General features: G+C 35.8%; 1 protein-coding gene across 1 annotated transcript; it reads right to left on the reverse strand.

The window, feature by feature from the left end:
* Positions 1-20097: 20097 nt before the first annotated feature.
* LOC149822228 (Cyclophilin-like peptidyl-prolyl cis-trans isomerase family protein) lies at positions 20098-104900 on the reverse strand. The gene is made up of 11 exons (XM_089980766.1): positions 104536-104900; positions 102870-103048; positions 102617-102715; positions 100664-100767; positions 100408-100549; positions 79535-79757; positions 34883-34922; positions 23047-23236; positions 20906-21052; positions 20665-20822; positions 20098-20537 (listed from the first exon to the last, which is right to left on the reverse strand). The coding sequence occupies exons 1-10, from the start codon at positions 104753-104755 to the stop codon at positions 20682-20684; spliced, it is 1485 nt and encodes a 494-aa protein (XP_089836892.1). The 5' UTR covers positions 104756-104900; the 3' UTR covers positions 20098-20537; positions 20665-20681.
* Positions 104901-144179: the final 39279 nt, after the last annotated feature.

The following is a 144179-nucleotide window of genomic DNA, read 5'->3' on the forward strand; positions in this document are numbered from 1 at the left end:
AGAGGGGTCGGCGACAATAGGGTTTTCCCTCTTTTACTTAATATTTATAAGTGTTGTACATAGTATGACATTACACAAGAAGTAAAAACTAATTACAAACATGCCACCGCCCACGCATTCCAAGATGGATCCTTGGAATGTGGTGCGGGTAGGATCCATGATCCAAAACCAACAGCCTCCCTCAAGTTGAGTATGGTCTTTGATCATGCTCAACTTGCCTTTGAGTGCACAAAACTGATGAGTGGATAATCCCTTGGTAAAGATGTCAGCAACTTGCATATCTGACCGAACATATGCAGGTTCAATTTCTTTTTCTTCCACCTTTTGCCTAACAAAATGTTGATCGATCTCGATATGCTTCGTGCGACAATGAAGGATGGGATTGAAGGCAATATTAATAGCACTCTGATTATCGCAAAGAAGCATAGAGGACGAGATTGGTTCTTGTAATTCTTGCAGTAGATGTCTCACCCATGTAACATCGGTTGTTCCTGCTGCCATTGCACGATATTCTGCTTCAGTACTAGATCACGCCACTGCCTTTTGCTTCTTGCTACTCCATGTTACAATATTATTGCCGATAAGAATGCAATACCCCGAAACTGATCTTCGCTCGTCAGGATCACCCGCCCAGTCCACGTCTGTGTAGGTGAATAGTTGATGCCCTGACATATAAGTTGTGTCCTTGGTGTACATCAAGCCATCTCCAATCGTACCCTTTAAATACCGAAGGATCCTTTTTACTCCTTCCATATGTACATATGTAGGAGCATGCATAAACTGTGAAGCCTGATTGACAGAGTATGCTATGTCAGGCCTAGTGAATGTTAAGTATTGTAACATCCCTACAACTCGACGATACAAAGTAGGATCATGATAAGTAGTGCCTTCTTTTGCACTTAGCTTATGATTTAGAAGGCAAGGTGTGCTAATTGGTTTGCAATTCTCCATCCCTGTAGCAAGTAAAATATCAATGGTGTACTTATGTTGGCTCAATGTAATAGTCTCATGTCGACTATCAACTTCCACACCCAAAAAATATCGCAAGGGACCCAAGTCTTTCATCTTGAATTTAGCCATCAGCATAGACTTAACCCAAGATATGTGAACCTCATCACTCTCGGTAATAATGATGTCATCAACATATATAAGCACCCAAACAATAGCTGAATCACTTTTGAATATGAACAATGAATGATCTAGGACACTTTTAGTGAACCCATGATGTTGGATCTCCGTGGGAAAACTCTCAAACCAAGATCGAGAAGCTTGTTTCAAGCCATAAAGAGAGCGTCGAAGTTTACATACCCAATTGGATGGATCATGCATGCTATAACTAGGTGGTTGCTCCATGTAAACTTCTTCCTTTAGTTCACCATGCAAAAAGGCATTTTTAACATCAAGTTGACTGAGTGACCATCCATGTTGTAATGCCAATGCAATGATAATCCTGACAGTGCCCAATTTTACGACTGAGCTGAATGTTTCATCGTAGTCTTGCCCATACTGTTGTGTGAAGCCTCGTGCGACCAGACGAGCTTTATAGCGCTCAACACTGCCATCCGGTTTGTGCTTGATCTTGTACACCCATTGGGACCCTACAACATTCTTGTTATCTGGCCTTGGTACAATTTCCCATGTATTGCATTCATGAAATGCTTCCATTTCCTCATTCATCGCCTCTACCCAGGCACGGGAATGTACAACATCATGAAAAGATGAAGGTTCTGTTTTTTTGGACATTCTGGTTAGAAATGTTTGAAAATCCAAAGAGAAATTGTTATAACTTACCCAGTGATCTATAGGATGTCTAATCCGAGTGGAACGTCGTAGAGGAGTCTCATCATTGACTGGATGAGCTCAACGAGAATAAACAAGACCAAAAAAACGTGAGGATGTTGTTGTAGGAGGAATGTCTTCCATATGCGGTTCCACATCGAAAGCATAGGGTTCATTGTCTGTCAATAAAGATGAATCCTCATAAGGCAACGAGTCATATAAAAGTGAGTCACTGAGCCAAGGATCATAACTGTCCTGTGTATCTGTGGAAGACGAACCCAGAGTGTCAAAATTTTCATCATCAAAAACAATATTTCTAGAGACCCGAATTTTGCCTGTATGAGGATCATAACACCTGTATCCCTTATATTCATCTGCATACCCAAGAAACTTGCACTGTACAACTCTGTCTTGAAACTTATTTCTCAATGAATGATCAATGTGAACATAACATACACAACCAAAAGGATGTAGTTCTTCATATGATGGATGACAATTATAAAGAACAAAGTATGGAGAATTATCTTCAAGGATGGTCATGGGCAACCTGTTGATAACATAAACAGATGTATGGAAAGCCTCGGTCCAAAGAGAGAAGGGAATACCCACAGTGTGCATCATGCTCAAGGTTGTCTCAACAATATGCCTATGTTTTCTCTCAGCTACTCCATTTTGTTGAGGGGTATGAGGGCAAGAAATGTTACGTGTAATGCCATGCTCCTTCAAATATTCACTAAAATCATGGGATATGTATTCTCCCCCCCCCCCCCCCCCCCCATCACACTGGAAATATACAACATTGGTATTGAATTGGTTTTGGACTAGTGCATGAAACTCTTTGAACAACTTGAAAACTTCATGTTTGTTTTTCATGAAGTAAATCCAACTAAAACGAGTGTAAGAATCAAGAAAGAGTACATAGTATCAAGATCCAGAAAGAGAGGCAGTGGGCGCAGGACCCCAAACATCTGAGCATATAATCTCAAAAGGTTTTGTTGCTCTTTTATTGATACTATGAAAAGGAAGTATATGACTTTTGCATAAATGACAACTTGGACATTTTGACTCTAAACTGACTGCGGGTATTAGACCTTTAGCAGACAACTTGTCAAGAAAAACTTGACTACAATGACCCAAACGAAGATGCCATAAGTCTGGCTTATTAAGTTTCAAGACTCTAGATGAAGAACTATGATCTGTGGATCACCTCAAAAATGTTGGAAAAGAAGGAGCCGAAGAAGCCACGGCTACGGAAGACGACGTCTTCAAAGGCACATGAGACTCTTCAAAGACGTACATGTTCCCGCGCCGTTCACCTTTAGTGAGCGTCTTCTTGGTGTAAAGATCCTTAAGATAAACAGAAGAAGTAAATTTAACGGAAGAATTTGTTTCATCAACTAATTTAGACACAGATAGAATATTCTTTTGAATAGCAGGTGTGAGTAAGACATTTGACAAGGGTAATTGAGATTCAGGCAAAGAAAGGGAGACATTTCCAGTGTGAGTGATGGGGTGGTGAGATCCATCTCCTATGACTATAGTATCATTTCCAGTGTAAGGAGTCAAGTGAGAAAATTTACCTGCATCAGAAGTAACATGTGTTGCTGCCTCTGAATCAATATACCATATACCATCATCATTTTGACACAAGTTCATCTGATTGAAAGTAGTCATAAGGATATTTTGTACGTCCTATGGAAGAACCTGTCCCTGAGGAGTACGTGCAAACGTCTGAGTTGCCCTCTGCCCTGGCCTCCCTGTTTTGTTCCGGTTTTGAGGATTGTACCAGCAATTTGCTTTAACATGTCCCCGCTTGTTGCATAGAAAACAAGTAGGGACACGTCCCCCTCGTGGTACACTGCCTGAGCCAAGGCCTCCTCCAGCTGGTGTAGGTAGTAATCCTCCTTTGTTTATAGTTGTTCCATTTGGACGAGGAGTAAAAAAGGCTCCTGTTTGAATAGGCGTATGTGCCATCATCACATAATGAGTATCATCTGACGCGTGTTCCTGATTTAAACTGACCTCATATTGCAAAAGCTTAGATTGAAGATCATCAAAACATGGAAGAACTGAGACAACCTGGAGTGTTGTGCAAAACATGCAATATTCAGGTCCAAGGCTACCTAATACCTGTTGTACCATGTCCTTATCCGAAACAGTACTTCCAATGGCAGCTAACTGATCTGTAATAACCCTGACATCCCCCATGAACTCTGTAGTAGATTTGTTTCCTTTTTGCATGGATTGGAATTGCCACTTGAGTTGCAAAGCCCGAGATTCAGAAACCTGAGAAAAGGAATGAGCTAGTCCATTCCACAACTCGGCAGCAGATTGATCATCAGAAATAGTTTGTAAAACACGATCAGAAAGTGTGGAAGTTGTGTAAGCAACTTATGTCTGATCCCGTTGTACCCATATGTCATAAGCAGGATTGGTGGTTCGAAGTTGATCCACCTTCCCATCTTCACCTGTTATTTCTTGCATGATATGTGTAGGTGGGGCGGGTGATCACCCATCTAGATGCCCATAAAGACCATGACTGCGAATAAAGGGCACAATCTGACGTTTCCAAAGTAAGTAGTTATCATGAGATAACTTGTGGGTCATGAGGTGAGTAAGAAAACTAGGGTTCAACTTGGAATCCATGGATTATATGAAGAATGAGAAGCCAAAAACTGTTCTAACAGTGTATTGAGGAGGAGACAGCAATGCTGTGTGCTAAAAATAATATCAGCACACACGTTATTCAGAGAAAGAGGAAAACAACAATGTTGCTGTGTGCTGAAAATGATATCAGCACACACGTTACACAGGGAAAAGGAAGCAACAATGTTGTTGTGTGTAGAAAAAGATATCAGCACACACGTTACACAGAGAATAGTAACATGCGAACCAGAAAAAGGAAAAGAATCAGAAATATTTTGGGGAGAAAACAAAAACTCGGCAGACTGAAACAAGATGTTAAGACGTGCGTACCAGAAATATTGAGAATGAGAAGAACCAAAAAGAAAAACTGGAATGACGTGAAAGATTTATAAGAAAAGGAGGAAAGAAGCAAAACTGATTAAGGAAGAAGGGACAAAAATAAACCTACGTTCTTTACCAGCACGTGTTGGTCTTTAGAGGCCTTCTAGATGATTGATTTTCGTGCCTGTGTTTTGATACCATGTCAGAAATATCCACCTGCAAGGGTTAGAGATGAGGTAAAGAGGGAAGAGAGAGAAGAGAGGGGTCGGCGACAATAGGGTTTTCCCTCTTTTACTTAATATTTATAAGTGTTGTACATAGTATGACACTACACAAGAAGTAAAAACTAATTACAAACATGCCACCGCCCACACATTCCAAGATGGATCCTTGGAATGTGGTGCGGGTCGGATCCATGATCCAAAACTAACAGGGATGACTCCATATAAGGCTCTCTATGGGCGACCTTGTCGATCCCGAGTTCACTAGGATAAAGTTGGTGAGCATGCAGTAGAGTCACCTATCGTTTTACAACATTACACTGAACATGTTCAGAGGATTCGTGACAGACTTCGTGCGGCCTAGAGTCGACAGAAGAGTTGTGCGAATAGGAGGTGGAGGGAGCTCACTTTTATGGTGGGAGATTTTATGTTTTTTAGGGTGTCTCCTATCAAAAGTGTGTTCTGATTCAAGAAGAAATGAAAGTTGAGTCTCATATACGTCGAACCATTTGAGATTCTAAAGCGGATAGGCGAAGCCACTTATCATGTAGTGTTACCTCCTCAGTACTCGCAGATACATGATGTTTTTTATGTGTCTATGCCGAGGAAGTATGTTTTGGATCCCTCACATGTGATCCAATACGAGGATATAAGTATCAGAGAAGATTTGATCATTGAAGAGAGTCTTGTAGAGATCATTGATCAGAAAGAATAAGTATTGAGCACGAAGACTATCTCCCTAGTGAAAGTATGGTGGCAGGATCATGGTATCGAAGAGTGTACTTGGGAGCCTGAAGCTAGTATGCGAGAGAGATATCCCCATTTGTTTTGAGTCTCGCTTTATCAATTTTTGGGGATAAAATTCTTTTTAAGGGGGATAGGATGTAAAACCCAAGATTTTTTCTTGATAATTAAAATGAATAAATGATAAATTATTGATCCATTTATGACTATAATTATGAATTCTTGATTTTGTTGATATTCTTGATTTTCTTGATTTTGATTAATTATGAACCTTTGTCTCAAGTTATAAAGATTATTTCAAAAATAATTAAGAAAGCTAAATTATGAAGATTAAATGAGTTTGTGTGGTTTTAAATATTAGACTTTGATTTTGGATCTAAAATCAACATTTGGATCCAATATGTATCTGAGGTATTTTTTGGATTGGATCCAATTTAAAATATCAATTGGATCCAAAGGCTATGGATTGAACCCTCGTAGGGGACATCCTGTGTGGACCCCCATTTGGATCCAGGAGTTCATATGAAATAAAATATTATTTATTTTTAATTCAAATAAATAATTTAATAAATATATAAAAGTGATAATTAAGATTTTTAATTAAAAAAATTATTTAAATCACTAATCGAGAGATTTAAGAGGGTGGGACATCCCACACCTCTTGATGAATTAATAACTGTTAGAAATGTTAATGGTTAGTTGTTGAATAGTCAAACCTAATAATTCAAATTAAATAAAATTTCTGAAAAGCAAAATAACTGGAGAAAATGGAGTCTAGAAGATAGTTTTCTTTCTAGAAAGGACTCCTCTCCCCCTCCATACGATTTTGGAGAGGGAGAGTCATTTCTTAACTAGGTTAGGGATGTGGAGAGGCTATGTATGCCCCCTCTCACATGCCCCTCCCATTTTTTTAGAAAATCTCTCTCTCTCTCTCTCTCTCTTCTTTTTCCTTTTTGCTTTTCTTCTTCATCTTCTCCTAAAAATGTCTAGGAGGTCTGGAGTAGAGTGTGCAGCCATTAAACCTGCAAAAACTTCGGTGGTTGTGGTGGTGTATAGATCAAACTACCTAATTTCTTCTTCATCTTAAGGATCTATCAATTTTTCAGGTAAGATTTACGTAGTAGATGTTTTTTATGAACATTAAGCATGCATATCTGAGTTATATTTATTTTCAGTAGCATATTTACATGTCTGGATCTGTTATACATATTTTATTTTATGAAGAAATTGTTATTTGGGTTCGAAGAAGGCGAATCACGAGCTTTTCATAAAAATGATTTTGAAAAACATGCCTAAATAGGGTTTCTTTGTTGGTTCATATTAGATTCAGTCATAACTTGATTATTATTGAAGATATTCATAAGTTAAATTCATATTGTATCTGATTGAATCTAAAATATTGAGTTTTCAAAGGTTTTATGGATTCAAGAAGATTTTTAACAAAAACATTTTTTGAGAAACCTAAGTCTGTGATGACTGATATGTTATTCCTAACCAGCTTGATCTACGCATCTTGCTCTTGATTTTAGAATCATGTTTTACCTAATTTGAATTTGTATTGAGAGAGAAACATTCGTTCTAACAAAACTCCAGTTTCTGGCCCTCGATACATGGCTGTTTTGACCTATCTCTATAAAAAGATAAAAAAGCCTAAGAAAAATGACTCCAAATATTTTATAAAACTTTTGTGTGAAGATTAACATATAATAATAGACAGTGTAAAAAGGGGTTTGCCAAAAATATTTTCTATAAATTCTAAGAAAATCTTTAATCTGATAAAAATCTTATAGTTTGTAGATTCTGAATCAAAACTTTGTCAGAACATGATTCTGTAAAAGATTTTTAATTATTTCTTTACTCATTATTTTTGAGATATGTTTATTGGGTTGTACTCTTGATAGATACAAGCATCTACGGTAAAAATATCATGATCTGTTATGCGATTTGTTATTTCTGACAGATTTTGCAAAAATGGATAATCAGGGATCCGAATTTCCCTGATGACTTGTGCTTGTGATTACTTAGTAATGTGTTTGGATTTTGTGGTTTTACTGTTTTTCTGATATATACTGCATATTATCAGTGTTAATAGAATCTATTGAATCATAAACAAAGGGCTTAACATTTAGAAAGATCTGAGTTTGAATTTATGTAAGTTGAAATTTAAAGATATTACTAAATCTTGATTGCCTTGTAAATTAACTATTTTGGTTGATTCCAAAAGAGAATACTTTTACTTATATGCTTTTGTTCAGCATGTTTAGCATGTTTACTATCTGAATTCATGATTGATTTAATAAACATTTAATGGTTTGCATTTGAGAGAATCAAAACCCCAATTTCTCAGAAATCGATTTAGGGTTTCATGTTTTTTCTTGTATTTTGATCTTTCTAAATGCATATGTTGTTGAGATATGATTTTTCTAATTTATATACAGCATGAACTGAATTAAGTTATATTATTTACATTGGTTAAACATGGCTACGACTGAACATAATTAAAAATATATAAGCATTTCCAATTTGGGCTTATGGAGGCCTGGATCGAAGAAATTGACTTATGTGTTTTTTATTATGTGTTAGTTGTAGTGGATTCATTGATTTAATCTATGATCATGAATATTTTAAGATAGCAAAATGAAAATATGGATAATATTTTTAGTTGTATCTCCAAAATTTTTAATTTTTCAAAATTTAAAAATTATGGTTTTAAAAATAGAAAATGACTGCATTGAACGACTAATTTCACACATTTTCCTAAAAATTCTATAATTTTTTATATTTTCTCCATGACTAAAATCACAAATATCTATGTTTAAAAAGACCTTTTTACCCTTCATACGTGGACTTTCACTTATATATATGAACTTTCTCCCAAATAAGTAACTATTTTTTGTAGAAAAATCTCTGTTCTCAAATCTATATATCTCTTATCCAACATCAAAAACTCATATTTTTGTAATCATTGGAAAGCTGAGACACAACCTTATAACTTTTATGTTTTGAGTCAGAACCGAAAACTCCTTTAGGGTTCCCATTTTTAAGTTTCAAAATTAAAATAAACATGCTCTGCAGACTAAAAGAATTGAATAATGATATTTTTAGAGAACGTTTCGACCCAAAAAAATGAAAGATTTTAGAAAAATACTAAAAAGAATAAAGAAACTAGACAAAAATATATTTTCAATGACGCCTGATTTGCTCGAAAATGATGAAGGAACACTGAGATACAACCCCAACAATGTTCTTAAAACTTGAGGAAGTCTGCACAAAATATACGAAAAAAATCGTATTGTATGACTAATTTGACACTTTTTCTGAAATGTCCTATAATTTTTTATATTCTTTTCATGTCCAAAATCACAAATATCTTAATCTAAAGAGACCTTTTTACCTTTGCACATGCAAACTTCTTATATATGTGAACTTCCTACTAAATATGTGATTGTTTTTTTCAGAATAGTCTTTCTTCTCTAATATGTATCTCTCTAATCTGATGTCGAAAACTTATATTTTATAATCATTGGAAAGCCGAGACACATGACTATAACTTTCAAGTTTTGAGTCAGAACTGAAAACCCCTCTATGATTCCAATTTTTGAGTTTCAAAACCAAAATAAAAACATACTCTACAGACTTGAATAACTGAAAAATCTATCTTCAGAGGATGTTTCGACCCATAAAATGAAGGATTCACGAAAAAGACAAAAAAGAAAAAAAATAGATAGAAATATGTGAACACCCAAAAAATTTCAAAATCTTTTAAATATTCCCTTTTTGCCCTTGATATCATTTTCTGAGCAATTGAGTCATTTTTAAATCTAAATTTCAGTTCATTTCTCAAGTTTTACAGAAATTAAATTCATTTTATATGTTTAAATTGATTTCGGATCCGGATCCATTGTCCAGATTCAAATCTGAGTCTCATTGTCCAACTTTTAAATTAAAATTGCAGAAAATACCAAAAATAGTTTTTAAATAGCTTAGACAATCCATCCGATATCCGTTTGGATCCATCATGTTGTATTTCTCGATTCGAGTGTCAAAACTCGAACATTTTCTCAAAAACCTGGGTCCAAACCCATTCTTTTGAAGAAATTTCCCCAAAATAACCCTGATTTTTCAGAAAAAACCCTCTTTTATAAATATTTCTTGAAAATACAAAAAATTAGTTTTAAATCTTTGATTTTAGGGTTTTATTCTAAAAATGTCAAAAAAATATATATAAAATGTCAAGAAAGAAACAAAAATAAATAAATAAATAAAAAAGGGAGAGAAAAAGCACAAAAAAGTGACCTTTTGAAAGCACCTTTTGAAATCAGGTTTTATCAAAACATTTTTTAGCAAAAACTGTTAAATACCCCCTTTCCGTGAAAATATTGAAAATATGAAGGGACCCGATTAGAAAATTTTCTAACGGCTTCCCGTTATAAGAAAGGAGCCGCAGGCCTCCATTTCTTCATCCATTATCCATCGACTCCAGGCGCTTCTTCTCCTTCCTCTCTACGATCCATCTCTTACCCCTCCATTCATGCTCATTTCCTCTGCCCCTCTTCCTCCTCTCCCGGAGAACTCCTCCCCTTCTCTCTAAGCCATCAAAGGAACCTCAGCTTCCTCCGTCAGAAGGCCTACAATTCAGTCGTATCACGAAAAGGGGAACACATTTCGGTAGCCTTTCTTAGGTCTGAATCCTCCCAAGAAGCCGAGATCTCCATCAAAACACCAATCAGAAGGGCTCAGGCCATACGGTAAGTACGATGATATCTCGTCCTGCTTAAAATACCAATTTACATTTTCTGATTTCCCATTCATTGCTGAGTTTTGCCGGAATCCTGTAATTTTTATTTTATTTTTCTTTATTTTTTTATTTTTTATTTTTAGTTCTGATTGTTCGAAGCAAGATAATGTCTGATTAATCTTCAATATATCTATCCTTTCGGTTTAATCGGATGATTATCGTTGATTTTCCGGCGGCTGTGCTCCTTCCAATAGCCATGCCGCTGGAATTTTAGCCGGAATATCGGATTAACTCTGATTCTTCAGAGCAATCTCAATGCTTATTCATTCTCCGGCGGCTGTGCTCCTTCCAATAGCCATGCCGCTGGAATCTTAAGCTGAAATCACAGATCAAATCTGGTATGCCAGAACAAGCCATATGGACGCCCCTTTCCCGGCCAGTAATTGTTTGCTGGTCGCCTGAGTCTTGGCTTGACACTTGAAGCCCGATCTGAGCAATCGTCTCATTTTTTTTTTATTGTTTCGTTTTCTTTCATTCGTGTGGATTCTGGGTCGACCATTTGATGGTCAAAATCGTTTGGTGCCTGATTTCTTGATGGCCTTACCTTCGGCCAGATCGTTAAAACATCGAATGTATGTTTGTTCTGCCGATTCCCTAAATTGAATCATCTGATTCCCATAATTTCGTTCGGTTGTTAGAATATTCGAGCATTGATCAGGCTCTAGACTTTGTTTTGATCGGATGCCCGGATCCGGTTTGAGTATTGAGCCCCTGTTTTATTGGTGTATCGATGTTTGGATTTTTGGCCTGGACCAGAAATCAGCATGATTTGCTGAAGTTAATCCACTATTCATTATTTGCTGAGATCAAAATCAGCAAGATTTGCTGAAAGTTTGATCCAACATTCATTGTTTGCTGAGCTCAAAATCAGCATGATTTGCTGAAGCTAATCCAATGTTCATTGTTTGCTGAGCTCAAAATCAGCATGATTTGCTGAAAGCTTGATTCAATATTCTTTGTTTGCTGATATCAGAATCAACAAGATTTGCTGAAAATTTGATCAATGTTCGTTGTTTGAGCATGATTTGTTGAAGTTAACCCAATGCTCTCTGTTTGCTGAGATTCAGACCATATTCATCGTGCACCATAGTTCGAATCAGCGAATCTCTGATTTGCTGGAATTTCATCAGACCTCATTTTTCTACGGTGATCTGAATCAATGGATCAGTAGTTCTTTGAAACCTGCATCGGACCACTCCCCTCTTCTTTTTGATTTGTTGTTGCACATGAGAATTCTGCAAACGTCATCCCTTCTTTCAGAACTATGATTTCTTAATGCCAAGTCCCCACTGACTCTAACTGCAGCTGAATGGGGCAACCCTGAAACTGAAAGAGCCTTGCCCCATGCTGGTTGAAGGAAGACAACAAAAGTTTCTCTACTTAGGTTTTCCTTTTCCACAGGATCAAGAATTTGCAGACATGCATGTCCATCCAGAAGATAACATTCAGATATATGACCATCTAACTTGACCTCATCCTCTTCCTCCATCAGCTTCTCATGTGATAACAAAAATTTTTTTTGGTGTTGTTAGTACTGTGAAAATCCCATAGTCGTAATGCCATTGTTGCCACAAACTGGACATGGGAGTCTCACAGGATCTAGTTACATTTTCATTAGATTTTAGGTTCTCCCTATTCATTATAGATTAGCATCTAGTATTGTCATATTCTTGTTTCAATACCTTTGGTTTTTGCCCAGACGATTGTGGTTTCATGGTGTCTTTCAAAATAAGCCTATCCCAGCTCGAATGGTAATGTATGAGACGGCCTTTAGCTGAACAAGATTCTAATACGTTACATTCAAGCTCACCTACCAACTCAGTAGCTACCTTCCAGTCGATGCCCATTATTACCTGCATTTATTTTCTATAGCATCATTTGCTATTCATATAGATACAATCCCCTGCATCTTCCCTATAACACCCACCACATTAGCACCAACAGCACCTTGCTGCGCCCTTTTCCTGCTACAACGCCTACCTGCTGAAATACAACAACACCTATTGGCTGAAACGCAACAACACCTGCCACTGTAGCCTTTGCACAGCATATCTCCCTATGTTACATTCCTTTATTTTCTTTAGCATTTTCTTTTAACCTCCATTCATATTTTCATTTGCATAGTTCTTCATTAGCAACACTCCATCCCTAACCCCTGTGTGTGCGTGTGAGCAGCAGCCCAATGGCTGTTGTAGCTCACGATACTTCAATCGTCACCCACCATCACATAGGCAACTGCATCCCAGCATCTTTGTATCACCTCTATAGTTTCTTCCCCTTTTATTCAGCATTTGTAACACAACGTTTCCAGCTACTTTACTTGATTATCTTTCTGTGCCAATCTGTTTCAGCACCACAAGTATTATGGTGGTGACTCCCTGTGGCCACCACCATATTCACATGTATTCAGCCAGCCTATCACCTTCCGTTGTGGTGGCATCTCCCGGCACTACTGTTTGTGCCCTTGTGTCAGCCTGTTGGTCCTACATTGCCTGTAGTATCCCCATCCTACATACCCACTTGTTGTCATTCCGTTGCAGTCCAGCCACACCTACATTTCTGCTCCTGCTATACAGTACCACATCACATCTTCAACACATCCCCCGCAAAACCTTCATTCATTCCCACTACTTGCCTACCACAGATCACACATAGCACTCACCCCTTACAATCCAGCTCGCACCAGCTACTGCTGTAGTTCACCCAACCCATTCACATTGCCACCAACAACACTTAAACCACCAGTTTCACCCAGCCACTTGCTGCAATTGCAGCAACCTCAACATTCCATCACACACACTGCAACACTTCATTCCCTCATTCAGCTGCTTACCCACTCCACAACATTTTACACTGCTACCATGGCATCAACATACAACCATGTCTTGTAACTACACACATGACACTTGCCACTTCAGCTCCTATATTTCTCATTGCATATACATACATGTTTTCTCACCAAATATGAAAACACCATGTGCCTTTATCATTTAGCATTGATATTATGTGTTGTACATACATTTTTATATGTATTTCGCCATCAGCATATATATACTCTTTTTAGTTTCACTATGATGTCTTAGATTTTTTGTATTTCTGTCTTGTGCTAACTTCTGTTTTGCAGGAAATGTCCAGAAATTGCTGAATTTCTTTAGATTTAGGATGTTATCATTCCTTTTTATTGCAAAACTTGTAATAGCTAGATCTTAATGAAAATTTAAATTTCCAGCTTTTAGATAGAATGAATGAGCATTGTAGATATCGTGAATTACTTGTTCTCATGCATTTTGCCTTTATTTCTCGAAATTCTCACAAATGGCAACACGAATGGCACGTGCACCATTTCGTAAGAGGTAAATTAATCCTAAGTTGATGATCCACATCAATGGCCATAGTCAGGGTGTGGACAAAACTTAGTATTTTTATCTTTTACGAAATAACACTGGATCCGCACTGGATCCGTTTTCAAAATTCATCATATTTTCCTTAAATATTTTTCCTTTTATCAGAATTTAACTTAAAATTAATTCAAAATATATACCAATGGCCATAGTCAGGGTATATTGAGAGTTAATTTCACTTTAAATTGTATAAAAGCACCAAATGTGTTTTATTCTTCTCTTGAATTTAAATATAGATTATTACATAATACATTCAATGACCATAGTCCAGGATGTATTATATTTTCAATCTTATTTTAATTCATCTAAAGAATGGAATAGCTTTTCAAAATTTAATTTCAAAATTCTTCAAATTCATTCATCATTTAGATAGAACTGCATCATATTTTTCAAATTTCCTTTTTCAAAAACTCCAAGTGATGTAAATATCTTCCTCAATCTATCTGCAATTCTTATAAAAACCAAATCATCCTTTTCATCTTCAAATTCAATTTCATTTTCAATCTCAAAGTTCAATTTAACTTTGAGATTCCAAAGTCATTTTTATTCAAATTCAAATCAGATTTCAAAAGTTCAAATTGACTTTGAAATTCCAAATTCATTTTATCTTCAAAACTCCAAATCAAAATCAAAGTTCAATTTAACTTTGAGATTCTTGATTCATCTTCTAAATTTCAAATCCAAGGTCTAATTTGACTTTGAAATTCATTTGTATATTCAAAGACTCAATTTCTAAAACTCATTTTCCAAGTTCAAATTAAACTTGGAAGTTCTTTATTCATCTTTTGAATTTAACTCCAAATCCAGGATTCAACATTCATATTGGATCTCAGACTTCAGATCCAATTCCTCTTTAGGATCCAGGATTCAACACTCATATTGGATCTCAGACTTCGGATCCAATTCTCCTTTAGGATCCAGACTCCAAATTCACTTTGGATCTCAGACTTCAGATCTGAATCCATCATAGGATCTAGAATCCAATTTCACATTGGATCTCAGACTTCAGATCCAAATCCATCTTAGGATCCAGAATCCAATTCTACATTCGGATCTCAGACTTCAGATCCAAATCCATCTTAGGATCCATAACCCAATTTTATCAGATCTCAGATCTTAAATCCATCTTTAGATCCAATTCCATTCCCAATTCTAGATTTCAAATCCAATTCCATTTTTCAGATCCCATCTAAACTCCCTAAATCCATTTCTATTCTTAAATACTATTTGATTATCTCCGATCCATTCCAAACTTAAAAATCCAAATTCAATTCCATCTCAAGTATTCATTTCCTTTTCTAAATTCAAATCTAAAATTCAAAGTCTATTTTGACTTTGAAACTTCATTTCCTTTCATTTCAAAGCTTCAAGTCATTCTTTCTCATTTATTCTTCCAATTCTGATTTACTTCAAAGAACTTAGAACTCCTCTGATCTATCTCAAGTTCTAAAGTTAGATTCAATCATTTCTTCACTCCTTTACCAAGTTCATCTCAGAATACTTGGAAATTTTCAAAACATCTTTTAAAAGGAGCATACATTCTTGCATTGCACAAGCATGATTCTTTGTGCATTTAGAGTTAGAATAAATTCTTAGATTATATTTAGGCAAAGCAAAAGGCATAGATTCGATCCTTGGTTCGATTACCCCTGGTAAAGGCGCCAGGAACGGTCGAACCTCTTACCGACGAGCGAATCCCGTCTCTCCATTTTCCCGCAATATTTTCAAAAACGGAGGCGAGTTAAATTTCTAAATGTTTTCAAATTAAGGTCAAGTGAGACCGCGCAAAATAGTTCCTCTTCTCTCTCTTTCTTTCTTTCCTTTCTCTTCTCTCTTTCTTGTCTCTCTTTTATTTTTCTCCCTTCAAAAAGGAGGAAAATAGAGGTTAGAAAAGGAAAAGAAAAGGAAGAGAGAGAAACCACGAGAGAGGAAAAATTTTGCGATGATCACGAAATGAATAACTGAAAAATCTATCTTCAAAGGATGTTGCGACCCATAAAATGAAGGATTCACGAAAAAGACAAAAAAGAAAAAAAATAGATAGAAATATCTTTTCAGCGACACCTAATTCGCAGGAAAACAAAAACGGATACTGAGATACAACCCCGACAACGTTCCTAAAATAAGAGATGAACAACTGTGTTGCGCCTTTTCTGTCTATTCTATGATATTTTTCAACCACTTGTGTCAAAAATATAAAAAAAGAAAAAAGATAGATCGGGATGTTAGCTTTCCAATGCCCCCAAGATCAGCTTGATCTGATGAGCGGTTGGAGAGAAACGTCTTCTGAAAAATAGATTATTCAATATAGATAGAGATGAGAAAGTCTGCATAAAATATATGTGAGGATGATGAAATCTGCATAAAATATAAGCGAGAAAGAGGAAGTCCGCATAAAATATACGTGACGACGAGGAAAACCACATAAAACGAGGAAGTTTGCATTAAATGAGGAAGTCTGCATAAAAATAAGTGCAAACATCTTGTTAAACTCAAACCTCAAAACTTCACAAATATTTGACTAAGTTCGCATACACCTCATAAATTCGCATAAAAATAGGTGCATACATTATGTTGAAAGTAGGAAATTGCATGTATTTAAGAGGAAATCATGTGTTTTAAAGAAAAAATGCATATATACAAGGAACTATGCATATATTTAAGAGAAAATCACATGTATAGGAGGAACTTCGCATATATTTAGAAGAAAATCACATATTTAAGAGAAAAATACATGTCTAGGAGGAATTTCGCATATATAGAAAGAATTTTGCATATATATAGGAGAAAAAATCATATATATAAGAAAAAAATTACATATATAAAAAGAAAATCACATATATTTAAGAGAAAATCACATATATTTAGGATAAAAATCACATATATATTTTTTGCAGAACAATCTTTGTTCTCATATATATCTCTCAAATCCGACGTCGAAAGCCTTTACAGTCCTTAGAAAGTTGAGACACATGCCTATAATTTTTCTGTTTTGAATTAGAGCTAAAAACCCCTTTAGGGTTCCCATTTTTGAGTTCCAAAACAGAAATAAAAGCATGTCCTGCAGATTAGAACAACCAAACAATCTATCTTTTACATAATGTTTCTCACCAACCATTCATCAGATCAAGGTGATCTTGGTGGCATTAGAAAGCTAACGTCTCAATCTATCTCTTTTTTTTCTCGATTTTCAGTGCAGATGGCCAAAAAATAACATAGAGTAGACAAAAAAGGTACAACCTCGTTTGTTTCAGTTTGTTTTTTCCAATTTTAGAACTCATTAACGAAAACCCTAGAGGGGTTTTCAGTTCTGAATCAAAATAGTAAAGTTACAAGCTTGCGTCTAAGCTTTCTAACAACTATAAAAACGCAAGTTTTCGATGTCAGATCAGAGATATACAGATTTGAGAACAGAGACTAGTCACATATTTGAGAGAAAATTGACATATATTTAAGAACTTCGGATGTAGAAAGGGTAAAAAGGTATTGTTAAATTCAAATATTTGAAATTTTGAGCATGAGAATAATAGCAAAAATCATGAGGCATTTCAAAAAATATCATTTTTGTCGTACAGTATAATCATTTTTCGTAAAATATATGTAGACTTGAAGAAGCCAACATAAAATATGTAGGCTTCCTCAAGTCTATATAAAATATATGCAAAGTTTAAATAGACTTGAGAAAGTCCACATAAAATATATGCAGGACTTGAGAAAGCTCGCATAAAATATGTGTGAATTTCCTCAAGTATGCATATATTTTATGCATACTTGAGGAAGTCCGCATATATTTTCTATGAACTTCCTCAAGTTTGCATATATCTTATGTAAACTTTCTCAAGTTTTAAAAACATTGTCATAGTATATCTCAATACCCCTTCATCGTTTTCCAACAAATCAAGTGTCGTTGAAAAAATATGTCTAGTTTCTTTGTTCTTTTCTGTATTTTTTTCAAAATCCTTCATTTTCTGAGTCGAAACATCATCTTAGACTTCTCATCAAGGTTGTTAAAGGCGTTGAGACGAGGCGAAGCGTTACAACCTCGATGAAGCAAGGCATAAGCATCAAGGCATTGAAGCGCAAGTATAAAAAAAACGAGTATCGCAAGATAAGAAAACATGAAACTATATAATAAACTAAAAAATAAGTAATTATGTATTTTACCAACAATGACCTATGAGAACATATAATTTTTTTTTATGTAAAAAAGGATCACATTCACACACAAACATGAAGTACATTCAAACACATCATATAATTGTTCGACCATTCTCTTGTGCATTATCAGAGTAACATTTAAAAAAATACAAGGCATTGACAGATAGCTTACATGAATAACAATCAAAGAGATTGTAGCATGCAATGGGCTGGGCTTAAGGCCTTGATGAATAATACTAAGGTTCTAGGGTTTCTCAGAGCCTGATTGCTGAAGGTATGCAATGGTGGCTGTCACCACATGAAAGACAACAGCAGATTTACAAAAAGTTGCTAAGAAAGGTATTAACATAGACTCATGCCGCTTTGCATTCAACTAGGACCATGAGAGTAACAAGAATCTTTTTCTTAGAGCTAAACACTGAAACTTGATAATCAACGAGAAAAGTATGAGTTCGCATGCATACACATACTTCATGCTTGCGTAGTATTGTGTTCCATGAGCTAGCTGGATGGTTAGTCACAGTATCATATAGGTGTCAGATTTGAAACCTACAGACGTTATCACCCAGCTTGCACATCAAAAAACCAGGGAAAAAAACCTCAATAGCTTACTAAACTTGACAGCACTAAATATATGATATATACAAAAATTATGCAAAATAAAAAGAAACAAACTTTAATAATATAAAGAACTTCAAACATGACAGCATCAACAAAACCTCTTGCAGGAGAGAGAGAGAGAGAGAGAGAGAGAGAGAGACTTGCCGATAGCTGCAAATCTCTTGCAGCAAATTAAGGCTCCAACGTTTCTTGGATGACTGACTCTCCACGAAAACCTAAACCTAACAAGAGGAAGATGAAAAAGCAAAGGCAAACACAATCATTTCTAAGAAACTTTTTTAAGCCTTCTAATTTTATAATAATATTTTTAGCGACTCAAATAGGTAACTATACATTTAATATAACCTGTCATGTATTAAATAACTTATAACCTGTTAAGTAATATATTATAACCTGCAATTTTTTAGCTGACATAGAAGCTCACGCTTCTCACCCTAAGGTGCATCTTGGAGCGAGGCGTGCGCCTCGCCATTTAAAGCGTGGGTATCAACTACACTTGCACCCCATCACTGCAAGGCATGAAGGCCAGACTTGTGCATGAGGCGTGCGCCTCACGCCTCGAAGCGTAGGTACTTAACGTTGCTTCTCATTATTCGATTGTTACAGATTATAGAGTATGTTTATATTCTGGTTTTCAAACTCGTAAATGAGAACCTTAGAGGGATTTTCGGTTCTAACTCAAAACATGAGAATATAAAAAATTGTAAGGTTTTTAAGGAAATGCATCAAATTCGTTTACAGTACGGTCATTTTTCATTTTAAAAACATGTATAAATGTAAAACCAGAAAATTAAATTTCTGGATTTGTAACCAAACAGGCCCTAAGTTTTAAAGCACACTGACACGTTTTAGTTACACATTTGATAAGGTGGCGTGTTCCTGTGATCGGGCCAAACACATTGTAAGTGTTCCGCTGCATGGGGCCCTGCTTTAAAGGAAGGAGCAGTCTCTGACTTGAATGTGTTCGGTCCTGAACATTGGACATGCTCACTTTGATAAGTGATACTCTCACCTCCACAATATGGAAGGTAGGACATTTATGCGACATAGTTAACACGTTCGAAGACCTGCAGATACTACTTTACAAGAGGGCCTATGAGTCATACAGTATATGCTAAGACTACAAAATAACAAAGTGATAACAAGGTAGATACCACCCCAAGTTCCAAGTTTTCTGACTAAGAACAATACCAAAAAATAACCAAATTATAAGTTTTAAGAATAATGTTAGCGCTTCCTATCAATGCCAAAATGCTGACTAAAAGCCTCATGAAGCACACTACACCGGACCAAAACATCACAAGGAAATAAAGCCTAGGCTTGATATGGCACAAGGGCCAAAAGGGAAAGGAGAGAAAAACTAATGCATGAACATGAAAGAACATTAAAAGTTGAGAACGTAACAGGCTTACTAGAAGATATGCTCTCCGTAACAAAATAGAAACTCTAGAATTTATAACCAATCTATTTCTGCGAAGTAGCATCAGTAGTTACACCAAGGAATGGACAACCTGCATTTTATAAAAAACCTGTTGAAGTTTTATCCTTAACAAGGGGGGACACACACTGCACTTGCATTATCCTTGAACACATGCGTAGACATACAAATGTGCATCATCTACAAGGCCCATTCCTTCACCTGGTATGTTGCCATAAAAATCTTGTGCAATTTTCGTTATCTTCGTCTAACTCGGTATACTTCTGAACCAGCCAGCACATGGAGCTCCCATTCTCATCAGTTTTGTTCTCTTATGCATAACTTGCATTTGCAGACTACCTTGCAGCATGTACGTCGTCATCTTGCCTCAAGGACTGTCTTTTGTTAACAGTCAATTTGGAATTCTCTCACTAAGCGAAAATGTGACAAGTCGCAATAATTACAAAAGGGAGTCATTTCATCAAAACACAGAAAGATTTAGTTCCCTTGATGTCAACTATCTAGAAGAGAATTTAGCCAAACCAAAATAAAACTAACCTTGCCAATGAAAAAAATCATGTGATTGACCTCCCAGCCCACTCACGTTCCCGTCGCTTAAGCTTGGCCTGCATTTTATTGAATTTCTCCTTACCCTTCTCAAGAAGGGGATCTTCAACATAGTATGCATCTGGATCATCTTTCCGTGCCATTCCATCCTGCATAGAGAGAAGAAAGTTCTGTCACTGGTAACAAGAAAGAACAAGCTGAATTACCTGAAGCAAAAAGGTTGAGGAGCTACTTTGTTTGAAGAAGAGTCAGGCTTGAATTTCAAGAGATTTGACTGCCACCCAGAAACATCCTCCTCACCATTGCCAGAAGCTTTATCTGCAGTTACAGACTTTGATGAAAATAAAGAGCTTTTAAACTTTTCCAGCTTTGCCAGTACCTGGTTACCAAGTCGATAACAACAAACTGTGTTAAGAAGGATATCAGTACTACACAGAATTACACATCAATCAATAAAAAATAAGAACCCTTTTTATTCTAAAGTCTGAAATAGAGATACACAAGGAACATAAAAAGTAATGTTGTTCCTAGTCCTGTAAAACTTGGGCAAAGTTGCTGGCTTTCCACAATCAAAGTGGCTATGAATAAACTTTTGTGGTGCAATCTGTGGTTGTAAAGCCATATATCTTACTAAGCTTCCCACTACTAAGAGTAGTTCTGACCTTGTGTTTTGAAATGGAGACATTCCCAACAAAACGATGGACAGAATGAGGAAAAACCACAAAACTCAAGGGTCACATCAAAATTGGAAATTGTGTACATAATAAAGGAGACTAACATTTAAAACAACCCATGCAAGCTTTAACTCTGTCATCTAACCAATTTTTCATTATCACAGCTTCTCTCAAGCCATGTTGTAGTAACAAACAGACAAACCTGAAACTCATGGTCGCCCTGTTAAAGCCTAAAAGGCCCCAAATAGTTATCATTGTTCTCTCATCCTGCTTGAAGTAAACCTGCCAACAGGAATGCCCAAGAACAGATTGAATGTAAAGGAAACTCAACAGGCTTGAATCCTAGTCCTATTAGGTCTGGGACATTGAAATCTAGTCTGCTTCAGACCCAGCTCAGTAGACCCAAATCTGGCCAATAATTACAGACCCCGCTGAGTAGACCCAAGTCCAACCTTTTACATACTCTCCAACATCATCCTGATCTTACTGGTCAGCTTAGAATAGAAATGCAAGGTATGATTTTGAGCACCCCTCGGCGTCTCCACACCAAACTTGCTAGGAGGGAAAAAGGAAATAGAAGACATTTTGGGAAATGGAAGGGAATACAAGGTTTTTTAGGATAGCAGGAGATAACAGAAAAACAAACCAGAAAACAAAATAGGAAGCAAATGGGAAGGGTAAAATTTTTACTTTTAAGAATTAAATGTTAAAAAATTTAAAACTTTGATTTTATAGCAAGTTTTCTTTATAACTTGTTTAAAGGCTCTAAACTCTATGAAATTATGAATACAGTACAACTATAAAACAATCTTCATGAAACGAGCATGCAGTAGCTGCTTTCAATGTTATAATAAATATCACGGAATAATGTCTTTAAATCCATAATAGGGATTTACGGCTTAGAAGTAACAGATTCAAGAAATAAGTAAAAATAGTACGGTCACATTGAATTCTGAAATTACTCCCCATTCACCTAGCACATTACATTCTTTTTAAATAAGAAAGTTTAACAAAAGGTAATTACAAATTTTATGAAAACATTCCAAAGAGGAAAAACATTTCCAATGTAAAGAAATATGTGGGAAACATATTGGAAATGCATGGACAATCCATTTCCCTTTTCCCATGTAAACAAGTTGCTCATGTGATGGGAAACACGTTTTTCATGTGCTTCCACACATTTCCCATGTGTTTCCCTAGTGTTCCGCACAAGTTTCCAAAATGTTGAGTTTCATGTTTCAGAATCGGTTTCTCAGGAAACATGTTTCCCACATGCAGCCGGAGTTTTCAGAAACCCAACTCCAGGCTCCAATGGATTAAGTTGGAGCAGTATTTTCCTTCAACAAAATATATCCAATGGTAGACAGTGATGCAAACTGACTATCAATCAGTGATAAACTGACATTTTCATATGGATTCTGGACAGCATATCCAGTAATTAACAGGGAAAAAGAGAATGCATGGGAAAAACTGTGAGATGAAAGTAGGGGTTAGAGGATAGAGCGACACTTTTGATGATGAAAGTAGGGGTTAGAGGATAGAGCGACACTTTTGATGGGGTATGCAAAAGAATGGGCATCCTTTGTGGGAAAGATCCACTTATAACTATTAGGTAGTTTGACATGGTTCAGAATTTGAATATCAATAACTTGGAACAAAACAGCAAAAGTACAAGGCATGAATTCTCATTATTACATACATCTTCAGAACGGCCCTGCAATCTATGTTTTTTCTGCATCTGTATATGCCTATCACGCTCAGCAGCATTCAGCAACTGCAAATCTGCATATGCTTTGGACACCAATTCACCTCTAGCTTCAGAACCAATTCCTTTTTCCTTCAACTTTAGTTTTTCCTTCTTAACCTTTTCACCCTCATCATCATCACTCCTGACCAGCATAAAGATTGACAATCAATTAGAATAATGTCTCCACATCTCTGTGTGCATGTGACAACATGTGCATGCACAAGTGCATGTAATAAACAAAGAACAGCTAAAAACTGTAATTTGATGCATACAAGTACAATTAATATTATTTACTATAATCAAATCACAAAGAACCACATGCATATGTGTGCTCACACATAGATGCACATGTGGGCACACACACACATGCAAACAGAGAGGAAGTGAAAAACTGCAAATCCTATAAATTTCAGTCATAACCAGTAGCCAAACTAGTCCTTACCTATTTTTGGGTTACATGTCGCTGTGCAAACAATGCAAGGGGACAGATTAGTCAATACAAGAGCATGACTGGGTGTAATAGGTCACATTTGCCTGGTATTGGTAGACCAGATTTTATTGTATAGAAGATTCAATCACTTGAAACTCACAATTTTTCTGAAGATATTTCCAATATGGTGGAAATTTAAGTGCTAAGTTTCCAACATATGGTTTTTTAAGGAGTGAAACACTTGAATGATTTATCATCATGTCTCATTTTTCCTAGTTAGTGTAGAGGTGGTTGTTTTCTCGCTCAATGAAATTAATGATCAAGTCCTTTCAGGTATCTCCATACATAAGTGGAAACTTGAGAGTAATAGATTTTGGTACCAAACTTGCACTCTATTTGGATGACACCCAAAACCCTTAAAAACTTGGTTTGCTGGATGTTTGGGTGCTACCAAACCAGGTTTTGGGTAAACCTGGTCTGGGCAATATTGGGTTTTCAACCTAGTTTTGCAAAACCACCCCCTCAGTTTTTGCAACCCAGTTTATACTTTATAGCCATCCGCGGCCATTTTCTAGCCAGCTACTGGCTGACCAAAGTTCTTTTTTTTTCGTTTTTTACATACTTGGGGTTTTCTGGCCACCCACCGGCCAGAAAATAGCCGGGATGTTGCCACCCAAGAAGGGCGACACCATCCTGACCATTTTCCAGCCAGTGGCTGGCCAGAAAATGGTTGGCCTTATCTTTTTTCTGTTTTTTGTGTATTTTGTGACATTCAGCTATTTTCTGGTTGGTGAGTGGCCAGAAAATAGCCACCCCTTTTTTATTTTTGGTGTTTGGTGACCAAAAACCTGAAAACCAGATTCTTGGCCACCCAAACAGTTTGTTTAAGCTGGTTTTTGGCAAACTTAAACCAAGTTTTGAAGCAAAACCTGGTTTTCTAAAAATTAGGGTTTGCTCCTATCATCCAAACGGTACCATAGTTTTTCCATGGATACAACCAACGTGAGGAATAATGAGAAGAATAGAGAAAGGGGTCACAATTTCTGAATGATTCCCAATGTGAGATCATTATCTCCTATTTATAACCACAATATTTTACATGGACAAAATTACCCCTGATGTTACTACAAGAAAAACAAAACTAAAATGGGTAATTAAGTCAACAAAAGAATAAAACCATACGAACAAATTGGGTTTGATATGGAACTGAACAATACAGACAAATTGGATCTGATCTAGAACTGATCCAAATCATGTTTCAATAGCCTCCCTCAAGTTGTAGGTGGTAATCACCATGGACAACTTGGACTTCAAATGTCAGAACCTTTGCTTTGTCAGTCCTTTTGTAAACAAATCTGCCAACTAATTTTCTACCACAATAAATCTAGCTTCCAACTCTCCATCTTCGATTTTGCTCCTGATGAAGTGCTAAACAATTTCTATGTGCTTTGTGAAAGAGGAGAAAAACAATACAATAGAATGCCTCTTATGGGCTTACAAGAGCTCAAGACCACTTATGGGTCAATACATAAACACATTCACACAACCCACTAAGGAGCAAAAGCACAAGTAAATAATATAAATATTATTGAGAGAGAGAGGGTGAGAAAGAATAACCCATTACCCCTTTATATACACACAAATGCCTACATAGAACTGTTGGGAGCATCCCAACGACTATACGTGGCTTTTTACAATAAAGCCCAACAGAAAACATTAAAATACAAAAACAGAAAAATAAAGAAATGAAAAAATACAAAATGACCAATGTACCTCTAATGGGCACATCCTATTACACATCCATGAAAAGACTAGAATACCCCTAAAAGGTATTGCCCATTATATATATATATATATATATATATATATATATATATATGCATATATATATATATATATGCATATATATATATGCATATATTTAACTCAGAGCAATAGAGAGAGTGAGAGAATAGAGTCAGAGAGAGTGAGAGACGAAGAGAGTGAGAGAGAGAGAGAGGATTTGGGAAAGTCAAGACCTTATTTAACTTTCCCTTTTATAATGTTATAATGGCCATTATACCCTTTTAAAAAAGCTATTTCTTTTATTTTTTGGTAAAAAAAAATTAAGGGCTAAAATTGTCCAATACTAGGAAGCTCGCTTCCCAATTAAAAATGGCGCTTCTCCTATCATTTCAAAAGTGGCGCGCTTTGCACTTTCGAAACACATTTCGGGGAAGCACGCTTCCCCATGTCTATGAGCGCTTCCAATAACCATGGGTCAAATGTGAATGACAATATAATTTGAATTGTCACCATCTTCTTATCTTCCTATCTATGTCACAGGGACTCTCCAACCAGGTGTCGCACCCGCACCCGATGCGGTCAACCTGACCCTGGATGCAGTCAACCCAGGGTCATTTATGTGCAACTTTTGGACTTTATATATATATATATATATATATATATATATATATATATATATATATATATATATATATATATATAATTTTTTATAGTTTTTCCGCACCCCCACACCCAAGTTTTTTTAAAGTGTCACACCCCCGCACCCATGTGACATAGCTTCCTATTTATTTTGTCCTCTTCAAATATGTTTCAACAACAATAGCATATAAATAGATTAAGAGTCCCTTTAACTACACTCCTTATAAATGAAGACAATAATTTCACTAGAACCTTCTTTCGTCATCATCAAAATTACGAAGAGATGCCAATTCAACAGGTAATAACATCACATAGAATTGTAATCAAAGAAATATACTAACCACTAACCAGAATTCATAAAAACTTGAAAGTCTAGTAATACTGAGCAGAAAATGCTTCAAGATGTTCATCCTAGCATCAATAATCAGAGGGAGGAGAACAATTAACCAGAACAAGGCTAACAAATCTATAAACGAAAAGAAAAAAATAAAAATAAATAAAAAGGAACCATGAAACTAGGTCCTAAATAACAGACATTTTTGAAGTTTTAAGACATTCTTATGAGATCAAGGAAAATTTTGACAACTATATTAAAACCCAATTAAAGGAAAATTGTTGAAATAATCAAGTTGAAAACAGGAACATATCGCATTGTTCCTTCATTTATGAGGAACTAGAACCTAAGACAGTGAAGCATGGTTCCCAAAATGGCATCAACCATGCTGACCTCTTTAGTTCAACTCAAGTTTGGGTACAAGGTGTAAGGTGAAAACATATAGGACTTTCATCTTATGAATAGGTAACAAATGGATATTGTGGCCTTTGACTTTGGTTACAACATGAGGGTAAAAAAGCATGTTGATGAACATATGGGACTTTCATCTTATGAATAGGTAACAAATGGATTGGTAGCCTTTGACATTGGTACAACATAAGAGTAAAAAAGCATGAGCAAATCTCTCTCTCTCTCTCTCTCTCTCTCTCTCTCTCTCTCTCTCTCTCTCTCTCTCTCTCTCTCTCTCTCTCTCTCTCATATACACAAAAAATAAGGATATAAAAACCTATTGCAGCCATATTTACCAAATGGACAATAGTATCCTTCATCAGTCCAGATGAAAAGCTATAACCTACTACTCTTCTTACATAAATAACCTTTCACTGTACAACGCAAAACAATAATCAGAATGGTGCCTAACTATGTAGACAACACAAATAGGACTTCTAACCTCTATAATTTGTGAAAATGAAATGATGTTACTGTAAAAATATCTTCAAAGATGTGCACTACAAACACAAGCTCCACAAAGGGATACGTGTACAAAGACACACCAAGAACACTTGAATAAAAAGTACACAAAGGTACAAAGAGAACACTTGAAATGCAAAAAATTGAATCTATTAAGCAAAGGTGAGCACAAAGGCTCCCAAAAGAATGAGTTACAATAGAGAGGATACACCCCTATTTATAATACAAGAGGAGACCAAAAGGATGGGCACCTACTAGACGTTGGAGCCCCTCCAACGGCTAGAAATCTAACCATTGGAGGGGGGTCCAACGTCTCTCCCTCCTTTGACTTTTAGTCAAAAAAGTAGAAAGAAAAAAAGAAAAGGAAAAAGGGAGAAAGAAAAGAAAAGAGAAAAAGAAAAAAGGAAAAGAGAAAAAGAAGAAAAGTTACATTTACATTCACAAGTGTGAATATGCGTAAAATAAGAAATGACAAAAATGCCCCTAGGGCTAAATAAAAATATATATATAATAGTAGATACATATGCATATATATATATATATATATATATATATAATATATATATATGCATATGTATCCCTCTATATATAAATATATGTATACATGAGTTGATACAATTTAACACTCCCCTCTCAAACTTAGGGTGTGATGACCGAAAGTTTGCCAAGAAGAAAATTAAATCTGAAGGAAGATAGCGCCTTTGTGAAAAAGTCTGTCAACTGGTATTCTGAAGTCCCATAAGGAAGATCTATGATTTTCTGTAAGTAGGCTTCTCTGACATAGTGGCAGTTCATCTCAATGTGCTTGGTGCGCTCATGAAAAGTGTGATTTTTAGCAATATAGATTGCACTTTTATTATCACAACACAATCGTGTAGGTCCTTGGATCAGTACTCCCATATCCTGCAACAATTGATGAATCCACACAATCTCCATAGTCGTGGAGGTCATGGCTCGATATTCTGCTTCTGTTGATGAAAGAGACACCTTTTGTTGTTTCTTGCATCTCCATGAGATCAGTGATTCACCTAGAAAAATACAAAAACCAGTGGTGGAGTGACGGTTATTTGGGTCACCTCCCCAATCAGAGTCAGTATATGCAATCAATTCTAAATTAGAACACGAGGAAATAAATACTCTCTTGTTTATTGTGCCCTTTATGTATCTGACAATACGAAGTACCACACTCATATGAACTGAAGTGGGGGCATGTTGAAATTGACTTACAGTGTGCACGACATGAGATATGTCTGGCCTTGTGATACTAAGATACGTAAGTGATCCCACAAGTTGCAGATAGGGAGTAGGATTTTCCAAAGAAATCCCATCATCACCCTTCATTTTTTAGCCCACAACTTCAGGGGTCTCACAAATTTTTTCATTTGTAATGTCGGACCTGTCAAGAATCTCGCAAGCCAGTTTAGTTTGAGACAAAAAATAACCTCTATGAGAGTAAGCAACCTCAATACCCAAAAAATATGTCAGATACCCTAAGTCTGACATTTCAAACCTTTCTTTTAGAGTGGATTTGATATTTCTGATTTCCTTAATATCATTGTATGTTATTAGCATAACATCAACATATAATAACAAATTTACGATTCCTGCATCAGACTTTTTGACAAAGAGCAGTGTCAGTATAACAAGAATTAAATCTAGTTTCAACCATTACTTCATTAAATCGATCGTACCAAGCCTTTGGGGCTTGTTTTAAACCATACAAGGCTTTTCTAAGTTGAAGAACTTTACCCTTTGGTATATCCATGTTAGGGGGGCCTCCATGTAGACTTCTTCGTTTAGGTCCCCATTCAGAAATGCATTTTTAACGTCCATTTGATATATGTTCCATTTTTTAATTGATGAAGTAGTGATTAAACATCTCACAGTGACCATTCGTGTCACAGAAGCAAAGGTTTCTTCGTAATCAATACCATATTCCTGGCTATAACCTTTTGCTATTAGCTGAGCCTTATATCTCTCAAGAGTTCCATCACTCTTGGTCTTAACCTTAAAAACCCATTTACATCCTATTGTCTTTTTTCCTTCTGGAAGACTTTGAAATTCCCAAGTTTTGGCTCTCTTAAGGGCACTAAGTTCATTATCCATTGCATCTCTCCATTCTAATCTTTCTTTAGCTTCTTCGAAGTTTCTAGGTTCTTCATACGAGTGGCGGTACTAAGGCAGGCCCTATGTTTTGAGAAAAAAAGATTCATAGGATATAAATCTGGAAGGGTTTCTCCTGGGTCTTTCAGTTCTTCGTAAGTTGCTATCTTGAGAGGGCTCACTAAAATCACTATATCTTTCCATCGCACTTTTAAACGTATTTGTATCTCTATGTGAATATGTAATTGGTTCATTTACTGCCTTCTACCGGTTGAACATACGGAGGAGCTTCATTATCAATGTTCTCATTATTTGTCTCATCATCACTAAAGAAATCTTCATTCCTATTTAGTAATTCAAATATAAATGAATAATCAGCATTATCGAGAAGGGTTGTGTCTTTCTTAAAGCCACTTTCATTTTCCAAAGAGGTGACATTTCTTGAGATGTATAGTTTATCATTTTGAAGGTCATAACACCTAAAACCTTTTTGTGTTTCTGAATAATCAAGAAAATCACAGGGAATGGCTTTAGGAGATAACTTATCATTTTTATCAGTGAGAACAAAACATTTGCAGCCAAAAATTCGTAATCTATTATAATTGGGTTCTTTTTTATATAAAATTTCAAAAGGAGATATTTGGCTGAAATTTTTAGATGGAAGACGATTTATTAGATAGACAGAGGCCAGGGCAACTTTGACCCAAAATCTTTTTGGAATCTTTTGAGAAATAAGTAGTCTTTGTAGTTTCAATAATATGTCTGTGTTTTCATTCAGCTAAGCCGTTTTGTTGAGGAGTTTTGGGACAAGACCTTTGATGAATGATCCCATTACTCTCTATATAGCTTTTAAAATCATTTGAGATGAATTCACCCCCTGAATCTATTTTAAAGATTTGTAACTTCCTATTGAATTGGGTTTCTATCATTACATGAAAATTCTTAAAAGTGGAAAAGACTTCATGTTTATGCTTTAGAAAGTATATCCAACTGTATCTCGAATAGTCATCAACATAAATAACATAATATGAAAAACCTCCCTTAGATACTACAGGTGCGGGTCCCCATACATCCGAATGCACAATTTCAAAAGGCTTAGTTGAAAACATAGATCTTGAACCAAAAGGTAAACTTCTCATTTTTCCCAGAATACAATCATTACAACTGAAATTTTCTTTACATAATGTTTTAGCAAAATGAATATAAGAAAGCTTGTCAATATTTGGAAGTCCAAGGCGGTTATGCCAAACATTTATATCTTTATGTTGGGCAATGTTACAAAAAGAGGTTTTTGGAATTTGAAGAAACTCTATGAAATAGAGGTCACCCTTCCTAGAGCCTTCCCCAATCAACTTTCTGGACCGGCGATCCTGTATTCAACATTTATGTGATGAGAATTTTATATCACATGCATGATCCGAAAGTTGAGAGACGGTAAGCAAGTTCAAATTTAATTCTGGAATAAATCTAACTTTAGGAACAAAAAAATCTTGTTTTTCAAAGTCTCTAATTTCTTTAATTTCAAGAGAATCCCCATCCGTAGTAGAAACAAAGGATGGTGAGAGGTTTTTAGAATAATTGGTCAGTGTAAAAGCATTTGGAGTCATATGAAAGGATGCACCCGAGTCTAATAGCCAAAGAATTTTACCTGGAGGAGAGAAGGAGGACGCAGTGGCTCCCGAGATTGATCCCTTGAGGAGTGGTTGAAGAGCTTCAATAATTTGATTTAGAGATAGATTGGCATTGTTGGAGGTAGACGACGTCTCTCCTCTTGGAAGGTTGTCGACATTGCCATCATCTTTTTCCATTTGGGACACGGGTTTTATGTGCCCTGGTTCTTTACAAAAATGAAACATGGTTTTACTATAGTCTCTTCTTCTATAATGTCTGTTATTTTCTCTTCCTCCTTGATTCTTGTTGAAGTGAGGAAGTTTATAAGATTTGACATTGCTCCCCGGTCTAGATACAACATAAGCTCCCTCATCCTCATTTTTAGAAGGGACGGCCAACATATTTTGATTGGTTTTATTCATTCCCAATCTAGTTTCTTCTCCAATTAATTTAGTAAGAACATCTTCTAAAGGTGGAGAAGAAAAAAAAAGATAAAATAAAGGATCTAAATTGTTCGAACTCGGGTCTAAGCCCATTTAAGAAATTAAAAAAGTGATCATCTTCAAGTTGTTTTTGCCTCAATTTGATTGCCTCTCCACTCCATTTAGGTTCAAGGAGAGCAAGTTCATCCCAAATAGCCGATAATTCGGCAAAATATTCTCTAACCGACATCTCTCCTTAATGAAGAGTTAAGGCCTTCTTTTGAAGGTAATATTTATGGGACAAATCTCTTGACGTATACATTCGTTCAAGATACTCCCATACTTGATATGCTTTCTTGAATTTTAATATATTGGCATTAATCTTTGTCTCCACCGAAGAGAAAAAACACAAAAGGATTTTGTAGTTTTTCATCTCTCACTCTTCATGCCTTTTACTGTATTCTTCAAAAGCTTTTTCTCTTTCTTCTCTATCAAGAAACTTAATCTCCCCTTTCTCAAAATATAGTGATTTTAGGTTCGGGTTCGGGTTCAGGAATAGTTCCTTGAACATATCCCCAAAGACCCTTACCTTTGATATGGGCCTCCATATTCCCGACCCATATATGATAATTAGATCCATTTAATTTGAAGTCAAGAGAGAAGTGAGTCCTTTTCGCCCATTAGAGAGAAGAAGAAAGAGAAGAGATGCGTACCACAAGGAGATATAAGGTCCTACTCGATATAGGATGCTTCTAAAATATTGAATGAAGAAACTAGTCTTTATCCCGATCACCAAAACTTGATGGCACACTTTTCGAGGCACCCAATAAAGAGAACAAAATACACGATCTTCTTTTCTCCAAACCTCGCTCTGATACCATGTAAAAATATTTTCAAAGATGTGCACTACAAGCACAAACTCCACAAAGGGATACGTGTACAAAGACACACCAAGAACGCTTGAATAAAAAGTACACAAAGGTACAAAGAGAATACTTGAAATGCAAAAGATTGAATCTATTAAGCAAAGGTGAGCACAAAGGCTCCCAAAAGAATGAGTTACAATCAGTGTTATTAAAAGCACGCCTCAAGGCGCAAAAAGCGCGTATCGCCTCAAGGCGAGGGCCTTTGTGCCTTGAGCCGCAGGTATAAAGCGCAAATGCCCCAAGGCGTGTGCTTCATACGCCTTGAGGCGCACGCCTCGGGGCGAGGCGCGCCTCAAGGTGAGGCGTATACGCCTCAGATTTTTTGTCAAATGAGGGTCAAAGCCCTCATTTGACCAAAAATTAGGTTTTAAATAACAAGGCCCCCCGACCCTAATGTTATAATTTCTGAGAAACACGCAGTTGGGGGCTTGTTGTTTTCTGAAAAACAGAGAGCTGAGGAGACGAGTTAGGAGGAGATGAGTTCGGGGGTCAAAAATTTGTTTGGGTGTATTAGGGTTTGTTGTCGAAGAGAAAGGAGGAGATAAGTTCGTTCATTTGAAAAACGTAGTTTGTACATTTTGGGTAAGTTTCACTTTTTCCCCATTCTTGTTCTCAGCTTGTATTTTCTGTTTTTTCTTCGACTTATCTTTCCATCTTTTGGACAAAGCATTGGTTCACAAAATAGGTTTTTCATCTTTGATTTGCAAAGGATGAATGGACTACAGCCCTCTGTCCAAAATCTCCTATATAGATTGTGATCTGCTGGTCATCTTTTTAGGTTTCTTTAAGGTGTGGGATAAATGCCCTACTTCTTTTGAGTGTCAATTATGAGACTTTGTTACTGCAACTTTGAGAATCCTCTTTAGGTTTTTAACATTAATTATTTTTTGTTTGATTTATTCTAGTTTATTAGCTTAAATTACTTAAATTAGGATTTTCTTTTGATTTACTACGGCAGACCTTTGGTCCAGACCGTTTTGTCAAGGGTGCTTCTCATAACAAAAAAAAAACTTAGTGGGTCCACTGGCTGGTCATCATCCTAAATCAATTCTTAATGGTTTTTATCTCTTTTAGTAGCCAGTTGAGCACGTTATTGTGGTGACAAAAAAAAAAGATTTAAAAGTTGCCAGTCATTGAATTGATTTGGCAAGCCATGCACAACTTGTTACATTCGGTTGAGGAAGAAAAAAAATCAAAAGATATGTTGAATCCACTGAATTGATTAGTTGTTAATGCTAACATGCATTTTCTAATTATGTCCATATGATGTTGTTAATGCTAATATGCATTTCGTTGTTAATTTTTTATTGAATGAATGCGCATATTTTACTTCTTAGATACTTACGTAGATCAAGTTATTGCATTAATGCTACTTTTACATGTTAATGTCATAACTTTTTAGTATTTATTTGAGATTTTTTATTTCTTGTTGGTTGTTGTTTCATCAATAAAGCAATTTTTATTTATTCATAATTTTAGATATTTTTTATAATCTTTTTTAAGCTTAAAAAAAAATTGAGGCTTACGCTTTACGGCTCGAGGCTTACGCCTCGCCTCAGATTTTGGTGGAGCGCCTCAACGCTTTTCACAACACTGGTTACAATAGAGAAGATACACCCCTATTTATAACACAAGAGGAGACCAAAAGGAGGGGCTCCTACTAGACGTTGGAGCCCCTCCAACGGTTAGAAATCTAAACGTGGGAGGGGGTCCAACGTCTCCCCTTCCTTTGACTTTTAGTCAAAAAAGTAGAAAGAAAAAAAGAAAAGGAAAAGGGGAGAAAAGAAAAGAGAAAAAGAAAAAGGAAAAGAGAAAAGAAGAAAAGTTATATGCACATTCACAAGTGTGAATATGCATAAAATAGGAAATGATAAAAATGCCCCTGGGGCTACATAAAGAAATATATATATATATATATATATATATATATATATATATATATATATATATATATATATATATATATACATGAGTTGATACAATTTAACAGTTACTTTATCCTTATTGAGCTCCATAGAAATTGATGGTTCAAAAGAATGATATAGTTTCTTAAGATAAAAAGCACCAAAACTATTTATCAAATTTTCTTAAAAGCAAAGAACATTACCATGCCAAGGAAAGGCAATCAAAATTCCCATGTAGCAAAGAAAATTGATTGATCAGTCAATGTTACACACACAGACACACGCAAGCCCACACGCACACAAGCGCGCACACACAACTCAAAAAAAAAAAACAATTATATTCCAACGCTTACAAACTCCGAAAAACATATTATTCATGACAATACCCTCACAACAAACATCTTGAAATACAGCACTGAACTTCATAAAGGAAGGTATTCTCAAAATGCATCTGTTTCTTCCTTACTGGGGAAATAACTTGTATCATCATTATCAGCTAACTCTAGCATTCAATGTCAATCCATCTAACCTACAATTTTGGAGAACAATAGCCAACTAGGAAGTAACTATAGTGAAATAACTTACCAAATTAAAAAAAAAAAGAAACTACAGTAAAATAACAATATCTTCAGCAAAGAAGAAGAAAGTAAAAAGAGGGAAAAGAAAAGGTGATATTGTTAACGCATAATGAGATGAATGGTAATTAGTTTCAAAATACGCACCTAGGAGAAAAATGTTTTTCCACCTCTGTGTTTTGGTTTCCTGTAATGAAAAATAATATGAAATACCAATATTAGATACTTCCAATAAGTCGTGATGCACTACTGTAAGTTGTTCTGGAAGGCTTTTCTCTTTTACAAATCCAACATGAACTTCCCTCATAAATTCATCTTTTGAATTGCATTAATTCTACTGTAAGTTCTTAACAAAGGAAAAGGGTGACAAGAAGTCACAAAGCAGGAAGAAATACAAAGACAAAACAAAAAGAAATAAATGGCAACAATAAACAGGTATTTATGTGTATCATTAGTAGATCCAAATAATTAAATGGATTAATGGAGTTATGTAGCAGCATACAGTATATGTTAAGTTGCATATATATATTTCTCTCTCTCTCTCTCTCTCTCTCTCTCTCTCTCTATATATATATATATATATATATATATATATAATGATGTAATAGGTAAATACCCAGTAGGGGTATTTTGGTTATTTCAGCCATTGTAATAGGCTGTGCCCATTAGGGGCACATTAGTACTTTTACTTTATTTATTTATTTTGTCTTTTCCTGTTTTTATAGGGACTATTTGGTCAAATACCAAATAGAGCTTTTGGGTTCTTTTTTGACCAGTCAACATAGAGTTAAGTAGTCAATAGAGTTGCAATCCAACAGCTCTATTAAGACTGCCTCTTGTATATAAATAGGAATGAACCCCCTCTTGGTTCTTTTATGTTTGTTCTCATAGATTCTTTATATTTTTTATGTTGTCTCTCTTGCCCATAAGTGGTATTGTATATGTGATTGTATCTTAACCCATAAGTGGTCAATATTTGTGTATGTTGTACTTACCCATAAGAGGCATTTGTTTGTATTTGTCATATTTTATTACATGATATCAGAGTCTTGGTGCTCTTAGGTTGTAACTTGTACGTAAAGATCAAGAAGAGAATCATGAGATTGGTGGAGCATTGGTTCATTGCCTCGAGAAGTGTATCATCAAACTTCTTCAACACCTATATTGCAATCTTCTCTTTTTTCCTCTCCTTGTCTCTCTATCTCTTTTTCTTTTTCGGCTATGGCTGATAAAACATTTGTAACGGTTGTTCTCATCAAATTTGATGGAAAAAACTACAATATGTGAGTCCCGACGGTGAAAAGAATCCTCATGGGTAAAGATATGTGGCAATTTGTTGATGGTTCCACATTGAAACCACAATCAATTCTCACAAGAATGGTTGTTAGAGTCGATGGTGTAAAACCTGTAAATTTTGGATATTATTAATAAATAAATAATTCATCTTTATCTTCGATTTAAAAATGTGTTTCTATCGTTTAAATCTCATTTATTGATGTTTAAATGCTCAATTACTCATTTATGTCTAATAAAGGTAAAATTGGTATTTTTAAAACTATTTCAGATATTTAACAATCAATTATATTACTTCTGATCAAAAACATGTTTTTAAGAGTTTTGTAAGATAATGGTGTGATATCATTGAATTTTTGAATTTACTAGATGAATTTAGCAAGTTAAAAATCTTAATTTTTAACCAAGGGGCATTTTGATCATTTTAATCAAAAGTACTATTTAAAATATTTAATATATATCTTGCAGTAACCAAATTTGATGAGATGGAGATGGAGATGGAGATGGAGATGGAGATGTTGGTGTATGCAACATTTTCTACTCAACAGTTAATATTTATTGGTGGTTCACCCTATCTTTCTAGATTTTTGGAAATTTCATATTTTTGGAGCTTTTGGCATTTTCGACAGCGCACCAAGCTTTCGGTGCATCGTTGCTTGAGCGATCTTTGCGAATTTTGAAACCCCTTGATCTTTTGGGTTTCGATTTGTTGTTCTTCACATTATTAAAGTAAGTTTTCTTAATTGAACTTGTAGAGAGCATGTTTATGCACTAATTGGATAAGCATAATGTTATGTGTTAAATACTTCACTAAATTGCAAATACAAGTTATGCTTACTCACTGCACGTAGTTGTGGATATCTAAGGGTGTTATGGTTGCCTATATGTTTAACTGATTTGAGGGCAAGATATATTAAAAATATGATAATTACGCTAATTATCAAAACAGTTATAAGCCAATGTGCATTGAGTGCAATGCAATGCGAAATGCAAATCAGATTAATTCTCGTAGTAAGTACGTGGTGCAAATACATCACCCAATAAATTTATTTTTATTGTATGCAACACTTTCCTGTTCACACACACCACTTAGTTGTGGATATCTATGACTATTGTGATTATAGTTCGAAGAGCATGTTGAGCATGATTTGAATGTATGAGAATAGAAGTGATTTTCTTGTCGTAGTTCGGAGATCATGCTCATCATGATTTTATATAGTGGAATAAGAAGTGTGTTTGTTGCAGGTATATGTTTGAGCATGAATTTGTGTATCTGATGTGTTTGCATAAATTTATGTGTTTTACATGACCATATTTACTGTTAGTGTGAAATAATAATTGTGTAATCATGCACGAAAGCATGAGCGATAGAATCATGTTCATGATAGGATTATGCAAATACCGTTATGCATTGACTGAATACGTCCCGTGCTCTCATGAACAAACCGTGATTTTTGTTAATGCTATTAATATATATATATATTATGTATGAAACACATTATACATGAAATGCTTGCTTTGCATATTGATTCATGTGGTGAAACAATGCATATATGACTTGAATCCTGTGTACATAACTTGAACTACGTAGGAGTTACGTATCTTGAGGTTTAGTTGCTTCGTATTATGAAATGTGGATGTTCACGTATGCATGCATAGAACTCATATTTTGTTTATGCATGTTTCGAGGTTCAATTTACGAAATGTAATGTTCTTTTTAACAATGATATGATGTGTAGGATAATATGCTTCTATATAATATGATTTAAATGCCACGTGATATGAAATTATGAATGCATGCGACAAATGTTTAAGTTCAATAGTGAACTATGGTTCATAGAACCTTATTGGTTAAATGTACGATTTTATGATTTAAGTGTCATATGAAGTGATATATGATGTGATGCATATTGATTATATGCATGCTTGTGCTCATAGTGAACTATGGTTCAAGAAACTTTATTGGTTAAATGTGTGATTTTATGATTTAAGTGTCATATGAAGTGATGTATGATAATAATGCATATTGATTGTATACATGTTTGTGCCCGTGTTGCCGGCTATCGACCCAGAGAGTGGTCAATTATACTGATGCATGCATCACATCAGTTTTCACTAGATATGATACCCGTTGAGGAACTATTCTCAAAGGATTCTATGTGAGGGTGTGCATGACCAGATCAGGTAATCCAGCTAGAATAGTAGGTCTTTGTGAGGAAGTGCATTGTGCAAGAGCGGATAGCCCGCGAAGATTGTATATTTCTGTGAGAAAATGTATTGTCCAAGACCAGGTAGACCATCCGTTTAGGGCAGTAACTCCCTGTGAGGTTGTACATTTCTCAGACCAGACGATCTGGAGTGGATGTTGTGAATATTTATATGATTAAATGAAATGTTATGATGAATTGTGATGATCTTCTAAGTTGATTAAGATAACCAGTTATGAATCTATAGATTTGGCTTTTCTGTTGTAGAATGATTATATACTGAATTCAGATGTGAGAATCATATCTGTTAAAAAAGAAAATATCTTTTCAGTTTGGGTAGCAGTATGTAATTAGTGAAAAATAGATGGATTCCTTTTGTAACTTATTATTAACTAATTTCTTTAAGGGATTAGGGTCTAATGCAAAATAACGATTATTCTCTCTCTCTCTCTCTCTTGCCAGAAACCCAACCGACTTCAACATGGTATCAGAGCCACTCATCCTGAGTGACTAACATCGCCGACGACGACGCTGTTGCAGACGCCTGTTAAAATACATGTAATCCATATATATATATATATTGTCTAATATACCCAATAGGGGTATTTTAGTCATTTCACAAGTACCCGATAGGGGTACTTGTTATTTTCCCATTCTTTTGTATTTATTTTTGCACTTTATTTTCTTATTTTTTATTTTGTTTTTTACCCACATAAGGGGCCCCACCATGGAGTCGATGGGGCCCCCAACGGTCACATTTGTGACCGTTGGGGGCTCCCAACGACTCCATAGGGAGCCCTCTACGTGGCTCTTCTTTAAAGGCCACCCCTCACTCTCCTTTTTTGTGTATATATAGGGGTGAACCCCTCTTGTATTCTTTACTCTTGAGAGCTCTCTCTCTTTTCAATAAGAGACATTTATATTTTTATGTTGTGTTGTCCCTTTGTGAATTTGGGTGTCATCCCTTTTGTTTGTCCATTGGTGGACATTGTAAGTGCTTATCGCACTCTTTGTTTTTCCGCATATCTCATTACATGGTATCAGAGCCTTGTGTATGCTCTTGATTCTTAATATAGCTAGTTGAGTAGTTATATATTGTTTTTCTTTTTGTATCTCTCTTTGTTTGTCTTCTTGTGAGAGATTAAATGGAAGGGGAACAAAAGATTGATCTCTCCTTCAAACTTAACGGCTCCAACTATATGATGTGGACCGCCGCCATGGAGAACAACCTCAAAGGTAAAAAGCTTTGGGGATATGTTATGGGCACCAGACCGAAACCACAACTCCAACTCACCAAGATGGATGGTGATCAAGAAAAAGCTCTTGAAAGAAATGCCCGCATGAAAGCCATTAAAGATCACCAATCTAAAGTGGAAGATTGGGAAAGTAAGCATGCAAAGATTCTTGCTTGGTTCATGAACAATGTGGAGCTCAAAATTTGCGCCAACATTGCTAAATTTCGGATGGCTAATGAAGCATGGTTCTTTATGAAAGGTATGTTTACTCAAAAAGACCTTGCTCGTCAATTCTTTCTCCAAGAAAAAATCTGGACTATCAAGAAAGGAGAAATGAGTGTAAGGGATTACTTTAGCACTCTTGGACCCTTATGGGATGAGCTATCTTTACTAGAACCAAAGTGGGTTTCTAGTGTGGATGTGGAACTAAGAAGAGAACAAATGGAAAAAGAACACTTTTTCCAATTTCTACATAGGCTTGGGCCTGAATATGAACAAGTTAGATCTTCCCTTCTTCATAGATCTAAGCCTCTTCCCATGGAAGATGTCATATCCGAAATATGCCAAGAAGAAACTCGTCTTGGCATGATTAAAGGAGGAGATGACGTTTTGGCCGTATCTAAACCCGGCAACCATGTGAAAGCCTATAAGTCTCCACACTTTGGGAGGCAAAATAATGTCAACTATAGAAAAGTCATTTGCCATCATTGCCAAAAACCAGGTCATATAAGACCTAATTGCCCTAAGTTGAATGAAGCACCTAAGAATAAGGTTGCCTCCGTTGAAGAAGCTACTCAAAAGGAGGAAACTATCAAAAGGAAGGAGTCTTTTTCTCTTGCTTAACTATCGGAAGCACTACAAACTCTACTCAAGATACCATCAACCTCGGGTGCCGCCATAACTTCTTCCTCTCCTCCAGGTATGTCTTCTTGGATCCTTGATTCTGGAGCTTCCTTTCATATGACCCCTTTTGAAAATGAGCTTTCTGATTTGTGTAATAACTCTAAAAACTCCTATGTTTCAACTGTCCATGGTACATCTCTACAAGTAAAAAGTTTTGGAACTTTAAATTTTTTCAAAGATTTCTTTGTGCCAAACGTGAGAGTAGTACCTCAACTTAATTTAAATCTCCTCTCTGTTGCTCAAATATGTGATCATGGATGTGAAATCTCCTTCTCAACTAAGGATTGCTCTATACAGGATCTTTGGTCCGGGAAGCAGATTGGGCAAGGCCATAGGAGGGGAGATCTCTATTACATGAGCAACTTGAAACTTCCCACTAACCCTTTTTGTAACCATGTCCAAGATAAAAATATTGAAATTTGACATCAAAGACTTGGACATCCAAGTTTCTCAAAAATGTACTCATTTTCATTTTAAAAGAAATTTTGTAATGAGAAACATTTTGTTTGCAAGAATTGTATTTTTGGCAAAATGAAATCCACTCCTTTTCCAAATCGAACTTTTGTGTCCAAAAGACCATTTGAGTTAGTCCATTCGGACGTTTGGGGTCCTTCTCCGGTCATATCTAACGGAGGATACTCCTATTACGTTACTTTCATTGATGACTACACTAGGTATGTGTGTATCTACTTTCTCAATTTAAAATCCGAAGTCTTTGACTTCTTCAAGAAATTTCACATGATAGTCAAAAATCAATTTTCAAGTAATATCTCTACTCTTAGATCCGATTCAGGTGGAGAATATTTATCAAATGAATTTCAAAATTATTTAGAAATAAATGGAATTTGTCATCAAAGATCGTGTCCTAGGACTCCTCAACAAAATGGTTTAGCCGAAAGAAAGCACAGACACATCATGGAAACCACTAGACTTCTTATTTCCAAGAAAATTCCAAAGATTTTTTGGGCCGAAGCCGCCTTAACCTCAACTTACTTGATAAATAGAATGATATCTTCATCCTTACAAAATACATCTCCATATGAAAAACTATTTGAAAGAACACCCGATTTCAATAGATTAAGAATTTTTTGGTGTAAATGTTTTGTCCTTACACATAAAAGAAACAAAGTATCTCCTAAAGCTATTGAATGTGTTTTCTTAGAATATGGAGAAAATTAAAAGGGTTTTAGATGTTTTGACCTTAAAAATAACAAACTTTGTATCCAAAGATGTAAACCTTTTTGGAAAATGAAAATGGTTTTGTGAAAAATAAAGATATTGACGAAAGCGAATATGCTTTCTTATTTGATCTTCTCTCTCAAGAAGATGAGACTCCTCAAGAAGAGGAAATCTCTAATGAGTCGTTGAATGACCTAGAGGATATTCCTCTTAACAATGTTGAAAATGAAAGTGATAGACCAATCCAAACCTATGTTAGGCGTGGTCAACAAGCTCAAATGAGCGCCTTAGAAAAATACTCTCAAGGTTCCAACATAGAAGAAACCTCTTTAAGGAGATTCGGCCGAATCTTCAATCCTCCTAATAGGTTTGTTTCCTATGAGTCTCTAACTCCAAGGTATAGAGCGTGTCTAATTGCGTTACACTCATTTCATGAACCTTCAGATTATAATGAAGCCAAAAACATTCCCCAATGGGTTGAAGCCATGAACTTAGAGCTTAGTGCCCTTGAAAAGGCAAAAACTTGGGAAATAACTTCATTACCCACTGGAAAGAGATCGATTGGATGTAGATGGATCTTCAAAATTAAAACTAAAAGTGATGGTTCATTAGAACGATATAAAGCCCGATTAGTAGCAAAAGGATACGCTCAAGAATACGGTATAGACTATGAAGAAAATTTCGCACTCGTAGCTAGGATGACTAGTGTTAGAACTCTTATCGTCGTTGCGTCAGTTAAAAAATGGCCTATCTATCAACTAGATGTTAAGAATGCATTCCTAAATAGTGAATTAAATGAAGAGGTTTACATGGATCCTCCACCAGGAGTATGTATTGGTAAAAATAAAATTCTCAAACTTAAAAAGGCATTATATGGTTTGAAACAAGCCCCAAAGGCTTGGCATGATAGATTTAGTAATGTAATGACAAGTTTGAATTTTCGTTCATGCTATACTGACACTGCTTTGTTTGTGAAAAGTGCAGGGTCTTCAGTAGTTATTCTACTACTTTATGTTGATGATATGATCATCACTGGAAATGATGAGCAAGGAATTAATAATATTAAGAAAGTTTTAAAAGAAAATTTTGACATGTCTGACCTTGGTTTCTTAAGATATTTTTTAGGAATTGAAGTAGCGTACTCTCCTCAAGGGTACATTCTCTCTCAGATGAAACTTGCCGCTGACATTTGTTCCAAGTCTGGTATCTCCGATGATAAGAACACAGAAACCCCTGAAGTCATCAATGCAAAGTTAAGGTTGGAAGATGGAACACGTCTCGAGAATCCTACTCCCTACCGTCAACTTGTTGGGTCTCTAACCTACTTATCCATCACTCGGCCAGACATAGCTCATGTCGTCCACTCTGTCAGTCAGTTTGAACATGCACCTACAACCGTGCACATGAGTGCAATCTTAAGGATCGTCAGATACATCAAAACACCATAACTAAGAAAGTTTTTCTTTTCTCCTCTACATCACTTGATTTAATTGATTATACTAATGCTGATTGGGGAGGAAATCCCAATGACAGAGTCTCAACTACGGGTTTTTGTGTTTTCTTAGGTGACTATGATTTCTTGGAGATGCAAGAAGCAGCACAAAGTATCTTTGTCCTCAACAGAAGCGAAATATCATGCTATGGCCACTACAACCATGGAGCTTGTATGGCTAAGAAGTCTCCTCAGTGGGCATTGCCATCTCTACTCCTTCGAAGATGTGTTGTGACAACAAAAGCACAATTTATATTGCAAGCAATCACACCTTCCATGAGCGTAATAAGCACATCGAGATGGACTGCCATTACGTACGTGATGAATACCTAAGAGGAACCATAGCACTACCATATGTCACATCCGAGTACCAGTTGGCGGACTTCTTCACTAAAGCCCTTGCCGCTCCTCGTTTTTTGTTTCTCCTTAACAAGCTTTCGGTTATATCCCCGTAAGGCTTGAGGGAGGGTATTAAAATACATGTAATCCATATATATATATATATTGTCTAATATACCCAATAGGGGTATTTTAGTCATTTCACAAGTACCCGATAGGGGTACTTGTTATTTTCCCTTTCTTTTGTATTTATTTTTGCACTTTATTTTCTTCTTTTTTATTTTGTTTTTTACCCACATAAGGGGCTCCACCATGGAGTCGATGGGGCCCCCAACGGTCACATTTGTGACCGTTGGGGGCTCCCAACGACACCATAGGGAGCCCCCTATGTGGCTCTTCTTTTAAGGCCACCCCTCACTCTCCTTTTTTGTGTATATATAGGGGTGAACCCCTCTTGTATTCTTTACTCTTGAGAGTTCTCTCTCTTTCCAATAAGAGACATTTATATTTTTATGTTGTGTTGTCCCTTTGTGGATTTGGGTGTCATCCCTTTTGTTTGTCCATTGGTGGACATTGTAAGTGCTTATCGCACTCTTTGTTTTTCCGCATATTTCATTACACCGCCGCCTCTAGACGTCGTTGCGCGAAGGCGTCTCTGTAGCAACCTCCGCAGTCACCTCTGTCTGCAGGTGTCGACGTTTTGTGACAGTCGTCGCTGCTGTTGCAACCGTGACGCTAACCCAACTACTATTGTTGCGTCTGCGACACAGGGTGGTGCTTCTGGTGTCGTTGTCGCCGCTACTACCGCTGGGGTCGCCGCTGCGTCTGTTGTGACTGAACCATCATGTGGAAGACAGATCTGGGTTTCAGATCTGGGTCGAGATCACAGTCGAGGTCTGAATGCAGCAGGTCGACATGTGATGCAGCCAGATCTGAATATGGCTGAAGTTGTAATTGATGGAGCAGGTCTGCAGCCTCCAGCATGATGCAGTCGTGATGATCGTGGAGAAGACCAGGTCGAGTGGGGATCTGATGCAGAGAAGTCGTGGAATCAAATTTTTTTTTGTGTTAGACGCTGATCTAGAATCAGATCTGGTGGTGGAACTACCGTGGTGAGGCCTGGCCAATATCAGATCCGACGAGTCCCGAAGTCAAATCTAACGTGATTTCCTTTTTTTTGTCGCAAATTAGATCTGGTCTGATCAGATCTAGGTCAGGTCTGGTGGTTGTTTGAGACTAAGTCAAGATGTCTAAAGATGGTATTGGAGAATATAAAGCCTTTGCGAATCCTTTTTCGTATGGGTCCTCCGTCAAGCTAGATGACTCTAACTATGCGAGGTGGTCCCGGACTTTTATGATGTTCATTTTTTGTCATCGAAAAAAACATATTCTTTTAGAACCGAAACCACTCGATAAATCTGAGAAATACAGCACATGGGATGAAGATAACGACATCGTTATATCGTGAAGATAACACATGTTTTCTTACTTATATATGTTGATGATATCGTGATCACTGGTAATGCTCCAGACCATATTCAACGAATTAAAGTTTTATTGAGTATGCGGTTCAAAATGAAAGATCTTGGGGAATTGAAATATTTTCTTGGTGTAGAGGTGGACAGACAAGATGAAAAAATGTCATTAACTCAACACAAATACACTCTTGATCTTCTGGCCAAAGTAGGAATGACATATTGCAAACCTCTGCCTACACCCATGTTGTCAATCAAAAGCTCAGTATTTGTGATGGTGAGTTATATCCTGATGCAAGCAAGTATCATAGTTTAGTGAGCATGTTACAGTACCTTACTTTTACTAGACCAGACATTGTATATCCTGTTAATCAAGTATCTCAGTTCATACATGAACCGAAGACTAGTCACATGGATGTCGTCAAACGTATTATCTGTTATCTAAAAGGCACCGTGGGCGATGAACTCACATATATGCAATCTTCATGGGGAACACCAAAACATGACATATTGACCTATACAGATGTCGACTGGGCAGGGGATCCAGATGAGAGAAGGTCTATTTCAGGATACTGTGTTTTTATTGGGAGAAATCTTGTTTCATGGAGTAACAGAAAACAGAAGGCTCTGGCAAGATCTAGCACAAAGGCAGAGTACAGATCTACAGTAGCTGCCACAGCAAAAGTGACCTGAATCAGGCATCTACTTACAGAGATGAGAGAGAATATCTCAAGTTCGACACTTATGTGTGATAATAGAAGTGCTATACAAATTGCGTTCAATCCTATTCATCACAGTCGGACTAAGCATATTGAGATTGACCAGCATTTCATCAGACAAAAGATAGCAGACAAAGAGATTGAACCGGTTTATGTGTCTTCAGAAGACCAAGTTGTTGATATGTTCACAAAACGTGTCACAAGTAACTGTTTCTGGTATCTGAAGAAGTTGCACATGGTTTACTCCCATGCACAACTTAAGAGAGGGTATTAGAATATGGATCGGGTATGGATCCAATAGAAGATCCATATCCCATAGCCATTCACGTGTTCTATATGTTTTATACTCTAACATAATTTATATAAATAATGAAGGGCACTTTCGTCCATGTAAAAAGTATTGTAACCCTATTAAGTTTAATGATGGATTACCGCAGCTACTAAGAAAAGTAGAGGTTGTCGATCCCCAAGAAGGATTTGTTCTCCCTCGCTCTTTCTTGATTTCTTCAACAAAACACATCAACACATCAGCAGTTTTATCAAACATTAGTAAGGGCATGTTGAAATTGGATTGTCGCATGAATCACATGAGCAATATCAGTTCAGGTGATGGAGAGATAAGTAAGAGATCCAATTAATTGATAATATGGAGTAGGATCATCAAGTAGAACACCATCTTCAAGTGTTAAATTTGCATTTATAACTTATGGAGTCTCTACCTTCTTTTCATCTGAAAACCCTAACTTAGTACAAATATCAACAATTAATTTCATTTAAGAGAGTATGTATCCTCTATTTGAATAGGCCACTTCAATACCTAAAAAATATCTCAAGAAACCCAAGTCAGACATATCAAAAGTTTTCTTCACAATAGTTTTAATTTCATTCGCTCCTTTGTCATTTCCTGTGATGATCATATCATCAACCTATAGGAGAAGAATCACAATAGAGTCACCTGTTTTCTTGACAAAGAGAGCAGTGTCAGTGTAGAAAGAGACAAAACCCAAATTAATTAATATATTATTGAATTTATCATACCAAGCTTTAGGAGCTTGTTTAAGACCATATAATGCTTTTCTTAATTTTAAAACTTTTTTATTTAAAATCATGTCGGGAGGAGGTTCCATGTAAACTTCTGATCACCATTTAGAAAAGTATTTTAACATCTAATTGAAAAATAAGTCATTTTTTAATAGATGCAATGGCAATGAGAGCTCAAACACTTGTCATTCGAGCAACCAGAGCAAATGTCTCATCATAATCTATTTCATATTCTTAAGCATATTCTTTGACCACTAACCTTGCCTTATATCTCTCTAAGGACCCGTCACTTTTGATTTTTACTTTAAAAACTCATCTACATCCTATAGGTTTCTTTCCTTGTGGAGGATTAACTATTTCCCATGTTTAAGCTTTCTTAAGAGCATTAAATTCAAATTTCATAGCTTCATTCCAATGAGGGTATTGTTTGACATCATTATAATGAGATGGTTCATAAAAAGAGTGAAGGGCTATTAAGCATGCTCTAAAATTTGGAGAGAATGAGTCATAGGAAACAAATCTATTTTGTGCTTTAGAAATATGATTTGATTTTCTATGTGAGGACTCTTCTAAGGATATGTTTTGAGAGAATTTGCCGAGTGCACATGGATGATTACCTTTTTCTCGTCTAGCATACACGTGTATTACTTGGTATATGTTCATTCAAATTTTCATGTCGACTTTTATCATTATCATTAAGAGAATGTTCATTTTGATTAGCACCATTGTCAAAGGACTCAAGGACCTCAATAGGATTAGACACATCATTTCGTGGTAATAAATCAAATAAAAAGTAATCAATATTTTCTCTTAATTCTTTACTCTCAAAACCATTTTCATTTTCAAGAAAAGTAACATCCTTTGAAATATAAAGATTGTTATTTATCGGATCAAAACACCGGTATCCTTTTTATTTTCTCCATAGCCTAAGAAAACACACTCAATGGCTTTTGGAGAAAGCTTATCATTTTTATGAGTAAGAACATAACACTTACAACCAAAGATTCTTAGTCTATTAAAATCCGGAGTCATTTTAAAAAGTTTTTCAAATAGAGAAACATTGTTTAATGAAGTTGAAGGAGAATTAAGTTGAAGTTAGGACGACTTCGGCCCAAAATGTTTTTGGAATATTCTTGGAAATTAAAAGAATCCTAGTAGTTTCTATTATATGTTTGTTTTCTCTCTGCTAATCCATTTTGTTGCGGAGTTTTAGGGCAAGACCCTTGATGACAAATTTCATTTTGTTTTAAATAATTTTAAAAATCATTAGACATATATTCTCTTCCCGAATCCGATCTTAGAATAGAGAGATTGCTTAAGAATTGATTCTTAATCATTACATGAAATTCTTTAAAGAAAGAAAACACATCGGATTTATGATTTAAGAAATAAATCCATGTGTATCTAGTGAAATCATAAAAAAAAATCACATAATATGAAAAGCCACCTTTTGATATGATAGGTGAGGAACCCCATACATTCGAATGAACTAATTCAAAAGGCCGTGTAGACACAAAATTTCTTTGAGAAAATGGAATCGCTTTCATCTTTCCAAAAATACAATCTTTATAAGGTGTCTTTTTCATTACATGTATTTCCCCAAAAAAGAGAAAAGAGGCATTTTTGAAAAACTAGGACGGCCAAGTCTCTTATGACAAACATCAATGCTTTTGACATTTACAAAATTACAAAATAACTTGGGTAGAAGAGATAAAAAATCCATAAAATAAAGATCGTCTCTCCTATGGCCTTGGTCAATCAGCTTCCTTGACTGGAGATCCTGCTATTAAAATGTATCTGATATGTATATTCTATATATGCATATAGAGAGAGAGATGTTTATTTGTTATAATGCCCGATAAGGGTAAATCTATCTTTTTACGTATATTCATTTTTCGAATATGTATGTAATTTTCCTTTTTTTCTTTTTTCTTTTTTCTTTTTATTTCTTTAAACCTTAAAGGGGCCCACATCATAGACGTTGGCCCCTCCAAGAGTCATAGGGCTCCAACGGTGATATTTATGACCGTTGGAGGGTCTCCAACGTCTATTTTGGAGCCCCTCCAAGGGTCTTCCTTGCTTTATAAATAGGATTGAACCCTCTTTATATTTCTTACGCTTTTTAGCAAAAGTTCTCTCACTTCTTCAATAAAGATTCATATTTCTTATGCCTTTGTACATTTGTGTTCTCTTGAATGTATTGTGCCTTTGTGCACATTTGTTCCAAGTGTTCTTATTGTGCCTTTGTGCACATTTGTTCCAAGTGCTCTTATTGTGCCTTTGTGCATGTGTATCTCATTAAGAACTTAGTGTTCTTATGTATGTTATCTCTTTGAAGACATTTTCACATGGTATCAGAACTTGGGTATTCAGTCATCTTGGTGGTCTCGTCGAAGAACGTGCCCATTTTTCTTTCTCATTCTTTTGGCACAAAAAGCTCTTGCAAATTATCTCAAGTAAAGCGCAATACATCAAATAAGCTCAAAGAAGACCCGTTGTGGTAAGATTTCAATTCTTGAAGACTCTTTCTTTCTCATAAAGCCACTTCCATAGGGGAAAAGGATTCTCATTTTTTCCTAAGATTTAAACTCAATGGGTCCAACTATCATGATTGAGCTGGCAATATGGAAGCCCATATTAAGAGAAAAGGCCTTTAGAGCTATGTCAAAGGCACTATTCTCGAACCGAACAAAAAAACACCACTTTTGAAAAATGTGAAATTAAGGTTCTTGACGGGGAAGAAAGAGAGAAGACTTTTGAAGAATATAATAAGAAGCATGAGGAATGAAAAATGAAGAATTATAAAATCCTTTCATAGATTTTTTCTTTGGTTGAGACACGTATCAATGCAAATATTTTGAAATTTAAGAAGGCATCTCAAGTATGGGAATATCTTAAGACGATATATACCTCAAGGGATTTATCCTACAAGTATTATCTTCAAAAAAGGGCTTTGACCCTTCAACAAGGTGAATTAACTATTAGAGAATATTTTGCCAAATTATCCTTTATTTGGGATGAACTTGCTATACTTGAACCAAAATGGAGTGGAGAAGCCATTGAGCTTCGACACAAGCAATTGGAAGAATATCGTTTTTTTTTATTTTTTAAACAGGCTTAGACCCGAGTTCGAACAAATAAGATCTTCTCTTCTATCTTCTTTCACTTTCCCACCACTTAAAGATGTTCTTACTAAGTTAAGTAGAGAAGAAATTCGTATAAGAATGAACAAGACCAATCCAAGTGTTCTTACAATACCTTCAAACCAAGAAGAAAAAGAATGAACATATGTTGTTTCTAAACCAGAGAATAACTTGAAAACATACAAACCCCCTCATTTTAAAAATCAAAATCAATGAGTGAAAGAAAATGATGGTCAAAATAGAAGGTATCAAGGAAGATATTATAGCAAAATTATGTCATTTTTTTAAAGAGCCAGTACACATCAAACCGATGTGTCCAAAATAGAAGAAGATGATGTCTATGTCTACCACATATGGAAGAAGGGTCATCTACTTCTACCAATGGAGCTCTATCTCTAAGTCAAATCATGGAAGCGCTTCAACCACTTCTCAAGGGAGCAACTTTCGGAACCGCTATGTCAACATTCTTCCCTCCTGGTAAGACTTCTTGGCTTTTAGATTCGGGTGCCTCCTTTCATATGACTCCAAATATTTTTTCTCTTTTCGAATATTCAAAAAATGTATCTCCATTTTTTGTTTCAATCGCGGATGACACTTCTCTTGAAATCAAAATGATTTAAAATTTTGAAAATCAATGATTTTTTATTCTCAAAATTAGATTTATACCAAAACTAAATTTAAATTTGCTTTCGGTCTTTCAACTCTCGGATCATGGGTGTGATATACAATTTTCATTTAACAAATGTTGGATATAGGATCGTCGATTCAGGGAGTTTATTGGGGAAAGCTCTAGGAAGAGAGATCTATACTATGTGGATTTTCTTCAAATACCAAAGAACTCTTTTTGTAATATTGCCCAACATAAAGATATAAATGTTTGGCATAAAAGACTTGGGCATCCCAATGTCATCAAGCTTTCTTATTTACATTTTGTTAAAGATCTTTGTAAAAGTGATTTCACTTGCAATGATTGTATTCTTGGAAAAATGAGAAGCTTGCCTTTTGAACAAAAATCTATATTTACAACTAAATCATTTGAACTTGTTCATTCGGATGTATGGGGACCGACACCCGTTATATCAAAAGGAGGGTTTGCATATTATCTTATTTTTGTGGATGATTATTCTAGATATTGTTGGATATATTCTTAAACATAAACATGAGGTCTTTGCATCATTTAAAGCATATCACAAGATGATTAAGAATCAATTTAATGAAAACTTAAAGATTCTTAGAACTGATTTCGGAGGTAAGTATCTTTTAAATGAGTTAAAAAATTATCTTGAAAATTATGGAATTGTTCATCAAAGGTCTTGTCCAAAAACACCTCAACAAAATGGTTTAGCCGAAAGAAAACATAGACATATTATTGAAACTACTAGAACCTTATTTCTCAAAACATTCCAAAAAGATTTTGGGCCGAGGCGGCCCTTGCATTCATTTATCTTATAAATTGTCTTCCATCCAAAAATTTAAATAAATTTTCACCTTTTGAAATATTATATATAAAAAAAACCAATTACAATAGATTGAGAATTTTTTGATGAAAATGTTTTGTTCTTATGGATGAAAATGACAAACTCTCACCAAAAGTCATTCCTTGTGCATTTCTTGGATATTCTGAAACTCAAAAAGGGTTTCGATGTTATAATATTAAGAATGACAAATTATGTGTCTAGAAATGTAACCTTCTTGGAAAACATTAGTGGTTTTGAAAAATGTGAACCTCATGAAGAGAATGTTGACTATTCTTTTATTGTTTGAATTATTGTCTAGAAATGATGACGTTTCTAGTGATGATGAATTCACATATAATGATCTTAGTAATAATGAAGTAGAAGAAAATAACAACCCTTCTCATCAATCTACCGATCATCATATTGAAGAAAGAGCATCTAGTGATCATATCACTTATACACAGAGAGATAAAAGCATTTTTAGAAGTGCAATTGAAAAATATAGTGAACCTAGTGAATCTACCTCCTTACAAGAGATAAATCCTCGAAGAACCAAAAGGACTAGAAAAGTTCCTTCTAGGTTCATATCCTATGATTCATTTTCACTTAGATATAAAGCTTGTCTTAGCGCCCTTCACTCTTATGTGAAACCTAAAAACTTTGAAGAAGCCAAGAAGAGCGTTGCATGAAGAGAAGCTATGGATAATGAACTTAGAGATCTTAAGAAAGCTAAGACATGGGAATTTTAAAATCTTCCTAGATGAAAGAAAACTATAGGGTATAGATGGGTTTTCAAAGTCAAAACCAAGAGTGATGGATCTTTTGAAAGATACAAAGCCCGCTTAGTTGCCAAGGGATATAGTCAAGAATATAGAATAGACTATGATGAGACATTTGCCCACGTTGCCCATATGGTTATACTTAGATGTCTCATAAATATTGCTTCAATTAAAAAATAGAACATTTATCAAATAGATGTCAAAAATGTCTTTTTGAATGGTGATTTTAACGAAGAAGTGTATATGGATGCCCCTCCAGGTATGGAGATTCATAAAGATAAAATGATTCGCCTACGAAAAACTCTTTATGATTTGAAACAAGCTCCCAAGGCTTGGTATGATCAATTTACCAATATAATGGTAGAAAATGGGTTTGTCTCATGTTACACTGACAGTGCCTTATTTGTCAAAAACTCTGATACAAGTATTGTAATTTTGTTATTATATGTTGATCACAGGTGATGATGCAGTAGGAATCAAGAGTATCAAGTCTACTCTAACGAAAAAATTTGAAATGTCAGACTTAAGTTTTCTGACATACTTTTTGGGCATTGAACTTGCCTATTCTCATAGGGGTTATTTTTTGTCCCAAACTAAGCTTGCTTGTGAAGTCATTGATAGGTCAAGTATTTCAGATCATAAAATTTGTGAAACTCCTGAAGTAGTAGGGACAAAGATGAAGATTGATGATGGGATTCATCTAGAAAACCCTACTCCTTACAGGCAACTCGTTGGTTCATTAATATATCTTAGCATGACCAGACCAGATATCTCTCATGCACTGCATGTTGCAAGCCAATTTCAACATGCTCCTATATCAGTTTATATGAGTGTTGTTCTTCGGATCATCAGATATGTGAAAAGGTCCATAAATGAGTATTTCTATATTCCTATTTTGAGCTAAATTTGACTGCTTATACCGACTCAGATTGGGGAAGTGACCCAAATAACCGTCATTCCACCACTGGCTTTTGCATTTTTTTAAGTGAATCTTTGGTTTCATGGAGATGTAAGAAACAATAGAAGGTATCCCTATCTTCTACAGAGGCTGAGTACCGAGCCATGGCAACTACAACCATAAAAATCATTTGGATTCAGCGGTTATTGAAAGATGTGAGAGTTAGTGTTCAAGGGCCCACCAAGTTATGTTGCGACAATAAAAGTGAAATATATATTGCAAAGAATCATACATTTCATGAGCGCACGAAGCATATCGAAATGGACTGCCACTATGTTAGAGAAAAATATCTAGAGAATGTCATTGATCTACCTTATGTGACATAAGGCACTCTGTTCCCTTAGATTCAATTTTCTTCTTAGCAAACTTTCGGTCATCACACTGTAAGTTTGAGGGGGGTGTTAAAATGTATCTGATATATATATATATAGAGAGAGAGAGAGAGATGTCTATTTGTTGTAATATCCGATAAGGGTAAATCTATCTTTTTACGCATATTCATTTTGTGAACATGCCTGTAATTTTCTTTTTTCTTTTATCATTTTTATTTTTTATTTTTATTTCTTTAAACCTTAGAGAGGCCCACATCATAGACGTTGGGCCCCTCCAACAGTCATATTTATGACCGTTGGAGGGGCTCCAACGTCTATTTTGGAGCCCCTCCAAGGGTCTTCCTTGCTTTATAAATAGGGGTGAACCCCCTTGTATTTCTTAAGCTTTTTAGCAAAAGCTCTCTCACTTCTTCAATAAAGATTCATATTTCTTATGCCTTTGTGCCTTTGTCTTCTCTTGAATGTATTGTGACTTTGTGCATTTGTGTTCTCTTGAATGTATTGGGCCTTTGTGCACATTTGTTTCAAGTGTTCTTATTGTGCCTTTGTGCACGTGTATCTCATTAAGAACTTAGTGTTCTTATGTATGTTGTCTCTTTGAAGACATTTTCACACCTACATGGTGCAATCTTTAGGTGAGAAAAAAACTTTGCAACCATGATCGAAAATTTGAAAGACGAAAAATAGATTTAAATTTATTTTTGGAACAGGAAAATTTTGAGAATGTTTTAAATCAAGTGTTCTGATATTTTCAATTTGTAAAGAAGTCTCATCGGTTGTTGAAACATAAGATGAGGAAGGGTTGTAGTAGACTTTAGAAAGAATATTTTTATGCGGTGTCATATAAAAAAAGCATCTGAATCAAGAATCCACATAACTGGAAGAGATGATGTCGTTGTGATGGCGGCACCCGACGTTGAAGATGGCTTGAGAAGATATTGGAGTGCCTCCAAAATTTGATTAAGAGTATTTTTAATATCTCCTCAATTTTTGTTTGTATCTTTTTTCTTCGGTATAACTTCACCAACGGAAGCCACTTTACCCTTAAGCTTAGGACATATCGATCTAATATGTCTCAGTTCATTACAATGATGACAAGTAACACCTTTCCTATAACCACTATTATAGTTGGATCCATTTTCATAGTTATTAGTTTTTACAAAGTGGGGATGTTTATAGGTTTTTACATTTGATCCTGGCCTAGTAACGGCCAAAATATAATCATTCTTATGGATCATGCCAAGACGAGTTTCTTCTTGGCATACTTCGACAAAAGCATCTTCGATAGGCATAGCCTTGCTCCTATGAAGAAAAGATGCCCTTGTTCAAATTCCGGTCTTAGACCATAAAGGAATTGAAAATTTTGTTTTTTTTTTCAACTTGCTCTTTTCTTATTTCAATGTCTTTGGGAGCCACCTATTTAGGCTCAAGAAAAGCTAATTTGTCCCAAAGAGGGAACAAAGCACTAAAATAATCGTGGACACTCATGTCCCCTTATTTAGTGGATCTAATTTTATCTTCATAAAAATATTGTCTAGCTAGATCCTTTTAGGTATACATACCCTCAAGAAAGAACCAAGCTTCATTGGCTCTTCTAAACTTAGCAATGTTGGCACAAATTGTTATGTCAACATTGTTCATAAATCATGACAAAATCTTAACGTGGTTACTTTCCCAATCCACTACCTTTGCTTGATGATCATGAATGGCTTTATGGCGGTCTTCCCCATCAAGAGCTTTTTTAACACCTTCAATTTTGGTGAGCTTCAATGATGGTCCAAGAGAGATCCCTATCATGAAGCCCCAAAGTTTCTTCCCTCTAAGGTAATTCTCCATAGCCGACGCCCACATCAAATAATTTGATCCATTGAGCTTGAAAGAGAGCTTCACCCTTGATTTGTGCTTCATGTTGAAGAAGAAGATAGAGATGGTGAGGGAAAGTACCTTGGACACGATCTTTAAGTTACACAAAAAAAAACTTTCAAGATCAAAAGAACCCAAATGATTCTGATACCATGTAATCAAATAAGCGAAAATACAAATAACAAGTGAAAAACACTTGTAAGTCTAACAATGGACAAGAACCAAGAAGAGTACGCAAGCACTTTAAGTGCATACACATAAACCCACAAAGGGATAATGCCAAAAGGCAAAAAAGAGAGAAATATTATTGAGAGAGAGGGAGAGAACTAATTACAAATGAGGGGGGAACACCCCCTTTATATACACAATAAAGGAGAGAGAGGGAGACATTGGGGCCCCCACTCATGTAGTCGTTGGGGACCCCAACGACTCCATAAGTGGGGTCCCCAATGGTTTCAAAAAGATAATAAAAAAAAGATAAAAATAAAAAATAAAACTAAAACAAAAGATCAGTTGTTTTAATAAACTTATATTACATGTGAAAAGACCAAAATACCCCTACCAGGTATTTTGGAAATACAAAAAATTATATATATCATATGTGTATATATATACATACATACATATATATATATACTAACAATATCTATATGGGACCATTGATTTCTTCACCAAACCTCTCGCTGCTCCTAGATTTTATTTCCTCTTAAACAAACTTTCTATCATTGTACCGTAAGTTTGAAGGGGAGTGTTAAAAAGTGTATAGATATATATAATTATATAATATTTATATATTTATTTTTAGTCCTTCCCTTTTTGTATTTTTATTTTTTGGTTGTCCAGTTCTATTTGAACTAGACACAAACTAGTCAACATATTAATGTTGACTAGTTTGAATTGGAAAGTCGTTGGAGCTAGTCCAACGGCTATAAATAGAGTCGTTGGAGTAGCTCCAACGTTTCTCCAAGAAGGCCTCTTCAAGGCTTCTCTCTACTTCTCTCAAATGTGTATAAATAAGGGGTAACTCCCCTCTCTTTGAATGATACTTTTTAAGCATTTTTATGCGAATGAATAAATTAATTATTTTATTCTTGAAGCTCTCATTTGTGCCCTTTTGTGGGTTATGTCTAAGGTGTCTTTAATAGGCACTCGTTATGAGCCTTTGTGCTTTTGTGAAAGATCTTCATTTCCTTACAGTGGTTGCACTTGAATGATTTGTGTATTCTTGCCCTATTGGGATTACATACTTAGTGTATCATGATCATTAATAAAATATTATATTTTTAAAAAGTTTTTGAGGGCTCTCTTTGGAGACATTAGTGGCCCTTGTGCCTTGTTATTGTATTATTTCTTAAACCCGTGGCTCTTTAGTGAACATCATCTTACATGTTTTTACATTGAGTTGCCTCACATGGGGATTTAAGCATTATACTTGTAACTTGTCATGATCTTGTCATATGATTGCATCTCTATTTATTGCACAGATTTACTAAACTTCTTCGAGGATTCAAACTCTTGTTATTTGACTTGATTTAAAACTTGTATTGTCTCGGTTCTTGTTTGATTCATCCTTTGGAAAGAGACTTCCAAGGTTTTTCTATTGCCTCATTGTTTTGGCTTAGTCCATCACCTTTTTTATGCATCCATTATTTGTTCGGCCTTTTCGAGGTGAGTTGTGTCCCTCTCGTTTATTATGGAGCCAGAGATATTTGATTATTGGGGGTGAGTCATGTGCACCTTGTTATTTTGTCAGTTTAGATTGTCAGCTTATAAGTGTAATGTTGGCACTCGGTTTGGCTCTAACTGACAATTGTTTGGTCTCTGATTTTGTGAGTGTCTTGTATAACTCATTTGCTTATTCGATCCCTTGTTGTTATTATATTGGATGAGTGTATTGATTTTTATCTCCTTACCATGTTGATTCCTATGAATTAAATTTCATAATATTGCTTTTTCCTTTATTTGAATATTATTTTTCAAATCTTCTTGTTTTTTCTCTTGTTAATAATAATTTGTGTTCATTACAACATCTTTTGCCTCTTGTTTTTCCACTCTCCTCTTATTTGAGTGAGTTTTCTTGGCATAAGAGATTTTGTGTTATCAGTTTTACAACCATGTGTATGGTGAGTTATCTGCACCCGTTGTAGTTGATGTTATTTACAGTTTTACAATTATTTATTAGGTGAGGTGTGTGCACCTCTTGTGGCTATAGCTGATTTTTATTGCCAGTTTAGATAGCCTTTATTGTTGTTGCATGGTCACTGGTATGGTTATTGCTGACATTTGTTTTTATCTCTTATATTGTGTGTTGATACACTCAAATTTTGAGGATGTTGAGTTGGAGGCCAATGAGGTGATAGATTGTAGTAAGCAAATTATTGTTGGGATTCGCAAATATCATTTCTCCTGTTATGATTTGTTGTATATAGGATTTTTTTAATCTTTTTCGCTGTTCTTTTTCCCTTTTACAGGAAATGGTTATTTTTTAAAAGCTCCATTAGCATGATTCTGCATTATAATATTCCTTGGTTATACAAGTTAATATATATTGAATGTATTTATTGATATTGTTGTTGTTGTTGTGATCCTTTTGAGCCTTTACATTTCTTTGAGATATTGAAGTATTACTCTTATTACATTTGTTGGTTGCTTATTGGCAATTTAATATAGTTGTTGATCATTTATATCTTTGTATGAAATGTCTACTAATTTGAGCATGAGTGTCTCTTGATGGTCTTTATTGATATGTAACTATTTTGGTTTCTAGCAATTTAGTATTTTTTGGGAGATACTTTGATATGGTTATTTAACATATTGCATTTTTGAGAAATTGTTTCAAAGTTAACTTCATATTTTGTGATTCTCGTTTGAATGGATTATCGTATCTCTTATTTTTTTTTTAAATCCTTTGACTTTTTCAATATTCATGATTTAAATTACTTTCATATATTGAATCTATTTTGAGTGCTTTTAACTCTTGTTTCAATAATTATTGTAATAGCTTTTTGAAATATTTTAAATAATCTTTCCCTTGATTGTTTAAATGATTGTGTTTCAAAATGATTATTGTATTTTCTATAAATCGTATTTTCTTTTGGTGTTGGTGTGCTTGATCATCCTCTCTCCATATGCATATATATAATATTATATATTTATTTTATATTGTATATTTATTTTATATTATATATTTATTTTATTTTAATATATATATATATATGGATTGTGTTACAATACCTTTGTTGTAGTTGTTGCATTGTTGCTATCTCAATGCAAGATCCAACTAAAGTCATGAAATAGGGCTAAAGCTCCTTAGAGATTTGAAGATTGGATTTCTAAAGATGGTCAAGGAATTTCTTTTGGAAAATCCATTGTTGTTGAAGGACTCACCATAAAGATTATTGAATACCTATTTTTGTCCCATATTGTTTTTGCAAACTTTTGGTAGTCCACCGTAAGTTTGAGGGGGGTGTTAAGATATATGCATTGTATTAATTACTTAAGTACACTAGAGTATACTTATAGGTATTTTCTTATGTATTCCCTTTATATTGCTCATTGTAATTCAAAGTATACTAAAGTATACTCATCGTGACTTGGTTTTTAGTAAAGGAATATTTTATGTGTTTTTAGGATAAGTATACATATTGTATACTTAGGAATTTTTATTTTTGTTGGTTATTATTTAAAATGATACCAGCACTAAAAGCACTGGATCCCATCAGAACTCCGAAGTTAAGCGTACTTGGGCGAAAGTAGTGCTGGGATGGGTGACCTCCTGGGCGAAAGTAGTGCTGGGATGGGTGACCTCCTGGGAAGTCCTCATGTTGCACTCTTTTTACAAACTCACTATTTAGTTATACAATGTCGGTCCCAAGCCCGGATAAAGGAAAAGGGTTGCGGTAGGCCAATGACATCCAGCATAAAAACTTAGTCACACCCTATGAATATGAACCAATATGAGAATTTCGTTGGAGTGTTCTCTACTGAGCGACACATTGTACTCTATAGGCCCGGAGGCAGTGATAAATGGGCAAGGGTTGCTGGGTCGTCGCCCAGAAGCGACGCGTCACACCGGCGCCCGGGTGTGGTGTCAAATAGGCAAGGGTTCCCTCACTTTGTTGGACGGGTGGGGGTAAAGAAGATAGTTCAAGACCATAAAATTAGGTTAGCCACTTAGAACATAGGGTCTTTAACTGGTAAGTTCATAGAGTTAGTAGATGTTATGTGTAGGAGAAAGATTGATATTTTATGTCTACAAGAGACCAAATGGGTAGGTGAGAAAGCAAAAGTGATAGAACCTTGGGGATATAAGATTTTGTATACAGGAATAAATAGGAATAGGAATGGAGTAGGGATTGTTATTAGTCGTGAGTTTATAGATAATGTAGTTGAGGTCCGTAGGAAGGGTGATAGGATTTTACTTATTAAATTAGTATTAGGTACGGATATTATTAATATTATTAGTGTTTATGCACCTCAAGTAGGTTTAGATGATTCCATTAAGCGTCAATTTTTGGAAGATTTAAATGGAGTAGTACAAGGGATATCTTAGAGAGAAAAGCTTTTCATCGGCGATGACCTTAATGGACATGTAGGCATTAGTAGGGATGGATTTGAGAGTATCCATGGAGGCTATGGTATAGGAGAAAGAAACGAAAGTGGAGAAAGGATTTTAGATTTTGGTTTGTCCGATGATATGATCTTAGCCAACACTTGGTTTAGGAAGAGGGAGTCTCACCTAGTAACATTTAAAAGTGGGGTTAATACGAGTCAGATAGATTTTCTCCTACTTAAAAAGAGAGATAGGGGTTGTTGCATCGATTGTAAGGTTATACCGGGAGAAAGTATAGTTGCACAACATAGAGTCTTAATTTTAGATCTTAGATTTAGAAAATGCCGCAAAAGGAATAGACATAGAATAGAGATCCTAGAATTAAGTGGGGGGCACTGAAAGGAGTTAAACAAGGAATGTTTGTAGAGCAGGTAGTTAAGGAAGTTGATTGGTGTCTCGAGGAAGATTCAGAATCAATGTGGAATAAGATAACGGGTTGCATGAGAAAGGTGGCTAAGGAGGTATTGGGTGAGTCTAAAGGCGGCGCATCGCTAGGTAAGGATACATCGTGGTGGAACGAGGATGTCAAATTAGCTATTAAGGTTAAAAGAGAGTGTTATAGAAATCTAAGTAAGAGTCGTGATAATGAGAATTTTGAGAAGTATATGATATCAAAGAAGGAAGCTAAAAAAGTAGTTCGGAACACGAGGGATAAGGTATATAAGGAGGTTTATGACAAGTTGGATACCAAAGAAGGCGAGAAGGATATTTATAAGCTTGCAAAGATGAGAGATAAGAAATCGAGGGATCTGGGTATGGTTAGATGTATAAAAAATGAAACGTAAAGAGTTTTAGTCAAAGATGAGGAGATTAAAGAGAGATGGAAAGATTATTTTGATAAGCTATTTAATGAAAGTCATGCTCAAGATCTTGGAGACTTCTCTCTTCCTTTTCATGAGATGAATCGTGACTTCATGCGCAAGATTCAAAAGAAAGAAATTGCAAAGGCTTTGAAGAAAATGAAATCAAGAAAGACAGTTGGCTCAGATGGTATACCTATCGAGGCTTGGAAATGCTTGGGTGAGAAAGGTTTAGAATGGTTGACAAATCTTTTTAACAAGATTTAGCGGACAAATAAGATGCCTAATGAGTGAAGAAAGAGTACTTTGGTGCCTATATATAAGAATAAGGGTGATATACAAGATTGCACAAACTATCGTAATATAAAACTTATGAGTCATACTATGAAACTTTGGAAGAGGGTTATTGAGTATAGGTTGAGGAAGGTTGTCATGATATCGGAGAATCAATTTGGTTTTATGCTTGGAAGATCAACTATGGAAGCTATACATCTTCTTAGACAACTTATTGAGAGATATAGAGAGAGGAACAAAGATTTGCATATGGTTTTTATTGATTTAGAGAAGACATACGATAGAGTACCTAGGGATGTTCTCTGGTGGACAATAATGAAGAAAGGTATTTCTCTCAAGTACATTAGTATAATTAAAGATATGTACGAAGGAGTAGTAACCACTGTCCGTACTTGTGGAGGGGTGACAACCAATTTTCCTATAACGGTTGGGTTACATCAAGGATCTGCTTTAAGCCCTTTCCTATTTGCTATAGTGATGGATGAGCTTACAAGATCAATTCAAGAAAATGTGTCGTGGCGTATGTCGTTTGTTGATGATATTGTTTTGATTGATGAGTCTAGAATTGGGGTTAATGCTAAGTTAGAATTATGGAGACAAACATTGGAAGCAATAGGTTTTAAGTTGAGTAAGAGTAAGACAGAATATATGGAATGTTGGTTTAGTAAGCAACGAAGTAGTGATGGGAGTGTAATGAAGCTTGGTGAGCAAGAAATATTGGTGGATGACTGTTTCAAATATTTAGGATCTATCATTCAAAAGGATGGAAAATTTGATGGAGATGTAAATCATAGGATAAAGGTTGGGTGGATGAAATGAAAAAATGCAACTGGAGTGTTGTGTGATCGTAGAATGCCAGTGCGGTTGAAGGAAAAGTTTCATAGGACGACAATTAGGCCCGCTTTACTATATGATACGGAATGTTGGGCTGCCAAGAGACGTCATATTCAAAAAATGAGTGTAGCTGAGATGTGTATGCTTCGATGGATGTGTGAAAATACAATAAAAGATAAGATTCGAAACGAAGAGATACGTAAGAAGGTAGGCGTTGCATCCATTGAAAATAAGATGAGAGAAAATCGTTTACGGTGGTTTGGACCATAGTTTAAAAACTCGTCGGGTCAACCCGCTGACTCGGTTGACCCAGCCCGGATCACCCAATCACTGGATCAAAAACGAGTACAAACTTGTTTTGAACAAAACCCGATCGAGTCATAGACGAGTCAACCGAGTCATGGGGCGAGTCGGCCAAGTCATGGACGAGTCAGTCGAGTCATGGACGAGTCAGCCGAGTCATGGATGAGTCAGCCGAGTCATGCATATATATTCGTATATAATATATTATATATATAATTACATATATTATATAAAATATAATATAAATATTATGTATATTATATATAAAAATATGATTATACATATATTAATAAAATTATATATTAAATATATTATAAAAATATCATATAATGTATATTATATATAATATATTGATAAAATATTATAATATATACATATATTTATATTTTTTATATAAAATATAAAGTTAACATGACCCGGCCGAGTCACCGAGTTGACCCGACCGAGTCACGGGTCATTCAAGGACGAGCTGAGTGACGAGTCAATGAGTTTTAAAACCATGGTTTGGACATATTCGGCGAAGGCCTAATGATGCTCCAGTTTGAAGGATGGAGAAATGGGAAAATATATTAGTTAAAAGAGGTTGAGGTAGGCCTAAGAAGACTTAGATGGAGATGATAGGAAAGGATATGAATGCTTTGAACCTCACCGACGACATGACATTGGATAGAAATGATTGGAGGAGAAGGATTCATGTGGAAGACCCAGAATGATTTTCTTTTTTGGTTCATATCGCCGACCCCAGTTATTTTGGGATGAAGGCGTAGTTTGTTGTTGTTGTTGTATTATTTAAAATGACTATTTTTGTAATTTTATTTATTTATTTGGTCAACTTAAGTTGACCAACTAACCATTGGACCTCTCCCAACTAGCTATCAGGCTATAGTCTCTCTCTTTCCATTGTTCTTATATATATGGGTGGTGCGTGCATTTGTAAAGTGAGAGAGTGATGGGTAGTTTTAGGCAAGGTTGTAAGTATCGTATTATTACCCGTGTCGATGGAGCCCAAAATGAGATACGTATCATATCATATCATATCATAAAAAATTCAAAAAAAATGAAAAAACAGAAAATTAGCAAAAATTTTAAAAAAAAAATCATGCATGAAACAATGATGAATTTCATAAAATACAACCATAAAATCATATATGAAGCATTTATGTCATTATGAGCTGAATAAGACATCATCAAACATCAAGTAACTCACAAGAACAATGCAAAATATTAAATATCTTGCAATTAAGAATATGTCATAAGACTCATACTTTCATATTACATAAACAAAAATATTATGGCAGTAGTTGCAATTGATTTTCAATTTGTTTTCACTCATTACTTGAGTGTCTCATTGCCATGTCAGATCATCTGATGTCATCTTTGTTGGAGGAATGAGGAGCTTAATTTCTATCTTGATATAAATTCCTAATTTTTGCAAATCCAACTTTGCGATAAGTTGGCGGGGGTTGTAAGGTGGGCGTTCGGTAGCGTGATCTCCTGAGGCAGAAATTGTTTAGAAGGTAGTTTTATAATTATACTCATAATAGAGATTTTTTACCCCACTTCCTTGAGTAAAAAATGGTGGAAATACACTCTTGAGCAAACCGTAAAAACCCTCTTCCTTGAGCACGGATTGGCCCCCAAATTGCTTTCATGACTCCTAGGGTGCATAGATACCCCCCTCTAATGGCCTCTACATAAATGAGGAAATTGGCCCTCTAGAGGTCTTTAAAATCCGAAAAAGTTTATGATTTGGTCCTTTTTAAAGTGCGCAGAAGGTGTATGGTATGATACACCATGTATCATACGATACAAGGTTGTATCATACGATACACACTCGTATCGCAATATGAGTATGTATTGTATCATTTTTGCCCATAGTAACGATATGTATTGTACCGTATCATACGATACCGTATAATACTTACAACATTGGTTTTAGGTGTGAGTGTCTATGAGTGTGTTTGTAATAAGGTTTTTCTTGTATATTTTTGTGTTTATTTGACATCAATAAAATATTTTACTTTATATCGCGTTCCTTCTCTTGTATTTGCATGGCCTATTGTATCTAGCCAAATGCATTTGGATTTCATCTATGTTGTTATTTTTAGTTTCTTGTGTCTCGGGTTTCATGTCATTTATGATGATTATGTTAATGATGATGATTGAAGTCATCTACTTTTTTTTCTTCGTATTTTGGCACAACTTAGTTATGAAAAATTACATATAGACAGAATTTGTTATTTTGTTTTTATTTATGTTTGAGACTGAGTCTTGTGGTATGATAGCTTAATTGCATGATTTCATAATTTGCATTTCTTTGACACGATATGTATGCATTCATAGCATATTATTTTAATATTTGATGTCAATGTCTTATGCAGCTCATAAATGTTTGACATGTGATATTATGATCTTATCTTAAGTTTCTGAAATTGTATAAAAATAAGTGTTTCATCATAGTTTCTTGTGTAATGATTTTTAAAAAAAAAAAAACTGAATTTTCTTCATTTTTTAGATTTTTTGGTTTTCTTGGATTTTTTATTTAAAATATGAATTTTTATGATATAATACGAATTTTATTTGGGGCTGGCCAATACAGATTTCGATATGCTTTTTACAACCTTGATTCATTCCATTTGAGCACAAGATTTATTTGAAAAATTAAGTTTATGGAATGCAATTTCATATTGTGAGCAAGATCCGTCCTATGACTTAATCGTAGAAGATATGTTTCACATCATTTGCAGGTAAACATTGACTTGAGCAACTCAATGAGCCACCTGGCCTAGTGAATGGTCAGAACTTTTTTTTCCCAGACCTGATAAGGGCTGGGAATATAACTGGCCGACAATCATTGGAGAAGGTCCGGGCCAGTCTAATAATGCAATAAAACTAACCAAAAGTTTTACTAAAATCAAATATTTGAGAATTTAACTTTTTTAATCTTTGAGTCAGGTTTTGGCAGGGATATGGCAGAGAGGGTGTTGTGTGTTCTCCCCGGAACACAAATTCGCGTGTTCCGGTGTGTACGGAGGAATATCTTGGGACCCACGATAATTCATATGCCAATGTTGCCCACAATGACTTTATAATAAAATAACATATAAAAAATGTAGATATGCTGTAAAACCCACGTAAAAAAATTTTAAAAAAAAAAATATCGGACCCAGGTCGGGTCTGGACCCGACTCGGGCCCGTCCTCGTTAAGGTTTTTAAAACCCGACGCAGGGGAGGATTTGTTTAAAAACAAACCCTCTCCCCTTTGCGTCGTGCCCTGCCCATGCCACTCCACCCCTTTGACAAGATAAGGGAAACCCTTGAGGGTTTCCCCGATTGTCGCCCCCCCCCTCCGAGCCCTTTAAGAGTATCGCAAGAGGGGAGGGGGGGATGCGTCTCCCTTCTCTCCTCCTCCTCCCCTCCCTCTCGAGTCACCTCGTGCCCTGCGCACGACAACACCATCGATGCCTCCTCCCCTCTGATCTGATCGCTGCTGCCGCTGCCACCATCATCGTCGATCCTCTCCCAGGTGGTGGGTTCCTGTCAGAGATCGCCGCAGCCAACCCGAGCCCCTTTCGCTGGCGTCCCAACCTCACAACCCTCATCTCTCTCTCTCTCGTTGCGATTTCCGGCAACCCCGACCGACACCTCCCTACGTCGCTATTCTCCTCCTCTTCCGTCTCTCCTTCTCTGCGTGTGGTGGCACTGACGACGCCGACCTCCTCGCACAGGTAAGTCTTCTATTTCTCTTTCTTCTTCTCTCCTCTGCGCCACATAACCCATCTCCCCTTCCGTGCCGACGACCTCCCCCTACCACTGGTCCTCGCAGTATCGTCGAAGTTGCGGCGCCACAGTGCCACGATTGACCACTGATGCTTCCGCCTTTGCCTCGACTCCCACCTGCTTCCCTCTTCGCAACATTTTTTCCGGCAGGCCCTAACGGCGATTTCTGCCAGCGACCCACTGCCATCGCCCAGTCCGGTAACCCCTTGCGAGACCTCTGTAACCCAACCCCTCCCTTCAATTTGTTTGGTAGGCAGGGGCTTCGACCCTTGTCGTTTGTCGCTCCCGTCAGGTAGAGGCCAGGGCCCCTGCCGTGCAATTATTCTGATAGGCAGGGGCCTCGGTCCCTGTCATTTGGGGATTTTATCAGGCATGGGCCTCGACCCATGTCGTGCGTCTTATTCCGGCAGGCAGGGGCCTCAACCCCTGTCGTTTGATGTTTCTAGCAAGCAGGGGCCTCGACCCCTGCCATGCACCTCCTTCCGACAGTGGGCTTTGCACCTGCCACTAGCTCTCTGGTAGATCGGCATGGGCTGAGTCCCTGCCGACTGAGTCCTTTCGGTGGGTCGACAGGGGTTGAGCCCCCTAATGCCTCCTATGATTTCCAACTAGCGACATGAGCTAAGCTTTGCAGTGTTCTGCCTTCTGGCAGGTGGCAACAGCCTAGCCTTTGCCCCATATCCGCGATGCTAGAAGATGGGCAGAGGGTCGGGCCTCTACCACCTTCTGTCACTGCCAAGTGCCCTAGCGGATCGGCATCCCCTGTCTAATGTCAGGTTGGATCAGGATCAGAGTCGAGTCCACCAAGCCCCTTCTATTTCTTATTTGAGTTGCTATTTATTTGTTCTTCACAGATTGCACGACGGAGTACGCTCGCGTCCCGCGGCCCGAAATGTACATTACTACGTTCAACGACGCGTGCAACCCTGAAACCCTTGAGGTAGGGTAAAGTCGCACAAACGGCAATAGATGAACCTAATTAAGTTGAAATAATTAAGATGCCCATGCTAGACATGCTTAGAGTTATATTGCTTCTGCATTGTGTATTTTCTTGTTTGCATGCTCATGGGTCGATGTACAATTTCATTCCTTGATTATTATTTCGCGTAGTTGTTTATGAGTTTGAGGTGTGGTTTCGTACTTCTTGAAATACATATGCCCTTGTTTGCTTGCACGTTTCCTTTGAGTGAGGTATGACTTCGTGTCTCATGTATTACTTATGACCTTATGTGTTTGCCTAGTGGCCAAAGTATGGTTTTGGTACCTCGTGTATTGCTTATGTGCTTTTCCCTCGATGTGCGGCATAGGAAGTCGAGAGTTACTTGTTGTCATGTTATAACCTGCATATGCTCACATTTATGGTAAATATGTACTTACATAAATGTCTTATCCTGATTTCACTTGTTTTCAAAACACTAGAAGTTGTGCTTGTGCATTGCAGTTCTTTAAAAGAGGGTTTCCTTCTGCGAACCCAGTGCTCTTCAAATTGCACAGCTTTTGCAAAGTTAAGTTTTAAGTCTTGCAGGATTGCGAAGTCACATTGGAGCCCTCCCAAGTCCACACACTTGGAAGAAATGTTTTATAACCTTGATTCGAGTTGCGACCCAATTCGAATAACCCCTAGCAGGGGCATGAGCCTACGAGTGAGTGGGGTTCTGTTGAAGGACCCATTATTTATTTATTAAAGCTAGTGTCGCGTGTCGTGCAAATCATGTTGATACTAAGATAAAATTTGGATGCAAGATTGATAGTGATGTGCCTTGTGTGAATGACTCAATGTGGCACTGTGGCTTTTAAGGATGAATTGTGCCAAATGAGCACTCCTATATTCTTTGGATCGTTATAAAGTTGTGTGTTGGGTGTTCCTTTTAAGAAGCCTACGCACCCCCTTTTTAGTGTAGTGTACTTTTAGACATACACGACATGTTAAGTACTTTGTTGATCGGACGAGAGATCTAAGACGACCTTGTATCATGAAATATGCAAAATATTATTGAAATGAATTCAAGACTTATCTTGCCAAACTTTATTGTATTTGCAGATAATATCTGTTGGGGTTTCTTTTGTGAAACCATCCCCCTCTCGTCGTAGTCATACTTATGACATGTGCGACCGTACTTTTTGACAAGTACGTCTTCTTACGTTGCGATGATTGGATGAGTAGGTTGTGGCAACCTCGATGAGTGCAAATAACAAAATACTGAGATCACCTAAATAGGTGATGATTCTGCCTTCACCAGCAAGATACTCGAGTTGGGTCGAAAGACCAGAGTGTGCAGAATGGGTCTTCAGTTAACTACCCATGATGTACTCATTCGAACCCCTGACTCCTGTCAGGAGAGAGGACGAGAAGGTACAAAAACTTCGATGGACAAGCCATTAATGGCAGTTACGAGCAAAAGACTCGGTTTCTCCAGTCATCGGAATTAGGAGAAGAGGACTACCATAATTATCCTAGGTGGTAGCCCTCCATGTTCAGGATGCATCCATTGTTTATGCTGCTTTGGGGATTTCTCTCTTGGTCATCGACCGTCCCCTTAGGTGCGGACTCAGTCAACTATCCGGGTTATCATAAAATACATAGCATAATAAACCCCCGGATCAGTCTAGGTTGTTTCTAGAGTCGTGCCTTGTGCGTACCCACTTAGCCAGTTAATATCGAAATATAATTTAAATCTGATCACACAATTTGTTGAGTTATGCACGTATGAAAGCTACAGCATGCAACTGGTTTCAATACTTATGGGATTGTGTGTGTGGTTGATGTAGCATTGTATTTTGCTAGTTAAATTGCTTATGCAGTTATTTGCTTGTGATAATTAGCCTACTTGTGCCAGTGAAATGCTTGTAATAATTTTAGCATTATGCTCATAATAGTCTGCTCCATGACTCTGTTGAAATTAAATTGTTATTTAAATGCATGTCTACTGGACATATTAAATTATTCTGCTTAATTATGTTTTATATCGTCCTGAATGTGCACCTACGAGTTTTTCGTGAAACTGACCCATATCATGGGCAGGTGATGTATAGGTGATACAACCTGCGATGGCACGATGGTGTGATGAGATCAAGTTGAAGCTCTTTCCCTGACGTTTCGCTCCTGAGGACATGTCGGTAAATTTGGTATAAAGTGTAGTTGTAAAAATCTCATGAACAAATTCTCAATCATTGAAATTGCATTTTAAAACCATTTAATTTCAATAGTTGTGCGGAATTCGATAAAGGAAAGTTTACGCTGTAATGCGCTCAAGGTCCATTGACTTGGTTTAAAAATATCATTTTTCGTTGAAGTACTGTTTAAACTCTGATAATCGTATGATTTCAAAGCTTTCTAAATTATTCTAAAAGTTACAAGTCTTGGATTTTTGGGGCGTTACATATGCTTTTAACGAAAATATCCCCCCGTAAGATGGATATGCATTGGACGAAAATGTTCTCCTGCTCCCCTTCAATAGATTTGCATGTTTCGCTTTTGTTTTTAGCTTGTGTTACAACACATGGACGCCTTCTCGTTCCTGCCTTGTGTTAGAAAACATTCTCGGGTTCGTTCCTACCTCGTGGAGATAACTATAAATCGAACGACTGGTTCGATCATTGGTGGGCATCATAGGGGGATTTGTCAGCCATCTCATTTTACAGTCTTTTCTTCTTCTTCGTTTTTGTTTGGCAGTATGGAAAAAAACAATGATGCACAAACATTCCAACAAGTTCCATTAAAGCGTCGTGAGTATTTTTCCATGTCATCATACTATTGTTGAAGAACGTACGTCATCGTGAGTGTCATTAAGGCATTGTTTTATTATTACAGGTAGATTTTATCGTTTCAACGGTTGGAAACTTGAAGATATTTGTAAGGCGGTGGGATCTGTTGACAAGAATACTTGGTTACAGATGCGAGCAAGGGCCTCTACCCCATCCGGTATCATCCATTCACTCAGTATATGCAATGTAACGCAAATCACGATTGTAGTAACATGTATATCAATTTGTGAGATATTGTTTTTATTTGTTAATATCGATTTGTAATATATTATGTTGAATTGTCGTATATCGATTTGTAAGATATTATGTGTTTTGTAGTGTCGATTTGTGAGATTGTTTTGTTTGTTAATATTGATTTGTAATATATTATATTGAATTGCCGTATATCGATTTGTAAGATATTATGTGTTTTTTAGTGTCGATTTGTGATATATTATTTTGTTTGTTAATATCGATTTGTAATATATTATGTTGAATTGTCGTATATCGATTTGTAATATATTATGTTGAATTGTCGTATATCGATTTGTAAGATATTGTTTTGTTTGTTAATAACGATTTGTAATATATTATGTTGAACGGTCGTATAGCGATTTGTAAGATATTATGTGTTTTCTTATGACGATTTGTGAGATTGTTTTGTTTGTTAATATTGATTTGTAATATATTATGCTGAATTGTCGTATATCGATTTGTAAGATATTATGCTGAATTGTCGTATATCGATTTGTAAGATATTATGTGTTTTCTAGTGTCGATTTGTGAGATATTATTTTGTTTGTTAATATCGATTTGTAATATATTATGTTGAATTGTCGTATATCAATTTGTACGATATTATGCTGAATTGTCGTATACCGATTTGTAATATATTATGTTGAATTGTCGTATATCGATTTGTAAGATATTATGTGTTTTCTAGTGTCGATTTGTGAGATATGGTTTTGTTTGTTATTATCGATTTGAAAGCTATTATGTTGTTGCTTTGATACTGTAATTCATTCAATCGTTTCTTTGACTTGCTTAACTAATCGGTAGTTGTTGTTATATGCATCCTGAATAAAACGTAGTAAACGTATGCGCTGGCTAAAGCAAATTGATATTTTTCTCATGACAGTGTTGAGCATATCAACTAGTTGCAGTGAAGATGATGTATCTCAATCATTGGACAGTCATGAAGCAACGGACATTTGTACTATCGACGCACCTGAAGAAGTGAATATGTGCACTAATGATGCACATGATAAGAAGGGTGCAGGCATTGGATTCACTCTTGACTTGAATATTCTAGTAGACGAAATGCAATTCGATAATGAGGTAGACGATCATGACAGTGCACTTGACAAAGATGCAGGCACCTCAAGTCTACATGATAGTACACTTGACTCTCTTCTCGTAAAGGGAATGCAGTTTAATAATGAGGAAGTTGCATGCAAATTTTACAATGATTATGCTTTAAAACTTGGTTTCAGTGTTAGAAGGTATTCTTGGGCAAAAAATAAACAGGGTGTCATGGTGAGAAATGTATATGTTTGTTCTAAGCAAGGCTAGAAGAAATCAATTGGAATTCCAATAAAGAGCATGCCAGAATCAAGATGTGGATGTCCAGCGAGAATGGTGTTAAGAAGACTTCTGAATGAGAAATATGTAGCTTGTACTTTAATCAATGGTCATAACCATGAATTAGCCGCTTCATTTACGACTCCTATGTTAAGGTCACATCGTAAAGTAACTGAAGTGCATGTTGCAATTGCTGAAATAGTTGATAGCGCCGGCATTGCACAAGAAATACATATAATTTGTGTGTGCACATAGATGGTGGTCGCGAGAATGTATCATTCACACCTATGGATCTAAGAAACCACTTGAGAAGGAAGAGGTCAGACAACATGAAGAATGGAGGAATATGTTCTTTGGTTGATTACCTACAGAAGAATTCAAGCAATGACCCTGGTTTCTTTAGTCAATGCAACTGGATGAAGATGGGTATGCTGTGAATATGTTTTGGGCAGATTCAAAGTCAAGAATAGATTATGAATGCTTCAATGATGTGTTTGTTTTTTATATGACAGTGAAGATTAATACAAAACAGTGGCCATTTGCGCAGTTTGTTGAAGTGAATCATCACTCACGGAGTTGCATATTAGGCGACGCTTTTTGTATGACCAGACCAAGGAAACCTTTGAGTGGTTGTTCAGAGTATTTACACAGGCAATGAATGGGAAGCACCCTGGAGCTGGACTTACAGATGGTGATCATGCAATTGCGGCTGCAGTATCTCATGTATGGCCATATACACATCATCGCCTATGTTTGTAGCATATCTTTCAAAATGCAACAAAGAACATAGGACACATTTTTAATCAGAAGGCAGGGTTTGATAAAAGTTTAGAAAGTGTTTACTTGAGAGCATAGACGAGGTCACCTTTATGTCTGATTGGGAGCAAATGATTCAGATGTACAACCTTGAAGACTGTGTGTGGTTACAACATTTATATGCAGACAAAGAGAAGTAGGCATTGGCATATGGAAGACAATACTTTTGTGGAGACAAAGAGCTGAATCTATGCATGCCACACTGAAAAAAACTTTGTATTCATGTTTAACAATGTTTCGTTTTATGGAACAATATGAATTATTTATAGACGGTCTTAGACAGAATGAGCTTGAACAAGATGTGAAATGCTTTGATGCCCGTCCTGTAACTTTGGGCATGAAAATATCAACGTAACCTGCAGAGCTATATACACTAATTGTATTTGAATGGCAGGTCATGAATTACAACATAGAAGGACGTATGCAATATGAGCATATGCACAAATACCATCTTGTATGGAAGGGCGAAGAGCATCCAAAAAAGAAAGAAGCACATGTTACGTACAATGTTGACAACGGAACAGTTGAATGTACGTGCAAAATGTTTGAATTCAAAGGTATTTTATATTGTCATGCATTAAAGACACTTAATCAAGAGAAGATACAAAAAATATCTGAGTCATATATAATGCGAAGATGGACGAAACAAGTAAAGATTAAACTGCTGGATACAAATAATGTCACTCTATCTGGTGTTGATGAGAAGTGCCACATAGCCTCCCGTTACCAACAACTATATAGGTCACTTATGCATATTGCAGATTTGGCATCGAAAAGCGAAAAAGCTTATGCATGTATGAGAAAAGTGTCAAGGAAATTACTTGAAAAAGTGCAGTTAATTCACCATGAGTATGTTGCAGCTCATGAAAACCAATCTAAGAAAACGGAATCGAACGTAGGTGAAAATCACGCTACTCTTGACCGTTACAAGAAGTTGCACCGAAGCGTAAACATCATCTTCGACAAGTCAAGAGTAAACGTTGTAGATTATGATAAAAATATTCACCTAGTGAAGGGTATCAAAAGAAAATATGCCTCTGATCGCAGTCGTCGGAGGACAAAGGGCGCACTAGAATTGGTTGGCAAGAAAATGTTTAAGAAGCAACCAAGCCCTTCGCCTGAACAGGTATGTAATACAGTATATTGCTTCCCATGTAAATTGTATTACATGCAACTTATCAATATCTAACTTGCGTAATTTTCAACATGCAACAATACCATACAGACGTGCACTAGAACGTTGGAACCTGCAATCCTTCCGAACTGTTTGAGTAGAACTATGGCATGAGTTTGACAAGTCTTTTGGTATATAACAATTTTGGGAGGATGTTTGCATTTCTTGTTGAACTTAATGTAGTGTCTAATATTGTTATGTTTCATGACAAGCTCAGTTCAATTCAAAAGTGAGTAACGCAACAACAAGAATCGCGTGTGGATTCTTCAGCTACAAAATAGTTGTAGCATTTAACTTTCATTAGTATAAATCGTTTTAATGTTTAACATTCTATAATTCTTTGTTGTGATTCTATAATTCTTTGTTGTAAATCGATAATTCTTTATTGTAATTCTATAATTCTTTATTGTAATGTTATAATTCTTTGTTGTAATTCCACAATAGAAATCATACTACAAATATCATAAAAATCAACACTAAAAAATACATAATATCTTACAAATCGATATACAGCAATTGAGTATAATATATTACAAATCGATACAGCAATTCAACATAATAGCTTACAAATTGATATTAACAAATAAAATAATATTTCACAAAAATCGATAGAAACGATTTGTCTTATCGCGATTTACACAATGACTGATAAAAGGCAAAAAAGATAAAGAAACAACAAATCAACATGATATTTATTGATAGCAATATCTTAAATCGATTTGTAAGCTATTATGCTAAATTTTCATATCGATTTGTAATATATTATGCGATATGTATATCGATTTATAACATATTATGTGTTTGCTAGAGTCGATTTGTAAGATATCTGTATTATGATATTGAAACGTGTGTGTGCGGCATTTACATTGTTTCGCGATTGCGGTGGCGATTTGCGTATTCAAATCATTGTTCATTAAATCGTTGTCACGTGAATCGCTATTGTCAACATACATATACGATAAGTCGTTTCTTTTATTGGCACGGTAAATAACAACTCGAAGCATAGTATAGTGTGATGCAACTGACGATCATGCAGGTAACATGAACAATGATGTTCATGTAGATTTAATTTTGCATGGTCGGCAGGAAGAAATCCTTTTGCCTCATAAGTGCGTGTAGTTTTCATTCTTCCTTTGCTTTTCCTTATCTTCGTCATCCTTCCCCCTGCGATATAACCGTTACAGACAGAAAATAAAATATTGTGGCTTTTCTTTTCTGCCAGTTCAAAATTTTAAATCGATGTCATGTTCTCAATGGGCAACTAAAAAATGATGTCATCTGTCGTCTCAGTGGGAAAATTTTAAATCGATAACTTATCTTACAAATCGATATGGAAATTCCTATTAATAGCTTAAAAATCGATATTAAGAATGAGCATACAAATCGATATTAAGAATCAAAGCAATATCTTAAATTGATATAATATCCTATAAATTTATAGCAGACATCGTGTTAGGAAGCAATATCTGCAAATCGATGATAAAATATCGTAAAAATCGATATAAAAATTCCTATTAATAGCTTAGAAATTGATATTAAGAATCAAAGCAATATCTTAAATCGATATAATATCCTATAAATTTATAGCAGACATCGTGTTAGAAAGCAATATCTGCAAATCGATAATAAAATATCATAAAAATCGAGAGGGAAATTCCTATTAATAGCTTAGAAATCGATATTAAGAATAAGCATACAAATCGATATTAAGAATCGATTTGTAATATATTATGCAATATTATATTGATTCGTAAGATATTATGTGTTTACTAGTGTCGATTTTCAAGATATTTGTATTATTATTTTGAAATGTGTGCCTGCGGAATTTATATTGTTGCGATTTACGCGCTTGAGGTGGCGATTTGCGTATTTAACACACGTATGCCAGGTTCGTAATTTTGGTTTTTGGATCAATGTAAATTTTGTACACAGTCTTACAAAATTTGTATACACAGTCTACAAAATCTGTTACAAATGTCTGTACACAAAAAAATTGTAATGTTCGGAAAATTGAATGTTGAACCAAAAATTGTTCTCTCTCAGCAGTAGAACGTAACCCTCTTCACGTTATCCTTAAGAACAGGTAGACGTTTAAAACAACTTTCTCTTACTACTAAGAGCCTCGCGTCCTTCGTTGCTTTCTAGGTAATCTTGCAGTCTAGGTTTTTGTATCTTCCACAATTAGAAAATCCATCAATTTTTTGCATAGTTATGTACGAAATCCAGGTATATCATCCTGAAAAAAAAAATGAAAGTCAGACCAATATAGAAATGTAATCACCAATAATATAGGATAATAAAACATGTTTAAGTGTACAACATACAGCGGTAAATTCTGGTTCTCGTCCATAGTATATTGCTTCAATATACTTCATTACAAAGACGCCACAATCGATGTCATTATTTTGTAAATGAGCATCCTCTGCGACATGAAGCCTCCACGGGCCAATGTCGACACCCAACATGTCTCTAAAAAATCCAACCTGTGGTTTATACAAATCAAGTAAATTTCGGACCACGGTACAAGATACGATAATCTTATTAGATAGAAACTTACCAAATGCACAATGTCACGGTCTACACCAATGTTATAGTCCAAAGAGTTGTATAAAAATATTTTTTGTTTTTGTACATCCAACACGTATAACACCCAATGCTTTTCCGATTGCCACAATGTAAGAATCAATATCTGCAAATCGATTATAAAATATCTTACAAAATCGATATGAAAATGCGTATTGATAGCATAAAAATCAATGTTAATAATCAGCATATAAATCGATATTAAGAATCAAAACAATATCTTAAATCGATATTAGGAATCAGCATAGAAATTGATATTAAGAATCAGAACAATATCTTAAATCGATATGGAAATTCCTATTGATAGCTTAAAAATAGATATTAAGAATCAACATAGAAATCGATATTAAGAATCAAAACAATATCTTAAAAATTGTTGTAATGTTTAGTCGATTTGCCTTTGTTACGAAAATATTGTCATAGTATAACGCAAATCGATGATCAAATATCATACAAATCGATATGAAAATTCCTTTTGATAGCTTATAAATCGATATACAGAATCAGCATATAAATCGAGGGTTTAGGGTTTAGGGCTTAGGGTTAGGGTTTTATGGTTTGGGGTTTAGGGTTAGGGTTTAGGGTTAGGGTTTAGAGTTTAGAGTTTAGAGTCTAGGGTTTAGGGTTTAGGGTTAGGATTTAGGTTTAGGGTTTAGGTTAGGGTTTAGAGTTTAGGGTTTAGGGTTAAAGGGTTCAGGGTTAAAGGTTTAGGGTTTAGTAATATATTATGGGTTTAGGGTTAGGGTTAGTAAGATATTAAGGGTTTAGGGTATAGGGTTAGGTATAGTAATATATTATGGGATATATGTAACGAAATATGAAGTGTTTTCTAGTGTCGATTTGTTAGATATTGTAGTATGTAATTGAAAATTGTGCGTGAGGAATTTACATTGTAGCGATATGAGGTGGTCATTTGCGTGTTCAAATTGTTGCTCATTTAGTGACTTCTATAGAAATCGCTTCAAAGCTTTGTACCTGTAATTAAATAGTTGTCACGTGAATCGCTATCGTCAACAAGTATAAATTGTTATTTCATCAAACGTATAAATTGTTCCTGCTTTAAACGTAAAAATCGCTGCTTTAAACGTACAAAACGTTGCTTCAAACGTACAAATCAATGTAGAAATCGCACCCTTCATAAGTACATATCGTTGTAACGTTTGGGCTTCAACAGTAAATGTCGTTCCATATCTTGCTCGTTGTAAAAAATCGATATGCCTTGTGAGACCTGAATTTCGGTTGACGATTTATGCGATTTACGCAATGACGTCTATGCAGCCACAACGATCTACCTTTGTATAGAAAATATTGGAATAGTATAACGCAAATCGCGGGTGTGGTAACATACTACCGATTTGCGAGATATTGTTTTGTTTGTTAATATCGATTTGTAAGCTATTATGTTGAATTTTCGTATCGATTTGTAATATATTATGCGATATGTATATCGATTTGTAACATATTATGTGTTTGCTAGTGTCGATTTGTAAGATATTTGTATTATGATATTGAAACGTGTGCGTGCGACATTTACATTGTTGCGCGATTGCGATGGCGATTTGCGTATTCAAATCGTTGTTCATTTAGCGATTAAAATTGAAATCGCTTCACAACATCGTAGCTGTCATTAAATCGCTATCACGTGAATCGCTATCATCAACACACGTATACGATAAGTCATTTCTTTTATTAGTACAGGAAATAACAACTCGATGCATAGTATAGTGCGATGCAACTGATGATCATGACAGATAACATGGAGAATGAAGTGCATGTAGATTTAATTTTGCATGGTCGGCAGGAAGAAATCATTTTGCCTCATAAGTGCGCGTGGTTTTCATTCTCCTCCTCTTGCTTTTTCTTCTCTTCGTCATCCTTCTTCTTCTTCTTCGTCTTTAGTTTTTCCTCGTCTTTCTTCGTTTGCTTTTTATCTTCAATATCTGATGGATCAGGCTCCGCATAATAAATATTCAACAATTTGTTCCTGTCTTTTTCGTTCTCAATGTTCATTATATTTTGGTACTTTACATAACCCTCATATATATCGGATGTGGATGATTTCTCCAAGAGTCATCCCCTCCAACAGCGAAGGCTTTCTTGTCTTACGAATTGTAGTCATTGCTAACCTGCAAAACACATAAATTTAACCGCATCATTATATGTTATAACCGCATCATTATATGTTATTACAAATTATCACATTCGTTACACAATCACCAACATTACAAGTCGTCGCAATATTTGGCTTCATAAGTAAACATCATAGTACGATTTAGCAAAATTAAGTACAAATCAAGGTAATTTCATAATTAGACATCGCTACTGCATCAAACATATAAATCGTTGTTGCTTCAAACATATAAATCGTTGTTGCTTTAAACATATAAATTGTTGTACAAATCGCACCATTCATAAGTACATATCGTTGTAACGTTTTGGCTTCGTAAGTAAACATCATAGTACGATTTAGCAAACTTAAGTACAAATCATAGTAACTTCATAAATCATAAATACACATGTCTATTGCTTCAAATGTATAAATCGTTGTTGTATCGAACGTACAAATCGTTGCTTCAAACGTACAAATCGTTGTAGAAATCGAACCCTTCATAAGTACATATCGTTGTAAATCATAAATCGCTACTGCATTAAATGTATAAATCGTGATTGCTTTAAATGTATAAATGATGAATCATAAATCGTAAAGCGCTACTGCTTGAAACGTATAAATCGTTGTTGCATCGAACAAATTGCTATTGCATTAAATGTATAAATCATTGTTAAATTCAAACTTACAAATCGTTGTAGAAATTTAGCCCTCGTATTGTTGTAATGTTTGTCCTTCATAAGAACAAATTGTGCTAACTTTTTGTCGACGCCCAAAAGGTGGATAGGTACAAATCGATTTGTTTCAGTATGAAAATAGGTGTTATTTAGCATGAATAGTATAACCAGTTATAAAATTTAGCATTCAAATTTACAAATCGATTTGTTTACATAACGAAACCTTACACAAAACTCACTGAAAGGACACAAGTTTTGCTAATCCGACAGTGGAAGAGAAACACCTAGAAGGTAGATGCAGCCGATGGTGGCAACGGTGCTCCGACTACGCTCCGACGACAGTAGACGACGAAAAGGGGTGCTCCGACGACAGCAGATGACGGCAAAGAGTGATCCTGCGGCAGCAGAAGACGTCAAAGGTTGCGTCGTCAAAGGGAGCTCCTGTTACAGCATATGGTGCATCGTCAAAGGGTGAGCCAGAACGTTTAGGGCGACATATTGCGAGGAGCTCTTGTTAAAGCATAATTGTTTACTCTTTAGGGTGAAAACGATGATGATTTTAACCCTTTCTCTCTTCTAGCGGGAGGACATTTTTGTCCTTTACTCGAAACGTCGTTTCACGGCGCTAATGGCGGGAAAGGGTACTTAAGTCTTTGCAAACAAAACCGGACTCCAATGCTAAGTGATGCCGACACACACGGGAAAACGAGCCCCACGTGCTTACATATGTGGCACTCATTCAGACCCGAGAACACGCACCTGCGTGTTCCGGGGGGAACATATAACCTGCTTCGGATATGGCATGATTAAACCCAATTACTGACTAGAAGGTCATACAGACAGCAGTAGGCTGAGCTTTACACACAAAGCCTGATAATTCCTGGTCCTAAACCCAATCTAATATTATCAGGCTAGGCCTTGTTAATTACAGGTTGCCCAAAACCTGATGGGCCACATCCTACGAAGTCCAGACCAGGCCAGGCACAATGCTCACAGGTAATATCATAGAACAGAGTGGTAAACCAAGCCAATGCAACTCCAGCTATCCAAATTGTTTATTCATTGAGTGAATGATTTACCATTTTTCAACTTCTTTGGTACATTAATATCCCCCATCTCTTTCCGCCTTTTAAGCACTTGCAGACGCATGTGTTCATCAAACTTGACCTCATCATCATCACTCTGGCCATGGGAGTCAAACGGCTCCATATCTGTTTCACTCTTTACATTATTTTTGTGAGAACTTAGAGCTTCCCTTACTGACTTCTGTATTTCTTTAGTCCTTTCTTGTGCTGATAAATCCTGAAGCAAAAAATGCTAATATCAGATGTTTTTCATTGACAATTTTAAATTCAAATCATAAGCTACGAAAACTACTTTTGCAACTACTGAAAATCAAACTACAATAAACAGTCTTATAATCAATTAAGTGTGTTGAATCGACCATAATGTATTCTGATAATGAAGCCAAAACCATATCTTAATTATCCAGGTAAGAATTTGTACAATCTAAAAAACTTCAGAAAAAGACTTCCAGCGAGCAATTAGACACCCCATAAAACTAAAAAATATATATATAGTAGTTTTCAGGAATCAAATTTAAAGATATGTTGGGAATGTGTCTCGATTTATAAACAATTCATTTTCATTTTAGCTTTAAACCAGTTACATCAATGATAATAGCGTCTAACTGATTGAAATGATAAAAACTCTTAAATAGCAAAGTTCATATCTTATGAATCTGGATAGAATAGAGAAAAGAAAATGATGATGATGATGATGACCAAAAACCATGTGTATTTTCCATTTCCCTTATTGTTATACATAGATAGGGCAATATCAATATGACAAAAACACCCTCATAAAACAGCCAAAAGATAAAATAAGTCATAAAAGAGTAGAAACGACAAAATTGCCATTGTACAGGAAATAGAATAAAAACCATGTCTCTCAATACTCTCCCTTAAGTTGGAGAGAATAAAAAACACACCTAACTTTCGAATATTGTTAAAAACACACCTAATCTTTTGCACTATCAATCAAAAAGATTTCCGTCGAGATAACATGGATTATTACTAACCCACCTTAAGTTAAGAAGTTGAATGTATTAATTTACCCTTTGTGTGTTCTTTTCCTCTATTGGGTTTCTCATGTTTCTTCTTTCTGTTTTATTATGTTCTTTCCTACCTACCCAACCTTCTATGGCCAAAAAGTCGTTCAACTCCTGTCCATCACTCGCGACATCCAGTGAGGGCTCCTCTCTCCATCCCTTACAGCACTACATAATGAATAAGTCTCTCTCTCTCTCCATTATAAAAGAGAAAATTAAAAGAAAGGGGGAGTTACTAAACTCTCATCTCTGACTCATGGAGACATGCTACGATCTCTAGTGAAAATTGTGATATCAGCAGGAGGATCAACAACTCTCTGCTTCCAACTCCACCCAGTAGTCCTATCCTTAAGACACATAACAAATACTCATGCCCTTTGCAAAAGATTCTCTCTTCAGTAGCCAACCAAAACCCCTTCCTCTGCCTCTTTGGAGGAAGACACTCATGTTCCTTGACACCCCAAATAAGACAAGCTCATCTAACAACAATTTGTCGCTTTTTGTTTGAAACCTTATTTTCTAAGCCCCAATGGATCTTCTTCCTTGCATATTCTTCTTTACAATTTTTCCTTTTAAGTATTGGTTTCACTTCCTTTTCAGGCAAACTAGTTCTCTGAAGCGTATCGATCATGATCTTCATGAGTGTCTGCAGTATATTATCTGCTCAAATTGGTAGGTAGCAAAATGAGAAAACGGAATCAATCAAATGAGGAAAAAAGGAAAGTTGTGTGCTTTAGTCAACAATCACATTGAAAAAAAAATCCAGAATGGCAAGCAGAAATTAGGTTTTTTGAGGGTAAAATGGTGATTTCAATGCACATTTAACAGTAACTTTGACGGAACTAAACTTTGGGTTATTTTAATTAACCATGCAAAACTTTAGGTGTGCTTTTAACATTTTCTAAAAGTTAGGTGTGTTTTTTTATTATCGCTAATAAGTTAGGTGCATTTTTTAAAGTTTCCCAATAAAAAACATGCCTTCAATATTCTCCCTCAAGTTGGAGAGAAGATAACTATCACCCCCCAGCTTGCATATGATTTCCTTAAGCTTGGATCTTCTGACCGCCTTTGTGAAAATGTCCACAAGTTGATTGTGTACCTAACGTGCATCACCCAAAACATGTTGGACTCTACTTTCTCCCTTATGAAATGACAGTCAAAGTCAATGTGTTTTATTTTTCTCAGGATATATAGGGTTAGAAGCTATCTAGTTTCTGTCCTATTATCACCATATAGGTCATTTGGTGTCTTTATTTCAATTCCAATTATGAAAGTATTGACCTTAACATCCCTTCACAACTACCATGAGTTATTACTCTGTACTCAGCTTCTGCACTTGATCTAGAGACCACTATTTGCTTCTTACTCCTCTAGATTTTCTCCTACCAGTGTGCAAATAACCCAATGTGGACCTCATACCTTCAAAGAACTTACTTAATCTACATCTCACACTTTAATATTAGAATGTCTACGATTTACATACTAGATACCCTGCTCAGGGTTTTGCTTTAGGTATTTTAAGATACAGCACACAGTTGCCATATGATCAATAGAAAAGTATGCTTAAAGATGCTAAATATACTAACTGCATAGATATGTTGGGCCTTGTGGTCAAGCAAATGAGTTTTCGAACAAATCTCTAGTATCAACCAATGTCTTCATACTTTTCCCATTCACAAAGCCCCAATTTATGAATTTGCTTCATCAGGGGCTCTCTATATTGATTAAAGCACTAAGTCACAAACCTCAATAAATTCACTTAGGGTTGGAGAATTTGTTTGAAAGGTATACTAAATTATGATTTAGGACATACATCTTGACTTTCTAAATTATATATTCAACGAATTCTGAGATAAATAGGACACTATTCATAGCAATCAATGAAAAAAGCACATTTTGCAAAGTCTGGAAAGGGTTACTCATTGAATGAATTTACAACTGTCCTAAAATGTCCAATAATGGTACTTTATAATTCTTTTCTCGATTGGCTGATATCAACTCACACCTTAGATGAAAACATGTTATCGATTGGAACAGCTTGGTTCATTAAAAAAAAAAACTTATCTAGATTGAGTCATATGGAGAAACCTAATTCAATCAAGACCAGACTAGTTCATTTTTTGACAAAGAGACCCTAAGCACCAGACTAACTCATTTTTTGACAAAGACATCCTAAGCCAAACTCAACCTGAACTAGTAAATATCCTAGTCAGTTCTCTAAGGTCAAAGTGGGACTTCAGTATGATAAAGAACATCCTAATGGAGTATCTACTGGACAAACTTTCATTTTTATACAATGTATAGATGGTGATGCACTCTTCAATGCTGACATGAATCATACGCTATCCTTGGTTCATTTGAATAATGAGTGACCCCTTGGCACTCATATGCTTCAACCTAGAACTAGAGTACTAGACACATGACCCAAACGTCAATGCCACAAGACAGACGACTCCAAAACTGCATCACCAACACTGTGTCTATCAACACCCTCAGCACACTGGTCAACTAATCTAGAAAATAAAGATGGCTTCATCTATGCCCAGTCCCAATCTTCTTTCCTGATGACCAATCTTGCACAAAACAACAATCATCAACATCACAATTGTACTGAGTAATTTGGCCAACAAAAATTAAATTCATGGCAAGGGAAGAGACTAGAAAAATTTCAGGAACATTAAGTTTTTTATGAGGATTGAAAGCAAAAGTAACTGAACCAACTTTAGAAACATTCATAAGTGCCATCCGCAGTATGAAAGGCACCACATAATGGTTTACAATTGGTCTATATAAACTCATTAGGAGTCACATAACATGACACTCCTGAATCTATTAACCAACCAAAACTAATATTAGGGATACTTGCGAAAGCACAACCAGAGGTATCCAAAAAAGTAGTGGCAACTGAGGAAGTGGACAAGGAGAGGAGCTGCTAAATTTGTTGTTCTAACTGATCTAGCCTTGAATAGACAGATGACTGAATGTCTGAAGCAGTGTTGCGAAAAGCGTTGAGGCGTAGCGAGGCGCTCCACCAAAATCTGAGGTGAGGCGTAAGCCTCGAGGCGCAAAGCGTAAGCCTCAAAAAAAAATTATTAAAACTTAAAAGAAAACTATAAAAATTATCTAACATTATAAATCAATAAGAAATGCTTTATTGATGAAGCAACAACCAACAAAAAATAAAAAATCTCAAATAAATACGAAAAAAATATGAGATTAACATGTAAAAGTAACATTAATGCAACAATTTGATCTATGCAAGTATCTAAGAAATAAAATATGAGCAATCATTCAATAAAAAATTAACATTAACAACAAAATGCAACTAGCAACATCATGTCATAATCTATGTCACATGGGTGCGGGTGCGGGTGCGACACGGGTGCGGCACAATTTTAAAATTTTTGGACACGGGGACTCGGCAAAAAATATATATATATATATATATATATATATATATATATATATATATATATATATATATATATATATATTTTTTTTTTTTTTAAAATGCCACAGGTGTCTGTGCACAGTCACAGACTGTGACTGTGCACAGGCACAGCACTGTGCACTGTGCACAGGCACAGCACTGTGCACAGTCACAGACTGTGCACTGTGCACAGTCACAGACTGTGCACAGTCTGTGACTGTGCACACTGCAAAGACTGCACAGTCACAGTGCCTTTTTATATATATATTTTTTAAATAAAAAATATAAAAAATTAGTTTTTTAGGGACATTTTTGGACTCGGTCAAAGTTGACCGAGTCCAAAATGTGGACGGACTCGGCCTGGACTCGTTGACCGAGTCCGACTCGGCGTTGACCGAGTCCGGGCCGAGTCCGAAGCCGCACCCGAGTCCGCACCCGTGTCGGGGCGTGTCGACTCGGGTGCGGCACCTCTTTAGCCGAGTCCGTGTGACATAGGTCATAATTAGAAAATGCACGTTAACATTAACAACCAAATGTTAATATATTTATCCAAAACTCTTCAAAATGAAAGTGTTAACATTCATAATTACAACTCAAACTCTTCAAAATGAGAGTAAAAAATAGCATCAAGAAAAGAAGTAAGAAGAAAGAAAGAACCCATGGAAAAACTAAAAGGGGGAGATAGAAAGTATTTATCTCCCATCTAAATTCAATATAAAAATCAGCTTAAAAGATCAGAGGGAGTAACAGTCCAACATGAATCAACATATTTAAATAATAAAACAGAGTAACAGAATGCAAACTTGAGACAGAGTAACAGTATGTTGATCATATATTGTAGAATTTTTTTGTGAGAGACGAGAGAGAGTACAGGCATGAGCTCCAATAACTAGGATTTAGGAAGCATAAGCTCAAGTTTCCTACAAATAAGCAAACTGATGTCTGTTTATTTGTTCTCTTACCATCATTGGAAGGAAACCTAGATGTCAGGTTAGAATCTTACTTCAAGAAGTCAGTCATTTTAAAGAGCATATTTCTTCCTGCAGCAACTTCTGTTGCTTCTTTTTATGTTTCCATAGTTTTTGATATTTCAATGATTAATGTGCTTTGATAAATTCAATGGCTTAAATAACCATGATAAAAAGTGTGTATTAGGATATTTAATTAATTTCAAAATTTCGTGCTTATTTATTATACCTATTCTAAATCCATGTCAATTTGGTTTGTATACTCAGTGATCTTTTCCCACTTGTGATGTCAAGCATAAATTTCAATATTTGTGTACTGCAGGACTATACAAAAGTACACAGATTTTAGGCACTGCAATGTTAATTTTGTGTGTGTATGTGTGTGATATTTGTTGTATTCTCTTAGTTTTAGAACTCTATTAATGAGTTTATCTTCAAGATGGTTTTCATCTCTGATGATCTCTCATGATTGTTTGCTTGTTTTGTTTTAGGGGAAACACAGACAATTGAGTGGGATATGTGCCTACGAGTTTCTCTTTATATGGGCGAGGCTTTGGACTATTGTAGTAGTGAAGGTCATCCATTGTATCATGATCTTAATGCATACAGAGTTCTCTTTGATCGGGAAATAACGTATGCTTGTCTCAAGTGCAGCAAGAATCCTGTATTAGAAAAGTTTGTTGGTCCCATTTAGTCTGAGTTGTTTAATTGAGAGAATGTGCCCTTCTCTCAACTGGAAGAGTCTGGAAATAGCTGGAAATTTTGGACTTTGTTTATAGCTTGCAGAGTCCCTGTACAGCATCATTGATTTGTTCGCAATTTTTTTCTCTAGGAGAAGTGAATTTTAAAATCTCCCTACGAATTTCTTGAGACCAGCATTAGTGGAGCATGCACAGGTGCACAGACAACTTCACGACTTGCTCACAATATTTTCCAGGAGAAATGAGTTTTATCCCTAAATACTCTCCTGTCAAAAATTTCCTGAGAACATTAGTGGGGCATGCACACATGCACGCACACATGGTTGTGGTTGTGTTTCAGCTTATATTCTTATTTTTACTTGCAGGATGGTGATCCAAGACTTTCTTGCTTTGGTCTTATGAAAAACAACAGAGATGGAAAGAGTTATAGCATGAACCTTGCTTATACACCGCCAGAATATTTACGAACTGGTAGCTGATTTCTTGGCATGGGGCGGTCCTGGTTGCTTGCCAACATTTTTCCTCAGAATTTATAATTGTTTTCGTAATGCTGGCTAGTGGCTACCATCATTATGTTGGCATATCGTAGATTTTTTTTGTGAGAGATGGGAGACAACGTACCTATTTTCTGGGCTCAACCACGAGAGAGAGCCTGCGTGTGAACAACGAGAGAGAGAAGTTGTGTGATACACACAATCACATACATGAGAGACGAGAGAGAGTACATGCATGTGAGAGACGAGACGAGAGAGAGAACATACCTATTTTCTGGGCTCAACCACGAGAGAGAGAGCCTTCGTGTGAATGACGAGAGAGAGAAGCTGCGTGAGAGAGAGAGAGAGAAACAAAATGCAAAAATAAAACCCTAATTAGGGTCGGGCCCTCTTTGTTTATACCCCAACTTTTAGTCAAATTAGACCAAAAGCAGTAAAGGAGTAAAGGTGTATACGCTTAATTTTGAGGCGCGCCTCGAGGCGTATGAGGCGCATGCCTTGGAGTTTTTGCGCTTTATTCATGCGCCTCAAGGCATAAATCCCCTCGCCTTGAGGCGAGGCGCGCTTTTTGCGCCTTGATGCGCGCTTTTAATAACACTGGTCTGAAGTGGAAGGAGGTGAAGCTACTACCTCTCCCTCCTCATCCTTTACAGTGCTCTTCTCACCACTTGTAGCACTGAACATTGAGCCACTCCTGTCCATACTTGCATTCTTCCTTTTCAGCACCAGAAAATTCTTTTTCACGTGCCCCATCTCCTTACAATAATCAAACTTTACTCCATTAGTGTCAAACTTGAGTGTCCCAGACTTCTCACCACTATAACTCCCTGCTTGCTTGGATGCAAGTTGCAAACATAACAGAATCACCTGTAGGATAAGACTGAATATACTTCATCTTGGTCTCTTTTGCAATAAGATTATAGAGAGCCTGAGTGACTGGGGAAGAAAAGTCATGTGAATTATAGCACTTCTCACATTGTCAAACTCAAGACAAAGCCCCATAAGAAACTCTATGACCCTCACGGTTTCCTTAATATAAGTTTTTGTCTCCATGCAGGCCTTGCAGTCCTTACATTTATCATACTTCTTATTACTCTATATCAATGTCAATGAATCCCATAGCTGTTGCATCTCAAAATCTAAGTCATGAACTGACTTGTTTCATTGTCTCAAGGACCTCAAGTCTTGCATTAACTGGTATTGCCTTGCCTGGTTTTCTTGCATATAAATCAGCTTCAAGTAGCCCCATGCATCCTTGGCTTTTTGGAACTTAGAGATATTCATAGCAATTATTTACTCTACTGAGACAAGAATCCAGGACTTCACTTTAAAATTATTCATCATCCATTCCTTCACGAAAGTATCATAATTCGAGTCACCTACTTTTGGTTTCACACACGCCCCATTGAGATAACCTCCTAACCCCTTTTTATCTATGTAACACAGACTCTTCTAATATGGCACCACACCCACATCGAGTGCGACACTTGGACAGGCTCCCTTTGTGTCAGGTGAAGTCAACTACACTGAAATTTATTTTTTCCAAAAGTAAATTTAATTAACCCTAACCAAGTCCAGTTTTATCTATATTATATATAAATACATAAACGCACACATATACATGTATACATACATACATATATATATACACACACCTTTGCAACAGTGTAGTGCTATTTTTATTGATGAGGAATAGAAATTGTAGATTGTTAATTTGATTTATTGCATGAATTTATGCATGATGAATTGATGATATGATAATTGTTTTTATTTTATTAATGTTAACTTAAAACTGTTATATATATATATATATACTCCCTGCACCCTCACACTCAAGTGTTTTTAAAGTGCCGCATCGCCGTAATCCGCACCGGCACCTATGTGGCATAGCCTTTCATCAATTGCAGTAATCATAAAGTCAGACCCAAAATCATAGTTGGTCCCATCCAATTTCTCCGGAGGAAGCTGAATTGGGTCTTCCTTCTCCATACTCTCCACAACCCCCAACTACAATATAGTTGTTGCACAAAGAAGAAGACAAGATGCACAAAAGCACAAAAAGACACAGCAAAACTGCAGCCAAAATTAACTATACCTATGTCAACAAAACTGTGTCTACACCCAACTTTAATGCACCAACACCCTTCTAACAACCGATATACAAAACACCACACAATGAAGCACCCACCACCAAAACTTCACAAAACAGTCTTCAAACAAGCCGAGTATAGGGTGTACACAATCCCCACACAATGCAACCAATCTGTACTCAACCTAGCAAAGTCGAGTAACAAGGGACGATAACTAGAGTTACCGCCTCCCATAATCACCACAAAACTCAATACTTCTCCAAATCTTGATATCAAGACTCCAAACTGCTTTCATTCATCAATAATCTCAAAAACGACCAAAATGAAGCCAAGCCCCATTTTAACACCCATCTATTTGATCAGAATAAGCAGAATAATGAAATCTGGTTACTGTTTGGCCCTAAAATCAGAAAATATTGGAAATGCACAATAAATCCAATATTTACCCAATAGACCCAATTCTTGATTTGCAGCGCTTCTAAAATCAAGATTTAGCAACAACTGAGCTCAGCCAACCCAAACCTCACAGTCCACAGGGTCAAAGTTGACATCATCAATGCTTTGAAATTCCACTAGAGGGGGGTGAATAGTGAAATACGATAAAGATCGATAAAATAAAAACAGAATGCAATAAGGCACAACACATAAAACACAGAATTTATACTAGTTTGGTCAATTCCCAGACCTACATCCAGTGTCTAAGCAAACCACTTGAGTTTTCCACTATAACATCCGAGTCACCGGATAAATAGTACAACACCCTCTTCCTCAGAGATCTTCTTCTCTCAACAGAGAAGGGGAACACCCTCTTTCTCAGAGGTCTTCTTCTCTTAACAGAAAAGGGGCACACCCTCTTTCACAGAGGTCTTTTTCTCTCAACAGAGAAGGACAACACCTCTTTCTCAGAGGTCTACTTCTTTCAACAAAGAAGGAATACAGTGAATAACAGAAAGTTACAATACTTTCTATAGAACCTTCAGAATGATATGAATGCACGAATGAAGGATTCTCAGAATGTTCTGTTCTTTTCACTCAGAAGATACTCTTTGTCAAAGAGCTATTCTTGACTTTTTCTCTTTCTTTTCTTTTTCTTTTTCAAGGCTTTCTTTCAAATATCGAATAAGACTTTTTCTCGTTGTAAGCTCACATGTCCATTTTGAAATAAGTAATTTGTTTGTGTTTATATAGCCTTAGAAAAATAGTCGTTGTCTTTTTTAAATGATAGTCTTTTTGGGATGTGAGATGTCACGTCATTTCAAAAAACATTTTTATGGATTTTCGAAAAAGTCTTCTTTCCATAAAAGTAGTATATGAGGTACACTAGTCGTTGTAATATTTTAGGTATTATATAGTTTATGTAAAAATTCTTTTTCTTACAATAGTACATTGAACGTTGGATGTGTAAGCCATCATGTAGTTTTGTCTCTATTCTAATTAATGATTTGTAGTACTTAAGTATTTTATTTAGAAATTGTCACTTCTTTACTTAAATGAGTGTAAGTACAATAAATGCTTTGAAATCTTTATTTGTAAATAGTCATATCAAGATTTGCTTTATGATGTGCTATTTAATGTCTACAGAGAGAATGAAGGCTTTAAGCAAGTCGACATTCTTGAGTGGGATTAAACTAGTTATTTCTAAAAAGATTTTTAAAGGAGGTATTTAATGTTTTACAAAGAGAATGATGACTTCAAGTAAGTCGACATTCTTGAGTTGTAAAAAGGTAACTAAAGTCTTTTCAAAACATATTATATTTGTTTTTCTTTGTCTAGCCGATTTCTATGTTTTGTCTTTTTCTTACTTATTTAAAATCATTACTTTTGAAGTTGTCATGTATATGATAGAAGGTACAATTATTACTTTTTGAAATCATGAGCTAATATATCATGTCAAAATACCTTTTTCATAAAGGGTTGTAAGAAGGTACAATTATTGGTTTTCAAAAAGGTGGTTTTTGAAACTATCGTATACTTTTATGAAATATAGCTTTTGGGAATGAGTGACTTTTATGTAATATGCAATATGTATGCTTCTGAAGGTTCTGTTACATATGACTCTAAAGAAGAAAAAAAATTTCATCTTGAGGAAGCCGATCTCTTTAGATGATCTTTAAGAACGCATGGCTCAACAAGCTTTTTCTTCAAGAAGTATGATTGCACCACGGTTGTACTTGAACAGGAGGTCTCCATCCCTTTATGATGAGATATCCTTGCATCAAATACTCGTTAGATACATGGCAAAGCATATTCAGTCATAATATAACATTTTTCAAGAAGACATATTATCATATCATATTAAATCAAATATGACAGTGTATTATATTGTGTGTCATCAAAATATAGTTTCTGACATGCTTGTCCCGAGCTCCAAGTGCAGTCTCGAACCAGGCGATCTCAAAGCTTCCTTCCTCTCCAAACTTCAATCTCCCACCTTCTATAGACCTCTAATATTGCTCTAATACCATATTAGCTCAAGAGAAGAAGAAGATGATGAGAGAAGACATTGAGGAAAATCTCTTCATTAGATTAAAGAATGGGTATGATACAATATATATGGGGGGTTGACCCCTTTGGTTACACAAAAGACAAAAATGGTTGACTACAACCTTTATGACTATGTCACATGGGCAGGGTGCGGGCGCGGGGGTGGGGGTTTGGCACTTTCAAAAAACTTTGGTACGGGAGTGCGGCAAAAATATATAAATAAATATATATAAATATATATATAAAGTCCAAAAGTTGGACATAAATGACCCTAGGTGCGGTCAACGCACCCAGGGTCAGGTTGACCACACCGGGTGCAGCACCCGCACCCGCGTCGCGTCGACACGGGTGCCAAGTCCCTGTGGCATAGCTTTATGACAACTTACAACAATACCCCTCTAGAATAAACATATATAAAAATAAGAAAGAGAGTATCACATATACTTGTAATATGGGCATTACATTCCTCAACAGAGATATGCTTAGCTATGGATCAGACATTGTATTATCCTGGTTTGCTCTTCACTATAGTTGTTCTTGCATATGACCGGACCACTTGAACAACAAAAGGTATAGCTCAACTTAATCTCCAAGTGGGACCCCTTGTTCGGTTTTTCTTCTATGCAGCAGCCAGCAACATCTTTTTTTGCAGCTAGACTTGGATCCACACGAAACATTTGTGCAGATGGGGGTTCCATATGTGTTTCCTTCTTTATGGATCCAACTATGGAAGAAGAAGAACATGAAAATCCTTCCCTAATTTTACAAATTGTAAATTTTGTACATACAGAGGGAAAATGTAGTGAGCACCATAGGCATAATCTATGCCCACTTGGTAATATCAAGTAGCAACTAGGCCACCATTATAACCTCATGACACAATTATAGTGGAAGACTATAAAGAAAAAGAGAGGATAGGGAGGAGAGACTCACAATCTTCTACCTTATGAGTGGCAGGCCATATCAAACTTATGTGGCCAATAACAAGATACATGCTAAGGCCAGGCAATTTAAGTCAAATAACTTGGATAAGTGCAAGATTGAGCCGGAACAATCTTGCAAGGAGCCACCAATGGAGAAAATCAGATGTTAGTGTGGTGGTGAGATCATGAAAAGATTAGAAAGCGGAAGAAACCCATTTTTATCCAAAATGTCATACTCTACCTGCATTTTAGGGGATTTACACCTTGGAAGTGAGGTGACATTTAGAGTAGAGAAATAAAAGAATCATAAATGGGATTCGTAATAATTCTTGTATGTTGAGAGCTTGAGAATAAATGTAAAAGAATACAACGTTGGGTTTCCTTATGATATAATGGGTTTGGGAACCAAAGCTTCACTTCACCCAATTAAAGTGTAAGTTGGATTGAGACCTTGATTGTAATTGTGTTTAGCCATGTAAATGGGTTAGATATATAATGAGGGTTGGCCATCATAATTGAAGATGATGAGCTTTGATCCAAGCAAGACTGAGTGAAAGGAAACATCGGGAAGACCTAATAAAGACCCACTTGAGTATATCTGGATGCAAGAATGGTACAAACAAGATCAAGGCAAGCTAGACTTCTACATGCCAAAGTACTTGCCTTGAGGATAAGAAAAATGGAACCGTGGTGGATTGTTACAAGGCCCATTGCTTGGGCTAGATCCACTTATATTTGGGTATGGGATATGTATTTGGGTTCATTTAGCTTGTAAGAAGGCTTAATGATCTTGTAATTGGGTCTTTCGTTTCAAGCAAGGTTGTATCATATCGTTACCCGCATCGGTCGGGCCCAAATTAAGACCGTATCATATCGTATCGTAAAATATCATAAATTTTTAATAAAAAAATTCAAAAAATCCCAAAAAAATCAAGAAAAATAGAAAAAAATCAGCAAAAATTTGTAAAAAAGTCATATCACATGAAACAATGATGAATTGCACAAAATACCATAAAATCACATATGAAGCATTTATGTCTCTATGAGTTGTATAAGACATCATCAAACATCAACTATCTCACAAGAACAATGCAAAATATTAAATATCTTGCAATTAAGAACATACCACAATACTCATACTTTCATATTACATAAACAAAAATATTATGGCAATAGTTGCACTCGATTTTCAATCTGTTTTCACTCATTACTTGAGTATGTCATTGCTATGCCAGATCATCTTCTGCTATCTTTGCTGGAGTGTGAAGCCTGATTTCTACCTTGATATAAATCTTTAATTTTCACGGCCTTAACCCATTTTATTGAGTAGAAAAAATGATGAAAATGCACTTTTTTTACCTTAACCCACTTTTTTTGGTGAAAAAACGATGGAAATGCACTTTTAATGGCCTCTAGGAAAATGAAAAAGTCGGCCCTCAAAAGGTATTTAAAACCTAAAATGAAAAAAGAAACTTTTGGCCTTTTTAAAGTGAGACAAAAGTGTATCGTACGATTCACCCTGTATTGTATGATACAGCACGATACAGGGGTGTATCGTACGATACACTCAATACGAATACAATACACACTCGTATCGCAACATGAGTGTGTATCGTATTCGCAAAACTCAAAAGCAGTGTTGTGAAAAGCGTTCAGGCGTAGCGAGGCGCTCCACCAAAATCTAAGGCGAGGCGTAAGCCTCGAGGCGCAAAGCGTAAGCCTCAAAAACTTTTTTATTAAAACTTGAAAAAAACTATAAAAATTATCTAAAATTATAAATAAATAAGAAATGCTTTATTGATGAAGCAACAACCAACCAAAAATAAAAAATCTCAAATAAATATGGAAAAAATATGATCTATGTAAGTATCTAAGAAATAAAATCTGAGCATTCATTCAATAAAAAATTAACATTAACAACAAAATGCATATTAGCAATAACAACATGTGTGACTCGAAGCAGAAGAAGTAGAGGGTGGAGCCAAGGCTGATCCAATTGAATACCTAGGTACCTTTTATGCTCACAATTACAATATCCTAGGAAATAATGAGATCATATATGGGTCAGGAGACTGGGGACAAGGCTGATCCACATCCAAAATAAATTTTAAATGGTAATTTTAAATCCAAATCCAAACTAGATCTGCTGTAAGAAACTTTTAGTCAGAATTAAATTTTATAAGGCAATACTTGATTTGGTGAAAGAAGAGGTTGAAACATGTCTACGTGTAAAAGTCACAAACTAATTAAAATTGATCCGCATTTTAATACAGATCATATAGAATTTGTGTTCTATCAGGAAAGATTATGTTTTATATTGCAACAGATAGGATTGCGTTGGATGGACTAGCAACGAGCTGATATGATTTCCAGCTAGGGATGCAAATGGATCTATTAAATTGGATTATTTTTTTATCCAGATAAATATTGTAAGATGGATCAAAATCCAATCCATTTGCATTTTCTACATGCAAATAACATGCTTTTCACTTTATTTTTTTATGGGATCCAGTATTACCACATATAGTTTTGATTCAGATCCAACTTAACCGCATTAAATCTGATTCGGGTCTAAATGATCAGAACTGAATCCCAGTCAGACCTGATAAATCATTTTTGCATTCATTTCTAAAAGCAATAAAATTAGACCCAATAGAATAGAAATCCATCATAATCCTACTTTTAACAGCATCTATGTATTACAAAAATATATGAATGAACATGGAAAAATTGGTGGCATCATGCTGTCCCCATTAATTTATGCACAAAGCTACCTTGAGGAAGACGTGTAAATGGGCTGAGAATGAGAAGAGATAAGAAGAAGAAGAGGAGAACGAGAGAGAGAGAAAACTAGAAACGAGAGAGAGAACCTGTTTTGGGGCTTCACCACAAGAGAGTGAGAGAATGTTGTGAGAGCCGAGAGAGAGAAAAAACTAGAAACGAGAGAGAGAACCTGTTTTGGGGCTTCACCACAAGAGAGCGAGAGAATGCTGTGAGAGCCGAGAGAGAGAAAAAACTAGAAACGAGAGAGAGAACCTGTTTTGGGGCTTCACCACAAGAGAGCGAGAGAATGCTGTGAGAGCCGAGAGAGAGACTACCGTGAGAGTTTCTGTAAGAGACTGCTGTGAAAAAAAAAAGAGGGGCTTAAACATAAAGGCCCCCGACCCCTTTATGTTTAAGCCCTAAATTTTGGTCAAATGAGGGTTTTGACCCTCATTTGACCAAAATTATTGAGGCATATGCGCCTCATCCTGAGGCGCGCCTTGCCTCGAGGCGTGCGCCTCAAGGCGTATGAGGCGCACGCCTCAGGCCTTTTACGCTTTACCCATACGCCTCAAGGCATAAAGCCCCTCGCCTTGAGGCGAGGCGCGCTTTTTGCGCCTTGAGGCATGTTTTTAATAACACTGCTCAAAAGTAATGATATGTATTGTACCATATCGTACAATACAATACAATATTTACAACACTGGTTTCAAGTACTTGCAATTGGGTATGCTTATTGTTGGGTTTTGATACTTGTTGGATTGGATCTATCAGGAATTTTGAGATACAAATCTAAGGTACTTAGACACCACTCTATAAATAAGTTAGGGCACTTGTATGGCTCATATCTTTGGAATCATAATCAAATTGAGCTCTTTTCCTCTTGGTATTAGCTTTGGGAAGGTTCTTATCTTTAATTGGGGAAAATTGGGCTTTTGATCCCCAATCTTCCACCATTGGAGATCAGGAGAATAAACTTTACTAGCCTCCAATCAATTTCAATTAACCACTCTTAGGTAGCCAACTCCCTTCCCACAATTTTCAACAAATTCCTTCTCAAATCCCTTCATCTAAACCTCAAGATCTAATAAATAGCAAATAGATGATATATTCATGTTATTTCAAAACGTTTCTTTCCAAACTTAGATAGTTTCATACATGTTTTTAGCAATCATAAAGTCAATACTAAGTAGGATAAATTCTATCTGCTTTGTATCTTGAGTATAAAAGAAGGGGTTAATGCTATATTAGCATTTGTACTCATTCCTTTGCAATAGACAACAAAGTTTCTCACCTCTCTTTGGTATTATTCTTCTTTATATAATACAAGCATGCATGCATTCACGTGTATTTTTCTATGATTTTTAAAATCGATAAATATAATTTTTAAATTATATATTTATTTAAAATTGATAAAATCGTGAGAAAATAGTTAATTTTATAGGTAATGTCAGATAGGTCTGGGCATGGCCGAGAGCCCACTGACAAGACCTAGCTGAGCTAATTATGATTCGAGAAAATTTTGGTTTTAAACCTTTAAATTTGAGCGAAATTCATGTTAAATTTAGGTGAAATTCAAGTATGACCACCATTAGATCCGCCTCGGAATACTAATCGCGTTGGCGGCCTGTTTTTCCGAAATCAGATTACGATTGTCCCGAAAAATGCATTTTTCAAAAATAACCCACCTCTATTTTATTCTTTTTCTGGGTTGGATTGAACTGGATCCGCTTTGTTTGATCCAAGTTAATATGGATCTGGACCCAATCCAAGATCCATGTGGATTTGGATCTTGGATCCAGATCTGGATCCAAAATTCATCTATGGCCAATTTAAAACTTTAAAATCACATTTAATTTAAATAGGATGAGGTAGAGTTCTACTCGGGGTAGAACTTTACCCCATAAGGCTTTCCAAAGGGGGGCGACACCCCCTGGAATATTCTTTTGGGCAATTAATTAAATAAAAATAATAATAATAAAGTAATTAATAAAGATAAAAAGAGATAAGATCTAGAAGAGGTTTGGTAGAACTCTACTCTATAAAAGAGAGCTTTAGAGGGGACGTCACCCCTATCTAGAAGCTATTAAAAAAGAAAATAAAATAAAATAAAACAATATAAAAAGGACTTATCTAGGCCTCTCTCTAGAACTCGAGTTTCTAGAGAGAGAAAGAGGTATAGATAGAGAGAGAGTGAGATAGAAAAAAAAAGAAAACCCAAAACTCGTGTGAGGAGAGAGAAGGAGAAAAAAAAGAAAGAAAGAGAAAAGAAAAGAAAGAAAGAAAAGAAGGAGAAGAAAATAAAATAGTTGTTTTCATACATCCATCGATTTTTCCGAGTCTTTTCGATCTTTTTCCAAACTTCGATCAAGGTAAGGGTTCCTCTCTAAATTTTTACGGGTCGGGAATACGTATAAATCAATTTATGTATAAGTATTAGAGGGAAACAGGAAATCTGATTCAAAAGGGTATATATTTATATATAAAGTGACGATTGTGTATATATATATATATATACATATACATGTTTATTTCTTGAGTTTTTTATTTCCCTAGAGTATCAAATCCTGAAAATACGTAGGATTTTGATTCCATAGATGTTGATTTTCTTGATTTGAAATTGAACATGCATGTAATATAGGTTAGCAATTTTTCCTGCTTATGCATACTGACTATATATATATTCATGTTTTTAGAGCTTTCTTGCTCACGCAAGCTGAATATATATATATATATATATATATATATATATATATATATATATTTGAGGATGGTTGATTTCTATAAAGCTGGACATATATGTGTTAACGAGTTGCATATTCATATTCAGATTGTGTTGTGTCTCATGCTCATGCAATGGAATATACCTATTTTAATCATATTTGTTGAGTCATATATGTATTCAAAAATCTGATTATGTTTAGTTGATTCACGTTGTCGGGTTTCATATGCATACAGTTGAATATGATATGTTGTTTTAGATGTGTTTGCTCTGCATATAAATGCATTTGAAATTCATTTTTCTAATCTAGATTTGTTGAACTACATGGATATGCATATGAAAAACATATTATTGACTCAGATCTGTCGAGTTTTGGTATGCATGCAACTGAATATATATATAGAGATTTGCAATGTATTTTGCTCAGGTAGATCTAATTTGGATCTGCCAACTAATTGTACATGTAGATCTGGTCCAGATACGTCGTGTACTAGCTCTTTTGGCTGGTTCAGATCTGCTGAGCATATGTATATGCAGATGGTTCAGATCTGTCGAGTCATGCTCTGGCAGATCTGGTTCAGATCTGTCGAGTTTACATACATGCAAATCTGGCCAGATCTGCCAAGTTTAGGTGCACACTGATTTGGATCAGATCTGCCGAGTGTACGCATTAGGCAGATCTAGTTCAGATCTGCCGAACATATGATTATTTGATTTTGATTCAGATCTGGGTTGCATGCTCATGCACTCGAATGTGTTGTTTTGATTCATGTTAGTCGAATTACATGTCATGCATCTGAAAATAATTATATGTTTCAGTTTTATTGATTTTTTGTACTCATGTTTAAGTGTAGCTGACATGTTGTACATGCTCTACACATAGTTTCTTGTGGTCTGGCCGACCCATGAATAGCCAGCATGTTGCCCACATGGTACAGACCTAACCGACTCACGTACATGTTCGTGAACATGTGCATGGGTCAGCCAGTAGGGCTGGTGCAGGTTTGTCGAGGTCTGGCCGACCCATGTATATGGATCAATCAGCATGCTGAAAATATGTATTTTGTAGCATTGGTCGACCCATGAACATGAATTTGATCATGTACATGGATCAGCCCTAGTGGTTGACTGGGGTAGAAATTTTTGCATAGTTGTTTGAGTAAATGAGTTTGGTTATGTACATGTTTAAGATTGATATATGTATTCTTTCTGAGATGACATATAAACATGATTTTGATTTGATCGACTTGCAGTTGTGCATATCATACGCATGAATCTCAAATTTATTTGATGTTTGCATAACTGTGATCATATGCATGTTAGGTTGTTTATGCATGAAATTGATCATGATAATGTATTCTGCAAACATCTATTCGCATGCGTATGTGTTTGGTTTCATGTGCATTCATTTTGTGTGTTTGAATGTACATTGTAAACATGTTTGGAAACAATGTGTGTGTTGCATGTTCACTGAAATTTTGCAAGGGTTCAGGGAGGGTATATATATTTTAACAGTTTTAAGTTAATACCACTGGATGTGTGTATTTATGTATTTATATACATAATATGAATATAACTGGACTTGGTTAGGGTTAACCGAATCTACTTTTGAACAAAAATTAACCTCAGTGTGGTTGACTTCACCCGACATAAAGGAAGTCATGTCCAAGTGTCGCACCAGGGTGCGGGTGCGGGTGCGACGCGGGTATAGTGCCCTGTTAGAAGAGTTTGTGTTACATAGGTTGGTAGTCAAATATGAACCACTATTGGTCATATAGGCCAGGAGCATGGTTGCTCCACTTGATTTAATTTATGCAACAACAACAACAAAATTTATTTCCGAAAATTTAATGGTTTGTCAAATTTAATTGCACTGTTAAATTGTGTGGGTCAGGGCCCGAAATTGGTTTTGCATGTTGATTTGCAAAATAGTTCTTATGTAAAGAATTTAAAAAGGTAAAAGATACCAGTGTAATTAATTACTTTCTTGATGTCTCTTTCACAGTGTGAGAATCTTGGATGGCGGTCTTAAGAGACCGTAAGGATACTAAAACTATGTATGCGATTGTGCCCCTGAATCCGATATGGTGGTTTACCTCCTTACCACAGTTTTAGGGAGATTTCAGTCACTTTGCCTGGGGGTAGTTTTGTTAACTCAACGGTAGTTTTTGTATATCAAGAAAGTTGCATCAATAGTTAAAGATTTTCATTAATGTTCCGGCATTAGGTGAGGATTCCTAATATTCTAATAGAAGGTGAGGATTCTTGATATCGGTCGAAGAACAAGTATAAAACCCAGTAATAAAAATACAAATTGTGTGTTAAGCTACAATTGAGAATCTAACTTACACTTCGAAAATTTGTACCCGTTTTGAGTATCTGCGGGTTTAAAGAAAAGTAAAAATTAAATTTGTATGCATTTAATACGGACATGCGTGCAAAAGCAACTCCAATAAATAACTTAATAAGTTATTTATGCATGTGCATTGAATCGTGCATATTTATTGTTCAGCATTAGTTCATGCATTATGCATATTTGGCTTTGCATAATAATTGATTTTTCATGGTATTTGGTTAAATGTTTGAATGGTAAGTTGTTCATTGTGATATTCCTCTAAAATTTATGCATGAATTTGTTTATGTTATTTCTTGTATTGTTTGAATTTTTAGAGGAATTCGTACAAAGAACTTCGGTTCTTACCCGTTTTCTTAAAACTGTTTTACAGGCACGGATGCTCAGTGATGTCCTAAATAGCTGGCTGGAGACTACGAGTTGTGTGACTGGTTTCTAGGTTCTGACAGGATGGCTCATATGATATAGAAGATTTTGATGTTTTAAACTATTTGACCTTTGATTTAAACTAATAAAGTTTGAATTATTCTTCAGTTGATTCAATGCACAGTTTGGTTTGTGGTTTGGTATATTAAATTTGTGATGCCCCAGATCCTTGGGTTAGTTTTCGCAATTGTTTAAAAAAAATCCACTATTTTTACGAGGATCGGTTGGGATCGTTACAAAGAGTCACTCACATATGCATATGCACATCAGCACACACACACACACACAAACACCCACGCACATGCACACATGCCAAGAAAAAGATACGAACACAAGGAAACATGTGCACATGCACGCACATAGAGGCATGAGTTACAACTTATTCTTCAAGGTTGAAGAGTTGTTCTCAATAATGAAAAGAACCTAAGGGGCACAAGCAGGTGGAAAGGGAAGTAGACCATGAGAGGAAGAAAGGAAATGCAAGTGACCTGCTTTTGATCCGTTAGTTCTCCCTTCAAGAGGCGAGGATCACTTAGCACATCATGACTGCTCTTAATCTTTTCCTTAACAGCTGCCAACTCTTTCTCCTCCTCTTCTGCCTCTTCTCCAAATGATAACAAGTTCAACTTCCTACAGCAAGTGTTAGAAGTTGATATAGCATGCTTATGGAAGTACCAACAAGCACATAAGCCCAAATTGAATGCTATTTTTTTTAGAATCTATGTATGTGGCGGCTATACTCACTTCACAACTTTCTTGCTCTCCTTGCCACTAGTCTCGACTGCAGTAGGCAATACTCTCCCAGGGACCTGTCTGGGAATAATATCATCAAAGGGATTCCACAATATCTGCACCATATGCAGCAAATGAGTACAAGAATATACAAAAAAGAATTACAGCCTGATGACTATTTTGCTTCAAGAACTAAATTTGTGGACCCATAAAGATGTTTACGCTGGGTAAAGTTAAGCAATAGGTCCGACATTTATATAAGAAAATTCAAAGATTAAGTTACACTAGCAAACAATAAAACCATAAACCTGGACAAATTATACTCTTTGTTTTCCCCACATGTTTTAATACCACAAAGATGGGAATAGCTTCACCTTGCATCAAATGAGCATATGAAACAATTCCACTTAACTTTAATATTAAATATATAACATGTGATGGCAACTTCATCACATACAAGATAGCATCAGCCATTCAGCAATCTAAAAATACTCATACATCTGAGAGCAAATAGTTAGTGCAATTTATCCACTTGTCTAGGCAACTTCAAGGAAAAACCATTATGCTCCAAGTATAAATCATATCACTGTGTCCTGTCTACTCAGATGTTTGCTTTATTCAACAGGACGCAACGATGGTGAGCAATCCATAAAGCACATATCTTTCTCATTGGGCAGTCATATTTTATTGAAATACATATTAGAAAAAATCAAATAAAGCCTCCCAGTTTATATTCATAACTTGTCGGTTTTATTTGGTCTCTCATAAGCTCTAGATTCCAGGAACATCAGAGTTATATAGGATTGAGCCATGAAAAGAACTTGAGGAAAAGGATCGTTTTAAACAAACAAACACAGTAGCATGTGCTAAGTTTATCACTGATATCCTTTTTTTAAGCTATATTAAATGTCACCAATAGTTGGACAGCTCTTTTCTGGAAAAAAATGCCAGGTTTATATGAACCAACATTGAAGCAGAAAGAAGGCAGATAGTTCACATAATGGTTGTACTCATTCTTCATGTGTATAACAATATTCTAGAAAACAGAAGTTTCAATACGACCTTGACTTGATTTAGTTTGGACAAGATTGTGGGTTGTTCTCTGCTGATGGCAAAGGCAGATTTAATCAAGACAACACCCAAGGAGTGTCTTGAGTTAACCGAGCATGCATTGAGATATTGTAAACCTTCACAACTTGCAACATTTCTAGGAACAACTGATTAAAAGTAGAGACCGTCAAGTTGTCGAAGATCATCCATATCTAGCCCTTGAATCTTCAAACATTAGGTACATCAAATTAAACACAAAAAAGTTCACACATTTTATCTGTCAAAGCCACTAAATTTGATACCCTCTCAGATTGATGGAGATTAGAAGTGGACAACCCCAATACTATGGTAACGGGACATGCCATTTCGGTCGGCGTACCCGTGTTGACATGTGTCGACATGGGGGCGGGTACCGAAAACACCATTTTGTGTATCCTATCCATTTTCAATTTATAACTTTATATTTTCAGTTTATAACGTTATATTTTCAGTATATAATATACATTTTAGATATAGCATATATATTTAGATTATATTCAGTTTTTTTTATTTATTTTGTATTTATATGATATTTAATATATATATATATACATATATATAGCCGTGTCACTGTACCCACATTTTTTGGAATTGCCGTGTCGTACCCGCACCTGTACCCAGGTGACATAGACCAAATAATACCAGGACAACAAATCAAATTCCACATTCAGCTAACTTTTTGGCATATTATCTACTACCAGATGTATATGACAAGTTGAAAGCAGAGTTGCAAGCTTATTATGTTATTGCTCTTGCAGAAACACCAGAACAATTTTTAGAAGTGGGATATAATGGGGACTGAAGTCACTGAACTGCTGTTCCAACCAAAAAAAGTTAATACATAAAATGTAGCTAGATTACAAACACGTGTATTACCTCAAAAGAGATGATCCGTGGAGGATCTATGGGCCTATCATTCTCATCAGTCTCAACATCACCGATCCTTAAAAGATTGAATATTGACTCTCCAGTAACCTGTGAGCAAAAACATTATCAATGCAATAAACTACCAAAACAATAATATCCATAAGAATCAGATAAAAACTTATCAATGCAATAAATTACCAAAACAATAACATCCATAAGAATCAGATAAAAACTAAAAACATTCATGTTGATCATAAATAACCTTTCCAAAGATGGTGTTCTTGCGATCAAGCCAGTCACACCGGTCGAGAGATATGAAAAACTGGCTTCCATTTGAATGTGATGATCCAGCATTAGCACAAGCAACCATTCCCCTATGGTTGAATCTAAGCCGTGAATGAAATTCATCAGCAAAAGTACCACCATAAATACTTTCACCACCTACAAGATGCAAAGTTCAATAGTCGATCACCTACAAGGGAGATTTTCATTACATAACAACTAATGATATCAAAAGTCATAAAGAATCTTGATATATTTATCTACCTTTTCTAGCAAGATATTAGTGCACAAAACAGATAAAAGTGAAATTGAAAATGGAAAGTTATTTCATATGTCAAATGAATGCCCCACTCTCCTTTAACCTCGTACTACATGACACATTAGTTCTTTTGCCTAGATTCCTCAACTGCTTTCTCCAGTGCTCCCCTCCGTAAATTAGCTGTGTCATTAGATGGTCCCATCAAGCCTTTCCTCAGTATGTCATATGTGATGTTTCCCTGCACTTTTTGACTTCAGTCCTCTTGATTCTCCAACAAACCCAGCACCTCCCACCCTGTGTGTGTGCGCCGTACAGGAAATGCACACACACACACAAACTAAAAACAAAACAAAATCTGATAATCCAACCTAACTAACGGACCTACAACATAGGCTTCTCAAACTCAAACATGATTATGGTTTTGAGATTCAGCCTATTAGATGCCCATGAAGACCACGCACCCAGCACCTCCCGACAACCTTCTGCAATCTTTAAAAGATCAAAAAAGCAAACCTTCAGCTTCTATCAAAAAGTCCCAAAACTTCCTAAGCGAAAAAAGTTGATGAAGTAATGGTTACTGATAACTCATTCACGAATGAGTATAGCCAAATAATTGCCACAAAAGGTGCAATGCATCATTTATTTCACATAAAACATACATGCTTAGAAACAAAACTTTAAGATGAAAATGACATGACATGACCTGCAAACCTTTAGGCCCTATTTGGGAGCTGTAGTTGGGAGTGGTGATGACAACGGTGAAGAAATCGATGGATTTGACAACATCTCATGAGAACGTTTTTCTAAATCCACTCATTTATAACATCTCCCCTCCCAACACCGTACCCATCTCAGTCTCCCCTCCCAAGGTGGTGACTGCAATCAACGGAGACGCTTGGGATTTGGTGAATTCCCCGTCACTGCTCCCAACCACGGCCCCCAAACAGAGCCAAATGGTATCAATGAAGCATCATCTCGAATTCGATGGCTGCAACTATTTACAAAAAAAAAACATAAAAATAACAAATACGGACAACTCTATCAATCACGAACCACATTCATTGCTAAACATGGCTCAATTTCTAAACGGAAAAAAAGAGGCCGATAATATATCATCAGGTAAAAAAACATAGTGATTTAGACATAAAATGAAAACCAATCTACTACACAATACGTTAAAACGGTGTTCGTGTCCCTCAACAAGAAGCTGGTCCAAAAAAAACAAATACCCAACTTGGGTATTTACAATTTTTTCAAATGCCGTGTAATTCTTACATTTCCCGACAGAATGAAGCGTTTTCCCTTATTGGGTATTCTCCCATAAGCTCTGGTAAAGACCAAAAAGAAATTTAAAAATTTGGGAAGAGAGAGGGGAAAGAAGGGGTACCCTTGCCGGTGGCGGTGGGGTCTCCGCCCTGGACGAGGAAGGACTTGATGATTCGGTGGAAGGTGGTGGTGTCGTAGTAGCCTTCCATGGCGAGCTGAACGAAGTTCCTGACGGCCTTGGGGGCCTCCTTGGGCCAGAACTCGATGTCGATAGGCCCCATGGTCGTCTTCATCACCACCTTCCCCTTTGTGGGTGGCTCCAGAACATAGACGGATGACATGATTCTTCACTCCACCCCCAACAGTCTCTTCTTTCTTCCTCCTCTTCTCCCTCTTACTTTATTTCTTTCTTCCTCCTCTTCTCCCTCTTACTTGATTTCTTTCTTCCTCTTCTTTTTCGTTTTCACGTCTCAATGCTCCACACCCTCGGAACCCAACTTATCAAGCTATTTGTTAATAAGGACCATTGCATTTAACCAACTTTTTTAGCTTTTACTTCAGAACGCATTTTCATTCAAATAAACCCTTTGAGTCTTTTATTGATAAAAAAATGCAACAAAGGTGTCCTCCGATTTAGAAAGGGTGGTGTGTTCTCTCCCCAAGACGGTCGTTAGCCACACTGCATGTTCGAAATTCGGTGCGATTGCAAAGACTTAAGTACCATTTCCTACTATTCTCACCATGAAACAACAATTCAAGAAAATGACAAAAATATCTTTCATTCAAAAAAAGGAAAACGATGGTTCAAGAAAAAGACAAAAAATGTCCTTCATCCAAAAAGTATGATATTAAGTCTTTAAAGTTCAAACGTTTTGTTTTTACCCTAAGCAGTAAACTTTTGCACCATCTGCCGTAACAGGAGCTCCCTTTGACAACGCAAACTTTGTCGTCGTCTGCTGCCATCGGAGTAGCAACCTTTGTCGTCACCTCGAGTCGAGGTTCCCGCCTTTGTTTTAGCTTGTTTTACAACACATTGTCGCCTTCTCGTGTTTGCCTTGTGTTACAAAATATTCATGTATTCGCAATCGATTGGTTCAATCATTGGTGGGTGTCATAGGTGATGTGCTTATTTTTTATATGATAGTGAAGATTTATACTGAACAGTGGCCATTTGCACAGTTTGTCGGAGTGAACTATCACTCATAGAGTTGTATATTAAGCGGCGCTTTTTTGTATGATCAGACAAAGGAAAGCTTTGAGTGGTTGTTCAGAGTATTTACACAGGTAAAGAATGTCAAGCAACCTGAAGTTGTACTTGCAGATGGTGATCACGCAATTATGGTTGTAGTGTCTCATGTGTGGCTAGATGCACATCATTGCCTATGTTTGTGACATATCTTTCAAAATGCAGCAAAGAACATAGGGCACATATTTAATCAGAAGATTGGGTTTGAGAAAAAGTTTACAAAGTGTGTACTTGAGAGCGTAAACGAGGTCACCCTTATGTCAGATTGGGAGAAAATGATTCAGATATAAGACCTTGAAGACTGTCTGTGGTTATAAAATTTATATGCAAAAAAAGAGAAGTGGGCATTGGTATATGGAAGACAATACTTTTGTGCATGTATGATAAGCACACAAAGAGCAGAATCTATGTATGTCACGCTAAAGAAAACTCTGCATTCATGTTTAACAATGTTTCGCTTCATGGAACAATATGAATTATTTGCAGATGGTCTAAGACAAAATGAGCTTGAACAAGATGTGAAATGCTTTAATACACACCCTGTAACTTTGGGCATGAAAATATTAATGTGATCTGCAGATTTATATACACTAATTATATTTGAATGGATTAAGAAAGATGTTATACATGTCATGAATTGCAACATAGAAAGATGCGTACAAACCGAGAATATGCACAAATACCATATTTTATGGGAGGGCGAAGAGCATCAAAAAAGGTAAGAAGCACATGTCACGTACAATGTTGACAACGGAAAAGTTGAATCAATGTGCAAAATGTATGAATTCAAAAGTATTTTATGTCGTCATGCATTAAATGCACTTAATCAAGAGAAGATACAAGAAATACCTCAGTCATATTTAATGTGAAGATAGAGGAGACAAACAAAAATTGAACTGCTAGATACGGATAATGTCAGTCAATCTGGTGTTGATGAGAAGTGCCACATAGCCTCTCGTTACCAACAACTGTGTAAGCCATTTATGTGTGTTGCAGATTTGGCATAAAAAAGTGAAGAAGCCTATGTATGCATGAGAAAAGCGTCAAGGAAGTTACTTGAAAATGTGCAGCTAATTCACCATCAGTCCGTTGCAGCTCATGAATACCAGTCCAAGAAAATGGGAGCGAACAATATAGGTGAAAATCATGCTTCCCCTGACACTCCTGAGATGTTGTGCCGAAGCGTAAACATCATCTTAAACAAGTCAGGAGTGAACGTTGTTGATTATGATGAAAATATTCACCAAGCGAAAGGTATCAAAAGAAAACTTGGCTCTGATCGCAGTCATCGGAGAGCAAAGGGTGTACTAGAATTGGTTAGCAAGAAAAGGTCTAAGAAACAACCAACCTCTAATCAAGAGCAACCAAGCCCTTCACATGAACATGTATGTAAGACATTATATTGTTTTCCATGTACATTGCATTACGTGAAGCTTATCAATATCTAACTTGTGTAATTTTCAATATGCAGCAATACCCTACAGACATAGTTTCCAACATTGTAACCTTCGATCCTCCCAACCAGGTTTCTCGGAACAATGACTTAAGTTTCACAAGTCTTTTGGTATGTAATCAATGTTGGGAGGATGTTTGCATTTCTTGTGAAACTTAATGTAGTGTCTTATATTATTCTGTTTCATGACAGACTCAGATCAATTCAAAAGCGAGCTATGGAACACAGGAATCTCGTATCGATTCTTTTTAAGTATTGTCATCAAGTTAGTTATCATGCCTCTTTGCATGACTCAATTTCCACATTGTCGGATTTGTTAAGAGTTTAACAAAACAGCAGGTGAATATGAATATACACTCGATGGTCATATTAAGAAAGAGTTTTTGGAGGAAGCCATTTTCATGAATCGTGGCCCACAAAAATAGAATTGTTAATATTATTGTGGATCACTGTTCATGAAAATGGCGTCATCCAAAAAGCTATGGAACAAAAGAATCGCGTGTGAACTCTGTTTAATAATGTATCTTTCACAAGTATAAATTATTGTAATATGTATCATTCACTTATATAAATCATAGTTAGTGTAAACCGTGAATGCCATTAAATCATTGTTTTGTTATTGCAGTTGGATCTTGTCTTTTCAATGGTTAGAAACTTATCGATATTTGTAAGGCGCTGAGATTTATTGACAAGAATGCTTGTTTACAGATGCAATGAAGGGCCTCTACCCCATCCAGTGTCCTCCATTTACTCAGTATATGCATTGTATCTCAAAACGCGATTTTAGTAACATACTACCGATTTGTGAGATATTGTTTTGTTTGTTAATATCGATTTGTAAGCTATTATATTGAATTTTCATATCATTTTATAATATATTTACGAAATATTTATCGATTTATAAGATATTATGTGTTTTGTAGTGTCGATTTGTAAGGTATTATGCTGAATTGTCGTATCAATTTATAATATGGTATGCGATATGTATGTTGATTTATAAGATATTATGTGTTTTCTAGTATCGATTTGTAAGATAATTGTAGAAAGACTTTTAAAACGTGTGCGTATAGAAATACATTATTACGTGCTTGCAGTGGTGATTTTCGTATTCAAATCGCTACTTATTTAGCGATTTCTATCGAACTCGCTTCACAATATCGTAGATATAATTAAAGCGCTATCGTCAACACACATGTACGACATGTCGTTTCTTTTATTAGCATGGTAAGTAACAACTCGATGCATAGTATAAGCAAACAACAAATCGCAGTTGCTTTTATACTGCAATTCATTAAATCGTTTCTTTGACTTGCTTGACATTATCGGTATGCGTTGTTATATGCATCTTGAATAAATCATAGTAAAGGTATGCGCTTGCTAATGCAAATTGATATCTTGCTTATAATAGTGGTGAGCTTATCATCTGGTTGTAACAAAGACGATCTATCTCAATCATTTGAAAGATATGGAGAAGTGAACATACATACTAATGACACACCTAAAGAAGAGACCACATGCACTAATGATGCACATGATAACAAGAGTACAAACATTGGATTCACTCTTGACTTGAATGTTCCAGCAGAAGAAATGCAATTCGACAATAAGGTAGACGATTCTGACAGTACACTTGATAAATGTGCAGACACTGAGAATGTACATGATAGTACCCGACTCTGTTCTCGTAGAAGGAATGCAGTTTAATAATGAGGATGTTGCATATAAATGTTACAATGATTATGCCTTAAAATTTGGCTTCAGTGTTAGAAGGTATTCTTGGTTAAAAAATGCACAGGGTGTTGTGGTGAGAAAGACATATGTTTATTCTAAGGAAGGTTCGAAGAAATCAATTGGAATTCCAATAAAGAGCATGTCAGAATCAAGATGTAGATGTACAGAGAGAATGATGTTAAGAAGACTTTCGAATAAGAAATATGTAGTTCATATTTTAATTAGTGATCATAATCATGATTTATCTGTTTCATTTATGACTCTTATGTTAAGGTCACATCGTAAAGTAACTGAAGTGCATGCTGCAATGGCTGAAATAGTTGATAGTGTCGGCATTGCACCAAGGAAGACATACAATTTGTTCGCGCACAAAGATGGTGGTCGCGAGAATGTGTCATTCACACCTATGGATTTAAGAAACCACTTAAGAAGGAAGATGACAAATAACATGAATAATAGATAAATATGTTATTTGATTGATTACTTACAGAAAAAACCAAACATTGACCCTGGTTTCTTTAGTGCAATGCAACTGGATGTAGATGGATATGCTGTGAATATGTTTTGGGCAGATTCAAAGTCAAGAGTAGATTATGAATGCTTCAATGATGTGCTTATTTTTATACGACAATGAAGATTAATACTGAACAGTGGCTATTTGCGCAGTTTGTCGAAGTGAACCATCACTCATAGAGTTGTATATTAAGCGACGTTTTTTCGTATGATCAGACAAAGGAAAACTTTGAGTGGTTGTTCACAGTATTTACACAGGTAATGAATGTGAAGCAACCTGAAGCTGTACTTACAGATGGTGATCACGCAATTATGGTTGTAGTGTCTCATGTGTGGCTAAATGCACATCATTGCCTTTGTTTGTGACATATCTTTCAAAATGCAGCAAAGAACGTAGGACACATATTTAATCAAAAGATTGAGTTTGAGAAAAAGTTTACAAAGTGTGTACTTGAGAGCGTAGACGAGGTCACCTTTATGTCAGATTGTGAGGAAATGATTAAGATATAAGACCTTGAAGACTGTCTGTGGTTAAAAAATTTATGTGCAGAAAAAGAGAAGTGGGCATTGGTATATGAAAGACAATACTTTTGTGCATGTATGATAAGCACACAAAGAGCCGAGTCTATGTATGTCACGCTAAAGAAAACCACGTATTCATGTTTAACAATGTTTCACTTCATGGAACAATATGAATTATTTGTAGATGGTCTAAGACAAAATGAGCTTGAACATGATGTGAAATGCTTCAATACATGCCCTGTAACTTTGGGCATGAAAATATTGATGTGACCTACAGATCTATATACACTAATTGTATTTGAATGGATTAAGAAAGATGTTATACATGTCATGAATTGCAACATAGAAAGATGCGTGCAAACCGAGAATATGCACAAATACCATATTTTATGGGAAGAGGAAGAGCATCAGAAAAGGCAAGAAGCACACGTCACGTACAATGTTGACAACGGAAAAGTTGAATCAACGTGCAAAATGTATGAATTCAAAAGTATTTTATGTAGTCATGCATTAAAGGCACTTAATAAAGAGAATATACAAGAAATACCTGAGTCATATTTAATGCGAAGATAGAGGAGACAAGCAAAAATTAAACTGCTAGATACGAATAATGTCAGTCAATCTGGTGTTGATGAGAAGTGCCACATAGCCTCTCGTTACCAACAACTGTGTAAGCCATTTATGTGTGTTGCAGATTTGGCATAAAAAAGTGAAGAAGCCTATGTATGCATGAGAAAAGCGCCAAGGAAGTTACTTGAAAATGTGCAGTTAATTCACCATCAGTTCGTTGCATCTCATGAATACCAGTCCAAGAAAATGGGAGCGAACAATATAGGTGAAAATCATGCTTCCCCTGACACTCCTGAGATGTTGTGCCGAAGCGTAAACATCATCTTAAACAAGTCAGGAGTGAACGTTGTTGATTATGATGAAAATATTAACCAAGCGAAAGGTATCAAAAGAAAACTTGGCTCTGATCGCAGTCATCGGAGAACAAAGGGTGTACTAGAATTGGTTAGCAAGAAAAGGTCTAAGAAACAACCAACCTCTAATCAAGAGCAACCAAGCCCTTCACATGAATATGTATGTAAGACATTATATTGTTTTCCATGTAAATTGCATTACGTGAAGCTTATCAATATCTAACTTGTGTAATTTTCAATATGCAGCAATACCCTACAGACATAGTTTCCAACATTGTAACCTTCGATCCTCCCAACCAGGTTTCTCGGAACAATGACTTTAGTTTCACAAGTCTTTTGGTATGTAATCAATGTTGGGAGAATGTTTGCATTTCTTGTGAAACTTAATGTAGTGTCTTATATTATTCTGTTTCATGACAGACTCAGATCAATTCAAAAGCGAGCTATGGAACACAGGAATCTCGTATCGATTCTTTTTAAGTATTGTCATCAAGTTAGTTATCATGCCTCTTTGCATGACCCAATTTCCACATTGTCGGATTTGTTAAGAGTTTAACAAAACAGCAGGTGAATATGAATATACACTCGATGGTCATATTAAGAAAGAGTTTTTGGAGGAAGCCATTTTCATGAATCGTGGCCCACAAAAATAGAATTGTTAATATTATTGTGGATAACTGTTCATGAAAATGGCGTCATCCAAAAAGCTATGGAACAAAAGAATCGCGTGTGAACTCTGTTTAATAATGTATCTTTCACAAGTATAAATTATTGTAATATGTATCATTCACTTATATAAATCATAGTTAGTGTAAACCGTGAATGCCATTAAATCATTGTTTTGTTATTGCAGTTGGATCTTGTCCTTTAAATGGTTAGAAACTTATCGATATTTGTAAAGCACTGAGACCTATTGACAAAAATGCTTGTTTACAGATGCAAGGAAGGGTCTCTACCCCATCCGGTGTCCTCCATTTACTCAGTATATGCATTGTATCTCAAAATGTAATTTTAGTAACATACTACCGATTTGTGAGATATTGTTTTGTTTGTTAATATCAATTTGTAAGCTATTATGTTGAATTTCCATATCATTTTGTAATATATTTGTGATATATTTATCGATTTGTAAGATATTATGTGTTTTGTAGTGTCGATTTGTAAGGTATTATGCTGAATTGTCATATCAATTTGTAATATATTATAAGATATGTATGTTGATTTATAAGATATTATGTGTTTTCTAGTATCGATTTGTAAGATATTTGTAGAAAGACTTTTAAAACATATGCATGTAGAAATACATTATTACGCGCTTGCAGTGGCGATTTTCGTATTCAAATCGTTGCTCATTTAGCGATTTCTATTAAACTCGCTTCACAACATCATAGATATAATTAAAGCGCTATCGTCAACACACATGTACGACATGTCGTTTCTTTTATTAGCATGGTAAGTATTAACTCGATGCATAGTATAAGCAAATAACAAATCACAGTTGCTTTTTGTGAACACTGCAAAATTTTCAATGTTTTGCAAAAATGACCCTTTTGCCCCTAACCCCATTTTTTGAGAAAATCAAAGCAATTTCAAAGCTAAATTTCATTCGTTCTTCAGATTTTCTGGATTGAATTCCATATTGATATATTCAAATTCAATTCCGGATTCGAACCCAGTGTTTTAAACCCAAATCTGAGCCCCGTTGTCTGATTTTCAAATTAAAATTACAAAAATATTAAAAATGGTTTTGAAAGGCTCGGGCAGTTCATCCGGCATCCTCTGGGATCCACAACCCTATATTTCTCAGTTTGAGTTTAAAACCTCGAAAATTTCATAAAAATCTGGATAAAAACCCATTTTCTGAAGAAATTTTCCCAAAACTCGCCTTGAGTTCTCATAAAAACTCCCTTTTATAAATATTTTCCAAAAATACAAAAAAATTAGTTTTAAATCTTTAATTTTAGGGTCTTATTCTAAAACTGTCAAAAAAATATAGAAAATGTCAAGAGAAAAACAAAAAAAAGAAGAAAAAGAAGAACATAAAAATGGTCTTTTGAAAACACCTTTTGAAAATCAAGTTTTAGCAAAATTTGTTAAAAACCCCTCTTTGTAAAATTTTGAAAATAAAGGGGGCACGTTGCAAATCAGTTTTTAGGTTTTTTCGTAAAAGAGGACAACGCCTCTCTCCACCCTTTTCTCAAACCCTCTCTCTCGGGCATTCTCCTTCTCTCGCCCAAACTCTCGAGAACCTTCTTCCTGTCCATTCTCATCGCCCAACCGCCCGATCACCATCGAGCTCCTTCACCTCCCGATTTCCCTCATTCTGCCTTTGCCTTCTTCCTCCTCCACTCATCCCTAACGAACTCCAATCGATTCTACGAACCTTCTTCTCCGTCCACAACCGTCGATCATCAAGGACTTCCCCTCATTTTCCACCTTCCATCTTCAACCACCTTCCGATTCCCGAAGCCTCCACTTCTTCTTTAAAAAGAGTCCTTCATCCATGATCAGATGATGGGTTTTTCCTTGGATGACAGTGCATCTTCCCCTTTTCAGAAGAAATCCCTACAGTCGATCGCGTCGCACCGTTTACCCTTTCCATCCATTGAAGAGAGTTGACAGGTTACCCTTGCAACACGAAGTAGTTCGAACGCTTGCAGAGCTACGAGGGTTCACTCGACTCCAGCTACTCCGATCATCCAGAACCCTCAACGAATCAGACATATAATCATAAAAAACTCTCACCAGTCTTCATCCAGGTTTTATCCTTCAAAAATTCCTACAAACAAGGTAAGAACCCCTCTCTCTTGCTCTGCTTTTGAATTTCCTTTGTTTTTGCCCCATTAGAGCACCACAGTGGCGTCAATTTTGCATATAGCAAACACTAACCCATGCACACGGTGCTATATCGAAAGAGAATCCTCGGATTCTGACATCTGAATTTTGCAATTGTAAATCTTCTCTTGGATGGTTCCTTCTTTTTTTCTATTTTATTTTTTCATTTTCTCTGTAATTTACGATATATTTCTGCAAGGTTTCCTGTTGAGATCACATCTACTTTGTTCGCAACTTGGGTTTATTTGTCATTTTTTTTATAGTGTTTCTGTAAGGAAGGATTTGGATGCATCATCCATCTGGATGATTTAGGTCTCCTGGGGTGATATCCTTGCAACCTTGTCACAGGCATGTGTTCATGCTTTGTTATGGCATAAACCCGCGCCCGCACCTCTTGGTTATGAGTTCCGTGCTATTCAAGACCACTAGCACTATGGTCGGAGGTCATACTTCATAAGTGACTTTCATGGCATCTCCATTTCCCGACCTTTCCTTGTGATAAAGGATAATAAACTGTTGTCTCCATTGATCGGTGAAGCAAGACTTAATGGTAATGCATGACTCGTAAAAGAAAAAAAAAGGATGCCAGGATAATTTGAATGATGTATTGGATTGGCTTTCCATGTTAGTGGGTTTATCTATATGGATGTACACATGGTAGAATTGGTCTTGTTTTACTCCTGGTTTTGTAAATTATGCTTCTGTGCAAATGTTGTTGTAGGATTTGAGATTTTTTTTTTAGCTGGTGTCACAGTGTTGTCTCTGAGATATATTGCTAGGATATTTGTGTATTACAAATGGTTCTAATTTGGTTATTCTTGACTCTATGCATTTGACCCTATTTGTTTTTTTTGTTTGGTAACATTTTTAACCAAAGAAAAAGGAAACTCGTCAGGATGATAAGTCTTGTTTCTGAATGGGCTTCTATTTGTTGCTGAAAACCCTGTAGATTTGCTGTTTACCTTTTCTATCACCATCATGATATGTTCCATCTTGCCTGGAAATGTCTCCATCAGCAAAACTCAGAAGTTATTTTACTTTATCACGGGTAAGTGAAATATATCACAAAATCTGAGGTTCGCACCCATCAGCTTTGTTGCTTGCAATCGTTGATGACAACCCATGAAAAGCTCCAGAGAGTTTGATATAGTCATAAGTTCGGGTGCCAAGGGACCAAAGGCATTATCAAAGTTGGTTGAAGCAATATTTGATGCAGAGGCCTTTTCCTGAAAGCCAATCGGTCAAGGGTGAGAGGATAAAAAAAAACTAATGTTGCTGCTGGGAGGTAATATGCTAGGATTTGGGGTTGATGATGATGGACATACATATTGCACACACAGTCAGTATAATCTTAACAGATAGGATAACCTAAAATCAGTTCTCTGGTTTTATTATGGACCTTCGTAAGTGTTGCTTTGAAGCTAGAACTGAATTTACTATAGAACATATGCTTTGTTCATCTTCCTCCTATAATATTCCTCATGTGCATTAACAACATGTAATTCTTTTTTTCATTGATATTTCGTTTCAGCTTCCATTTATGAATACCTTCATAATGTTATGTCTCTTTACATCGATTGATGGTGGTGACTGAACAGATATCGAATCAAAGCAACATCAGCATTATTTGTTCCTGCTGAGCCTTTATATTCCCTGCAAATATATATCACCTCAACTTAAAATCTCGGTACATAGATCTACAACGTGCCACCATCAAGCTTCACCTACAGTCTGGTATGTATTAGTAAGTTACTTTATACATTTCTAGAGCAATTATTCACACTGAATGTATATATTGTGCCCGGTTGAGATTATGATGAGTAAATCACTGTTCATATTTTATGAAGTGTGTCTGGATGTTAGTGATTGTCTTGCTGAGTATATATTTGATTTCATCATTACAAATCGCATGGCTGCATTGGTGTGAGAATGAAAGTTTTGGTAGGCAAGGATATCCCATACTTAATTATATGTTTTTTTTCTATCCTTTACCAAAACAGGTTGAGCATGCCTGTGTTTCACGTCCAGGCTTATTTGCAGATCTCCTATATGCGTTATCGTATAGCCTGAATCTGGTTTTATAAGTTAGTCCAGCAACCTAAGGAGGAATTAATCCTCTGGTTCAAACTGTCTGCAAGTTCTGAAGACAAAAGAATGTCCTTGTGTATTTCTTTTTTTAGGCACCTTCAGGAGAGTCGAATTTTGGACAGTCCTAACGCATGCATGTTGCTTCTTATATTTCATTAACTGTCTGTCACACTTCACTTACAAAGTCCCTGTACACTTAACATTCATTGTTGCCTACACTTGCAACATCTCCACCTCAGTGGCATCAATCTCCTATTTTTAACATAGCCACAGTGTCAGTGTAAGATGTTGATAAGCAAATTTAACCTGATTGCTTCAAATTTGGTAATTTCAAATTACATCGGATCTGATTTTTTTTTTTTTTTTTTTGGGATTCAATCTCTAAATTGCTGAGTATTAGCTTTTCACCAGTTTTTTGCATTTACTGAGTAAACACCCCTCTGTTATGCAGTGAAATGCCCTGCTGGTTTTAAACCAGATCTCATCATTTGTTTCGCTCTTCGGCAATCACCATTAATCCCATAATCACTGCACCTTAGTCATCCTAGCTATCATCTCAGCATAGTCTTCTGATCACTTCTTCACTACCCACACACTTCCTCTATGCATATGTCGGCCCAAGTATAGATATTGTCTCCTTTAGCAGCCTAGTGAGCAAGTCATCATCTGATTAATTTGTTGCAGTATTACATTGGCCTCACAATGTGCACACATATATCATGCTGCGTGCAAACCTGTAACTCTCTATGTGTCATGTTCCAGTATGTTGAGACCAACTGACCATGGTCTCATATGAGGTAAACTGTTAGGATCCAATGATTGACCCTGTTTCTACCCACAGTGACTTCACCACCATAATATCATGCCCAGGCCTCCTCTCTAATACTCGCACATCTGTCAAACCATTATACATGTGCATAGTATGTCATTCATCACACAGTAAACAAACTGTGTAAATACATATTTTAACATTCATTCAAGGCAAAATTTTGAATATCTTTTCATATATAAGCTCTCATTGATTCTAGATGTTCTGTACATATATGCAGATGTATATATGTATATATATATATATATATATATATATATATATATATTCAGATGTCTTCACAAGCTATTAATATATATATATATATCTATATGTACCCATATACATATATATATATGCATGTATATAGATATATCTATATATCATTTTCCATCTTTCCATCATATATATCTTAATCATTAACCTCCATGTGATATGTACGATTTTCCCTCTATTAACCCATTTGTCTTGCAGGAAATATGTGGAAAAGGTCATTATTTGGAGTTGTAAATTTGATTTCATGTATTGTAATAGCTAGATGTAATGAGAATTTACATTCCTTGCACTAAATTAGAATGTATGAGCATGTAAATCCCATAAAACATGTGTTTTATCTCACTTTTATCTTTTATTTCAAAATTTCACGAATGGTGAAACACGAATGGCACATGCATCATTTCGTAAGAGGTAATTAATCCTAAGTTGATGATTTACATCAATGGCCATAGTCAGGATGTAAACAAAACTTAGTATTTTTATCTTTTATAAAATAACATTGGATCCACACTGGATCCTCTTCAAAAATCATCATATTTTTTTAATATTTCATTATTTTATCAGAGCTTAACTTAAAATTAATTCAATATATATACCAATGGCCATAGTCAGGGTATATTGAGAGTTAATTTCATTTTAAACTCTATAAAAGCACCAAAATGTATTTTATTCTTCACTTGAATTTGAATATGGTTATTATATAATACATTCAATGACCATAGTCAGGGATGTATTATATCTTCAATCTTATTTTTAATTCATTTAAAGAATGGAATAGCTTTTCAAAATCCAATTTCAAGTTTTCTTTAAATGCATTCACCATTTAAGATAGAACAACATCATATTTTCGAAATTCTTTTCCAAAAATCCAAGTGATCTCAAATATCTCTCTTCAATCTCTATTTCAATTCATTCTTCTATCTTATTTCAAAGATTTAAATTTCAATTTCAAAGTCCAATTTGACTTTGAAATTTCAAAATTCAATTTTATATTCAAAATTCCATTTCCCAATTCAAGTCCAACTTCAAAGTTTAATTTAACTTTGAAGTTTCTGATTCATCATCAAAACCAAGCTTACTTTCCTATCTTTAAATTCAAAATCAAAATCTGAGATTGAAGTTGAATCTCAAAAACTTGACCCTTCCCAAATTTTAAATTCAATCTAGGTTTTCAAAAACCCAGATCCATCTTCGAGAGTCCAATTCTCCTTTAGGATCCAGATTTCGAATTCAACTTCACATTGGATCTCAGATTTCAAATCCAATTCCATTTTAGGATCCAGAATTCAATTCCACTTTTTGGATCTCAGACTTCAGATCCAAATCCATTCTAGGATCTAGAACCTAGTTCCACTTTGGATCTCAGGCTTCAGATCCAAAATCCATCTCAGGATCCAGAGTCCAACTCTACTTTGGATTTCAGACTTCAGATCTTAAACCCATTTTTAAAAGATCCAAAATCCATTTCAGGATTCAGAATCCAATTCCATCTTGGATTCCAGATCTTGGATCCAATTCTATTTAGGATCCAGAATCCAATTCCATTCCCAATTCTAGATTTCAAATCCAATTCCATTTTTTAGATCTCATCTGAACTTTCTAAATCCATTTCTATTTTTAAAATACTATTTGGATTCAAATTCCACCCTGATTTCAAATTTTAAATTCAATTCTATTTTAAATTTTATCTCTTCTCCTAAATCTAAGTTCAAAGTCCATCTTCCAACTTTGAAATTTCCTTCCTTTTTCCCTTTTATCTCAGCTTCAAATCATTCTTTCTCAAAATCAAGATTTATTCTTCCAATTCTGATTATTTCAAAGACTTAGAACTTCATATATCTTTTCTGATCTATCTCAAGTTCTAAGTTAGATTCAATCATTCAGAAATCATTTCTTCACTCCATTATCAAGTCTATCTCAGAAAACTTGGAGATTTCCAAATCATTTAAAAAAAAAAGCATACATCCTTGCATTGCACAAGCATGATTCTTTGTGCATTTAGACTTAGGATAAATTCTTAGATAATATTTAGGCAAAGCAAAAAGGCATAAATTCGATCATTGGTTCGATTACCCCTGGTAAAGGCGCCAGGAACAATTGAACCTCGTACCGACGAGCGAATCCCGTCTCTCCATTTTCCCGCAATATTTCAAAACGGAGGCGAGTTATTTTCTTAAATATTTTCAAATCAAGGTCAAGTGAGACCCCACAAAAGAGTTCTTCTTCTTCTCTTCTCTTCTTTCTTCTTTTTCTGTCTTTTATTTTTCTCCCTTCAAAAAGGAGGAAAATAGAGATTAGAAAAGGAAAAGAGAAGGAAGAGAGAGAAACCACAAGAGAGGAAAAATTTTGCGATGATCACAGTTTTGGCGACCGTGATGGGACCCATCTTCGTCCGATTGAATCTATGCCTTTGCTTTGCTTTGATATTATCTAAGTCGTTATTCTATAAATATCAGCTTCATTTTCCATGCAAACCTTAGGAGCCTAGACTCTGTCCTAAGCTGACATCACTGCATATAGGATCTAAGTATGGTTTGGTAGGACCATATTGAGGAGATTATTCTATGTTCACATTGGACTTAGGTCTAAAATGCAACTCTCCTCAATTCTAGGGATTGAATGCAAACAATGTATGCAAGTGTATGCTTCTTTTCATTTAAAATCTATCTCTTTTAGGACTTGCATTAGAGCTTTTTGGTTTTATCTGCATGTTAAACATGTTTTTGAAAAACATCCCTACCTATATTGTCCCGGTCTTCACGTTGCTGGGCTGTCTCACTGAACCATAGTTCGAGAAAGAGCCTCACAACTGGACCACTTATTTGGGTTCGCGCCCCCCTACCACGTACCTAAGGGCCATAGTCCGAGGTATATCAGTAGGCGCTCAAGGATGTTGGGAAGCCATTACCTTAGAACCGGAGAATTATTTTTATGCCACGTACTTCGAGCTTTGGCTTGAGTATATCAACATACCTTGATTGAAATCAGATGATCTGAACCATAGAGTTAGGATTAAGGTCCTACAAGCCATTTCAAATATTGCATTTAGAGTCAGCCTTTTAGGGAGTGTTGTGTGCACATCCTTGTTTGTGCAGCTCTCATTATGCGATGTTTCCTTGTATTCTCCTATATATATCAAATCTTTTCAAGCCCTAGGTATATTATTCAAAATTTTCTTTTATTTTCAAAAAACTCCAGGTGTATACTTTTTCTTTTCCTACATTCTTTTTCTCTTTTTGTCAATTTTTCTTTAAAAACCCTGAAAATTCTTTTTCTAAATCCCTTGATCTTTCAAAATTTTTAGGATTTATGTCTATCCTCTTCTTTCATCAAAAGTCTGTCCGTAAGTCTTGCATTCTATCTAATTCTCTTCCTCTTTTTGCCTCAGTATCATTCCGATGGCGTCTGAATCTCTCGATGCTATCTTTCCCAGAAATCATATCTTCTATCAAATGAGAGATGGAACCCCGGATCATCGGGCTATCCAGTCTCATTCATTCTTCCCTCGGTGGTATTATTCTTGGTTTGCCACCTTCTCACGTATGTTTCAGACCACTTGGATGACTGTGGATTGGAGATGGCATCGACAGTAGGCAAACGAACCATCGACGACAGTTTGATTCAGGCTATGGCAGAACGGTGGAACCCGCGTACCTGCACATTCTGGTTTCTATGGGGAGAGATGACTCTGTGTGAACACCCCAAATTTTTCAAAATCTTTAATTTTTTTTTTCCATTTTTGCCCCTGATATCTTTTTCTGAGCAATTGAGCCACTTTTAAATCTAAATCCCAGTCCATTTCTCAAGCTTTATTGAAATTAAATTCATTTTATATGTTTAAATTGATTTCGGATCTGGATCCATTGTCCAAATCCAAATCTGAGTCTCCTTGTTCAAATTTTAAAATTAAAATTATAGAAAATACCAAAAATAGCCTTTAAATAGCTCAGATAGTCCATTCAACATCCGTTTGGATCCATCATGTTGTATTTCTCGATATGAGTTTTCAAAACTCAAATATTTTCTCAAAACTCGAGTTCGAACTCATTTTCTGAAGAGATCTCCCCAAAAGATAAACCCAAATTCTCATAGAACACTTCTTTGATAGATATTTTTAAATTTTTGCCAAATGAAGGAAATCCTTTAGTTTTCAAAATTTTATATCAAAAACATAAAAATATATATATATATATATATGCAAAGGAAAAGAATTAAAAATTTCAAAAATAGAAAAGAAAATCGAGAAAAAAAAAATTAGCCTTTAACACCCCTTTTGAAAAAGAGGGCGAGAGAACCTCTGTTTTGAAATTTTGAAAAGATGAAGGGCCAGCTTTTTGAAAAAAATTGAATTAAGGGGGACCTCCTTTAAAAGAAACCTAACGGCCTCCTGTTATAAAACAGGAGGCGCATCTCCCTGATGGGGCATCCATTTTTTTCCATCTCATACCTCGCCATTTGCCTTCTCTCTGACAATCATCCTTTTCCTCTTTCATCTGTTCTTTTCTTTTCAATCGATTGAAGAAGGAGGTCGACCTCATCCTGTAGCAACCGATAGGAGTTGAACCCTCTTTCTCTAAATTGAAGCCGGCTACGGTAAGCTCCCTTACTCTTCTATCATTTCCTTTGTTGTTTCTAATTTCTTCCATTCTTTTCATCCAAGCACCTAGTTAGGGATGACTTGCCTATAGCAAGATCAGCCCATATACATGCAAAATTAATAGGAATGTCTCCATTCCGACATGTTTTTTTTTCTTTCTTTCTTCTCCCTTTTACAATTTACTTTTGAATCTCTCTGGTTTTCCTATTTTATTTTATTTATGTTTTAATCTGATTGCTGATTCATGTTCGATTTCTTGTTCCTTAATTATTTCAGTCTGATCATGATTTCTATTCGGTTATAACTCTTGTTTGTCTTGCTCTTTGCTTTCATTGCTTGATTTTTGCCTCTGTTTGGCTTTCGATTCCCATTTTCTTTGTTTTGGAGCATAGTAATTCCTGGTGTTTGGTCGTTTCTTTGTCGACCAAACAAATCCCAGTAATCAAATGCGTGGAAACATTTTCGTCATCCATTTTGCATCCTTTGACGAGCCCGTCTGGATGCCAGGATCAGAGTTGAAGGCCATTAACGGGATCTTGCTAAGTTTGACAAAAAAAAGGGGTTAACAGAGCATTTTACTGGTTTCATTTTCTTCTTTTCCTTATTATCAATATTTTTTTTCTTTTTTTTTTCTTTTCTTTCTTACCTTTTCCTTCTTTCTTTATTTGATTAAGCATCGATTTCCATCGTGAATTTCATCATCGAGTGGATGATGTGTTTTCATCTTGTGTCCATATATTTATTTCATTTTTTTTCTTTTCTTTTCAGTTTACTTTCCTTTTGACTGTTTCCTTGTTTAAATTTCACTTCCCTGTTGATATTAGATTTCCATATTTTCGTGTAATCTTCTTCTGATTATTTGTTCATGATCGGTCTCTCACCTTGATAGCATCCGATCATCATTTTAATTGCATATTGATTACTTTGTTCGGTGCACTTGGTTTACTTTGATCATATTCTCTTTTCTCTTGTTTACTTCATTGTATCTCAACCATTCACAACATCAGATTTACCCTATGTATATTTTCTTTTTATCCTACATTTATCCCCACATTGTATCTTCTGTGACTAATGAGTGTGAAAACACTGATCTCTTGTGTGGGGTAAGTTCTGTATGTGCTAAGAAAGGTAAATAGTACTGCAACTCCCATTCGTTGATGCAACACTCCTATATCTACGTTATGGGTTTGGCCCAGCATATCGGTTCCACCATCCAGCTGTACGTGGAAAATGCTCAGCAAGTGACCTATGATCCTAGCAAAAGAGGCCTATTGTAAAGTGGTTGAATTGGTTGTGTTATAATTGAGGAAATGCTGAATTGATAAAATTGTGCTACCGCCATTCAAATCCAGCAGGTTAGTACAAAATCCTCAGTGTTAGAAATAAAATGTATTACATCAAGCCTGAGGTTGATCCCAAGGTAGTTTATTTCCCCATGCTGGTGGATCAAGCTGTGAAAGTAACCCCCAAAGTATAACTACTATTCATCATCACTGTACAGAGAAACCAGAAGGGCCTCACCAAGAGATCTGTTACTCTGGTTCATCCTAGATCGCACCATCAATTCCTTATGAAATCAATTTCGATCCATCGATGAAATCACCCGATGTTGAAATTTCTGTTATGATGTTTGTGCAATCAATTGATTTTCATCCATCCCTGCACTGTTACTTGCTGTCACATTGCACCTTCTTCATTCCCCTACAGCTGCGTTTTCACATTGTCATTGTTGTAGCATTCCTTTTTTTTACCACATGCATCATTCCCACTTCCACAACCTTCCTCCTCATCATGGCAGCGCAAGACATCATTAAGATTGATGGACCCTGCATATTCATCATCTACAGATTTTATCAAATGGCTGCTACACTTCATTGCGTGAGTTGTTCTTGGTACACTTATGACATCCTTCTTTTTCTGTTTTGCTGTCCATATTTTTTTTTATATATATAATAGTCAAATATTTGGCTGTAACTCGTGGAGAATTAGCTTTCTATATAGCTGTCGGATTGTCAAAAGCCGGGCGGCTTCTCTACTTAAGATCTGAACCATCACATATGACTACATTTATGTAAACACCCTAAATTTTTTTCAAAGTTTTGTAAAAATGACCCTTTTGCCCCTAACCCCGTTTTCTGAGAAAATCAAGTCATTTCTTCAGATTCTCTGAATTAAATTCCATAAAGCTACATTCAAAATTAATTCTGGATCCGAATCCAGTACTTTAAATCCATATTTTCTCAAAATCCGGATCAAAAACCCATTTCTGAAGAAATTTCCTCAAAATAGCTTTTAAATTCTCAGAAAAATTCCCTTTTGTAAATATTTTTGCAAAAACACAAAAAAAATAGTTTTAAACTTTGTTTTCTCACAAACTTTAGGATTTTATTCTAAAAATACAAAAAAAATTAATAATGCAAAAACCCAAAAAAAAATTATTAGGAAAGTTACGAGAAAAACAAAACGATTTCAAGCCTTTTTGAAAATAATTTCGCTAAAAACCTCGGGAGCCCCCTCTTTGTAAAAAACTCGAAAAGCAAAGGGGCTCCTTTGCAAAATTTCTTTCTTTTAGGGTTTTACAAAACCTTCGTAAAAAAAAGGGAAGCGGGCGAAAAGGGGCCCCCTCACTCTGGCTTCTCTCTCTCTCTCCCCTTCTCGGCTTCCATTCACAAGCCACCGAAACCCTATCTCTCCTCCATTCTTCCTCCCGAACCACCCATCTCTAACAACCACAAACCCTAAACCCCCTTCACGAACTTTCCTCTCCTCCCTTAAAAGGGCATGCAAGGCTCTTTCTTCATCACCCGGTGATCACCCCTCCATCGCTACACGCATCCTTTTCTTCCCCTTTTATCTTCTTTCTGCCTTCTCTTTTAAGGGGCTCCCATCTCAGAGTATTGGAAGACTCGATCTCCAGGGATAACCACGAAGTCGGACATCGAAGCACCAGCCTTCCTCCTGATTGCTCTGGATCAGCCAAGGAAAGGGGATCATCCATCCATTTCTTAGCATTGCGTACAACCCATAGACTTCATCCGATTCTCCCATTGATTTCTCTTCCAGTCGAGGTTTCCCTCTAAAGCATCCTTGACATCGTCCACCTTCATCGGCCTCTCTGCTAGAGTTTTTCTCCTCCTCGATTATCAACACTCCTCCATCCCAAGGTGTCAAAGCAAGATACTGCAGAATAATCCTGCTTCACAAGCCTCTCTCCTGCAAGGAGCCGAAGTTGGAGGAAGGTCAATCCGCCCCCAAATTTCAAAGAAAACAGCAGCATCCGATCAAATCAATCAAAGCCAAAACTCTATTACGGTCAGTACCCCGTTTCCTTCTTGCTTTTCCAGTTTTCCTTTGGTTTTCTTTTCTGTTTTGGCCCCCATTATCGCACCATGGATGAATGTTGGGTTGTCTGTAGCAACCCCAACACATTCTTGTGCTACAGCAATGGAACGATCGTGTTCCAACACCTCGATTTCGCGTTTATATTGCTATTTCCTGTTTCCATTTTTTTTATTATCATTGATTTCCGATTCCCCACTTTTCATTTCTGATCATCTGTTCATATTTCAATTTCATGTGCCTCTCTGATTTCCGATTTACACTTTGTTTTTCATTGCGTTCTATGTCATATATGCATTTATACGAACGTTCATATGCTTCGATTCATCATGGTGCCATCTTCACTAACAGGTTTTGTTTGCATCATAGCATCCGTATTTGAATCGATTTGGAAACGGCTGAACATTAACACTTCATAGTTCTCTGTATCTACCGTGAAGTGCTAGGTTCAGAATGATCCAAGATCGTGTTTGCATCTGATTTGCCGTGAAGTCCCATATCTAACTTCGTTTGATTTTCAGTTGCATTTTTGTGTGTTTCTCTGTGCATTGTTTTCACCTACATTTTGTAGGTCACCTCTTGTATCATTGTTCCTAATGTTTTGCCCCTTCTCAGTCTGCACGTTATCATCTTCCCTTCTGTACATCTCCCTTCATAATGGGTTAGATCCAGAATTAGGATCATATCGTCTGCGGTGTTCGATTCCGCTGATTATATCATTATTTGTTTCAGCGTTAGGGCTTAATACTACATGATCTCATGCATTTAGCCTTTGTTTGCCTTATTCTTCATTATAATTTAAAGTTCCTTTAACAAATGAAAAGTACATTGAGCAAAAAGAGTTCTTTGATCAAACAATTTTTAAAAGAATGAAAATTAAATATCTGCCTCCTTTAAATGTTAATCAAACTGAACCATCTGATCCTAATGAACCATCTATTTCTGAACCTTCACCCTCTGCGACACCTTCATCTCATGCAAAAAGAAAGAAATTTTCGACAAATCAAGACCATGATGAAGTTATGCAAGGACTGGAAGCTTTGGAGCTGCATCAACACACCTTTCGTGAAGATGTGACTCAACAACTTGCTTCAATTCAGAAGGATGTAACTGCCATTAAGGATTTGCTAAACTCTCTTTTCTGATCTTTGATCTTTGAAAAACTTACTTTATGGGTTGTAATATTTTTAAACTTGTATCTCTATTTTGCTTATGCTATTTTTGCCCTTACTCTTTTTGATTCTGACAAAGGGGGAGAAAAAGATAAAGATAGCATTACTTTGAAATTGCAGGGAGATCTTGAGAAAAAGATGATAGCAATTACATTACAGGAGATCTTGCATGAGAAATGCAAAATTAAGAGAAAAAGAAAGCTTTGAATGAATGTATTTCTAAATGCATGAAGAAATGATGAATGGAAATGCAAACCAATCAATATGTGATATATGTGCTTTAAATATGCTAACTTTTAATGTTTTGCAGCATATTGATAGGGGGAGTAAAATCTCCATCTATGCATCTAAATGCTTCATCTTTGATTAAGTTTGTCATCATAAAAAAGGGGGAGATTGTTACGACAATGAAGCCATACATGATACTTCAAGTACAAGGTTTTGATGATGAGCAAGTAGAATCAACTGCATTTCAGCTAAGGCTATGAAAAAATTGAAGAATTCGGTGAAGAATCCTTGAAGACTAGTGTGCAAATGTTTAATTCATTAAAAGTCTTAAATTCTTGTAAGAGCCTTACTTAGAGTGCATATTTAGGTTGCATTTCACCTTAAAAGTCTTTAGAAAAACTTTTCTAAAAGAATCGCTTTTGAAAATCTTTTTAGAAAACTCTTTTCTTAAATTTTCATGTTTATTAGTCGACCAATAGACTTATCAGTCGACTAATCCTTTCGCGCCATATTTTCTAAAAAGTCATTCTTGTCAAATTAGTCGACCGAAGATTTTATCAGTCGACTGGACAGAATGTCTGTTTTCTAGAAAATTAGCAGCAGTCGACTAATGGTTTTATCAGTCGACTGAACAGAACATGTGTTTTCTGAAAAAATTTAGCAGCAGTCGACTAATGCTTTTTATCAGTCGACTGAACAGAATGTTTGTTTTTTAGAAGTTTTTAGCAGCAGTCGACTAAAAGGTTTTTCAGTCTACTGATGATATTATCAGTCGACTAACTTTTCTCAAGTCGACTAAGTTTCAAAAGTTCAGATTTTCAAACGGCTCGATTAACAAATCAGTCGACCGACGATAACTGTCAGTCTACTAATAACTAACTATTAGTCGACTAACTGATATTTCAGTCGACTAATTTTGCCGTTTTCCTGAAACTTCAAAAAAGGCGTGTCTTTTCAGTTTTCAAACGTTTTGATCGTTCAAAATGAACAGTTTTGACACCCTTTCATACTCTCAACGTATGGAATCTTTTAACTATAAATATGAGTGCATTCTACACTCAAAAAATATCAAATTCAATAGAATTATATTGAATTACTTCTTGCTTTTCACTCCTATTCATTCAAGTATTTGTTTTCTCACTCACGTGATATTTTCACTTCAGTTTTTCACTCAAATCACTTTGAGAGATAGTGAATTCGTGAGTAGAGTGTTTCAACAACCTCAAAAGCCAATTGCATCTCATTTGCATTCAAAAGGAAGGCTCATAGGTTGTATTGTAAGTTGTTATTTCTTTTGTGTAAAAAGAAGAACTCCTTGGTGTAAAGGAGTTGTTTGCTTTCAGTAGGATTGTTACTGAAAGTGGGACCGGTTATGGTCTGTGTGATCTTGTAGTTTACAAGGTTGATAGAGGAAAATCTCAAGCGAGTTTTGCTTGGGGACTGGATGTAGGTCGGGTTTGACCGAACCAAGATAAAATCTTGTGTTCTTTGTGTGTTTGCTTTGAGATTTGCAAAATCATTCAATATTCCGCAAAAATTTTTAAAAGCACTATTCACCCCCCCTCTAGTGCTCGTTGTCTCGATCCTAGTGCACTTTCATAAACCTCATGAATAGTTTCTTCAATATTTTCCTTTTTTATGGCGTATATTCAATTTATGTCATGTACCGTAGAAAGGAATTTCAATATTGTTTATTGAATATTCTACTCATGTCAGTGAAACATCCACAAAAAAAGGTGCCTAAAAACTTTGCAAAGAGCTTCAAGAGAACATCAATCGGCTGCAAGATGAATTTGCAAAAGGAAACACTATCAGTAATTTTATATGTATGAAACCACTATTAGTTATATATTTACGCATGCCATGGGTATGTATGTTAACAAGTTCATATTTGTTGCAAACAGACTATATTCGATTTCGTCATGTATATTATAAGCAACACAACAAGCAATACTAGACGCATTGTCACCCCTTATTTCATGGTATATCGGTTCTCTTATTTGTTTATTTTCTTTTGTTATTTACTCTTGTTGCTTTGTATTTTAACCTTACTATTATCACTGCTTCGTTCAACAGACTTACATCTACCGAAAGCCATACTTCATTGGATTTCAAGATGTATTATCATGTTGGGATAACGATGATCACTGTGGAGACTTTTGGTCAAGCAAAAAGGTAAGTGAAGAAACATCTTGTCTAAGGTTTAGGCCTAACAGTCCTAACATGATTTGTACTATCAATTTATAAGATATTGTATCAATTTGTTGATATTGATTCCTACACTCTGGCAAACTGTTGAGCATTGGGTCTTATACGTGATGAATTTATGGAAAAAAACAAGTATGGTGCTACAACTCATTGGACTTTCATATTGGTGCACAATGTGACATTATGCATTTGATAAGTTTTTATCTATAAGTGTATCTTATCCTTTACGGTGGCCCAAATTTTACTTGATTCTTCATTAACCACAGGAGGGATTCCTCAAAGACGTTTTGGGTGTCGACATTGGCAAGTGGAGCTTGCGCTATGCAGACCATGCTCTTTACAAAATAATGGCATCGATTGCGGCATATTTGTAATGAAGTATATTAAAGCAATATACAATGGATGAGAACCTGATTTTGACGTTGTATGCTCTACACTTAAACATGTTTTATTATCTTCTATTATTTTGGACTCAATTTATATATTGGTGTGACATTACCTTTTTGTTGTAGGATGATATACATAGATTCTGCACAGCACTATGCCAAAAATTGACTGAGTTTCTAATTGCGGAAGAGAAAAAAGCTCAACCGGCAAAAATAATTACAAGGAAATGAACAACATGACCCCCCCAAGAGTAATATGATGTACAAAGATTTCTAACAGATTTTGTAGACTGTGTATACCAATTTTTGTAAGACTGTATACAAATTATGTAAATCTCTCTGGGTTAAAATAAAATTTCAATTTTACTAAACACGCAAATAAGTTGGACTCTTATTTGTAGCAAAGGCAAATTGTTGTCTCTGACATAGACGTAAAAGCAATTAACATTGTGTACTATTAACAAATAGTTGTAATGTTCACTCTTCATAAATGAAAATCGTAAAAGTGATTACCATTGTGTATAATGAACAAAGCGTTGTAATGTTCATTCTTCGTAAATGAAAATCGTAAAACAATTAGCATTTTGTATAATGAACAAATCATTTTAATGTTTTCCCTTCATAAATGAAAATCCTAAAAGCGATTAGCGTTGTGTCTAGTGAATAAATCCTTGCAATGTTCGCGATTGCTTTTACGGTCTTCCAATCACGATTTGCCTAAACATTATGTCGTACCTTTTTTCTTATATTATGCACGTGTACCTCATCTTCTTTGTTTTCTTATGTCGTTATGTTTTCCTATTCTACTTTATTCTTCTTCTTATGTGCAAAACGGTTTGTACCATCTCAATTTACACAATGACTGATTAAAGGCTGAAACGATTTGCACAGACAATGATAAAAGGCTGAAACACTTTTGTCCTATCGCGATTTGCTTTTATGGGATTTGTCTATGTCAACAATATGTTATATTGTGATTTACACAATGACTGATAAAAAACAAAAAAGAGGAAGGAAAAACAAATCGCCACGATGTTTATTGGTAAACTACAAATCGATTTACAACTTGGTACCAGTTTAAGTAACAGTTGCAAATCGATTTCACTGTAACGATTTGTACAACCACATACATAAAGCAAAAAAGATTTGTATCATGATTTACACAATGACTGATAAAAGACGAAAAAAGGAAGGAAAAATGAATCGCCACGATGTTTATTGGTAAACTACAAATTGATTTATAACTTGATACTAGTTTAATAACGGTTGCAAATCAATTTCACTGTAACAATTTGTGCAACCACAGACATAAAGCAGAAAAGATTTGTAACGTGATTTACATAATGATTGATAAAAGACGAAAAAGAGGAAGGAAAAATGAATCAACACAATGTTTATTGGTAAACTATAAATGGATTTACAACTTGATACTGGTTTAATAACAGTTGCAAATCGATTTCACTATTATTAGGCCACAACGTTAGAGGTCGCGATAACTTTATAACTATAAATCAACGTGATTTAAGTTTTAGGGTTTAGGATTTAGGGTTTAGGGTTTGGGGTTTAGGGTTTAGGGTTTAGGTTGTAGGGTTTAGGGTTTTGGAGATTAGGTTGTAGGGTTTAGGGTTTAGGGTTTGGGGGATTAGGTTGTAGGGTTTAGGCTTTAGGTTTTATGGTTTATGTTTTAGGGTTTAGGGTTATGTTTTAGGATTTAGGTTTAGCGTTTTAGGGTTTAGGGTTTAGGGTTTAGGGTTTAGGGTGTAGGGTTAGGGGTTAGGGTTTAGGTTGTAGGGTTTAGGGCTTCGAGATTAGGTTTTTGGGTTTAGGGTTTTGGAGATTAGGATTTAGGATGTAGGGTTTAGTGTTTAGGGTTTTAGGATTTAAGAAGCTACCGCAACAATGATATATCTTTGTTTGTTTTTGTGAACAATATCGATATATAATATCGCGATTGACGATCTTTGTGTTTTAGGTTTATGGGTTTTTGATTTAGGGTAACGAATTTTGTCTATGTGAATGATATATCCTATCGCAGTTTACATAATGACTGATTAATAAAAGGCGAAAAACTAAAACAATAAAAAAATTGAGACGATGTTCAGAATAGATAAAGTAAAAATCGAGGTTACTTCTTAAATACAAATTTATTTACAACTTGATACCAATTTAAATCATAGTTGCAAATCGATTTCACTGCAATGATTTGTCCTATCGAGATTTCCTTTGACGAGCTTTGTCTAAGTTAATGATTTTCCTATCACGATTTTCACAATGACAGATAAAAGATGAAAAAAGGATGAAAAACAAATCGACATGAGACGTGCTATCATGATTTGATTGATACATCCTATCACATTGACTAGTTTAGGACGGTCTGTGAAACGACATTTCCTTTGTATATGAATGACACGTCGCATAAGTTCAGGACGATGTCGCTTTGCTTTGCTTCATGAACAAGGAACAAACAAACCAACGATTCCTTTATAAATGACGTGTTCGTGAATCAAACATATAACATGCTTCGTCGCAAAGGGGGTATCGATATTGAGGAAGGAGACAACCACAACTACACGATCAGCGATGGAAAATCAAGCGTATATTATCTAAACCTCATGTCGATTTTCTTCAAATTTTGTCTCTTTTATGACATATATTTGATTTGTGTTGTGTACTGTAGAAAGGAATTTCAATATGGTTTCTTGAATATTCTTCTAATGTCAGTGGAACATCCACAAAAGGCGGTGCCCAAAAACTCAGCAAAAAGCTCCAAGATAACATCAAAGAGATGCAAAACAAATTTATAGAAGGGAACACTATCAGTAATTTTGTACGTATGAAACCACTATCAGTTATATATTTACGTCTGCCATGGGTATTTATGTTAACAAGTTCATATTTGTTGTAAACAGACTATATCCGATTTCGTCAAGTATATTCAAAGCAACGCAACAACCAATACTAGACACATCGTCAACCCTTATTTCATGGTATATTGGTTCTCTTATATGTTTATTTTATTTTTTGATTTACTCCTGTTGCTTTGTGTTTTAACATTACTATTATCACTGTTTCGTTCAACAGAGTATCGTCCGTCGATTGCCATACTCCATTGAATTTCAAGATGGACTACCATACTGGGGTAACGATGATCATTGCAGAGACTTTTGGTCAAGTGAAAAGCTAAGTAAACAAACCTCTTGTCCAAGGTTTAGGCAAAACAATCCTAACATAATTTATACTATCGATTTGCAGATATTGATTCCTACACTCTGGAAAACTGATAAGCATTGGGTCTTACACGTGATGGATTTACATGAAAAACTAATGTGGTGCTACAATTCATTGGACTTACACAGTGGTATACATCATGACATTTTGCATCTCGTAAGTTTCCATCTATAAGGTTATCGTATCATGTACGGTGGCCAGAAATTTACTTTCTTCTGCATTAACCAGAGGTTGGATTCGTCAAAGATGTTTTGGGTGTCGACATTGGCGAGTGAATGTTTTGCTCAACACATGATGCTCATTTACAAAATAATGACATCGATTATGGCGTATTTGTAATGAAGTATATTGAAGCAATATACAATGGACGAGAACCTGATTTCGATGTTGTATACTCTTTATTATCCTCTATTATTGGGGACTCAATGTATATATTGGTGTCTGGTGTCAATTTTGTGAAACTATTTTAGAAATGATATTTTTATATAAAAAACAACATGAAAGCCAAACACCAAAAATAAAAACCGACTTGCACGAGTGGTGGAGTCTGGGTCGATCTCAAGGAATGGGGGAAACTTCGTATTCAAACACACAAACTAATCTATGCTTTATTGCCAAAAAGTATGAAAAATAACTAATTATCTAATCAATTAACTAAAGTAGTACGACCTTACGCAGAGGGCTTAAACAATTATTAAAATGGTTCTATTATAAACCCCAAATTTAAATAAAATTAAAAACTTCTTATTCTAAAAGAAAAGAAAATTGTCTTTAGCGCTTGCATCTTCACGTCCCGCCTCAAGGAAGTGCTTGAAAGTCTCGCTTGCTTGCTTCCACGTTCTTCTGTAAAACACGAACAATACACAACAACAAAAAAAGAGTAGCACTACACTATGAAAATGAAAATGAAAATGCAAAAATGCACTAAATGAAGCTAAATGCAAACGCAAAGCAGGAAAATGAATTGCAAGAATGCATTAATTGTGTAAGTAAATGAAAGATGCAGATTGAAACTAACCAAAGAAACACACAGAAAAATGCAAAACGCAATTGCAAGAAATGTGATGCAGCAGAGCAGATGCAACATAATGAAATGTGATTCAAATGAAACCCAATGAACTGGATGCAACTCAAATGATGACATGCAGATGGTATGCTATGCACCGAAAATTCACAGTTGAATAGGATGCGATGAAATGAAAGAAACACATGGAAAATGCAAGGATGAAACAAATACAAAAAAATGAACAAAGGTGATGATGGTGCGATGATGAAACAAATGCAGAACATGCTGATGCAGAATGAAGAATGCATATGAAACAATCATATGCAAATGTGCGTTAAATGCAAAGAAACAGAGATTGAAGAATACGATGAAACCAAATACAAATGGAACGAGAATGAAACAACACACAAATGAACTAGAAATGAGAAAATGCAATGAAACTAAAATCTAAAATGCAAGAGAACACATATATGAAGTGCGATACGATGCAATTCACAGATGAAACAGAGGAAATGCATTGCAATGAAATTCACATTTACAGCAAAAATGAAATGCGATACGTTGCAGAAGTGCGTGACAGGGAGGCGATGCAGATGCTGAATCCTAAAATGCAAAGATGCAGGGGATATGCGATGAACAAGATAACAGGAGGAAATGTATTTCAAATGCAACAACAGTGAAATGCGATGCAAAAATGCAAATACAAATTATTGCAGAAAGAAACACATGAATTGAAATAAAGAAATGAAATGAAATTGAAACAAACGAATTGCAGAAAGAAATTGAAAAGAAACAAACAAAATGAAATGAAGAAATAAATGAATTGCAAAATTAAGACATTGTAGATGCACAAATGAAACAAAAATACAGATGACACGAAAACAAACATTACGATGCAGAGTATTAATCTACAATGCAGAAATGATGCAATAAAGCAATTTGATGCAGATGATAATGCTGACACACGACTGATGCAGAATGAACATATGAAGTATCAGAGATAAAATGTGATGCTAAATGAGTTTAATGCACAAATGATGGAATGCGATGAAGCTGACGTTGATTCAGCTTCGATGCAAAGCATGAAATCAAACACAGATGATGTGATGTAGAGTGAAAACACAACAGATGATGCATAAAGGGGAAATGAAATACGCGGGAGATAAAAAATGACGTAAATGTTGAATCAATGAAGCAGATCTGATGCAATAATGATGCAGATTCACAAACCAAAACAAAACACGATACATAGGATTTAAAATGCAAAGTGCAGAAGAATGAATGCAACGTGAATGCAAATTGTAGATGTAACTCAAAATGAAACACAGATTAAAAAAAGCGCAGAAACAAGATAAGAAAAATGTGAAAAGAGAAAGGAGGAGAAGAAGAACTTACCGAACATTGAAGTAGGTTGGGAGAAAGAATGGCCTCTCCCCGGCGTCAACATCGCCCCATTTAGAGGAGTTATTTCGGCGAAAGAAGGGTTGAGAAGAGAAGGAATTAGAAAGGAAGAGAAGGGAGAAGGAGAAATCTGTGGAGAAGAAGGGTTGAGAAGAGAAGGGGATACATTTTTTTTAAGGGAGGACCCCTCTCTCTTTGGCTACGTGAAGTATAAAAAGAAGCGGCTTAGGGTTTTTTTTTTGTTTATTTTAAAACCACACCTCCTAATTCTATGAAATTCCAAAAGAAGGCTTTGTGCTAAAAAGATGTTCACTAAAACTCATTCCTACATTGTTCACTAAACTACTGAAAACTCTAAGAAATATGAATGTGATTCTTTATTTTTTGAACTTAAACTAATTGAATTCTAAACTACTTAGACTCTAATCTAAACAAAAGAGGAAAATATGAATGAAAGAAATTTTCTAAACTACTAAAACCCTAAAGCGTGAAATATGACTTGAAATTCATGATTTTTTGATATTTCCTTTTTCACGCGGTTTCTCAAAACTTGCGATAAAATTGAGAATTTAATGTGATTTCCTACTAGATCATGCATAAATTAATATGAATTAAATGTAAAATTGTATGCATGATCAAATATCCCCATGGTTATCGTTTGCTAGTCCTCGAGCAAACTGAAGCAAAATGCAAGAATAATTGACTACTCAAACTAACTCACTTTCGTAGGGATCATAGTTGCATTTAGTACATGCAACAAGCCCTTTCAACCTCTGGGTTACCCCAGTGGACGAGTAAGGTCTCGTGAGGGTTTGTAGTGATGCTACCCACAAACATCTTTGTCATGTATGCATAAAAGTACTCAACTTCACAAGTAGTAGGTAATTAAAGATTTTTTTTTCGCAAATATTTCTTGTTATTGCATAATCAAAACATAATTAGAGTCTTTTATACACCGCCACAGAATAAAAGATTTCTTTCACTTCTCTAAATTTCATAATTATTTATGTTTTATTCTCGAAAATCAAATAAGTATATGTTATTATTTACTTATCCTCACTCATATGTTTTCTGCATAGGTTTTCTCAACCATGCTTGTAAACACCCCAAATTTTCACCCTTATCCAGTGCTTACATTTCATGTGTCATTGCTTATCATTGCATGAATTCATCATATCATTGCATTGCATAGCATAGCATTGCATGTCATTACATCTCATCTTCGAGATCCAACACTCCTGTTTTCAAAATATTCAATCCAGATTTGAGTTTTAAAACTTTTCTTTCAAAAATCAATTTTAAAAACCTGGGTTTTTAATCAACATTGTGTCATTTGCCAACCCCCAGGACCTTATATTTTGAAGTATTTTCTCAGAAAACAATCTGGATTCATTTCAAACTCAATTTCAATTGATTTCAATTCGCAGATGAGACCCATTTAGGTGGTGTCGCTCCTGGATTCCTTCATTTATCAAAAATCTCAAAAATTTTAGAGTCCTAATTGGATCAGGACTCTTTTTCCAGAGTCCTAGTCGGATCAAAACTCTACTTTTCACTACCTTTTTACCTGTTTTTGGAGAAAACCTTTCAAAATCTTCTGTTTTGGCCAAAATCTTAGAGTCCTAGTTGGATCAGGACTCTTCTTCAAGAGTCCAGTCGGATCAGGACTCTTCTTCAGAGTTTTAATCGGATTAGAACTCTAATCTTTCACAACCATTTTCAATCAAATCTTTCAAAATCTTTCAAAATGAGTCAGAAACTCAAAGTTTTAGTCAAAACAGGACTCTGTTCAGAGAGTCCTAGTTGGATCAGGACTCCGATCCTGATTTCAAATTTTGAAAGAATCTTTCAAAAATCTTTTCATCTATCAAAACTGTTGCGCTTTTATCAAAGAATTTTAAAATTCTGAGATTTTATCTCAGAGTCCTGATCAAATCAGAACTCTACCCTAGAGTCCTGATCGAAGTAGGATTCTATCCAAAATTGATTTTCTCACTTCATTTTCACTGGTTTTCAAAATCTTTGCTTAAATTCCATCACTTACTTATCAGAAAATCCAACAATATAAGAGTCCTAGTTCAATCAGGACTCTGTTCTCAGAGTCTCAGTTGAATAAGAACTCTGGTTTATTCCAATATTTGTTATTATTTTAACTGTTTTCACAAGTTCTTTCAACTGTTTTTCAGAAAATACCAAAAAAATCTAGAGTTTTAGTCCGATCAGGACTCTGTCCCAGAGTCCCAGTCCAGTCAGGAGTCTGTTTTGAAGTCTGTTTTTATTCCATTTTCATTTGTTTCCATTTGTTTTAAAAAAAATTAGGTCATTTTGCAGAGTCTAGTTAGTTCAGGACTCTATGTCAGAGTTCTGATCGAGTTAGGAGTCTAACCCTGACTGTATTTTCTGACTTGTTTCACCATTTTCTGATAAAATCTTTCAAAAACCTTTCATTTGGCTTTTTAAAATCTAAAATCTCAGAATCCTAAGAGTTCAGGACTCTAACCTGGAGTTCCAGTTCGTTTGAGACTCTATTTTCAAAAATCTTGAATTTCAATTATTAATTTTAACCTCTTTTCAAAGGTATTTTCAGTGTTTATTTCAAAATTTGCAAAAATCGATGTGGGCCCACTCAGTTGGAACCATATCCAGAGGGGGTTTGACCCAGTTAGAACCCTATGTCATTTCAAAACTTTTAATTTCAAGCTTACTTTTGAAAATCTTTTGAAAACTTTCGCAATTTCAAGTTTTAAAATCATTTTTTTTTGAAAAACTCAAGTAGGGCCCACTCGGAGTGGCGTCATATTCGAGTAAGTCAGAGCTAGACTAGGGTTAGTCAGTGTCTTGGTTAGTGTTAGGGGTTTAGAAGAGTTAATATCATTTTGAAAACACATTTTGAATTTTAGTTTTTAAAACTAGTGTTTTTAAAGGTTTTTAAATGTTTTTAAAGGTGTTTTAAAAACCCAAATGTGAAGGATGCCAAGTGGCATCACATTTGGGGGATTTCTAGGATAGACTAGGGGTTAATTAGGCATTAGTTTAGATAATTTAGGCTAGGGGTAGGATAGTAACTACACCCCAAAATCGCCCCCCCCCTTAGAGAGTCCAATTTTTTTAAAAAACTTGATTTTTAAACCTAATTTCTTTTTATAAATAGAGAGGGGGACGCTTTTCACTATTGACCTTTGAGGTTTCTTGGAGCTTCTCTCTCCTCTCTAGCCCTTCCTCCATTGCTGCAACTCCAAGGTATGAACTTCTTCACTTTTATTTATTTTATTTAATGTTTTTAATGCTTTAAACCTAGATTTAGCCTTGGATGCTCCTCCTTATGAAGATTCAACCATGATCCAACCTCAAGAACCATCAAGAATGGTCCAAGAAGATGATCTAACCCTGTTTTGTGTGATTTACAGGGATTTTAATCCATTAAAAGTGATTTAAGTATGATTCTTTGCATTATTAACCAATAAAATACACGATTTACCCTTTTAATGGGTCAAATCCATGTGTTTAAGGGTGAAATCAAATTCCAGCCATTGATTCCCTGATTTTATTTTATTTATTTGTTTATTCATGTTTATTTTACGTTTTCCAGCATAGAAATAATTTTTATTTACTGTTTTATGGTTTGTTTTATTGTTTTTTATTAGTTAATGCATGATTTCTTAAGTTTCTTAGATTTTTGTGTGTTTTTTAGTTTAGAACAGTAAAAAGCATGCTGTTTCGGATTGAAATATTCGTTGTTTATTTCTGATTTTTTTATATGTGATGCATGCATATCTAAAGGAACTACTGTAAAAAAATCAGAGGTTTTGGACCTCGGGAACTCTGTCAGAAAAATCAGACATCAAATCGGGTTTTTAAATCTTTAAAATCGAAGTTAAAATCAAGAAGGTAACTTGCTGTGATGATATTTTTCTCATCTTATATCCGATTTTAGATATGTAAAATGCCATGGATTCATATTGATTAGATCTAGCTACTGTGAAATTTTTAGAATTTTGATTGCTGTTTAGTATTTTTACTCTGTCAGAGATTCTGATTTTCAATTTAAAACTCGTTAGGGTTTACCAAAACCCTAATAAGACTTGTGTTATTCATAAATCCCAAACCACAGATCCGATTCATGATCTGTAAAAAGTGAGTATTATTATTTTTCTGTTTACTATTTACTTCTAAAATATCATATATTTTAGATCAGTATTTCTATTTATCCTGAAATTATCAATTGAAAGTATCTATTTTAACCCCTGTTAGATTTGTTAGATTTTAGTTCAGATTGCCGGAAGAGTTTCTCCCTAACCAGAGATGATTTTTCCGATATGTAAATTGGGAAATCTCTGTTTTTCTTCCTAGTTTGTCTCTGTAAAATTTCATAGATTTTCATGAAAGATTGACCCCTGATTTGGGTCTAACTCTGAAACTGGTTGGTGAACTTGGTCAAAAATAGCATATTTTTAGGGTTTGATGCAATTTTTGGGTTAATTTAATATCAAAAAAATATTTTTATAATTCTAATTCAAAATTAGGGTTATAACAAGTGTAGGTACCAAATTTGATGAATTTTGGAATCTGATTGATGGCTGAATTAAGCAAATTGCAAAAGCGGGTTCCTGAAAGATCCAAAAACACTGCCAAAATCACAGTTTTTGTGATATTCTTGGATTTTCGTGCATAAGCATATATTTTTAGGGTTTAATAATATTCATAATCATATTAGGATACTTTAGGTCAAATTTGATGTTAATTTGATTTCATTTAGTCCTTAAAACCCAAGTTTTTACCAAAATCTATTTCAGAAAACCCTGATTTCAAGGCCATAGTCTTGCTATCAGGGGCAATTTGGTCATTTGACCTCAATTTCGAAATCCCTAACCTAAGTTTTCATGTGTTTAAGTATGTCATATCATATTTTAGCCTAGTTTATTTGCATTTGAATTTCAAAACTTGCATTTTACCAAATATCTTTCTGAAAACCCTAATTTCAAGGTCATAGTCTTGTTATTAGGGGTATTTTGGTCATTTTGACCCCAATTTCGAAATTTCATATCTTATATTCCTTATTTATTCAATTTTATTTCATACTTTATCATTTTGATTTAATGGAATCATGGCAAAAAGGCTTATATCTAGCAAAATCCACCAATTTCCTGATATTGCTGGATAAAACTAGAAAAGCCAACATATCATCACTAACAAAGTTTTCTAGTTTTGCAGGTACATTGAAGACTTTATTTTTCATGTATTTGAATTTCAATAGTGATGTAAACTAAATTAAACTTTGGAATAAGAATTTACATTTCCTGCTTAGCTTAGGCAGCATTGCATATAGTTTATTTTTTTAAATAATGTTAATGTGTGATGGATGATGATTCATGCATATTCAAACTCACTATGGTGTACACGAATGGCACATACACTAGCTTTTATGAAGTTTATAAACTTGGTGGAATTCGTATTTATGGCCATAGTCAGAATATGAAGGATATCTAGATTTATGATCTTCACATTAGCCACATTCAGCCTACACTCTTAGGCTAATTTCAAAATGCACTGCATTTCTAAAAAATACAAAGAGTTTTTCCTAATTCCTCAAAATCATATTCATTCATTTCATTAATTTTCCAATTCCAATTCCAATTCAAATTCCAAGTCAAAGGAATCAAATTCTTCAAAATTTCCTAAGTCTTATTCAAAATCGATTTTCTCAAAAATATGGATTTGCCAATGAATTTCAAGTATTTCCCAAGTTCCAAATTCGATTTTCTAAGTTAGATTTTCAATTTCAAAGTTTGAATTCAAAGAAATCGAGTTTTTCAAAGTTATTTCACATTTCTCAAAATCGATTTTCACAAAATCCTTATATTTCTTCAAAAATCGATTTTCACTTTCTCAAATACAGCATCTCAAAAATAATTGACAATTTTCAAAGAGTTTATTTTTCAAGAATCTTCCAAATATTTTCCAATCTTTGAAGCAAACATCATGTTTTCAAATGTGCATTTTTAGAAATTCATAGCACATGCCTGATTCTTTGTGCATTTAGGAATTAGAATATGGTTTAGACAAGTTGAACAAAGCAAAGCATTCGATTGATCCTTGGTTCAATTACCCCTGGTAAAGGCGCCAGGAACGGTTGAATCTCGTACCGACAGGCGAGTCTTATTCTTCGGAATAATCCCGCATTTTAAAAACGGAGGCGAGTTATTTTCAAAATCTTTTTCAAAGGTCAGTTTGATTTGCAAAAGTAAAATTTTGCGATGATAACAATGCTTCTAAGCACTGAACTTTTTCCTTTTATGCTCTTTTCTTTTTCTTGATTTTTAACTTTTCATACTTTTTTTGTGTGCACTATTTTATTTTATGGCTTGCGTATAGTCTGCTTTTATGCCCTGTGCAATGCCAATATCTTTTATGCTTTCTATAAGATCCATGTAATGAGCTTTCTTGCTCAAATAATATAGGCAAAAGATATTGACTAGGACACAAAAGTGGTTTCCTTCATTCTCCTTTTCGACATGAGACTCAAACACTTCAACTTGTGTCTGCTCCCAGTTACTGAGGATCACGAAGACTTCCACTCTCTTTTTGATATGAAACTCAAACGCTCCAACTTGCGTCTGAGCCCAACTACTAAGGATTACGAAACACATCTAGGGATGGCAGTGGATCGGGGTAAAGCGGGGCCCCGCCCCGCCCTGCCTCGCCCCGTTTGGACCGAGGATGAAGGGTATGAAACGGGGATGGAGGCAGGGACGAAGGTTAAAATCCATCCCCGTCCGGGGGTGGAGGCGGGGATGGACGTCCACTTTTCCCCGCCTCGCCCCGTCCCCGCCACGATCCCCGCCCCAACCCCGCCCCGACCACTTTTCCCCGCAATATCCCCGCCCCGCCCCGCCTCATCCCCGTTTGAACCGGGGATGGAGGACATGAAACATGGATGAAGGTGGGGATGGAGGATAAAATCCATTCCCCGCCGGGGATGGAGGCGGGGGTGGAGGATAAAATCTTGAGGCTGGGCGGGGGTGGAAACCTTGTCCCCCGCCTCGCCCCACTGCCATCCCTAAACACATCCAAACAACCTAACACATGTTCTTTTACACTTTTGAGCTCATTTTTGCGATTTTGTTCATTTGCTTAGTTTTTCAAAAATAACATTGTGCATATTCATATTTGTGATTCAAAATAAACTCTATCATGCATCTATCATCATTTCTTTGAAATCCTTATAAACAACCATAATTTTTAGATCCATGTCAGAAAAAAATTCTGTGGGGCTTAAAAATCCTCTAAAAACATTAGATTTTTGCATAACATTCATATATATTCAAACTCTTTCTTTAAAAACCTATTTTTCATGACTAATGTGTAATAATGTGCAAGTACATAGACATAAATATCAGGGTGTGCAACTACACCTTCCCCCATGCTTAAATGACACTGTCCCAGTGGAATTCCCCCATGCTTGAATGGTTCTAAGTGAATGCACATGAGACCAAGATAGGAAGGGGAATAGGAGGAGAAGTTTACCTGATATGACATATGAATGCATGCCTACGTTTACCCAAAATTGTATACATGATCTAATCATGAAAGCAAATCTAAACTAGACAAGATACTATTCTATGAATATTTATAAAATCCGATGAATAATACAACATACAAACCTATATGCGCCCTATGCTTCCACGAGGTTGACATCCTTGATGTCTTGCCTTATCACAGTATCTGAAATATAGGGCTTCAGTCGCTGCCCATTGACCTAGAAAATACTGTCCGTGCGAGGGTCCAAAAGATCTATCGCTCCATGTGGGAAAACTCTACGTACAATAAACGGTCCATCCCATCTAGACTTTGATTTTCCTGAAAAAGATAGAGTCGTGAATGATAAAGGCACACTTTTTTACCAGGTTCAAACTGCTTCCTCACAATATGTTGATCATAGAACTGCTTGGTTCGAGCCTTGTAAATCTTGGCACTCTCATAGGCCTCATTCTGTATCTCCTCGAGCTCACTTAACTATAATTTTCTCTCAGCGCCAGCTTGGGCCATATCAAAATTGAACTTTTTGATAGCCCAATATGCCCTATGCTCCAACTCAACAAGGAGATGGCATGGTTTCCCAAAGACTAATTGGTATGGGGACATGCCAATCGGAGTCTTGAAAGTAGTCCTATAGGCCCAAAGGGCATCATCAAGGTGTTGGGATTAGTCCTTGCGGTCTAGTTAGACTGTCTTTTCAAGAATCTGTTTGATCTCCCTGTTGGAGACCTCGACCTGGCCACTAGTCTGCGAGTGGTATGGTGTGGCAATCCGATGATGAACAGAGTATTTCCTAAGGAAGCTACTTGCATATTTCAGAAGTGCGTACCACCATCACTAATTATCGCTCTCGGGACTCCGAACCAACTAAAGATATTGTGCTTGATAAATCGAAGCACCTCTTTATGATCATTGATTTGGGTGGCCACGACCTCGATCTATTTGGAGACATAATCAACTACCACTAAAATATACACAAATCCAAACGACGGTGAGAAAGGACCCATAAAATCAATGCCCCATATATCAAAAATCTTAACAATCAAAATAGGAAGAAGAGGCATCATGTCACACTTAGTGATGTGTTCTGTCTGTTGACAGCACAAACACCTTCTATAGAACTTGTGAGCATCTCTATGAAGTGTTGGCCACCAAAGCCCCGACTGAAGGACTTTTGCGGCGGTCTTCCAGCTAGAAAAATGGCCTCCACAAGCCAATGAATGACAAAAAGATAGAATGGAGTCATGCTCCTCCTCGGTGATGCATCTTCGAATCATCTGATCCAGGCATAAACGAAACAACTCTGGTTCCTCCCAGAAGTAGTGCTTTGTGATCATCGCAAATTTTTTCCTCTCTTTATGGTTTCTCTCTCTTCCTTCTCTTTTCCTTTTCTAACCTCTATTCTCCTCCTTTTTGAAGGGAGAAGGATAAAAGAAAGAAAAAGAAAGAGGGAAGAAAAAAGAAAGAAAGAAAGAAAGAAAGAAAGAAAGAAAGAAGAGGAACTATTTTGCGGGTTTTCACTTGACCTTTATTTGAAAATATTTAGAAAATTACTCGCCTCCGTTTTGAAAATTTGCGGAAAAAAGATGGAGAGACGGGATTCACTCGTCGGTACGAGGTTCGACCGTTCCTGGCGCCTTTACCAGGGGTAATTGAACCAAGGATCGAATCTATGCCTTTTGCTTTGCCTAAATATAATATAAGAATTTACACTAACTCTAAATGCACAATGAATCATGCTTGTGCAATGCAAGAATGAATGCTCTTTCGAAAATTGATTTAGAAATTTCCAAGTATTCTGAGATGAACTTGGCAAAGGAGTGAAGAAATGATTTAAATTTAACTTAGAACTTGAGATAGATCAGAGAAGTTCTAAGTATTCAGAGTTTGGAAAATAAATATTGATTTTGAAGAGAAAGATTTGAAGTTTTGAAATGAAAGAAAATGGAATTTCAAAGTCAGAAATGGACTTTTGAATTTGAATTTGAATTTGAATTTGAATTTAGGAAAGGAAATGAATACTTGAGATGGAATTTGAATCTAGATTTTGAAATTGGAAATCTTAAATTTAGAATGGATCTGAGGAATCTAAATGGTGTTTAAGAAGATGGATTTAGGGATTTGAATTGAGATCTGGAAATGGACTTGGATTTGAAATTTAGAATTGGAATTGGAATCAGATAATGGTTTTAAGATCTGAGATTCAAGAAATGACATTAGATCTGAAGTCTGGGATCCAAAGTTGAATTGGATTCTGGACCCTAAGATG

This window comes from Nuphar pumila, chromosome 11 (assembly GCF_984573655.1).
Source record: "Nuphar pumila chromosome 11, dmNupPumi1.hap1.1, whole genome shotgun sequence".
Classification (NCBI taxonomy): domain Eukaryota; kingdom Viridiplantae; phylum Streptophyta; class Magnoliopsida; order Nymphaeales; family Nymphaeaceae; genus Nuphar; species Nuphar pumila.

What these genes read in the sequence shown, in the direction of transcription:
- LOC149822228 (XM_089980766.1), bottom strand. Translation starts at nt 104,755, where the DNA reads ATGTCATCCGTCTATGTTCTGGAGCCACCCACAAAGGGGAAGGTGGTG. An exon ending in AGAACACCATCTTTGGAAAG is followed by an intron (nt 102,716 to 102,869) that starts GTTATTTATGAT and finishes TTTTGCTCACAG; the next exon opens with GTTACTGGAGAGTCAATATT. An exon ending in GAAAAACATTTTTCTCCTAG is followed by an intron (nt 23,237 to 34,882) that starts GTGCGTATTTTG and finishes TATGCTGGTCAG; the next exon opens with GAGTGATGATGATGAGGGTG.